Here is a 144179-nt window from a genome sequence, read left to right on the forward strand (position 1 = left end):
CCATTCGGCACTTATAATTGGCCTATTGTGAAAACAAAAGTACACAGCATGATTAAACATTTAGCCTAATTACATATTGAAAAAAAAAAAACTCAACCACTTAAAAAAATCCTCCCTCCAACAAGAGTCACGTACATAATGTTCAAACATAATGTTGTGGTGCGCTGAGGAAACCTCTCTTTGAAGAGCATTTTTATTTTTAAAAGGTGCTTTATGTGCCATTTTCTGTTTGTTTAGAGGAATTTGTAAACTGCAGGAATAAAATAACTTGAAATTTTCAACATCTTTTTACATTATTTATTTTTGCACCAACATATATAAAGTAGTATAACGGCATCAATAAGCAGTATTGTATCAGCAGTAGTGATAAAATGTAAACAATACCCATCCCTACCACAGAAACATTTGCAAAATCCACCTAGGGGTAGGGGGGCCACCCAGGACCACTTGCTAAGGGCCCCCAAAACACAAAACACGCCCCTGCGGTTTACTGCTAACTAGTGAAAACAATTAACCATGGTTTTATTATAGTAAAAGTGTAGTAACCAAGGCCTTTTGCCGTATTGGTTACCGTTTGTATAACCACAGTCCTAAATACAATTTATAAACTGAATAAATAAACCATACTTTTATAAGCAGTGTTTCGAATTTTTAACGTTGGGGGGCGATGTGAACATAAACCTGTGACAAGCTCTCCATAAAAAGCCTTAAATTAATAATAATTACAAACATACACGTTGTTTTTATGCATGTTTTGGCACAAACTGTAAAAGCAGCCGTCCTTTCGGCACACTAGTGTCCGGATTCTCTTGTTTTGTTCAGGGGGAAACATGAACCCCGGAACCTTTTATCGCTGCTGAAGTGCATCGGTCTCATTTTAAGGTTGCATAACATCACCACAGGATCAACACGTGAGTTTTTTCGAATCTGTTACTGCATGAGACATTAGGATAAAATTGGTTACGGTTATTTTTTGTGCGAAAAAAGAACGTAGCTATCATTATTATTATAACCTCAGTCAGTGTTTGATGCGTAGAGGATTTCCAGTGTCAGCGTTTTGTAGTTTTTAATGAATGTTACTTTGTCAGTTGATCTCGAGCAGTGTAAACACTGACATCCAGCAGCACGCATGATCAGCACATATGATAAGATGATCTCTATATCTCACATTATAACACAGAACATACTCGAATTAGCCAAAATGAGTGGTAAAATATTTGTTTGTAAGCAGTGCTGGGAAGAAAATCACCAGCCATACATCGATGTCAAATTTCAACACAAAATTAAAACGCTCATCACATATTTGCTTGAATAAAATGAAGAGTATTTAAGAACCATTTATGTTTTGCGTGGTGACACCTCCATGAAGTTTCCTGTCATGTTCTTGACAGATTCTCATCACATTCTTTGCTGAGCTTCAAATTTCTGAAGGTTTGTGTTTGGACCTGTAAAGTTCTGCCATGGGCAGATTAAGAAAGAGACACAACTGGAAAGGCAGACAGCAGAGCACATCTGTGGAAACCCCTGCTGCAGACAGACAGACTGATGTGCAGGTGGAGATACAAGGTAAGATGCATTCTTGATCATAAGCTCTGCAATATAAGTTGTTGTTATCAGGGATTTTATGGCAATAAGACATAAATCTCACATCCAATAACAGGGGAAAAAGCAACATGCATGCAAAATAACAAATGCAACAAAATGTATTAAGGCAAATGTAGTCTTTACTGTAAATTACCCTAATTGAAGACAATTGGGTCCTTCTGTGTCAACTCAACCAGAAGTCCAAGGCTCAAATTTTTGATTTTGCTGAAGAAAGATAAACTGTTAAATGTCATGGATGAATATTTACTGAGTAATCCACTATTTTGTAGAGGGGTGTCAGAATGACATTTTTACCTGAGATTCAATGCCAAAAGGTTGTAAAAATGACTTAAGAAAGAAGTCAAATCTATTGACTTTAGCAGTCTTTGTTACATTATTTGCCAATGAAACAGCACTTTTTAAGTTTTTACGCCAAAGTTTGCATGTATGTATCATCTCCAGAAGTATTAATGATATCTTAATGCCTTTTTAGATATTGGGTCTTAACAAACTTAAAAACTTAACAAACTTTAAATTTAGCTTCAGGAAGTATTTTTTTTAAATGTACACATTTTCAGTGGTCAAAAACCAAATGTGGGTCAGTTTGCAAAATTAATACAATAATACTTCTTTTGTTTCAAAGAGAAATGTCTGAAGAACAAATAATGTGTCTTGTTTCCTTCTGTCTAGACTGACTGCATTGAACATACCTGTCTGAGTGCTATAAATATTCTTTTTCCAAAGTTTGCATGCCTATAACTCAAGAACTATTAAATATATCACAATATGATTTTAGATTCTAGTTGTTAACAAACTTTTGTTTTGGAATCTTAAATTTCAAGGCTCTACGTTGTTCAATCCCAGAGATATGGGGATCTCAATGAGGCTCCATGTCCAGATTGTTGAATGTTAGCCATTGTGAGTGGTTAAAAACCAAATTTGGTTACTTTGTATACAGCTAATGCTTATTTTATTTAAAGAACAATGTCTGAAGAATAAATAACTTGGAAACTAGAGATGTATCTTGTTTCCTTCTGTCAAGACAACTGCATTGAACATACCTGTCTGAGTGCTATAAATATTCTTTTTCCAAAGTTTGCATGCCTATAACTCAAGAACTATTAAAGACATCACAATATGATTTTAGATTCTAGTTGCTAATAAACTTTTGTTTTGGAATCTTAAATTTGGCGGCCCTACATTGTTCAATCCTAGAGATATGGGGATCTCAACGAGGCTCCATGTCCAGATTGTTGAATATTACTTATTGTAAGTGGTTAAAAACTAAATTTCGTCACTTTGTATCAAACTAATGCTTATTTTATTTAAAGAACAATGTCTGAAGAACAAATAACGTGGAAACTAGAGATGTATCTTTTTTCCTTCTGTCAAGACAACTGCATTGAACATACCTGTCTGAGTGCTATAAATATTCTTTTTACAATGTTTGCGTGCCTATAACTCAAGAACTATTAAAGATATCACAATATGATTTTAGATTCTAGTTGTTAACAAACTTTTGTTTTGGAATCTTAAATTTCAAGGCCCTACATTGTTCAATCCCAGAGATATGAGGATTTTAATGAGGCTCCATCTCCAGATTGTTAAATATTACCCATTTTCAGTGGTTGAAAATCAAATTTGGCCACTTTATACAGCTGATACTTAATTCATTTAAAGAACAAGGTCTGAAGAATAAATAATGTTGAAATTAGAATTGTATCTTTTTTCCGTCTATCAAAACAATATGTATAGAACATGTTTGAGTGCTAAAATGCACAAAAATGGTCAAGTTGAGGTATATTACCTTGCTTTCTGTAGTCTATTCATAAGTTTCTATATTTGAATCAGTTTCAGGGATATTTTGAAGAAGGTATTTTCTTCATTTGAACAGCTTCTGAACCTACCCAGAGTTTAATTGATAATGGATAGGACATTAAATGTGGACATAGAGCTGCACTGAGATCTCAATATCTCTGGGATTAAACCATACATGGCCTTAAAAATGAAGATTCCAAAAGAAAACAAAATCTAAAATCATATTAAGATAACTTTAATACTTCTTGAGTTACAGGCACACACATTTTGGAAAGCATAATTCCGACACTCAAACAGGTATGTCCTACACAACTGTTATGATAGAAACAAGATACATTTATAGTTTCCGCATTACTTATACTTCAGACATTAGTCTTGAAATACAGTCAGTATCAGCTATATGTAAAGTGACCAACATTTGGTTTTCAACCACTGAAAATGGTCAAATTGAACGATCTGAAAATGAAGCCTCACTCAGATGTCAATATCTCTGGGACTGAACAATGCAGAGCCTTGGAAATGAAGATTCCAAAAGAAAAGAACTAGAATTATTTATTAAGAACTAGAATCTAAAATCAAACTGCAATATCTTTAATACTTCTTGAGTTATAGGCACGCAGACTTTGGAAATAGAATATTTATGGCATTTAGACAGGTATGTTTAATGCAGATGTTTTGACAAGGAAAGAGATACATTTCTAGTTTCAACATTTTTTCAGACATTCCTCTTTAAAAGAATGGAAGCATCACATTTTTGCAAACTGACCCACATTTGGTTTTTGACCACTGAAAATGTGTACAATTTAACAATTTACTTCTGGAACCATATTCAAATTCCAATATCTCTGGAACTAAACAATGTAGGGCCTTAAAAATGAAGATGCCAAAGGGAGAGTTTGTTGAGACCCAATATCGAAAAGAAGATATCTTTAATACTTCTTGAGTTATAAACCATGTAGGGCCTTAAAAATAAAGATGCCAAAGGGAGAGTTTGTTGAGACCCAATATCGAAAAGAGCATTAATATATCTTTAACACTTCTTAAGTTATAGGCATGCCAACTTTGGAGTAAAAACTTGAAAAGTGCCATTTTCCCATTTTTGGCACATAATGTAACACAGATTGCAAAAGTCAATGAATTTTACTAAGAGAATTACCAATCTCTGTGTAAAAGTAACATAATTACACTACCATCTTTCTGAAGTCATTTTTACCCCTCGTAACTTGGCTCTGAATATCAAGTGAAAATTGCCGTTTGGACCCCCCTCTACAAAATAGTGGATTACTCAGTAAATAATTATCCATGACATTTCATATTTTGGCTTTCAACACTATACACTATATGTAGTATATAATATATAATGTATATAACTACTATGTAGTTATATACATTAGTTATTAGTTATTTCATTTTTAAATTATGTTACAATAAATATTATATAGGAAAGCTTTTGAAATGTTCCTCTCAGTGAAAGTTCAGTTTTGAAAATAGCACATAAATGCAGATGATAATGATAAGTGATGTATTAATTGATAAATAGAGGAAGAACAATGTATATACACTTCTGGGCAAAAAAAGGGCCAAGCCAAAAATATTTATCTTTTAATGGTGCACATTTGAAATAGGAGTTCATCTGCTTAATTATTGCGAATTTTCTTACCAGTATTTTGTGCTTAAGAAGACCATTAAAAGCTTAGTGATTAGCCATTTTGGGCTTGGCCTATTTTTGTTTGCCCAGGAGTGTAATTTGTTTAGTTATTCTAAACAAAGACTATTTTCGATCGAATTTTGAGGTTTCAGATTTTGTATTCATTTAAATGCACCACTAATTATTATAATGTCTGCTGAATCATCTAGATAATGTTTTTGTTGTTGTTATGATACTGTGGAAGTATCACATAGCAGCCGTAGAGCTTGTTTTGTGTCATTTTCACAATATTAAGTTCTGTATGTCTGCACTTCTTCACACGTATGTTATTATCAGCAATTTAAATGTGTGTATTTTGGATTGTAATATTATATAATATAATTTTTGATTTTGTGCAGATGGAGCCAGACTTAAAGGCGTAGACGCCTGCAATGCTCTTGTTCTGCCCTCCACCAAAACCAAGAAGCAAAAAGTAGAACATCCTGTACCCAAGAAAAAAGCCCTGACAAAGAAACAGAGGAAGAACCTGGAGAGAGTTCTGGAGCAGAAAGAGAAAAAAGCCCATGTAAGGAGACAGAGTCTGTGAGATTGACGATTAATTTAGTTGATGGTGTTCATTATTTATGATTTATTGATTCTGTGTTCGTTATTCTTCACAGAGAGCAGAAGTATTATCTAAACTAGCTGAGGTTCAGCTGCCCGAGTCAGAGCTCAAACTGCTTTACACGACCGCTAAACTCGGCACTGGAGACAAACTCTTCCAGAACAAAGAGTAAGATGTTAAACTATACAGGACTCTGACTAGTTAAACTTGAAAATGTAAATTCATTTCACACATTTCTGTTTCCTGGGTGTGCTTGCAGATCTGTGATAGAAGATCAGGATGGCGGTTCATCTACTGTCAGGATCAGCAGTTTGAGCGGAGCAAACAGAAAGAGACGAAGAGAGGTTAATGCTGATGAGGAGGAGGAGAAAGAGGAATCTGAGAAGTCATCAGAGGAAGATGAGTCATCTGAGGAAGAGGAGGAAAAAACACCTGAGGAAAAACCCACAGAGGAGCCACAGATGCTGAAAGAGGAGGCGACACAGAAAGAGACGGATGTTAAAGAAGAGAAGAAAGATGAAGATGTGAAAGAGAAAACGCATAAGGAGGAAGACTGTAAACCTGCTGTGTTTATTCCTGTGGACCGACTGCCGGAGATACAGGTACAAGATGCAGATTATTTTAGTCTGTGTTTAAAATACTATTATTAATGCATATTATACTGGTGTAAGGTCTGGTCCACATTGCAGCTTATTCTGTTGAAAAACTGCCCGCTTGAAGTTATTATATAGGGATGCGCCAAAATGAAAATTCTTTGCCGAAGCCAAAGCTGAACAAAATTAAACACTGGGCCGAAGGCCGGTTACCAAACACGTTTATTTGCATTTTTCCCCATGTATTTATCCTTTTTTCATCATTGCATAAACATAGCTAATATTTGCTTTTTACAGTTTAGTCTTGCTTTTTAAAGAACAAAATAACAATATTTACTTAACACTGAACTTTTTTACCATTGACGTAGACATTATAGCCTATCAACAAAGCAAAATTTAACTTAAAATTAATAAGTTAGTAAAATAATATTCATTGGCCATTTTTAAGACCCCCTTCATGAATCAGGCATGTGTTATTAATGTACAAATAAATGCAGCCTTGCTTAGCAAAGGACAATGTTATAATAAATGTATTAATAGAGCTGTTATAATGATTGTTATTAGGGGTGTGACGAGATCTCGTGATATTCCGATGTGTCCCGTGAGATCTGACTGGTCTTACGAGAATGTGACGATATCATTGCAAAACATTTTGCAGTGTTTACATTAGAGCTGCATGACTAATCGTTGAAATATCACGATCTCTATTCAAACACCCAGGCGATCTCATTCATGAATGAAAACGATTCTGCATTGTCTATTAAAACTGTTGCACGCGCTCCATTGACGCCGATGTGAAAGTTATTGAAGACATTCAAATCTGCATTCTTACGGCTGCTGTTTTAGAAAGCAACACAGTCTTTTAAACCACACAATCATCATTATTTCTTTGTTACAGACATTTAAATAACATAAGTACTGGGATAAAAGTTTATAGTTTGGATATAAACACTTATTGTCTACAGTAGCGATCAAAACGAAAGTATCTTCTAAACTGAGAAGTGTTACGTTTATCCTCTTCACCAGGAGGTGGCGACAACTGCATGTTTAAAAAAGTATTTGTCATTGAATTATACATTCAGGAGATTCCAATAGTGAAACAAGTCTTTATTAATTGAGACACTGGATCCTTCATTTTTTTTTTTTTGTTAAAATATAGACTTAAAGGGATAGTTCACCCAAAAATGAAAATTTGATGTGTATGTGCTTACCCCCAGGGCATCCAAGATGTAGCTGACTTTGTTTCCTCAGAAGAACACAAATGGAGATTTTTAAACCGGTGAAAACCGATGCAGTCTGCCAGCCATATAATCCAAATTACACCCTGCGGCTCGTGACGATACACTGATGTCCTAAGACACGAAACGATCGGTTTTTGCGAGAAACTGAACAGTATTTATATCATTTTTACCTTTGATACACAGCCACCTCCATCTGTCCTGAGCACGAGCTCATCATCCGGCTCGTCACATGTGAACGCGCTCTGGTGTAGTTTACGCAAACACCTGAAGCGATCTGTTGCATTTATACGACACTCATTGTTTACACAGAGCACAGAGATTGTGGGTATAGCGGCTATTCAAAATGGTAATTACTTGCGCTTATCCTGATTGTTCAAACCGATTTAAAGCTAAAAGATTACGTTTGCTTGCGCAAACTCATCCGGGACTTTTCACTGATTTCCCCTTACCGCGTTTGCGTATTCTACACCAGAGCACTACACATGTCACGAGCCGGATGATGAGCTCGTGCTCAGGACAGATGGAGGTGGCTGTGTATCAAAGGTAAAAATATGATATAAATACTTTTCAGTTTCTCGCAAAAACCGATCGTTTTGTGTCTTAGGACATCAATGTATCGTCACGAGCCGCAGGGTGTAATTTGGATTTGTCTGTGCATGTTTTTGTTTACTTTCAAAGGTTTGGTGCCCATCCACTGCCATTATTTGTCTGACAGACTGCACCGGTTTTCATTAAAAATCTTCGTTTGTGTTTTTCTGAGGAAACAAAGTCACCTACATCTTGGATGCCCTGGGGGTAAGCAGATAAACATCAAATTTTCATTTTTGGGTGAACTATCCCTTTAAGCAATGAACATTCTTTCAGAACTGCTAGTAAATTACGTAATTTTGTTTAGATTTCTAATCCTTTTTTACTTAAGAATCGTGATCTCCAGTTTATTTATAAAAGAAAATTGTTTTTCAGTTTACCCAGAATCATGCAGCATAAGTTTACATGTTTATTACTACATATAATTCATTAAAATTAAAGTTTAATTTCATAAAGTTCATATAAAAATGCACCTACTTTTTTTTTTTTGCATTTTGTGTTTTTTATATATATTTCATCATTGAGGATTTCTTTAAAAAAAGTTTAAAAATCTCGTCTCTTTCTCGTGAACCCAGTCTTGTGTCTCGTCTCGTCCCCTAATTGTTATCATTATTTTTAATGTTATTTTACAGAATAACAGTCAAATTACAATGCTAACATTTATGAATGTTGACTTTTATTTTGGCGGAAACCTGCAAGAAGGCCTCAGTACTACTTTTTTGCTGACAGCAGCAGATTTATGAATGATTCTCATTACGCTGTTTCAGCGCAGATTTCCCTTACGCTTTGGACTTTGAACCCTGGCTAAGGAGCTTGTGCAGCTGTCAGAATAAATATTATATATTATATTATATTTAAATAAAATTTGTGCTTGTATTAGACAACATAACGTTCTGTAGTTTATTTGCTAATGGTTTAAGGCCATTTCTTGGTTTCAGTCATCATACAGTAACCAACAACAACCACCCCTTTCTCTTCTCATGGAAAACATGTGATGTGCTTCTAAACAGTCTCGTGCTGTCAGTGCTTGTAATGATTTTTGCTTAACTTTGCCTTTTTGCTTAACTTTTTTTTTTTTTTTTGCATTTTTGGACAAATAATTTTGTTTACATTTTTGGTATAATAATTATTATATTTTTTATTTGATTTATTTTGTTTTCATCCCGTTTTTTTAATACTTAATTTTTACACCTTTAGAAAGTATAATTAATTATATTAAAACATATATTAAAACCTGCAAATATTATAATGCATTTTAATTCAGCATGATTCAAAAACAATTGTTATATTAAATTATATCAGCATAAAATCTGCTCCACATTGCAGTAACCAAAACCTTACCGCTTAAACGTCAAGGGACTGCAAACTACAGTTTTTTCCATTATTTTTTTGTTATTATTACTATTATTATTGTTATTATTAATTATTACTATTATTATTGTTGTTTATTTTATTTTTTATTTATTTTTATTTTTTTATTTTTTATTTTTTTTCATCCAGGTTTTGAAATGCAGGTAAACTGCACATAGAAGATAATGATGATGACGATGGATGATTTATTAACTGATATATCACTTTACTTGAAGCCTGTATATGTAATGCATTATAAAAGTATTCTTAATGCATTATTAAGCCTTGTAATACACATTAATGAATTATGTGGTCTCTTAAATAATTGTAACTATAGTTTGAAATGCATTATAATACTTCATTTTTACACCTTTAAAAAGTATAATGTATTAAAAACGTGATAATTAACAAAAATTATTATGCATTTACTATGTTTCAAATACAATTATTATGTTATATTGTATCAGCATAAAATCTGGTCCATGTTGCATTGACCAAAAACTTTCAATTGACTGCAATCAACTTCAATTGAGTTTTTCCCATTATTATTATTATTTATATATATATTTATTTATTTCATTTTATTTTTTTGTGTGTTTTTTAAATATAATAATTATTATTATTTCAATGTTTTTCTATTTTATTTTTTATCCATGTTTTGAAATGCAGGTAAACAGCACATATATGATGATGATGAATGATTTATTAACTGATATATAGGAAGAGCAACAAATATGATCACTTCACTTGAAGCCTGTATATATAATGCATTATGAAGTATTGTTAATGCATTAATTATGCCTTATAATGGGCATTAATGCATTGCATGATCTCATAAATAATTGTAACTACAGTTGCATTATAATTAGTGCTGTCAAATGATTAATTGCGAGTAATTGCATCCAAAATAAAAGCATTTGTTTACATAATATATGTGTGTAATGTGTAAATTTATGATGTGTATATATATATATATATAAATACACACATGCATGTATATATTTAAGAAAAATATGTTAATATGATTCAGTTCTGAAGCATCGTTCACACTTAAACTGTATGATTTTGGCATTACAGTTTTTATTTGCATTTGGCTTTTAGTTTAACATTGTGGGAGTAATTCTTCATGTGAATTGCAGGAGGCTCGTCTGAAGTTGCCGATCCTGGCAGAGGAACAGGTGATCATGGAAGCGGTGAGGGAAAACGAGAGTGTGGTGTTGTGTGGAGAAACAGGCAGTGGGAAAACCACACAGGTGCCTCAGTTCCTGTATGAGGCAGGATACGCAAGGTAACATCATAACCAGTGACCAGTTGTCTGTATGTGATCTGTACCGTCTGTCTTATTGTTTGTTCTCTGTTTCTCAGCTCTGGTGGCATTATTGGTGTGACGGAGCCCAGGAGAGTGGCAGCGATCAGCATGTCTCGCCGTGTTGCCACAGAAATGAACTTACCCAGCGGGTATGATATCTGTCGGTGAAGAAATTAGCCATGATTGGCCGTACAGTGATGGTAGAATGGTTAAAAGGTGTTATTAGGCATGACATGACCAACGTTAAACGAGTAGCCTGGAGTAGCCTATTACTTGTATAATTTAGACTATAATAGATATATAGACCAGTGGTCATCTGAAGGCTTAATAACTATGCTTTCTATTGATGTTTGGTCAATGGTTGGTTGGTTAGGATAGGACAATATTTGGCCGAGATTCATCTATTTGAAAATCTGGAATCTGAGGGTGTAAAAAAATCTAAATATTGGGAAAATCACCTTTAAATTTGTCCAAATTAAGTTCTTAGCAACTTCTATCTTCATGGAACATGATCTTTACTTAATATCCTAAAAAATTTTAATAATTTTGACCCATACAATGTATTTTTGGCTATTGCTACAAATATACCCATGCTACTTAAGACTGGTTTTGTGGTCCAGAGTCACATATTATTAGACTAAATATAGGCTTTGTTATCTCACAATTCTTTATTACCTGTAGTTACAAATATTTGCATGTATTCAGATTTGGCACATATAATATTTAACACATTTACAGTGCATAAATGTGCATAAGATTATCTAATCAAACGCATTTTACTATAAGATTATACTTTTACTATTCAACATGAAATTTAAATGCGCCCTTTTTACTTTACTTCATACTTAAAGGCATGTTTTTGCTCTTATTATGTGCAGTTCATCAGTTTTAATTATGGATCTTACAATCTGAGCATAGGGCACACTTGTCTGCTACAGGACAGATAATTGTCTTAGAGACCTTAGAGACACTAAACATTTCTGAGTATTATCAATGTTGAAAGCAGTTGTGCTGCTGTAAATCTTTATGGAAAGGTCATTTTATTCAGGATTCTTTGAATAGAAAGTTCAAAAGAACACCATTTGATGGAAATGAAGTAGGGCCTTATGAAATTAAATTTTAAATGAATGTGTTGATAAAATGCAAACGTTTCAAGATTTCAATTAATTAGACTTGCTTTTCGATTACTAAAATGTGATTATTAAAACAGAAAAAAATGAATTTGAGACAATAAAATGGAATTTAGGAAAAAATCAGGCCCCATGAAATTTTCCCCAAATTCAGTTTTTTTTTCTTTTTATTGTTCTGATTTCCGTTTTTTTCTGTTCAAATATGGATTCCATTTAATGGTTGCATTTCAGTTTCAGTGGTCAAAAAAAACAAACAAATAAAAAGCATAACTAATTATTATTTTGAATAATGAAACTCATACAAATTAATCACAATTTATTAATAGTTTAACAAAAACTAAATGATGAAATTTATTTTCAGGATTCTTTGATGAATAGAAAGTTCAAAAGAACAGCATTTGTTTGAAATAGACATTTTATAATACAATTAATGTCTTTACTGTCACTTTTGATCAAATGAATGCATCCTCGATGAATAAAAATATTTACTTAAAAAAATTAACCCTAAAAAACTTTGCATCCAAATAGCTATGCTGGTATTTTTAGTCTTAACATGTATTTCGTGTTGACTTTAACCTGCTCTGTTAATCTTACTGTCCTGATGTGTTTGCGTGCATAACAGCAGTTTTACAAACCTTTTACAAACATCCTGAATGAAGTCTGTGCAGCTTTTATGTCAAACTGAAGTAAACTGAAATAAATGTGTGTATGTGTTTTTAGGGTGGTGTCTTATCAGATCAGGTACGAGGGGAATGTGACAGAAAACACAAAGATTAAGTTTATGACAGATGGTGTCCTGCTGAAAGAAATTCAGAAGGTAACGCACATGCATACGCATGCACCATACATTTTCATAAAATGCGTGGTATGTATTGTTTTTTTTATATAAAGCTATACTATATCATACATAATATAAACTACCTTAATATAGTAAAAGTATAGACTAAGAAAGGACGTCCTTGGATGTTCCCCAAAGATTTTGCTAACAATTTGTGTTGTATTCTAAATGTATTGCACATTGCAATAAGCACATATGCCATTCCTATTTGTGTATAAACTTTATGATTTGTTTATAAAGTAATAAAGCAAAAACCTTCATATAAATACTACTATAAAGCCATTAATATATTGCTGAATTGTTTGAACGTAATGCATCTGCTTCCTCTTAACATCCATTTTACGATGCACATATTTGCAGGATTTCCTGCTGCAGAAATACAGTGTGATCATCATTGATGAAGCTCATGAGCGCAGCGTTTACACTGATATCCTGATCGGCCTCCTGTCCCGCATTGTGCCTCTCCGCAACAAGGTAAAAAGCAGAAACTTGCTTGATTGTCAGGTTAAATCCCAGAGGTTTGCATGACTATAATGCAGTCTGTGGTTCACAGAAAGGCTTACCCATGAAGCTGATCATCATGTCAGCCACGCTGCGAGTGGAAGACTTCACCGAAAACAAGAGACTCTTCCGAATTCCTCCACCAGTCATCAAGGTGTCCCATTTATCTATATTATTCGTTTTTTTCCTCTATAACATGTTCATGTCATTATTACACATCACACTAGCATTAAGAAGGGTCCTATGAAATATGTGACCCTGGACCACAAAACCAGTCTTAAGTAGCTCAGGTATATTTGTAGCAATACCCAATAATACATTGTATGGGTCAAAACCATTGATTTTTCTTTTATGCCTAAAATCATTAGGATATTAAGTAAAGATCATGTTCCATGAAAATATTTTGTAAATTTCTTACCATAAATATTATAAAGATTTTTGACAATATTTAGACCTCAGATTTTCAAATTCTTACAAACCATACAGCAATGGAATTCATCAGCTTTCAGATGATGTATAAACCATGATGTGTTTTATTTTTCCCAAATTCATTTGTTTCTGCTTTAGTATTTACATTTTAGTGATCAAAAAGCATGTCTAATAACTTTTAACAACACAGTTTAACAACAATTTATTAAAAGTAAAAACCAGTTTTTATAAAACCAGTTTTATTTTTTCAGTTTTTTTTTTATTCTAGATTTGTTTTATTTTGTTCTGTGGTTAAATATAATTCTATTAATCATAAATATTATTGAAAATAACAAAAGCCATACAATTTAAACACAATTTATTAAAAGTTGTGCAAAAAAACAAAATTTTGTGTGCAAAATTTTCTCAAATTCTGTTTTTCATTTTAATTTTTCTAACTTTTTACATTTTGAATAATCAAAAATCATGTCCAATCAATTAAATTCATAATACATCATAATTACAGTTACAGTTGTTACAATAATAGAACTCTATGAAATGTTTTGTTTTCAGAAATTCTGTCTGTTTTAATTTTTCTTGATTTTTGCTTTAATACAAATGTATAATCAGAAAATGGTGGTAATCAACTTAAGGCATGTATTCAGACTATTTAAAAAAAATTAAACATTAGAAACATTCCTTACGTTATTACAAATAAACATCTGCAACATTCTTAATTGGAATTTAATTTTTTTATTTATTTTTACAAAAAGAAAAACATACAGAGTTCTATCTATGTTGTCACAAAGTTAGTTCTTTATTAGAAAAGCAAACATTCTGTATAAGTTGTTTTGAATGTTATTTAATGGTTGTAAAAGCATTTCTTAACATTATTATTATTATTATTATGGTAACACTTTACAATAAGGTTCATTAGTTAAACATTAGTTAATGTATTAACTAACATGAACTAACCATGACCAATACATTAGTTACTGTATTTACTAATCTTCATTAACGTTAGTTAACGGAAATACAGTTGTTCATTGTTTGTTCATGTTAGTTCACACTGCATTAACTAATGTTAACAAGATTTTAATAATGTATTAGTAAATGTTGAAATTAACATTAACAAAGATTAATAAATGCTGTATAAGTGCAGTTCATTATTAGTTCATGTTAACTAATGTGGTTAACTAATGTTAACTAATGAACCTTATTGTAAAGTGTTACCATTATTATTATTAAAACTAGCGGGAACCAAAGACAGTGCGTGGGTAATTATTAAATTGATATTCTGGTCATATTTTTTTTTCCAAGCACATTTTAGCTTTCTAAGCCACACATCTAACTACTATTAATTTTGTATTTAATGAATTTAATGATATATAATTGTCCATGAAGGCTGGAAGTGTATTCAGGTGTGCATAATTATTAGGCATGTTTTCTTTTACAGAATAATGAGCCAAAAAAGAGATTTAACATTTTTTTTTTTTTTTAAGGATTTTTTACCCAAGTGAAGTCTCTAAGAATCTGAAACCTTTTCTCACCGTGCTGACCTAACAAACATTTCTCATGGGAATTTAATAATTTTTGCCTTTTCAGTCTTTTTTGGCTTATTTTATCTATTACAGAATACATGCCTAACAATTAATGCCTAATATGCACACCTAAAGAAGTTTTTGACTTCCAGCCTTAATGGACAATTATATATCACTTATAAATGATTAAATACAAAATGAATAGTAGTTTTTAAGATTCATGTGGTTAAATGTGCTTGAAAAAAAATATGGTCAGAATATCAACTTCTCTAACAATTATGTACGTTAGGGAAATGTTCTGTGTTTAGGACACTTCTGTGTTATGATCAAGAAAAATACTGTTATCAAATATGACCGTTTTGACTCTCTATGTGTGTGTGTGTGTTCATAGGTGGAGGCCCGCCAGTTTGCGGTCACGGTTCATTTTAATAAACGCACAGCAATGGATGACTACACTGGAGAAGCTTTCAGAAAGATCTGCAAGATTCACCGTATGCTGCCGCCAGGTTGGTTAAACACACTTAGTTGCAAAACTCAAGATAAATGATATGCACAGGTACATGCATGCAGAAATATAGGGGTCTGAGCACATGTGTGTTGTTGTAGGTGGGATTCTGGTGTTTCTGACGGGCCAAGCGGAGGTTCATTCTCTGTGTCGCAGACTGAGAAAGGCTTTCCCTTACAGACCCCACCGAGAGCACACAGGTACGCAGTCACATCTCACACTCACAAAGCATAATGCTTAAAAGCACTGGGAAATCGCTAACCATATAGAGCTTTTAAAAAAGTTTAAAGTGCTTGAAGTTTGATTTCTTGAATTTGACTTTTTGAAATTTAAGGCCTGGAAAAACCCTTGAAAATGCCGGACCTGAGACTCAAACCTGCAACCTTTGGGTTACAAGTCCGACTCTCTAACCATTAGGCCACGGCTGCCCAAGTTGTACAAGTTTCACTATTTGAAACAAATTATTGAAATAAATGGACTTTCCCTCAATATTGTAATTTTTGGCACATGCCTGTAAATTGGAATTTTGGAGCAGCTTCACAAATCATTTGCTTTCAATCGGTACTTCAGAGCGCAGATTTAGAACCATTTGATTTAGTTTGGGAATTTGGCGCATGTATGGTACTCACTTTTGTTGCCAGCAATTTTGACAATAATGGCTGTATGTTGAGTTATCGGTAAATCTATACTGCTATACAAGCTGCATATTGACTACTCTAAACTATATCCAAGTTTCATTTCTATAGTATTGTCCCTTGAGAAGATATACTAAAATGGTTGCTGAAATGTGACGGGTGTACTCACTTTTGTGAGATACTGTACAAATCCCTTAAGATCATCATGGTTTTACTATAGTAAAAGCATAGTATACGTAATAATACTTTAGTAATACTTTGCATGTGCCTCACTTTATTTTGGCCATTTTGTTTTATTAGTATATGTTTATTTATATATTTATCTTTTTTTTAGAATTTGAAATGGAAGACATAATTTGATAAGTGAGAACTCTGATTGAAGTCTTTGAAAATCAAAAAGTAGTGCTTAAAGTCCTTGAAAGTCCTGGAATTTTGTTTTACAGTATCTAAACATTCCAGGATTTTTCTCCATATAGTGGACGACAGTGGTGGGTTGAAGGTCCAAATTGCAGTTTCAAAGCAGCTTTAAAGAAAGCATTTGTGCTCAAAAAGTATATACATTTATTTATTGATTTTTTCAGAAAATGACAGATTGTTTCGATAGACAAGACCCTTATTCCTGGGCTAGGATAGTGTAGAGCATTTTTGAAGCTGCATTGAAACTGCAATTTGGACCTTGAACTGTTGGTCCACTATATGGAGAAAATTCTTGGAATGCTTTCCTTTATACCTTAATTTCTTTTCGACTGAAGAAATAAAGACACAAACATCTTAGGTGACATGGAAGTGAATTATGAAAGAATTTTTATTTTGAAAGTGAACTAATCCTTCAAGCAGGCATCCCATTACTAAAAACTGACTGTTTTTTCAGATTCAATGGAAACAGAAGATGATCTGAAGCAGTCGAAAAGAGCAAAGAAAAAGAAGAATGTGGTATGATGACTGTCATCCCAGTTTACTGAAGTAGATGAATTCAAAAGAAAATGTGCTGTAGTCAACAGTATAGCATGCGAAAAGTTGTAAACATTATTATTTAAGATACTATTTAAGCAGTATCCAGTATATTTTATGCAAGAAGTCTGTTGTATTTTTAACACAGTCACAATCTCTGTCTCAGTCTCTCCCGAGGATTAATCTGGACAATTACTCGGCTCTGCCTGTAGACGAGGGTGATGAGGATCGTCAGGCTGGCATTGATGAAGATGATTTTGAGGGTTCAGACCTGGAGCTAGAACTGGGAGATCATCCAGACACTGATCACGGTGAGAGACTCTTACATATGCAGGTGTGTTTCGTCTGTGCTTGACTGGATGTGTGATTTTTAATGTGTGTGTGTTTGCTGTGGTCAGAGGAGAAGGCTGATCCGTCCATCCCGCTGTACGTGCTTCCTCTCTACTCTCTGTTGGCACCTGAGCTGCAAGCAAAGGTATGTGCCTTACTTTAGTGTCCTGAAACTATTTAATTGTTGTAGAATAAAGGATTGTAATTACTAACAGAAATAATTTTTGTAATATTTTAAAGCTTTTAACAGAAGTGTATAATGAGAAAATGGATGTGAGCAGCCACCCTTTTAAAAGTACATTGACAATTAAATGTTGTATTTAAGAAAAATAATCAAAACGCTATTCTATAGAGATGAATAAATTATTCTGTATAGAGGAAGAGAGATTTACGTTAACAATTTATGTTAAAACTACTATAGTATAAATTAATTTTCTGTAATAATATTAATTTGTAGTGTTTTATAGTGTTTAATGTAATTGGATTATGGAAAACTGAATCTCCCCAGCCATTTATGGAGTACAGTGACACAATTTTAACAATTTCTTATATTTTTATTTGGCCAAAATAACTGCATTTGTATTTATTTATTTATTTATTATTTATTTATTTAATGTATTTAATTTTATTTTGTTTTATTACTATTAATTTTTTATTCAGGGATTTAGTCTGACCATGTCTCTTTGCAAATACTCAACAACAACTTTTGAACTACTTTCTATTTTCTGACCTGTAATATTTTTATTTTATTTTATTTGTACATTTTATCCAAGTTTTATTATTATTATTATTATTATTATTATAAAAAAAATATATATTTTTTTTAGTATGTCTCTTTACAATTAATCAACAACCACTTATGAACTACTTTATTTTTTCTGACCTGTAATATCTTATTTAATATAATTATAATAACCAAGTTTTATTTATTATTATTATTATTATTATTATTATTATTATTATTAATCAACAACCATTTTTGAACTACTTTCTTTTTCTGACCTGTAATATCTTATTTAATATAATATAATATAATTTTATTTTATTTTATTTGTACATTTATCCAAGTTTTATTTATTATTATTATTATTATTATTAAAATATATTTATTATTTTTTGCATGTCTCTTTACAATTAACAACCACTTTTGAACTGCTTTCTTTTTTCTCACCTATAATATCTTAATTTTATTTTATTTATTATATATATATATATATATATATATATATATATATATATATATATATATATATAAATTTTTTTTTAGTAAATAATCAACAACTTTTAAACTAATTTGTTTTCTCACCTGTAGTATCTTTTATTTTATTTTATTTGTAAATTTTATCCAAGATTTTTATTATTATTAATCAACAACCACTTTTGAACTACTTTCTTTTTTCTCACCTGTAATATTTAATTTTATTTGTACATTTATCCAAGTTATATTTATTATTATTATTATTATTATTATTATTATTATTATTATTATTATTATTATTATTATTATTATCAAATATATTTATTGTTTTTAGCATGTCTCTTTACAAATAATCAACAACTTTTAAACTACTTTCTATTTTCTGACCTGTAATATCTTTTAAAATTAAAGCCGTATACCTAATTAAAATTGTGAATAATTTTATTATTTAAATTATTTAATCAGATCATCATTTGTGCCTGTAGTAGCTTTTATTTTATTTTATAAAATGTTTAGATTTATTATTATTATAAGTATTATTATAAAAATATTTATTATTTTTAGTATGTCTCCTTACAAATGGTAAACTGTATTTGTAATTATTAAGCTCTGACTTGAACAAATGAACAACAGTGGTTTAATGCTGTACAGAACCAAGCTCAGCATTGATAAATAAATAAAAATAATCAATATGAATGATAATGAATAAATATCCATCGATGAATAATAGTGGAAATTCTGCCAAATCTAGTAGCATCAGGTTGACCTCAACCCTCAGACATGCAAAAAACCATTTGTTAGTTATTGTAGTATTCCACTCATTTTGATGTGTTTTGTGTTGTTCAGGTTTTCCGTCCACCTCCCGCTGGAGCACGTCTGTGTGTCGTTGCAACTAACGTGGCCGAGACGTCTCTAACGATCCCCGGCATCAAGTATGTCGTAGACTGCGGTCGTGTGAAGAAGAGGTTTTATGACAGAGTGACGGGCGTCTCCTCCTTTAAGGTCAACTGGATCTCACAGGCTTCAGCCAATCAGAGGGCAGGAAGGGCGGGCAGAACCGAGCCAGGCCACTGCTATAGGTTAGAATCTGACCACTGTTGTATTGTAGAGCAATTTGATATTAAATTGACTTAAGGCAAGACACTGCAGGTGAATAGGGTAAAAAAAAAATTAACTAATAGTTATCACCTTCCTTACTCAGTTGATTGATTACATTGATAATTGAAAACATTTTTTGTATTGCAATTTTTCTAGAAGGTTTTAATATGCAAACGGAATTATTTAATGAAATATGCACTAATTTGCATGCATTTCTAGCACAAAAATCTAAACACTGAATGAAGTCAGTTTCAAAATTAGAGTCACATCAGAGTCAAATGTTCTTACAGAGGGGATTTTGGGTATCTCGTTTTGTCACTCTGTAATGCACAAAAAACTTTGAACAGACAAAAATATATATTTTTTTTATTTTTTGGGGGGAATAAAAAGTGTTGTATAAAATCAAGCTAATTATATATGAACAAATCCCTCTGTAAAAACATTCAGGATATAGACAGGAATAAAAATGTGAAGTTTGGTGTGTGTAAGTGTTACTGAAATGGAGATTTATGGCTCAGTGCAAGAGAAAAAACTCATTTTGAGAAAGCAGCCTTTAAAAATATGTATTGTAATTGAAATCTATTGAAACAGATAGATAAAGTGCTATAAAATAAACTTACCAGTGTCTTTTGGTTGTCTTTTCACTATTCTGAAAAAACACTTCATGAAAAAACAAAAAGCCCAAAATCTCAAATTTGACAGGTGCATGAAAAAACAGTATTTTTGCTTGCAGTGTCTCCCCTTAATATTTGTGTGTGTGTGTGTGTGTGTGTGTGTGTGTGTGTGTGTGTGTGTGTGTGTGTGTGTGTAGGCTCTATTCGTCCGCTGTGTTTGGAGATTTCAGTTTGTTTTCGGAGGCTGAAATCACACGGCGTCCTGTCGATGACCTTGTTCTTCAGATGAAAGATCTCAACATTGAAAAGGTTTTTTCATCATTTGAGAATCACACATTAACTGATATATCCCAGCATGACAGGTTATAGATTGGTCTTATTTATTTATTTTGCGTGTGTTTAGGTTGTGAATTTCCCATTTCCGACTCCTCCCTCATCCGAGGCACTGATCGCTGCCGAACAGCTTCTGATCTCTCTGGGAGCGCTGGAGGAACCACCACGACGCGGACGGTACGACCCATTTCTACTTATTTTTATTCATCCTTCATTGTTTCCTCTGAATGACCCATTTTATGTGCTGAAAACTGAAGAGAAAGGAAATTTCCTCAAGTTATTAAACTGACATGTTTGCTTTTATTAAAAATATACACTGGCGTATGAACATACCTTATTAAAATGTAATCAAATTTTATAGTTTTAAATATGCACACATTTGCAAATGTGATATAAACTGCCTCTACTGGTTTGTAATGTAAAACAGTGACATTATGCATTGTCTTTTTAAATATTCACATATTTGCAAAGTATTACAAAATAAGTGATATAAAATATTACTTTATTACCATCATAGTTAATTGTTTTCATGTATAAAATATTCATATATTTATTGTAGTGTATTCATGTAGCAAAATAGTAAGGACATGAACATTTATATATGACTTATCTGTACATTTAATTAATTTTCATTTTTTAAATGTTCTATTTTCATTTTAATTTTAGTGTTAGTAATTTAGCTTAAGTTTTAGTGATTTAGTTGTGTGTTTTTTCCATTTTATTAGTTATGTCCATGGCATTTTTATTCATTTTTATTTCAGTTTTAGTTCGAGTTGTTTTAAACTAAATGAAAATGAGAAATTAATTTGGCAACTAGATAAAATAATACTAATAAATATGAAATAAATAATGAGTAAAAATGATGATGAATAAAAAAATTAAAATAGCGATAAATAATAAAAAGATAATACATTTAAAAAAAATCAATAAAGACTAAAAAAAAAATGCAAAATAAAAATTGAAAAAGAGATAAATAGTAAAGAAATAAAAGAGAACAATGAATAATTATGAAGAATATGATAAAAAGATACAGATAATATTAATCAAAAATAATACTAAAATAATGATTATGAAATAATAAAATTTATTTAAAAATGATAAAGGTAAGAATAGATCAAAATAATCATAATGATTAAATAAAGAAAATAATGGTAAACAATGATTACGATTAGGATTCATAAAATATAATAAAGATACTGAGAAAAAGAATAAATAAATCATAAATCATAAAGATAAATAATGAAAAAGTTAATAGATAAGAAAAAATGCTAAATAATAAGGTTATGATCAAATAAATATAAAGACAACATTAATAAAACAATACAATTAATGATAATTTGATACTTTGAATATGATAATAATGGTAAAAACAAGGACAAATAAAAAAATATTACAGTGATAAATAAAAAATAGCAGTAGAAAATGATAATAAATAAAATAAAAGATAATTTTGATAAATATATTGACAAAGTAAACAAAATGAAGATAAAATGAATCATCATAAAGATAAATAATATTTAAAAAGACTGCTACATAATAAAATAATAATAATAGCAATGATAATTTAATTTAATAATAATTACGATAAATAATAAAACAAAAATAAATATAAATAAAAAGAAGAAATATAAAAATAATGATAAAGATAATAATAATGATAATAGCTAAAAAATGACAAAGATAAATATAAAAAAAATAATATTTTAGTTAACGAAAGTTTATGGTTTTAGGTACTACAATACTTTAAATTTCAAATTTATGTTGCGTGTCAGTGTTGCTGTAAACTTTATCTTTAAGTATACATTATTATAATTTTGAATGTACATTTATATATTTTAATTTTAAAAATTTACATATTTGCATATTATTACAATATTTTTTACATATTGTTCCTATGAAGGTTTTTTAACTAAATATTGTATAATTGTATAAATAAGTTTTTTAATATTTATTGTAACATGTTTAAAAGTTTGTAAACACATTATTATAAACTTTAGATCTCATAAAATAATAATAAATTCAAATAATTATTAAAAAAAAAAAAAAAAAAAAACTGTTCACAGTTGTGAAATATTTCCCAAAGTTGTTAAATCCAACCAGGTCATCATTTGTGTCTTGTCTTAGGTTAGTTTTGAATTTCTTTCTTAATTCTTTATTAACCTGTTAATGTCTTTCTATTGTCCTATAGTTTGGATGAGATTGAGAGGGCACGTCTGGCCTGTCCCATAACCCCTCTGGGCCGCGCAATGGCCGCGTTTCCTGTAGCACCACGCTATGCAAAGATGCTAGCGCTGGGCCGTCAGCAGGGCTGTATGCCGTATATCATCACCATAGTGGCCGCCATGACCGTCAGAGAGATCTTTGAGGATTATGACAGGTCCATTCACATAACACATGCACAGTGCATTTACTTCAAAAGAAACATTTAAAAACATTAGTGCTCACACCCTGTCTCTATCTTTCTGTGGGTTTCTCAGGCCCGCAGGCAGCGAGGAGGAGAGCACTAAGATGGCAGGAAAAAAAGCAAGATGTATTCAGATGAGGAGGTTATGGGCTGGTCAAGGACAGTCGCTTCAGCTGGGAGATCTAATGGTTCTACTGGGTATGAGTTTGATTTTGATGTTGAATGCTGATGTCTAGGGGTGCTCTGATTGACCAATAATTGCTTTGGGAATGTTTCGTCGTTGGTCTCTAAAAAGGCAGATCTCATAATCTGATCTAAAGCTGATGACATGCCTGCCATGAGAGGTAAAACCAATCATAAGGGTCAGTATTTTAAAACTGAGATTTATACATCATCTGAAAGCTGAATAATAAGCTTTCCATTGATAGGATAAGACACTATTTGGTCGAGATACAACTATTTTAAAATCTGGCATCTAAAGATGCAATCGAATCTAAAATACTAAGAAAATAGCCTGTAAAGTTCTTAACAATGCATGTTACTAATCAAAAAGTATGTTTCAATATTATTATGGCATGCATCGCATTGTGGTAAATATGAACAAAGATTGAGACGTAAATGTCATAATTACACCATAAATGCATATAACTAAAGTCTACTGTGTTTCACAGTCAACCCATATGGGGTTTTTGCTAGTTTTAAAGGGAAATAGCATTTTTAGATAAACAAGGCAATAATATTTGGCATTGGTGGAGGTAGGAAAACAAAGTTCTTTATTAACAACAGGATTGCTTAAATGCAAAAGAAAAGGCAGTAGAACTGTTTCTGTCAATAGTATTTTTTCATTTAGAAAGTTTGTGATAACGTAAGCAGTTTGAGTGTTTTAACTTAATATATAAATCTGGAAATAAAAAGCATTTAATAATGTGTTGCTTATATTTATTGTGTTTAAACTCGTCTATGAAAGATTGCTATGTAAAAAAAACGAATTCTGAAAAAGCATTATCAAAATAATGAATAAAAGTGTTTGTGTAAAACAGGCTTGTGCTGTGTAAGCTATTGTGCAATAATTGCACAATTCCAAAAAACAAAAACACTGCATGAACAAACATTCTGGTGAGATAAATGTATATTCTTGAAAAATGCTCCGTTTCACCCCCTTAAATTAAAAAACTGATTAAATGGCTAAAAATCCTGATTGGAGTTTCACTATAAAATAATTCTACAAAAAGAAGGCTTTAAAAAGATCGGTATTAGTGATGGGATCGGCAGATATTGCTTCCTGTAATCGGAAATCAGTGATCGGCAAAATATGTTCATGGAACATGATCTTTACTTAATATCCTAATGATTTCTGGCGTAAAAGAGATGCAACTATTTGAAAATCTGGAATCTGAGGGTGCAAAAAATAAAGATTGAGAAAATCGCCTTTAAAGTTGCCCAAATGAAGTTCTTAGCAATGCATATTACTAATCAGAAATTATATTTCAATATATTTACGGTCGGAAATGTACAAAATATCTTCTTGGAACATGATCTTTACTTAATGTCCAAATGATTTTTGTCATAAAAGAAAAATCGATAATTTTGACCCGTACCATGTATTGTTGGCTATTGCTACAAATACACCCATGCTACTTCAGACTGGTTTTGTGGTCCAGGTTCACATATATATCCACTTCTGTGCAATGTTTATTATGAATTATTCTGATTTGTGCTGACATGATGTTGATGGGTTTTTTAGGTGCGGTTGGTGCTTGTGAATTTGCGGGCTGCACTCATCAGTTCTGTGAGGAAAACGGTCTTCGGTACAAAGCAATGCTGGAAATCCGAAGACTACGAGGACAGCTGACCAATGCTGGTACAAACATAAAGATACATATGCGTTTTTTGAGTTCAGTGATTATTATTAGTGTCTTGGCTGGCCTGCATATGTTTGAACCACGTCTCTTGTTTATCTGTCTCAGTAAATGCCGTGTGCTCTGACGCTGGCGTATATGTGGATAACAAGATGGCTCCTCCGACGGAGTCTCAGGTGCTGTGTTTACGGCAGATCGTGTTGGCTGGTTTAGGAGATCACATCGCCAGACGAGTGCAGGCTGAGGAGCTGCTCGACCCCAAATGGAGGAACGGCTACAAGGTGGCTGGAAGATTGCTTCTGATTTTTCGGTTGAATTGCACAGAAGTCATACAGAGATTTATAGGCATATGTGTTATGTTTCTGTTACAGACTCCTCTGCTGGATGATCCAGTGTTCATTCACCCATCGTCTGCTCTTCATAAGACACTTCCAGAGTTTGTCGTTTATCAGGAAATCGTGGAAACCACCAAGATGTACATGAGAGGTATGTTTATACAGTCTAACCAAAATTTATTCCACCTTCGACATTTTTGCAGTATCACAGATTATTTGCTATAGTTTAGAAAACAATGAACAAATTCATCTTGATAATCTTGGTAATTAAAGGTAGGCTATGTTCAACTGTTAGTATGACAATATTTACACAACTATCAATACTCTGTTGACAAATTACCAAGCAATGCTTAATGCTTAATTTTGTTTAGTTTGTGGTGTATAATATTCGCATTAGCAATTAAAGAAAAACACTTAAGCAAAAACATGGTCAGGTCAAAGTGTCTGAATAATTTTTGGTCCCACATTTTTATAAATTTCACTGGTAGTCCACTGTATGAAGAATTTACTGTATAATATTTTACAGTTTACTTTACTACACCAACTTGTAAAAAATATATATAAAAAATTATATCTGGTGTCTGAATAATTTTTGATTTGACTGTACGTGAAAAACATTTCTATACATTGGCATTCAAATGCACTTATCATTTTCTTAAAATTTTGTGTCTCAAAAAATGGCAAAAATAATATATATATGTGACCCTGGACCACAAAACCAGTCTTAAGTCGCTGGGGTATATTTGTAGCAATGGCCAAAAATACATTGTATGGGTCAAAATGATTGATTTTTCTTTTATGCCAAAAATCATTAGGATATTAGGTAAAGATTATGTTCCATGAAGATTTTTTGTAAAATTCCTACTATAAATATTTCAAAATGTAATTTTTGATTAGTAATATGCATTGTTAAGAACTTAATTTGGACAACTTTAAAGGGGTTTTTCTCAGTATTTTGATTTTTTTTGCACCCTCAGATTCCAGATTTTCAAATAGATGTATCTCGGCCAAATATTGTCCTATCCTAACAAACCATACATCAATAGAAATCTTATTTATTGAGCTTTCATATGATGTATAAATCTCAGTTTTGTAAAATTTAACCTTATGACTGGTTTTGTGGTCCAGGGTCACACATATATAAATATTGTAATAATAGTATAAATAATATTTGGTTAATAATTAGATAAGGTAATAATAATTATTTAATTAGTTTATAGTTTTATAGTATAATTGCTATAATATTGAGGGATTCAATCAGAAGTGGAGCTGGACATGTCACAGCTCTTAAAGTTTATTTTACAGATTTATTTTTTATTTTTTTCCACATCATTTAAAAGATTTATTTATAATTATTTAAGTAAATACTATGTGAAATAAATATAAAAATATAGAGATAAATAATATTAGAATTTAAAAAGACAGTTTTTTTATTAGAATACATTTTAAAATATAATTTATTGCTGTGATAGGAAAGCTGAATTTTAAACTATTTTATTGTTTAGTTAATACAATTATTCATTACGTTGTACCATGTGCAATATTTGTTTACATCAGTAATAATGATGGAAATTCAGCTTTGATCTAAAAAAATAAATTACATTTTAAATATTTAACTAGAAAACAGCCATGTTAAATTCTAATATTATTTATTAATTATTAGAATTAGAATGATTAGAATATTAATTAATATATTATTTATCTTTATCTCTGTCTTTAATAGCATGGTTATATCTGTAGCAGTAGCTAAAAATACATTGTATGGGTCAAACATATCAATTTTCTTTAATGCCAAAAATCATTAGGATATAAAGTATAGATCATGTTCCATGAAGATATTTTGTAGATTTCCTACCGTGAATATATCAAAGCTTAATTTCTGATTAGTAATATGCATAGCTAAAAACTTCATTTGGACAACTTCAAAGGCCGTTTTCTCAATATTTAGATTTTTTCGCACCCTCAGATTCCAGCTTTTCAAATAGTACTATATTAGTTAGTATAAAAGTAGTATGTAATTTCAGATGTGTAAATCTCAATTTATAAGTGTTAGTAAAGACTTATATTGTTAGAAAAGATTTCTATTTCGAATAAATGCTGTTCTTTTTAACTTTTTATTTATCAAAGAATCCTAAAAAAAGTATCACAGGTTCCAAAAAATTATTAAGCAGCACAACTGTTTCCAACATTGATTAAAAAAAAGTAATAAATCAGCTTATTAGAATGATTTCTGAAGGATCATGTGAAACTGAAGACTGGAGTAATGGCTGATAAAAATTCAGGTTTGCATCACAGAAATAAATTCTAATTTAAAGTATATTCAAATAAAAAATTTTGAATTTTTTACTTTTTTCTGTATTTTTGATCGAATAAATGGAACTTTGATGACGTGTGACGGTTCTTTCAGAATTGTGACAGTTCTACCTATATAACACATCCATAATATTTCAAAAGTGCGATGCAAATGTTTCTCCATTTTGTTTTTTGCAGGCGTTTGTGCCGTTCAGGCTGAATGGATTCCGAAGCTCCTCCCACAGTATTGTCACTTTAGTGCTCCGGAGGAAAGCCCCGCCCCCTGGTACTGCCCACTGAGCGGCCGGGTCAAGTGTCTTCAGCAGAGCACCTTCTGTAAGAGCAGATGTCTATCTTCCTGTCCTCAGCCGGAGTTCAAAGCCAGCTCTTGTTTTTATTGTGCGTGCGTGATAACGGTCACATGATGTGGGTGTCAGTCTGAACGTGGGTGTGTCTCTCTCCACAGACAGAGTCAGTTGGAAACTTCCTGCCATTGAGATGGATTACCCAGAGGGCCTTGAGCGTTACAAACTGTTTGCAAAGTTTTTCCTGGAGGGCCAGGTGACATTTATGAGCGTGTGTGTGTGTGTGTGTGTGTGTGTGTGTGGGTTTCAAACCAAAACAAGATGGAAATATCAGTTAATCGCTCTACTCTAAAGCACTCGTAAATGCTAAACCAGTTTAAAACTGTGGCAAAGTTGGTCATTATGAAAAAATAAATCAATATAATGACCGTAATCAAGATAATGATGACTGACTGTATAGTTATGGTGGTTATTACACGACTACTTACAAAATAATTACTTTAACGTTTAATAAGTTTATTTTTCTCACCAAAGCTGCATTTGATCAAAAATATGGTAATATTATTGCAATTTTATGTTGATGTTATAATATATACACTGCCACTCAAAAGTTTTTAATGCTTTTTAAAGGCGACTTTTCTGCTCATCAAGGCTGTGTTTATTTGATTAAAAATGCAGAAAAAACGGTAATATTGTGAAATATTATTGCAATTTAAAATAGTGGATTTCTATTTCATTATACTTTAAAATATAATTTATTTCTGTGATGCAAAGCTGAATTTTCAGCATCATTGCTCCAGTCTTTAGTGTCACATGATTCTTCAGAAATCATTCTAATAGAACAGTTGTGCTGCTTAATTTTTTTTTAAACCTGTAACACTTTTTTTAGGCTTCTTTGATGAATAAAACGTAAAACGCTAAAAAGAACAGCATTTATTTAAAATAGAAATCTTTTGTAACAGTATACACTACGTTTCAAAGTAGGGGGTCAGTAATTTTTTTACTTTTTTCTATGTTTGAAAGAAGTTAATACTTTTATTCAGCAAGGATGCATTTAATTGATAAAAAGTGATAGTAAAGACTTAGTATTTTTTTTATATATAAATCTTTTTTTTTTTTTTTTTCTTTTTTTTTGTTATTCATAAAAAAAATCCGGAAAAAGTATCACAAGATTCCAGAAAAAAAGAAAAAATTATATTTTAAAGTATATTTAATAAAAACTTATTTTGAGTTGGAATAATATTTCACAATATTACTTTTTTCTGTATTTTTAATCAAATAAATGGAACTTTGATGAGCATAAGAGACTTTTTTAGAAAAAAACATTAAAAATCTTACTGATCCCAAACTTTTGAGCGGCTGTGTTTATTTCTGTGATGCAAAGCTAATTTCTAAAACTTCATACATGTAAATACATAAATTTTTAAATAACATCATGATCCTTGATACCTAATTCATAAACCATGGTGTTGCTGTGGAAACTGATGCATGAACTTATTCCTGGCTGAACTTCTGCAGGTTTGTCCCAAGATTCAACAGTTCACCAAATGTTTACTGTCGTCGCCCTCCACCATGTTGAAGACGTGGGCCAAGTAAGATCTAATACACACTTAATTTTGTATGCAATGTAAATTGTTATTGTTGAATATTCTCATGTTGTTCACGTCAGGCTGCAGCCACGGACTGAAATTCTTCTGACTGCGCTGGTGGCAGAGAAAGCAGACAGCAGAACGTCTTTAGAAGCTGCGTGGAAGAAAGATGAAAAATGTAAGTTGCTATGCATATGTGACCCTGGACCACAAAACCAGTCATAAGTGTAAATTTGTCGAAATTAAGATTCTAACGTCATCTGAAAGCTGAGTAAATAAGCTTTCCATTGATATAGTGTTTGTTAAAATAGGACAATGTTTGTCTGAGATACAACTATTTGAAAACCTGGAATCTGAGGGTTCAAAAAAATCTAAATACTGAGAAAATCGCCTTAAAAGTTGTCCAAATGAAGTTCTTAGAAATGCATATTACTAATCAAAAATCAAGTTTTTATATATTTATGGTAGAAAATTTATAAACTATCTTCATGGAACATGATCTTTACTTAATATGCTGATGATTTTTGGCATAAAAGAAAAATCGATCATTTTGATCCATACAATGTTTTTTTGACTATTGCTACAAATATACCCGTGCTACTTAAGACTGGTTTTGTGGTCCAGGGTCACAAATGAAAATAAAGTATTACAGACCATGCAGTGCAAATGCTTGTGCATCACGATACACAAGCGTTCAAAAGTTTAGGGTCAGGAAGATTTTATTTAAATGAAATTAATACTTTTATTCAGCAAGGATGCATTAAATTGATCAAAAGTAGTGGAAAAGATATTTATAATGTTACAAAGGATTTCGCTTTCAAATAATGGGAAATATTTGTTGAGCTGCAAATCAGCATATTAGAATGATTTCTGAAGTATAATGTGACACTGAAAGATTGCAGTAATGATGCTGAAAATTTACATTCTGAACGTATATATTCAAATAGAACATTATGAAAGCCTATTTAAAAAAATAAATAAATAAAAATAATTAAAAAGGTAAATGCAAGTTTATATTCGGATTTACTGCAATTTAGGCAAAATTTTGATTTGAATGAGATACAACTGTGACACTGGACCACAAAAACCATAAGGTTTTTGGAAATTGAGATTTATACATCATCTCAACAACAACATCAGGCAGTCTGCAGAGAAACTTTGGCACCAGGACATTTCAGCACGACAACGACCCAAAACACACAGCAAAAGTGGTGAAAAAATGGTTAGCAGACAAAAACATTAACATTTTGCAGTAACCCAGCCAGAGTCCTGACTTAAAGCCAATTGAGAATCTGTGGAGGGAGCTAAAGATCAGGGTGATGCAAGGAGACCCTCCAAACTCCTAGCCCATTGCTAAAGATGAATGGGCAAAAATACCAGTGGAGGCTTGCAAAAAGCTGTTCAGCAATTATAGGAAGCGTTTGATTGCTGTAAGAGCCAAAAAAGGCTTTTCTATTGATTATTGATCATTTTGGACATGACTTTTTGTTCAAATGTAAATAAAAGATGAGTAAATTTTTTTCCAGAATGATTCCTCTTGTACATCGTCTTATTATCTTTTGGGAGATGTCTGTGTCATGTCCGGTCAAAAAAAACTTGCTGGTTGAATAAAAGTATCTTTTAAGTCAGAATTTGTCAGGGGTATGAATAATTTCGGGCTTGACTGTATTTAAAAAAATAATTTGTTATCAGGATTTATATTTGTAGCTCTATCAGAAACATTTTCATAGAATCCTAAATGTTGAAAGACACACAAATGACTTTATTTTCCCCTTATAGATCTGCTGTCAGCATTTTGCCAGTGGATCCCAGAGTCTCTTCATGCAGAGGTCAGTAAAAGCTGGCCACCACTCTGACACACGGACACACAGTGACCTATCTGACCTCATGCAGACCAGCACAGGCCTGTTAAATATAAACGCAGGAGGACACTCGTGCACTGAGACATTAGTAATGAACAGGATCTTCCTGTATGTGCCTCATTCTCTGACATCACACGGATGGATTACTCTGAAAGCCTGTGGACAGATGAAGATTTCCAGAGTAAAACGATGTTGAGATCTCAGACGGCATCTGTAGTGCAAACTGGACTTTTGTAAACCTTTTGTAAACGTCTTCAGATCAGAACACCAGAGCAAATAAATTCCCCTGTCTTTAAACAACCTCGTGTCTCCGTGCTGTCTGTTCTGGTCTTTAACACACTAGCGAGTGTTTGCAGACATCAGTGAGCATCACTAATTACTATTGTGAGTAGTATTAGTGATGTAATAAAACGCTGACAGCGTTTGTGTCGTCCCGCAGCGTTTTGTTGCAGATATTAATAATGATTCATTGTCTTGTTAATCATGTGTCTTGTTGAGGTGAGCTGGTGCTTTAATGTCTGATCAGACACACCAATTTCACCTGCTGCAATATTAAACAGGTGAACAAACCGGACAATAGTTGACGATAGGAAGAAACTTGTACAGGTTTGGGACAACCTAAGGATGAGTAAATGATGACACAATATTCTTTTTAGGTGAACTATCCCTTTGAAGGCAGGAGCCGAGCCGTAGATACTTGACACAGAAATGTCTTGTCAATCTGAGGTTTTTCCTTTTTTTATTTAATATATTTATTTAGCTTTTTTGATTTTTAGAAGTTCTAATCTCAGATTATTTTATCTTCTGTACTTTAAATTCCAGTAACTGATTTTACTTCATTCCTCTAGTTCATAAAGTAGGATATAATGACAGATTATGTGTATAAAGTGCCATTAGATAATGGGGAAAGAAAATTAACTTCTAAAAAATAGGCTTTTTTTATTTTTTAGGGGAAAAAAAAAAAAAAAAAAAAAAAAAATATATATATATATATATATATATATATATATAATTTATTTTTTTAAATACAGTAATAAAATAATTATATTTCAGAGTCATAAAAATAATTTTTTGGGTTTGGTTGCAGAAGTAAGAGTAGAAAGTAATGACCGATTCTGTGTATAATTGGCATTGAAAATAAAAACAAACAATTGGAATAAACATAATTCTCCTAAAAATAGGCTTTATTTTTCTTTTATATGTGGGGAAAAATACATAATCACCCTAGGATCATATAGAAATGTCTTTTAAATCCAAGGTTCGTTATTACTGTAATTTAAAAAAAAAAGTATATTTAGTATACTAAAGTATAATATTATTACATTCCTCTAGTTCATAGGGGGGAAATCCTCAACTCCAAAATGACAGAAGAAAATCTTTTTAGATATTTGCTAAAAGCATATCTCAAATTCCTAAATAGAAATGCAGATTTATGATATTGGTAAACAAAGCTTTAATGATGGTCATCAAACCTTCATTTAGCTTTTTCATTTTCACACATGTGTGCCTCAGGAAGCATAGATTGTCTGCATTTGTGGTTTAAATGTGGTTATGTGTTACTTAAGAAGCCACAAGAGGTCATTTAGGGAGTAAGACAAGATCTCTTGAATATTTGTGGACTTGTCAAGTGAGTTTGTAACACGGGCTCCTCCCGCAAACGCTGCTGATTTCCACACAGAAAGTGAATTACAGAGTGGGACGATTGTTTCTGACTCACTTTGCAAGCTTTGTTATGTGAGTACAGTGATACCGTCCACTCAAATGCTGCTTTTGTTTGTCTGATCTGACTTATTTCCCAATGTTCAAGCTGATGGAAGATGAAAAAAGCAGTGAAAATGGCAGCAGCTGCTGGGTTGTGTTATATAACTGAGGTGTGCATGAACGGCTTGAGGTTTCCAGCTCAAACCGGCCAGCGCTGAAGCACTGCTGGGTTCACTTCTGATTTTTGTCACACTTCAGCACAGAAAAGTCCAGAAATGAGCTTTAGTGCAGGGCTGAGGATAAAAAAAGAGTGTGAAATCAAGTACAAGAGCTGGATAGGTGTGTAAAGGATTGGGAAATAAGCACAGTAGTTACTCCCACACACACAAGTACATGCACTTCTCTTTAAGTAGGTAATTTCTTTGACTGGTAATTTTGAGTCATCAAGAGTCAAATGTCCTGGTTATATCCCGCAAACCCCTCCAAATTATGATGATTTTTTTTTTCTCCATTTTCAGGACTGTTAAGATAAGCTTTTGCACTGACGTGTCAATTAATGAGCTGAAATGATATAATTATTTTGAAGTGTATTTAATAAATGTTGTTTGTTTTGTTTTTCATTGCAGTGATGATAATTATTGTTTTAGGCATTATTTTCCCTGTGAATATTTGAATTAATTTACTAAATATTTTTGGAGTAAACAAATGCCTATTTTTAAGAGCATCAAGATTGTTTTGCTTTGTGACATTATTTTTATAATATGACTGTTATTTAGAAAAAAAAAACCCAGATGTTGTATATTAGTCTTATTCAAATTTTTTACCACAATATTTTTTTTCCATTTTTTTATGTTTTTATTAAAAATGTATATATAACCCTTGACAACTAACTTAAAAGGTCCAGTTTTTTTTTTGCGTTTTAATGAATTTAATAATAATTATTCTTTTTATTAATTTAATTTTTATATAATTTTTTATTTTATTTTACATTTGTATACATTTTTATTTATAAGAAATAATGCCTTGACAACTAACAATGTCCGTTTTTTATTTCTGTAAGTTTTTTTAATTGAATCATTTTTATATTTCAATTAATTAAATTAATCATTATTATTTTGGGGTTTATTTTTTATTTATTTGTAGTTAATAATTGTAGTGCTTCAACTTTTATTTTATTTTCTGTTTTTATAAGTTTTCATTAAATATATATATAGGTTTATTTTTAGGTTTGAATATATATATAATGTCACTATTTTAGGTTTATTTTGTTTTTGGATTTATTAATTTATATATATATAATTTTGTTTGGTTTCAATCAAAACATTTTTAAGTTTCCAAGGTAGCATTTCTAAGTTGTAATATTTATATTTTATTTCTTTTTTTAAGTTACTTTTTTTTTTTACCTGTATTTTTAGGTAGTTTAGTTTAATTTTAGTTTATTTATTTCCAGTTAATAATTTTAGTGGCTTAACTTAAACTTTTAATTATTTTAATTTTAATATTCTTTTTTTTTCTGTTTGTTCATTTTAGTTTTCATTTATTTCCAGTTAATTTTAGTGCTTCGACCTACATTTCTTTTAAGCTTTGAATTTACATTTAAATTTATATTTATTAATTGCCATTTTATTACTTTTTATTTTATTTTTTATTTTTTTTAATTAATAATTTTACTGCTTCAACTTATTATAACTTTGTTTGATGTAATATTTGTATTTTTTTATTAGTAACTTTAGTGCTTTAACTTGTGTGTGTATATATATATTTTTTTTTATAAAATATATTTTATTTAATTTGTATATTTTCAAGTTTAAATGACACTTTTTAGATTTATTTTCGTTTTTTATTTCAATCAAAACATTAAGTTACATGCCAAGGTAGCATTTCTAAATGTGTGTGTGTGTGTGTGTGTGTGTGTATATATGTGTGTGTGTGTGTATATATATATATATATTATTTTTTTTTTTTTTTTTTTTTTTTTTTTTTTTTTTAATTTGTATATTTTCAAGTATAAATGTCACTTTTAGGTTTATTTTAGTTTTTTATATGTTTAATTTTTTTGTGTTTCAATCAAAACATTAAGTTAGATGCCAAGGTAGCATTTCTAAATATTAAAAAAAAATATTAGCCTCCACGTCGTGCATTTAAAATTCTTTAATGCACGGCAAACCGTTGATTATCCCTTACATATAGGTTTATTTTATTTTATTTTATAATTTTTTTTTTTCGTTTTAGTTTTTATTTATTTCCTGTTAATAATTTCACTGCTTCAACTTATTTTAACTAGTTGCAACACTTTTTTATGTAATATTATGGTGTTTTTTTGAATTAATAACTTTAGTGCTATAACTTGTTGCATCATTTACATGTAATATTTTTTTTTACATTTGGAGGTTAAATGCACTTAACTGCAATGAGTAAGCACTCATACTGGCTTAATTTTGATTTCGTAATTTAATGCAGTTATATGTTCACTTTGTTCTGTATGCATTTGATATAGTTGAGGTGAGATTCACTCAAGTGTGTGTGAATGTGTGTGTGTGTTCAGGATCCCTCCCTGCCCTGAGGGAAGTCGGAGGGGGAGGGTAACGCTCACTGATCTCTCGCAAAATGGAGCGAAGTGTCACGCCCAGTCAAACATGCCTTCTGTGGGCCGAGAGACAGAGAGAGAGAGGGAGGAGAGCAAGCACCGCCAGAGCTGGAGGGAGTGGCCGACTGAGGGAAGGAAAAACTAAAAAGACGTGTTAGGTCAGTCATACCTGACAGCTCTCCGAACACACTGCAGAAAACAACACCAGTGTCCCCAGTCCAAGAGAAAACCAGCAGCTAAAGAGAGAGAAAACCAGAGCAGACATGAGGGACACGGCCAAGAAAGGAAACGGAGAGAAGAGAACTATGGGTAAGAGTTGACTTGCTCTGATTCAATCCAGTCTCCTCCCTCTCTCTCTCTCTCAACTTCTTCCTGATGTTTTCTCACTGCTTTGGATCAGGCTTTCTTTGGCTGTTTGTGTCAAAAGAGTCAAAAGCTGAACTCGTGCATGCTTTTGTAAAGCTTAGATACTGTTTATGGTGCTGCACTTTAGAGTAGAACTTTCACTCTCTTTCTGCAAAGCAAATAGCAAGCTTCACCTTTGACCTCCTGATATATTTGTCTACTGATTCACTTCTGTGGCTCTTTCATGCGTTTATAAACACATGTGTTAAATAGGCAGATGTGTGAGATTCCTCATGGCATCGGGCCAGCGAGAGGATCGGAGACATTCCTGTCTCTCATTAAGAGCGTGTTAGTTTCGGGGCAAACGCATGTCACCATTATTTTAACTTGTCATGATCGCATCCCTCTCCAGGCGCTCGTTGTTGAAGGGTGATGTGTGGTCCGAGTAAATGTATATGCTACTTAAACCACGTAATTAACCTAATGTAACCCCTGAACTTATCAAATCTTTCCTGGGTGCAGTGGTTAAGATCTGTGGAGGAAACTGAAAGGCTGTGGGTTTGAATCCTGCATGAGCTGATCTGAGACTCTGCAGTTCACATTTTCTCTGCTTATTTTATTTATTTACTCAGTTTAAACATAAAAAAGTTGCTGAACTGTACCAGTTAAAAAATACCAAATATTTTTATTTATTATAATTTTATTTTATGTTTTAAAAAAAAAACAATTATCATAAGTCTTTATTTTATTTTATAATTTATAGTAAAACTAACTAAAGTTTAAGATGTCATTTTTCTTACTGTATTGGCATTTTTTCCCCCTCAAAAATTTCAAAATACTTAAAACAAGAAGAAAAGATCAAAACAGAAAAGAAAGAGGCCTTTTTTTTTTTTTGCTTACCAAGTAAATGTATCTCATTTTAAGGATGTTAAAATATTTTTGCAGAAATATTTTAAAATGCTTTAAAAATGTATTGCACAGTTTTTTATTTTATTATTATTTTATTTATTATTTTTAATTTACTTAAACTAAGTAAAGTTTAAGATGTAATTGTGCTTACCTTATTGGCATTTTCCCCCACATATTGTTTACTCAAAAACTTCAAAATACATAAAAAACAAGTAGAAAAGATGAAAATAGAAAAGAAAGTAACCTTTTTATGCTTACTAAGTTAATGTATCTTGTTTTAAGGATGTTAAAATATTTTTACAGGAAGATTTATAAAGGCTTTGTTTATTGCACTGTGGCAGATTTTTTTTTTTTTCATTTATTATTAATTGTTTTATTATTATTTTGAATTGATTTTATTTGACATTTGATTAATTTAATTTGAGTTATTTTTTTGTAAAATTAGATGTAATTTTTCTTACCTTATTGGCACCCCCCCCTTCAAAAACTTAAAACAAGAAGAAAATAGAAAAAGAGAAAAGAAAGAGACCTTGTTTGCTTACCAAACTAATATATCTTGTTTTAAGGATGTTAAAATATTTTTACAGAAAGATTTAAAAATGCTTTAAAAATTTGTTTATTGCACAGTTTTTTTTTATTTTATTTTATTATTATTTGATTATTATTTTTAATTTATTTAAACTAACTAAAGTTTTTTTAAGATTTAATTTTTCTTACCTTATTGGCATTTTGTCCCCAAATTGTTTACTCAAAAAAAAAAAAAAAAAAAAACTTAAAACAAGAATAGATAAAAAGATAAAAAACATAGACCTTTTTTGCTTACCAAATAAATGTATCTTAAGGATGTTGAAATATTTTTACAGGAAGATTAAAAAATGCTTTATGTTAATTGCACTGTGACAAAAGTTTTTGTTTAATCTTATTTTTATTTAATTTTTTATTCATTTAATTTGATTTAAAACTAACTAAAGTTTAAGATGTAATTTTTCTTACCTTATTGGCTTTTTTCCTAAAATGATTTTCTCAAAAACGTCAAAATACTTAAAACAAAAAGAAAAGATAAAAACGAAGAAAAGAAACAACTAAGTAAATGTATCTTGTTTTAAGAATGTTAAAATATTTTTACAGGATGGTTTAAATGTTTTAAACATTTTAAAGTTTTTATTTTTAATTTAATTAATTTTTTATTATTCTATTTTGTAGTAAAACTAAATAAATAATTAAATAATAATTTAAATTAGTAAAATAAAGCCTATTTTTGGTCAATTAAGGTTTTCTTCTTTTATTTTTATTTTTGCATTGCAGCACTTTTCTCAGGACAATTACACACAGATTTTTTTTTTTTTAATTTCATAATTACTGGAATTTGTTAAAAATGTTGTGCAATATTTTTTTTAGATACATATTGCGACACATTTTTTTGAGAACAATTATTAGTGCATTTCCTTACGTTTACAATTACTGAAATTTATATGGTTAAATATGTTTATATAAGCTATGAATTTATTGTAGTGAAAATATAGCTGAGAGATGAATGAAATTAGCTGCAAATTTTGTTAAACAATCACAGGGTGTGGTACAGAAATTTATTTCTGACTATATTTCCAGTTCCTGATCTTTTAGCTTGATCAAAATGCTAATGTTCAGGCATCTGCTAAATTACTAGTTAAAAGCTTATTTTAGGTCATCATAAAATCGACTGACAGGTCCATACAGACTTTGTGGTCACAAAATGATTTCCGCAGAATCAAAATGCCTGTCATTCATAAAATTCTACACATGCCCCAAAACCATTCGGTCTTTGTTCATTAAAAAGGCTATTTTTGTTTCATCGATGGACGCCGTGATTAAACACATTTCTTCTAAGCTGCAAATGAAATGTAGTTTTACAAAAGGTTAAGCTTTGCTATGACCGATAAAGTCCACGTGACTAATGTCTTGAACAATAGTCTTTGTGCTGAAGAACGATGCATCTCATCCTCAAAGCCGCTGGGACATAATCAACTGGTTTGACTGTTTGATTTTTCCAGCGCATTTCCAGCTTTTTTTTATTTTTATGTCCAGACGAGTCTCAGAAAGGAATAGCAGAGAAAGCGTCTGCTGTCAGTGAGGGAGTGTGGTGTGTTAGTACTAGTAATAGCTAGTCATCCAGCGCCTGTTATCGGCTCTCACTAGCCAGGGGGAAGTTTGGAAGATGTCTGGACAAGCTCATGCCGTATCAAGCCGAGTCTTGCTGTTATTAGAGATCTTACATTTGCCTACAAGAGAGACTCACCGCTTTGACTCTAATGGATTTTAGATGAAAACGTCTGTGAGGTTTTAGGCAATTTCAATCACATTCATCTGACCATTATAATAGTGTTTAGGTGCTATCATATCATACCATAGATGGTAATACTGTGATACTTTCATATACACTACCAGTCAAAATTTTTGAACACATGTGACTAAAAGGAATTTCTTTACAAAATCTTTTGAACATTTTTGTTTTATTTAAAAAATAATTACTTGGGACTTTTTTATTTATTTAATTAATTCTTTCTTGTTTTAAGGATGTCAAATGTATTTTTTATTTTTTTTTGCTAAGATATAATAAAAAAAAATTAAGATTTAGATTTAAAAATACACAAATTTTAAATTTTGTTTACTCAAAAAATTTAATTAGTAATCCATTAAAAATAATTACTTAAAACTACTTAAATTAAGGAGAAAATGTAGTGGATAAAAAAAAAAAAAACAGAAACAAAATCTCATGCCTTTTTTTGTTTGTTTTGTTTTTTACAAATATGCTTCCAAAGCAATTGTATGAATGTTAAAATATTTTATTTTTTACAGGACGATAAAACAGAAATAATAATAAAAAAATTGTTTTGTTTTGTTTATTTATTCATTCAAATTAACTACAGTTTTTAAGATTTATTTTTCTTGCCTAATTGGCATTTTCCCCAAACTGTTTACTCAAAAACAAATTTTGCTTCCCAAGTAATTTTATCTTATTTTAAAGATGTAAAAAATATACATGCATACATACAGACACATATGTATGTATGTATATATATATATATATATATATAGGTATAAATGTGTATATGTGTGTGTATATATTCCTTAAGAAAATGCCTAAAAATAGTTTATTGCATTGTGAAAAACATTTGTACGTTTTATATTTTAGAAGGTTTTTTCTTTTCTTTTCTTTTAAAACTAACTACATTTTTTAGTTAAGATTTAATTCCCTTTAATTGTATCTAAGGATGTTACTTTACAGTTGCTTGCTATATTTTTACAGGGAAAAAAATGCAATATAATTAGTTGACAAAAGTTAAGTCCCTAAAACATTGCAATGCCATGGCAGCATGCCTAGAAAAACATGGCAGTACCATGCTACTATTGTGTTAGTAAATTCTGGGATGGAAAACCCTCTTTCTTGAATTGCTTTCGTGACATTTGAGCAGATTTCCTAACTCTCTTATGTAACTTCTGTTTTGGCTTGAAGCACATTTTTGAGCTCGAAGTGAAGAATCCGCTCATATTTTACCCCCTTCACTCCGCAGATGTCTCATGTTCAGCTAATGGGAGAAAAACTACGGGAAGCAAGAAAGACGATGATGGATCATTTTCAGTGAAGATTCAGGGCGCAGGTGTTGAATCCTTTGAGCTGCAGGTGAGCTTTCATCATAACACTCACAGATGAAGGGGTGGTGTAGCCTCACATTTGGTCTGTCAACAGAACATCAGAAGATGCAAAGCACATGCCCATCCATTCATGTTAGGAATGTGTCTTTGCTGATTGTGTTTTCTGTGCAGGTTCATGGATTCTGGCTGGTCCAGGATGCCATCTTGACCATTCTGGGCAAAGAGGAGGTGGCACCGCGCACATCCATCGCTCTGGCCCTTGCAGGTGTGACGCTTGACCCCATGATGGAGCTCCAGGATTTCAAGGGCTTCAAAGCTGGAGTTACTCTCCGTCTAGTGGAAGGTAGACTGCAAGACATTCACTTTTGCATTTCTTGCATGTATTATACATGGGTATTTGGTGGGAAAAGCAGATTAAACTATGTGTTTGGTTGTGCAACCTGGCTGAGCTGGAAAACCATAATGGATCATCTTTCATGTTTCAAAATCTAGCTTTTCAACTTTATACTTAGTAGGAACAGCTGGTTTATAGAGGTTTCCAGAAAAACAAAAACTGAAATACCAGGATAATGGTGTTTTTTCAACTCTGAAAAAGTCACTGAAATTAAAAATGTATTGGCTAGATATTGCACAGATTTAGTCATATACTATAAAATGTATGTATGTATTATGTATGCTATTTTAGTATTTTTTTTTTTAGAATTTTAGTATTAGTTATACAAAAATACTATAATTTTATTGTAATATACTATATATATTGTATTTATGTAATATTTTGAATTTGGTTATTTCAGGTTTATTTTTAGTTTTAGTACTGCCAAGGCAATATTTTTAACTTTTAAGTTTTTGAGTTTAAGTTCTTCATCTAATATTTATTTAATTTTAATTATTTTAATTTTAATAAAAGTAACTAAAGTTTTTTTTTTTTTGTATAAATTTAATTCCCAAGTAATTACATCTTGTTTTATGGATGCTAAGGTATTTTTAAAATTTGTTTATGTTTGTTGCACTGTGACAGAAGTAAATAAGTTTTGTTTTATTTATTTATTTATTTATTCATTTTATTTTTTTATATTGTATATTTTTGTATATTTTATTTTATTTTATTTTATTTTATTTTTTCCAAAAGTAATATTTTAAAATAGCTTTTTTTCAGTTTTCATTTTTTTGTTTAATCTTTTTTTAATATTTCTATTTAGCTTGAATTTTTGTTGTTTTAGTAATTAAGTTTACTAGAGTTTAAGTTCTTCATCTAATATTTATTTTATTTTAGGTAATGTTTTTAACTTTTGTTTTTTAGTTTTTGAGTTTAAGTTCTTCATCTAATATTTATATTTTATTATTTATTTTTAATATTTTATTATTTATTATTATTATATTTTATGTTATTTTTAGTAAAACTAACAAAAGTTTTTGTATAAATTTAATTCCCAAGTTATTACATCTTGTTTTAGGGATGCTAAGGTATTTTTATAGCAAAATAAAAAAAAAAATGTTTTAAATTTTAGTTTGTTGCACAATAAGTTTTATTTTATTTTTTCCAAACGACTTTTTTTCAGTTTTATTTTTTTTTTTAAATTTAATCTTTTTTTAAATTTCTATTTAGCTTTCATTTTTAAACAAACAAAAGTTTTTTGTATAGATTTTATTCCCAAGTAATTGCATCTTGTTTTAAGGATGTTAAGGTAGTTTTACAATAAAACAAACAAAAAAAGCTTTAGAATTTAGTTTTTTGCACTGTGAAAAAAGTTAGAAATTTAGTTTTATTTTATTTACTGAAAATGTTTTTAATAAGCTTTACTTGTAATTAAGCACAACAATTCTAATCTAATACCTGCATTTTAGCTTACTCAGTGAACACAAACCACTAGAAAGCTCATGGAAATTCACTTGCTTAGAAAGTGTGGGAACCATGTGATTTATTGCTGGTCTAAACTGGTCTACCGGCTCAGCCACACCATCCCCTCTTCAGCTGCTACTCCACCTTGACCATTTCCTTTCAACCAAAACCAGTTTGACCACCTTAACCGAGAATGACCAGCTGCTAACTGATTTGTTGCGAGTCCGAGGTGGTCTTCCAAACCTAGCCAGGTTGGGCGGGTCAATCAACTTGGATCAGGCAGAAACCAGCCTCCATGTTCCCAAACGCAGCAACATTAGTGATCATTTCCACGGGGATCAGTGGAAGTTTTGGATGTACTGGTTTTGCAACTTTTGATTTCTTGGAAACCGTTAGATGGCAAACTAATGAATCCTTTCTCTCTGCCAAGTGAGTCACATGGCAATCATTATGAGCAGTGTGGGAAAATAAATGATAGAATAGACGATGTTATTGCTCACTGGATAAATCATAGTTTTGCAAGATGAGACGCCTTGAAATTCAGCAGATCAATAGAACTGGGAAGAGACCTGGATTTGGTATCATGAAATGTGTGTGTGTGTGTGTGTTACAGAGCCGTACTCGCCTCGATCGGCACAGGCGCATCTGGCACGTGTGCAGGAGATGCTGAAAACCGTCAGACCCCAAGATGCCTTGATGGAGGGCCGATCACCCACTGTACTAAACACACTCACTCAAACATCTGGTGAGAAATACACTCGAATACATTTACATTGCTGTAGAGTTCTGTTGATAGAATTATGTTGGTCATTATATTAACTTCATTTTGTGTGTAACTCAAATTTCCACATTATTATTTTAATTATTATTGTAATAACTTGTCCTGAAAAATTTGAAACCTGGCCAGTGGACTTTTAGTTCCCAGCATGCTTTGCATAGGTCTATTATATATACACTACCAGTCAAAGGTTTTGGCACACTTCCCCTTTGACTGGTAGTGTATGTATTTATATATTATTTATTTATTTATTTACATAAAATCTCTCTCTCTCTCTCTCTCTCTCTCTCTCTCTCTCTCTCTCTCTCTATATATATATATATATATATATATGATATTTAAATTTTAGTTTAAGTTTTAATAATCATTGCTTTTGTCTTTTTTCTATTTAACTTTCATTTGAGCAATTTTATTTAATTTAGTAAGGCAACATTTCTCATTTGTATTCAAAATTTAAAATTTAGTTTTTTCCTCTAATATTTTCTTTTCCATGTCTTTTCTTATTTTATTTTACATTATTTTCTATATTGCAATTAGAGAAAAAAAATTGCAGTAACAGTAACAACACTGATTCAATGTCTTGATTGCTTTTTTTATATATACATTTAATTTTTAATTTATGTAATATGTAATATAATACATTTTTATATACTTTTGCCATTTGTTGTATTTCTATTTAACATTTTTTATTTCTGTTTTAATTTTTGTAATTTTAGTACAAAACGTATTTAATTTAGTAAAAAGAGCAATATTTCCAATTTTTATTCAATTATTTTATTATTAATTTAGGTTTTCCTTCTAATATCTATTTATTTGTTTATCTTTTTTTATTGTTTTATTTTATTTTATTATTTTATATTTTTCAATTAAAGAAAAAATAGTAGTGTCAGTAACAACGCTGATACAATATCTTGATTGCTTTAATTTTTTTAATTGTTTTTATATTTTCAGGTGCTGTTGTCATTTGTCGTATTCCTTTGTAACTTTATTTTTATTTCTGTTTTAATTGAATTTTTCAATTACAGGAAAAAATGTAGTAATAGTAGTAATTCTGATTCAATTAGTTTATTTTTTATTTTATTTTTTATATTTTTATTTATTTATTTTTTAATTGTGTGCTTTTGTCATTTGTTATATTTCTATTTAACTTCATTTTTATTTCTGTTTTAGTAATTTTAGTACTAAATTTATTTCATTTAGCAACCAAGACAACATTTTTAATTTGCATTCAAGTTTTTTAAATTTACCTTTTTCTTCTAATGTTATTTTATTAATTTAATTTAATTTAATTATTTTTTTATTTTTATTACAGAAAAAATAGTAGTTACAGTAACAACATCTAAGTATCTTGATTATTATTATTTTTTTTTTATTTGCCTGTCATTTGTCATATTTCTATTTAGCTTTATTTAAGTTTTAGTTTTAGTAATTTTAGTTATGAAAACTTATGTCATCCATGTAGCCAAGGCAACATTTCTACTTCATTTAGGGTTTTTTAAGTTTTTCATCTAATATTTCTATATAATTTCAGCTTTGTTTAAATGAATGTTTTTTTTAAACACTAGTTAAGAGTAACACATTTCTGTCTTTGTGCACAAATGTTATCATAAAACACGTGCTTTCATTCAGTACTGGCTCTAAATAATTTAAAATGCATTAATTATTTTTTAAGCCCACAACAATAAGACTGTCTAATTGTGTGTTTTATGTGCATATTAGAAGCCCCTCCCACCCTGCACTCATCAAAGAACAAACGAGCCAATAGTAAGACAGAGCACTCTGCTGAAGCCCCGCCCCCTCCCGCCTACATTCTGCCTGGAGCTTCAGAGCTTCCTCCTTTGATGACCCTGCTGCCCACCAACACACACAGCGAGGTATGTCAAATACACACAAATAAAACCTTTAGTCGTTTGGTTTTGTTATTCACTCATAAACTGCTTCTCTTACAGGCTCCCAGTTACCTGCTGGACCTGTCAGTCAGCTGCTGGAACCCTCCCCCTGGTTTCCGGAAGCTGCAAGGTGACTTAATGTACATCAGTGTCCACACTCTGGAGGGCAAGCAGTGTGACATCACTTCCTGCCCACGTGGATTTTACGTCAACAGGTATTGTTAAATTCAGAACTGTTTACTTCCATAGTAGAAGTAAAACATCTGGAGCATGTGAATACATTAGTCATTTTTGGTTGCATATTATTTGTACAAAATATTATTATTCTTATTATTATTCTTATTAAGTTGGGTTAATGACATTATGCTAGTAACACATTAATAACGTGCCAATCATGCTAGCAATATGCTAATCATGTTAGAAACATGGAAGCTACATGCTAGTAACTTGCTGATCATGCCACCAACATGCTAGTAAAATGCTAACAACATGCTATATCTATCTATTCGAGCTTTAAAGGGGTCATCGGATGCCCATTTTCCACAAGTTCATATGATTCTGTAGGGTCTTAATGAAAAGTCTCTAATATACTTTGGTTAAAAATTCCCAATAGTTGTGTAAATTTCAGCTCATTTTAAAACATGGCCCCTTTAAATGCCAACAAGCTCTGCTCTGCTCAGGATCTGTAATGTTTACTTTAGCCGCGTTTAGCTGCATTTAGCCGCGTTTATCGACGAAACTTGCCAACAAGCACATTATCAAAAAAGGCCATTTACAAAGACGCATAACCCCTTCTACTCACTTCTGCTGTGGGTGAAGCTGCATCAGGAACGATTCAAACGAACATAGATGCATATGTAGATCGGGATCGCCACTTTCCTTTCAAAAACGAAAGTAATGTTAAACCTCTGCGTTTTCAGCGGCTCAGATGTCGCTCAATTAGAGTCTTCCTCTGCACCTGATTCACACAATGGCAATCGTATTCGGACTGTTTCAGCTCAGTGAGGGCGGGTCTAAGGTAAGGCGCTCATGTCAATCAACTGGGTTTTGCCACACCGACAAGAAGCTGAAAATGACCTGATTTTAAAAAGGGGATATTACTTCTAAAATTAAAAAAATACCACTGGGTGGATTTTTATCATTGTAGGGTGGCTGTGTACACAAACTGCCAACACACATTAATGTGCGAACAACTGTGAAAGTGGGTTTTGTATCCGATGACCCCTTTAAGCTTTAAAACTACCTTAAACCTCAATCTATTTCAGACTGGAAATCATCAGACTTTTAACACAAACTTTTTTATCTAATTTCTTTTTATTTTGGAGTCAAGTATTGCATCATTTTAATGAGACTGACCCAATAATGTTATTTTTGGAGTAACATGTTGTTTATAACATATTAGACGGAATGAGAGAGATCTTAAAAAACAAGCTTTATTTTTTCATTCAGGTCAACCCTTGAAGTGTTTGACCCTCGTCCTGCTCAATCGACTCCAGTGTGCCACTGTCTGACCGACCTGCTGTCCCACATCAGCCCACAGTTCAAACACAACCTGAGCACACTGCGACACAGGTGAACCTCACACACACACACACACACACACACACACACACGCGCGCGCTCACTCACTCACACACATCTCTCTCTCATGTGTGTCAGTGTAATTCAATGAGCATCTCTGTCCATTTAGGCCGTCACTGCCTGCTGAGGAGTCTCTGTCTACTCCGTACCGCATAAACAGCTGGCTGGGCGTTTCCTCACTTCACTCGCACAAATCCAGCTTCAGCGGCCGGCTGGGTTTGGACCAGGACCTTAACGCACAGGTACACCCCTGTCTTGCACTCATCTATTTCAGTACTCAATATACTTAAAGGAGTAGTTCACTTTCATAACAAACATTTACAGATAATGTACTGACCCCCTTGTCAGCCAAGATATTCATGTCTTTCTTTCTTCAGTCGTAAAGAAATTGTTTTTTGAGTAAAACTTTTCAGGATTTCTCTCCATATAATGGACTTCTATGGTGCCCCTGAGTTTGAACTTTCAAAATGCAGCTTCAAATGGCTCTAAATGATCACTGCCAAGGAAAGAAGGGCCTTATCTAGCAAAACGATCGATTATTTTCTAAAAAAAATTACAATTTATATACCTTTTAACCTCAAATGCTCATCTTGTCTAGCTCTGTGTGTACTCTGTTACAGATTAAAAAGTATATAAATTGTAAATGTTTTCAAACTTGGGGGCTTATTAAAGAATAAAATAGTAATGCAATAGTAAGATTTTTTTGGGGGGGGGGGGGCAAGTTTTTATACATAATATTATCATTTGTAATTATGTAGTAAAGTATTAGAACGCTTCCATGAGATTCACTCATTTAATAAATGAAAATGGTAATATAACATGTAATATAACATGACTAAATAAATAATATTAATATTAATATAGTTTGATAAGATTAAGGTTTTTCAAAAAAGTGTTTCTCTGCAGTCTGCACATGGTTTTGTCCACCTGTCTGTCTGTCTGTGTGTCATTCACATGTTCTGTGTTGTGTTTTAGACTCCTGACTGGAATAAGGAACTTCAAACAGCTAGAGATCTTCCTCAGAGGAGTCTGGAGGAGAGACTTCAGAGGGACCGAGCGTTACTGCAGGTCTGAGACTGAGCATGCGTTTGCGTATACATACAGACTTCTTCTGTTACTAAATTCAAACCTTTAAAACTTTTACCCCTGGTTCGACAGACAAGACTTAAGCCTAATCCCAGACTAAAATGTAAATCTGAGCTGTTTCAACTGAAAGAAACTTGCACTGATTGATCTTGAAATATGTCAGTGCCTTTGTTTTCTTTCAAGATGCACACCAGTAATGTTTTTTTCTAAGGCATGTTTATAAAAATTACTTTAATGCCCTAATTGAACTATGGCCTAATCCTTTATAATCTAATCCCTTTCTGTGAAACCAGGCCTTTATTTATGAATCACTCTTACCTTTGAGAGTTTCCATATGGATGATTTTGTGTGATTATCTAACTTAAGGAGACTGTTTTGTCCTCACAGTATAATTAAGTAAACCCAAACTAAACAGACCACACAGACACATCTAAACATCTTAACAGTACTGTTTAACTCAACTACATTTATCAATGGTGTGACAGTAGCTTAGCTGTTCTCAGTAAATCTTTTCTCAAAGTTTTCCAGCAAGTGTCTACGTTGATGTTTGTCCCTTTTATTATTATTAAGCATGATCAAAAATCAAAAGTCCAGTTCTGTTTAGTGAACCAGTTTGTTCCCAGTTCAGAAAGCTAATTCAACCATCACTAAATATTTTTTTAATTTTTTTATTGCATTGCTTTGCATTGCATTGCATTTTTAATTATTGCAGTGCATTGCATGGAAACCCATTGTGTCCAAGTAGCTTTTACACAATTATTTTATTTTATTTTATTGCATTGCATTTTATTGCATTTTAATGCATTGCATTGCATTGAAAACCATGGTCTCCAAGTAGCTTTTACACCTTTTATTTTATTTTATTGCATTGTATTGCATTTTAAATTATTACAGTGCATTACATGGAAACCTATTGTGTCCAAGTAGCTTTTACACTTTTATTTTATTTTATTTTAATTGCTTTTTATTGCATTTTCGTTGCATTGCATTGCATTTTAAATTATTGCACTGCATTGCATAGAAGGTCCATTATGTCGGGGGTTGGGCACCCTTGTTATTTTATTTTATTTTATTGCATTGCATTTTATTGCATTGCATTGCATGGAAAACCATTGTGTCCAAGTACCTTTTATTTTAGTGCATTACATTGCATTGCATTTTAAATGATTACAGTGCATTGCATGGAAAACCTTTGTGTCCAAGTAGCTTTTACACTTTTATTTTATTTTATTTTATTGCATTTTATTTTAATTGTTTTTTTTTATTGCATTTTCATTGCATTGCATTGCATTTTAAATTATTGCACTGCATTGCATAGAAAGTCCATTATGTCGGGGGTTGGGCACCATTGTTATTTTATTTTATTGCATTGCATTGCATGGAAAACCATTGTGTCCAAGTACCTTTTACACCTTTTATTTTAGTGCATTACATTGCATTGCATTTTAAATTATTACAGTGCATTGCATGGAAAACCATTGTGTCCAAGTAGCTTTTACACTTTTATTTTATTTTATTGCATTTTATTTTAATTGCTTTTTATTGCATTTTCATTGCATTGCATTGCATTTTAAATTATTGCACTGCATTGCATAGAAAGTCCATTATGTCGTGGGTTGGGCACCCTTGTTATTTTATTGCATTGCATTGCATTGCATTGCATTGAAAACCATTGTGTCCAAGTACCTTTTACACCTTTTTTATTTTATTTTATGTCTTGGTATTTGTCATGGTGAAAGAGATATTGTTCTTTTTCTTACATTGCATTGCATTAAAAAAAAAACGTTTCCACAGGTTTTACCACTTACCCTTCATTGTGTGTTTGTGCAGGTGAACAGCGCTTTTGTGTGGGCTGTTGCACAGGGAGCAGAGAAGGTGATGGATGGTTTTGTCGACCCAGTCAACGGTTCTAACGAGGACCCAGCGTTCTTATGTGGCGGTGTGTTCATGAGTATGCCGGCAAACAGAGACCAGTGTCAAGGAGGGGAACGGAGTCACAGAGCCGCTCAACGCCTCGAGCTGCGATGTGTACAGGCTTACAGTGACCTGGGTGGAGACCTCCAAAACCTGCACACCATCCCAACCGCCCTGGCCGACTACCGCGGCGTTCGGCTGTCCGCGCAGGGCCTGGCCCCGGGTATTCAGGCCCCCGAGCAGGCCGAGGTTCCCAATGGCCTTTTATACGGCTACAGCGCAGGGCCATTGGAAAACCCATCTAGACGGAAACTCCTAGAGTTGCTGGCTCAGTCCGCAAAGGCTCTTTCTCTGCAAAGACATGCGGTTCTGGGGCCAAGCGGGCATCAGTTGCCTCTCTTCACCTCTATAGATGCCCAGGGGATAATGGGGGCCGATGGTCGGTATTACCTGCTGGATGTGTATCGTACTATGCCTGCTGATGCCAACTTCCATATAGAAGAAGGAGAAGGAGTAGAAGGAGAAGCAGAAAAAGAAAAAGAAAGGAGTTTTCCCAGACGGTACCCTCATGTTTGGTGTCGATTACGGCCGGAGCTAGTGAAGGCATTCATTCAACACAAGTGAGTTTTGACAGGTTTTCCAAGTGCTTTCATTGGTTGATCACACAGAGAGCCCGCCCCCAAGTTGATGCCATTGGTTGAGCCAGTGCATTAGTTTGTAGGAATGCTAATACAAAATAAAATTAAATAACTTTCTACCAGGGTTATCATGAAACTAAAATGATTAGAATTTTAATTTATGGATTTTTCATGCAATGCAGTGCAATAATTTAAAATGCAAAGCAATGCAATGAAAATTTAATAAAATGCAATAAAATGAAATGCATTAAAATAAAATAATGGTGTAAAAACCTACTTGAGCACAATGGTTTTCCATGCAATCCACTAATAATTTAAAATGCAATGCAGTGCAATAAAATAAAAAAAAATTTAATATAATAAATGGTGTAAAAGCTACTTGGACACAATGGATTTCAATGTAATGCAATAATTTAAAATTCAGTTAAATTAAATTTAAATCAATTTTAATTTTAAATTAGATACAATTGGATAAAAAATAAAATAATGGTGTAAAAGCTGCTTGGACATAATGGATTTTCCATGCAATGCAGTGCAATAATTTAATATGACACCTGAAAGTATACAAATAAAAGCTTATTCAAAATATGAATTAAAAACTATAATAGTATATTAATAATACTAAAATATCAATGCTTTCTACGTTGACAATGAAATAGATGGGAAACATTTTACTAACTAATTGGAAATATTACTTACTGCAAATAAAATAAATAAAAACTAAAAGTAAACTAAAACTAAAGCTGAAATCAAAAGAAACTAAACCTTAATAATAATAATAATATTTAAAATAATAAAAAACTAATAAAAATAACAAGATTATTAAAAATGTAACTAAAATGAATATGAATACTGCTTTCTATGTTGGCAATGAAAGAAAAATCAAAACTGAAATAAAATATTAGCATTATATGGAAAACTTTTCTAACATTTCTTTTTTTGTTAAGTGAAGCACTAAAATTACTAACTTGAAATAAAATAAAATAAAAATTAAAGTGAACTAATACTGAAATCAAAAGAATCTAAACCTTAATAACACTCTTTAAAATAAACAAAAACTAATTAAAATAGCAAGATTATTTAAAATTTAACTAAAATTAATATGAAAACTGAAAGTATAAAAATAAAAGAAAATTCTAAATATGAATTCAAACTATAATAGTATTTAAATAATACTAAAATAACACTGCTTTCTATGTTGGCAATGAAATAAAAATCAAAACTGAAATAAAATATTAGCATTATATGGAAATCTTTTCTAACATAAAGATTTTTTCATTAACTTTAAGTTTAACTGGAAATAAAATAAAAACTAAAAGTAAACTAAAACTGAAATCAAAATAATAATACTATTTAATAATAATACTTAAAATAAACAAAAAATGAATAAAAATAACAAGTTTAATTAAAAAGGTAACTAAAATTATTATGAAAACTGAAAGTATAAAAATAAAAGCTAAAAAGTGAACTGGAAATAAAAAGTAAACTAAAACTGAAATCAACAGAAACTAAACCATAAAAATCTAAAAGTCTTTTGCTTTTATCGTTCTGATTTTGCATTGATATCGAATTAGTTTTTGTACTGCTAAAAATCTAAATTCAGCATGAAAATATTAGTTTTTAAATCGCAGCAGCACATAATGCAACATGCCATTAACAAGCAACAATTATTAATGCTTGAATCACACATAAAAAGGCATTTTTTTACACAATCAAAAAAGTTTGCGTATTAAACGTTTAAAATGTTTGTTTATCTGTGTAGTGTGTACATAAACACAACTTGCCTTGATGTTTCAGACATGCTCAGTTCTCGCAGCGAGTGAAGGCTCACATGGAGGAGAACGAAGAAATGGAAGACTCTGAGAAATCAGGTAAGAATGTGAAAAAGTTGTGGGATGTTGGACTGTGTGTCTGAGACAAGGAATAATCATGTGTGTTTAACTGTGTGTTATCAGCTGATTCTCGGAACATAGACGCAGTCAGAAAAGCTTGCAAAGAGGTGGGATCCATCAGTGACATCATCTTTGAGATGCGTTTCAATCCTAACGTCTACGCCCCAGGTCAGGAAAAGCTCTTACTCTGATTAACACTTCAGTATCTGGTAAAACAAACTACATATAAAGCTGTGTTCCAAACTCTAGTACGTGTTCTTGCTCTACACTGTATATTTAGAACATATTTAGTGAAACTGAACCTATGCTAATGACTTAAGGGCAAAAACTGTTTTTTCATGCACCTGTCAAGTTTGAGATTTTAGGCTTTTTGGTGTTTCATAAAGTGTTTTTTCAGACTAGTGGAAAGAAAACATCCAAAAGACACTTTTATAGCACTTTATCTATTTGTGTCAATAGATTTCAATTACAATACATATTTTTAAAGGCTATTTTCTCCAAATGAGTTTTTTCTCCTACACTGAGCCATAAATCTCTAGCACTTCAGTAGCACTTACACACACCAAACTTGACTTTTTTTTATTCTTGTCTATATCCTGAAGGTTTTTACAGAGGGATTTGTTCATATATAATTTGCTTGATTTTATACTACATTTAATATATATAAAAATATATTGGTTTCTGCCAGTTTTAAGTATTTTCTGAATTATGGAGTGGCAAAATGAGATACCCAAAATGTAATGTCAAAAAAAAAACTGACTTCATCCAGTGTTTAGATTTTTGTAATAGAAATCTATGCAAATTACCACATATTTCATTAAATAATGCATAATTTGCATATTAAACCTAACATTTTAGAAAACTTGTAATGCAAAGAAATGTTTGCAATTATCAATGTAATCAATCAACTGAGTAAGTAAGGCAATAACTATTAGTTTTTTTTTTACCCTATTCACCTGCAGTGTCTCACCTTAAGGGACACTGGGATTTGACTTTTTTAAATACCTATCTGTCATAATGCATTGTGGCATTGACTTTTTCTATGTAGAATATATGTGACCTTAAGGGTCAGTTGTTTGAAATTTATTTTTATACATAATTTGAAAGATAATAAGCTTTACATTTTTTATTTTATTTTTTATTTTTTTTTTAGGATAGGACAATATTTGGCTGAGATACAACTTTTTGAAAATCTGCAATCTGAGGGTGCAAAAAAATCAAAATATTGAGTTGTCCAAATGAACTTCTTAGCAATGCATATTACTAATCAAAAATTTATTTTGATATATTTAAAAAATGTACTTAATATCCTAATGATTTTGGCACCAAAGAAAAATCTATAATTTTAACCCACCTTTTTGGCTGTTGCTACAAACATACCTGCGCTACTTAAGGCTGGTTTTGTGGTCCAGTGTCACATATAAGATGTTGCTTTAAAATTAGGCTAAAAAGTCAGCGTAATACCTTTGCCTAACATTTGAAACAGCCCTGACATCACAAACGTTATGTTGGGAGCTCACTAGATTTTTGAACAGAACTAATATAGCATTTGTCCTTTTTACAGCTAAACATGAGAATCCATAATTAGCTATTTTGTTTGTGACTTGCAATGCAGTGCACAACAACAACTTTAACAATTGTTTTTTGTTTTGTTTTTTGCGTAGGTGTGGAGTTTCCCGACTCAGAAAGTGGTGCTGTGGAGCTGCAGAAGAGATTATTGAAGGAAGCAGCAGCTTTTATCATTAATGACCGGATACCAGAATTTGTGAGTGTATTTTGTGCTTTTATACACTACCATTCAAATTCAAATTCCATTTTGGGCTCAGTAAAAATGTTTACAAACTTGTAAGAATGCATTGATGTAATGACATTTTTAATGTTACAAAATATTTATATTTCAAATAATCCTTTGAAAGTTATATTTTAAAAATCCTGAAAATGAATGTCTCACTGTTTCAATAGAAATATGAAGTATGTGAAGTGGACTGAAACTAGTTTCAAAAATGTTAATTTTATGTTATTTTATTGCCAAGGTGTCATGAAAAAAACGAACTAAACTAAATCAACAAAGAACAAATGTACAGACTTACTTTAGTATATATAACTAGGAATGTAAAGCATAAATTATAAAAAATAATATGATTAAAGTTAATAATATAAATAATAAAAGTAATAACAATAAGAATAATTAAATAAAATATTAATATCCTAGCAAAATATATTGCATCTTTTAACAAAATATATTGAAAAGCATGTTTGATCAGGAATCAGTGAGTTTTAGATACTGAGATACCAGAATTTGTGAGTGTATTTTGTGTTTTTATAGACTACCACTTCCAATTTAGAGCTCAGAAACGTTTTTTTTTTAAACTTGGAAGGATATATTAAATTGATCAAAAGTGGCAGAGTAATAGCATTATAATGTTACAAAAGATTTATATTTTAAATAAATCCTGTTCCTTTGAAATTCCTTTTAAAAAAATCCTAAATGTATCACTGTTTCCACAAAAATATGAAGTAGATGAAAATGACTGAATCTAGTTTGAAATTTTATTTTATTTTATTGCCAAGGTGTTATGAAAAAAAACAACAAAGAATAAACGTACAGACTTATTTTGATATATATAACTAGGAATGAAACGCACCATTTATAAATAAATAAGATGAAATTAATAATATCAGTAATTTAAATCAAATATTAATAGCTCAGCAAAGTATATTGGATCTTTTAACAAAATATATTGAAAAAGCATGTTTGATTGGGAGTCAGTCAGATTTTTTTAAAAAAGAAATTAATGCTTTTATTCAACAAAGATCCATTAAGTTGATCAAAAGTGACAGTTTAGACATTTATAATGTTATAAAAGATTTATATTTTAAATATAAGTTCTTTCCATTCATCAAAGAATCTCTCTGTAAAGCTAAAAGTGTCAGTTTCCACAAAAAACACAACTGTGTTCAGTACTTATAATAATAAAACACATTTCTTGAGCAGCAAATCAGCAAATATGAATGATTTCTGAAGGCTCATGTGACACTGAAGACTGGAGGAATGATGCTGAAAATTCAGCTTTGCATCACAGAAATAAATTACATCTTAAAATACATCACAATAGAAAACAGTAATTTGAAATAGTAATAATATTTCACAACATTACTGTATTTTAATCAAATAAATGTGTACTTTCAGATGAACGACTGCATTCATGGCACTGACATACCCATTGATGGTGCTTCTTTACGACAAGCCCTCCATCAGAAGGGCATAAACCTTCGCTATCTAGGTCACCTGATCTTGTCCATCAGCCAATCAGATCGCAAACATCAACTGAGACACATCACGGTAAATGCTTTTAAAATCCATTATACTGAGTGAGAATTTAAGTTTAACAGGCGTCTTAATCGTATCATACGGTCTCTTTCAGAGGTTGGCGTTTGCAGAGATTGTAGTGCGCTGTGCACAGCGCTTCTTCAGTGGCTACATTCAGGTATTTCTTTCCACCTTAGTTAATCTGTAAACAAAGTAATGTTATATTTTAAAAGGAAATAGTACAAATTGTGTCTTTTGTGTTGTTCAGGGAGTGGAAACATCTAACCTGTCAGCAGCAACAAGTCATTTCCTCTGCTGCCTATTGGTTCCCCACTTCAGTTCCGCCTCAAATGGGGAGGAGTCTAAGAAGCGCTCCAGGAGGCGTGGCCGTGGAGGGGGCGGGGCTGCTGACAGCACAGCATGGAGTGCTCTCAATGGGAATGAACTGTGGAGTTTCATCTGTCAGGATGCTCAAGAAACATACAGACTTAAAGAAGGACTAGGGTGAGCCACTCTAAAAGTTTTAACCCTTACATGTGTCTCGTACACCCTGTAGTTGCGCCTTCACAAAGTAATGTTTTTACAGGTCAAGTGTGGATCATCTAGTAGAGCAGTATGGACTCCGGAAGATATCTTTGTTGAGAGAGATGTGCTTGAAGACTGGCATTCAGGTATTGTGTTAAACTAAACTGAATTTGAAAGACTACAATAATACTATTTCTGCATGAGATCATTTTGCTTATAGGGTATGCTAGGCCAGCAGGTTAATCTTTTAGGCTTAATTTATTTAATTTAAACAAATTATAAGATGGAAATACATAGTATATTTACTAAAACTAGCTTTTTTATTGCCAAGGAGTCACATGAGAAACTTTTTATCAACAAAGAACAGAAATTCGCGAGTTTACAAATCTTTAGCTTCAGCACAGAACTTTGGAGAACAGAGCGTGAATCATTTGATTCCGATCGGGACTTTGTGCGGGTTTGCAAATCATTTGTTTCATATCAGGATTTCAGAGTGATTTCACTCATCTTTTTTCCTAAACAGTAGAAAACATCAAACCACTACGGCAGTACAGTTATAAAAACAAAACAAAGAAAAAAGAAAAAGTATACACAAAAACAAATCGCTTAAGAAAATTAACTGTGGTTTTACTATAGTAAAAGTGTAGTATAGTTTTACTTTAGAAGTAATACTTTGCATGTGCTTAACTTTATTTTTTATTAATTTAATACTATATTTTTAGTGATCTATCTTTTTTTTTTAGAGTTTAAAATAGAAGACATTGTTCCATAAGTGAGATCTTATTAAAGATCTTATTATAGTGCTCGAAAATAAAAAAAACAGTTTTATTTTGCAATGTGTTCAAACTCTGTAAATAAGATGTAGAAGTAAATATTAACAATAATGATAATTTATATAAGATATTATATCTCATCTAAGATTTAAAAAAAAGAAATGAATGTTTTTATTCAACAAAGATTCATTAAATTGATCAGAAGTGACAGTAAAGACATTTATAATGTTACAAAATAATTCTATTTCAAATATATTATGTACCTTTACATTTTCCATTCATCAAAGAATCCTGACAAATTAATTGCATCACATTTTCCATAAAAAAAAACCACAACCCTTTTCTGTACTGATAATAATAAATGTTTCTTGAGCAGCAAATCAGCATGTTAAAATGATTTCTGAAGGATCATGTGACACTGAAGACTGGAGTAATGATGCTGAAAATTATGCTTTGAATCACAGGAATAAATTATATTTTAAAATGTATTCAAATGGAGCAAGTTATTTTGAATAGCTAAAATATTTTGCAATATTTACTATATTTTCGATCAAATAAATTCAGCTTTGGTGCACAAGAACGCTCAGACATGCCTTGATACCAGCTATAGAGCTGTGCATTTGTGAAGATCTTAACACTGGTCTGTTTATAAATATCCCACAGCTCCGTCTCAGAGAATACATCCTCGACAACCGTAACAAAGCGCCCATTTCTTCTGATGACGTGCTCAACATCCTCCCCGTCGTCAAGCACATAACCATGACAACCTCCGACGCTACACGGATGTTCAAGGCGGGTCAGAACAGTCTTCAGAAAGGTATTCATAACCCAATCTGCAGTAACTAAGTAAGAGTATTGTGTGAACAGCCTTGCCTGACCGTGTTCTGTCTGTAGGGTTACTGGAGCAGGCGTACGAGCAGCTGAAAGAAGCGACGTACCTCTTCAGTCGTGTGTGTGATGACCTTCACCCTGAAGCCTGCCATTGTCTTAGTCTGCTGGCAAAAGTGGCCTATTTACAGAGCCATCCTGCTGAGGTGTGTTTGATGTTTGAGTCATTCCTTCAGAATCTGCAAAATGTTAATGATTTTACCAAAATAAGAGGGATCATATCATCAAAGTGCATGTTATTGATAATTTAGTAGTGAGCGAAAAAAGATATTTCACATAAAAGATGTTATATAGTCCACAAGAGAAAATAATAGTTGAATTTATAAAAATGACCCTGTTCAAAAGTTTACATCCCCTTGATTCTTAATACTGTGTTGTTACCTGAATGATCCACAGCTTTTTTTTTTTGTTTGTTTAGTGATAGTTCTTTATGATTCCCTTGTTAGTCCTGAACAGTTAAACTGCTCGCTGTTCTTCAGAAAAATCCTTCAGGTTCCACAAATTCTTTGATTTTCCAGCATTTTTGTGTATTTGAACGCTTTCCAACAATGACTGTATGATTTTGAGATCCGTCTTTTCACACTGAGGACAACTGAGAGACTCATATGCAACTATTACAGAAGGTTCAAACACTCACTGATGCTCCAGAAGGAAAAAACGTGCATTAAGAGCCGGGGGTGAAAACTTTTGAATAGAATGGTGATGCGTACATTTTTCTTATTTTGCCTAAATATCGTATTTTTTTCATTTAGTAATGCCCTTCTGAGGTTACAGAAGATCCTAACATGTTTCCCAGAAGACAAAATAAGTTAAATTTACCCTGATCTTTAAATTCAAAAAGTTGGTGAGCGTTTGAACCTGTTATTTTCTCTTGTAGACTATATGTAAACATATTTTATGTGAAATTTCTTATTCAGGTCAGAACTAAATAAACAAAAACATACATTTTGTATGATCTCTCTTATTTTGGTCAAATAATTTACATTTTGCAGATTCGGAAAGGGACGTAAACGTTTGAACTCAACTGTAATTAAGTGAATGTAAACTGAAATAAAACATTAATAAAGTAATTGACAAATGAATAAACAAACGTCCAGCTATGTTAAAAAAAAAACAAAAAAAAAACATTGAGCCATGAGCCATGTGTCAATAACATTTTTGTCCTAATGTTTTTAATGTAATTAAAGACAGAAACTTTAAACAAGCATTCTATTAATTGTTACTGGAAGAATATTTGTTAAACATTCCAGAATGTTAGCTAACGTTCTAAAAATGTTGCTCAACGTCTCTCTTGTGTCCTGCAGGCTCGTAGCGTGCAGCTGAGAGTCGTGGTCATCAGCGAAAGGGTTCTGGGTTTCGATCATCCCAACACCATTCAGCAATACGTGAGTCACACACTCACAAAACCAAACGGTCCTAGTTTTTAAAATGTGCAGAGATCGTCATGTTCTGATGCAATTCTTCTTTTGTTCCAGGTGTTGTTGGCAGTGTATCTGTTGGCTGGAGGCGAAACCGCTCTGGCTCAGCGCTGCCTGTATCGTGCCAAACTACTTCTGCTGACGGTTCACGGGGCAGATCATCCGTACACTGCCGTTATTGATGTAAACATCATCACACATCATCAGGTTATCACTGATCCCAAATAGAAATATTGGTTTGAATGATAATGTTTTTCTCTTTGTTCCTCCATCAGGCTTCTCTGGGATTGGTTCTTCAGGGAGAGCAGTCATTACAGTATCTACAGAGCGCACTGAAACTCAACAGCTCCTTCAGAGGAGACACAGACTTGACAACAGCTCTGATGTAAGACGAGATGCTTTAATCATAAAAAGAAAATAGAGAGAGTTGTATAGTAAATCATACAATAACCTGCTTAAATGCCACAAGCACTAAGAGTGAGCTGCTTATTGAGACAACTTCTACAAATAATAGATGCACAATCCACTTCCACTTCAAACAGTTTTAGTCCAAATAAATGGCAGGATCACATATATCCTTCACACATAAGACAATCATATAATGCACTGCAAAGAAAACAATGATATTATATATACACTAGCAGTCAACAGTTTTTGAACAGTAGGATTTTTAATGAGTTCTCACCAAGCCTGGATTTATTTCCAAAATAAATGCAGTTATAATTTTAAATAGTAAATATTTTTTACTATTTAATATAACTGCTTTCTATTTGAATATATTTTAAAATGTAATTTATTCCTGTAATCAAAGCTATATTTTCAGCATGATTCCTCCAGTCTTTAGTGTCACATGATCCTTCAGAAATCATTCTAGTATTCTGATTTGCTGCTCAAGAAATATTTTTTTGGGGAAAGAAATTATTCTTTTCATTTAGCAAGGATGCTTTAAATTGATCAAAAGTGATGAAAAAGACATTTATAATGTTACTAATGTTGCTAATGTGTAAGATTTCTATTTCAGATAAATGCTATTCTTTTGAGCTTTCTATTCATTATAGAAACCTGAAAAACAGTTTTTTGAGCAGCAAATCAGAATATTTAAATGATTTCTAAAGGATCGTGTGACTGGAGTAATGGTGCTAAAAATTCATCTTTGAAATCACAGGAATAAATTACATTTTAAAATCTATTCAAATAGAAAACAGTGATTTTAAATAGTAAAAATATTTCAAAATTGTACTGTTTTTGCTGTACTTCGGGATCAAATAAATGCAGTCTTGGTGAGAGGAAGCTTGGACCACAAAAAAAAAGGAAATATCGTACCCGACCCGCCTCCTGACCCACATGTTTAATATTTGCGACTGACACCAGCGATTATATGCGGCTATGCGGTGGAGATGCGTTCACTGTCAAACATCATTCGGCATTAATTAGGTAATTTTGTCAAAAGAAATGTTCTTGATCACAAGAAAAATACAGATTGTTCTTGTTGTGATTTATTTTGTCTTTCCTTTCTACAGATTTAAATACTTTCCTTTTCGAAGTATTCTAAATTATGTCTGTAATTCTTCAATGTTAGGCTAAATATGATCAAGAATTATTTTATTTCGATCTACAGTGTAATAAAAGTTAAGAAAAGGATTAGCCTATAGCCCTAAATATAGACTACAAATTCCTTTTTTCTTAACTTTTAACTTCTTCTCAAAACTAAGTTTTCATATATAAATTCAGGAATCACGAATATGACAAAGTAATATTATTTAATATATATTAATAGTTGTATCAAATGAATAAGGAAATATAGTGCTTTGAATTTATTAAGTAATGTTTAATTTCGTTCGTTTCGCTCTCTGGAAATGTAAAGAAAAAATACAGTTTTTACTTGGAATTCGTTTTTAATCCCTGGTTTTAAACAAGCATATACATGAGATAATTTATATATTATTGCTTGAATAAACGTTTAAAAATAGTGCTAGAAATTGTATAATTAAGGAAATTAAACAGACCTAGGCATTTGAAAAGACAGTGAAATGTGTCTAATAATTCCAAAAAGAAAGAGAAGCATTGGACATAGGCTAATCAAAATAGTCGAGACATTTATTAGGAATACCATTTTCTTAACAATTAAGATGCTGCTTGTGTTTATCCAGTCTAATCGAAGTGTGCGTCTCTCCCCCGACTTCCCCAACAAAAATCCCACCCCCTCTCAGAAAATACATAAAACTGACATGACTGAAGCTATATGCATTTAAAAGTAGCCTATTAAAATGGTACAATGGCATTGCTCAGTTCAACGTGTTGGGAAATCGGGCATTTTGTCCTGTGTCAGCATTTATTCAACAGTTAATAACGCTCAACTTTCAAAAGGTAAATATTATTCAGCCAATAAAGTGTAGGTCTATGCATTTCATAGAAAATTGTGTCTAGTACTATTTAAATTACGGTTTAATTGGTATCTTTATTTCAAACGACCCGACCGACCGCGACCCGAATATCATCAAAAATATTTTTGGATGACTCGTAACCGCGGGTAACCGCTGTGTAAAGATGCCATTAGACACTGTGAGACAGCTCATTATGGTTTGGATCAGAGCCCATGTAACAAAACTCATTTAAATGAATTATGTTACCTGTCTGTTTAAAGTTGCTTGAGGTCATTTGAAATTGTTTGGCAGGCACCATCTGCTGGCTCAGAGACTGTGTGTGGCTGGAGACTACAGAGGAGGCATGAATCATGAAAAGGAAGCTCACAGCATCTTCCAGAACAAGGTTAGATTTTGTGTTCACGTGTTGAATTTTTGCTTTGAATAAATGATCATGTTCTAAGTGTGTTTTTGTGATGCAACAGTGGGGTGAAGATCATCCTCAAACCAAATGCAGCTCTGACTTTCTGAGGAACATTACCCAGCAGGCTGTGCGTGTAGAACGGTCAATTCGTCAGGGAGGAGCGGAGCTTTGTGATTCACTGCCTGAGGTAAGCACAGCTTGAAATTGCCGTCTAATAGAGCCGACATGTGAAGACTTGCAGGTTTTTGTTAAACATGAGCTGTGTTTTAGGGTTTGGTTCCCTCTCAAGACACCACGCTGGAGCAGCTCGCTCTGGTCAATGGCATACTGAAGACTTCATACAGGTAAGAGACTTTAAGGATTTTACTTTTTTGAAATTCAGAAAAAATTCAACGTTAATCAACGTAAATCAATGTTAATTATTTGAGCAAAATAAGAGGGATCATACAAAGTGCATGTTATTGTTTATTTAATACTAACCTGAATAAGATATTTCACATAAAAGATGTTTACATATAGTCCACAAGAGAAAATAATAGTTAAAAATAACAAAAGTTTACAGTTTACTGTGTTTTTATTGGAGCTGGAGGGTTAAAACTTTTGGGAAGTTGAAGATAAGGGTAAATTTAACTTATTTAGTCTTCTGTAGCCTCTGAAGGGCAGTACTTAATGAAAAAATATGATATGTAGGCAAAATAAGAAAAATGTCAATTCGGTTCAAAAGTTTTCACCCCCGGCTCTTAATGCATGGTTTTTCCTTCTGGAGCATCAGTGAGCGTTTGAACCTTCTGTAATAGTTGCATATGAGTCCCTCAGCTGTCCTCAGTGTGAAAAGATGGATCTCAAAATCATACAGTCATTGTTGGAAAGAGTCCAAATACACAAAAATGCTGAAAAACCAAAGAATTTGTGGGACCTGAAGGATTTTTCTGAAGTACAGCAGGTAGTATAACTGTGCAGGACAAACAAGAGACTCATGAACAACTATCACTAAACAAAAAACACAGCTGTGGATCATTCAGGTAACAACACAGTATTAAGAATCAAGGGGATGTAAACTTTTGAACAGGTTCTTTTTTTTTTTTTAATACATTTAACTATTATTTTCTCTTGTGGACTATATGTAAACATTTTTAATGTGAACTGAATCTTATTCAGGTCAGTACTGAGTAAACAATAACATGCATTTTGTATGATTCCTGTTATTTTGGTAAAAGAATTACATTTTGCAGATTCTGAAAGGGGGTGTAAACTTTTGACCTCAACTGTATATACAGAATTTTTTTTGTATTTTTATATTAGATTATCATAGATGCTGTTTTTATTAAGGAAATTAAGCATAAATTAAAGGATAGAACAACAAATTCTACCATACCAACTTACAGTATTACAGTAATCATTTTAAATGGGAATTGTGTTTTCATAAAAAAATATGTATATTTAAATAAAATATTTGCTTGTTAGTGGGAGTTACTATCATTATTAGTTATTGTAATTACATTCTGAAATAATAAACAACAAGAACACTTCTGGGGATGCATACAATTTTGTGAACAGCGTGCATTTATTTTCTGCAGAACTTTGATGTTCTGATTCTGTATATGGTGCATTTTTAGTTTATGGAAACAGCTGATTAAATCCCTGTTATTATCATTGCTTAAGCACAAGAATGATGGAGTTCAAAGAGAAGCTGAAAGAGAAGAAAGCTGCAGAAGCAGCTGAAAAAGCTAAACTGGAGAACCCTGAATCGACCAACGAGAAAGAAGCTTCAGAGCTACAGTCCAGTAATGGAGAGGTTACTGAGGAGGCCACAACAAATGGGGAACACAAACAAGAGGCCACAGATGAAAATGCAGAAAGTCAGCCATCAGAAACTGACTCCTCTGAAAAAGCAGATCACTCAAATACGAACGGCCAGATCGAGTCCCATCTGCATAATGGAGATTGTGCCACAAAAAATGAAAGTGAGGAGGAGGAACAACAGTCAAACATCACCAATGGTGTCTCCACTGAGAGCCAGTTAAAATCAACTAATGGTTTGATGTCTGTAAAGGAAGCACAGTCAGAATCAGCAGTGGTGAACGGGAAAGAGTGTGTTGAAAACGGAGGTTCAGGTGATTCTGAGAAACAGGCTGAAGTGGAGTGAGACATTGAATTAGATTTGATGAGGTTGATCCAGTGTTTAACACCTTACTGTACAACTAGCACAATTCAGTGTCTTTTCTAATAACACTAGAGAGAAGTGTGGAGAGAAGATGAAGCCAAATGACAATGTCTTGAAGTCATTAAAATTTTTGACTAAATAAAGTCTCATTTTTGTGAGTGAACATCGGTTATGCTTAGGTATCTGCATTTTGTAGTTTTGTCACCATTTTTATCTTAGATTTTTTGTTTTGTTTTGCAATTCAATTAAAAAATAAAAATAAAACAATTTTCACTATTTTATGTTTTCCCCTTCTTTCACATTTGTTTTACTGCCACAGAATTTAAATAAATGGTCTTTTCAATTTTTTATCTTACAATTCTGGCTTTTTTCCTTTGCAACTGCAAAAACTCAATCTTGAGTTGACATCTAATAGTTCTGTGTTTAAATCTTGCAATTACCTTTTTTTTTATCTCATGGCGGAAACGGCTTTCATACTTTTTCTAACTCTGTGTGGTGACTCCAGTTGTCCAAAAAAATAAAATAAAAAATACACACCTTACCTTGAAGTCACATAAAAACAAGACTCCTATATTAAAAAAACTTTTTTAAATACATTTCTGTGAGTGAACATCAGTTGTGCATCAGTATCTTCATTTTGTAGTTTTGCCACCTTTTTTCTGTTTTTTTTTTTTATCTCAAAATTTAGATTTTTTTTTTGCTAAATTCTATTCTAGTATTTTATTTCCTTTTTCAGTTTTTTTTTTCCTGCCACAGAATTAAAAAAACAAAAATGGTAAATGCAACTTCTCACAATTCTGGCTTTTCTCCCCCTTGCAATTGCAAATTTCTAACTCAAAATTTTGAGGTAAAATCTCATAGTTCTGTGGTTAAATTTTGAAATACCTTTTATTTTTTTATCCGGTGACGGAAGCCTAACCTCTAAATCTCAAGAAAACGATTTCTATTTAAAAAAAAAAAAAAGTCTAAAAACAGTTTAAATCTTGCAACTTTTATTTTTTTTATCCTGTGGCGGAAATGGGCTTCCATACATTTTCTCTGTATGGTGACACCAGTTGTACAAAAAAAAAAATCAGATAACCTTTAAGTCCCAAGAAAACAAGACACTCCTATTTAAAAGTCTAAAAAACTGTATCTTCATTTTGTAGTTTTGCAACCTTTTTTTCTCAAAAGATTTTTTTTTTTGTGCTAAATTTCATAAAAAATAATTCAGATTTTTTGCCCCACATTTTTTTTTACTGCCACACAATTAAAAATAAAAATGGTAATTGCAACGTATCTCACAATTCTTTTCCCCCTTGCAATTGCAAATTTATAACTCAACATTTTGAGCTAACATCTCATAGTTCTGTGGTTGAATCTTGGAATACCTTTTATTTTTTATCCTGTGACGGAAGCCTAACCTTTAAGTCTAAAAACAGTATATTTTTTAGTTAATTTCTGTGAGTAAACATAGTTGTAAACGTTGGTTATGCATGAGTATCTTCACTTTGTTTTGCCTTTTTTTTTTTTTTGCAAAATTCCATCAAAAATGTAAAAAGAAAAAAAAGTATTTTTTAACCCCTTTTTTCAAATTATTTTCTACTGCAACATACTTAAAAATGGTAGTTGCTACTTATCTCTCAAAATTAAGTTAACATCTCACAGTTCTGTTTAAATCTTGCAATTACCTTTTATTTTTTTATCCCATATTTTATCCATCCTTTTTCCAACTCTGTATGGTGACACCATACACACCTAACCTTTAAGTCCAAAGAAAACCAGACTCCTATTAAAAAAAACTACTTTTTTTTTTTATTTGAATAAAAATCAATATACATATAAACCAAGAAACTGGAACTGCTACTTTCATTTTTTTTTCTCTCTCTGGATGATCTCGAGATCTTGGCAGTGTTGGTACAGTGGCTCTGAAGGCTCAGTCCAAATGATTTCTGGGAGTTTGTTCAGATTTTCCAGAGGAAACTGAATGAGCGCTGTGTCATTGAACACATCCAGGAATCGCGGTGAGCAGGGCAGAGATGTCTCGTCACACACACTTATTACCTAAAACAACACCTGAGTCAAGGCCTTTAAGTCTTTATGGAGGAAAAATATAAACCTGAGAGAATCTAAAGCTGTCCTTTATAATATGACACCTATGTGGTCAACCTTTGTGACATTAATAGTCTCGAAACAACAAGAAAATAAAATGTAATCAAACATAGCAATGTAGCTACAAAATAGAACATTAGTTTTTAAGATGAGGATTTATACGTCATATCAGGTATTTCTCTGCATTTACATGGTCAAAAAATCTTTATAAACATGCATGAATTGTAAAAGTGTACTTTAAGTTCGAAGTCAAGGATACATTTGAAAGGAAGCTGTAGTCTCTCTCAAATTCTCTCTGAAGCATCCTAAGAAAACAATTAAACATGAACAAGACTCAAAGTTGGTTAAACTTACAATTTTGCCTTTTCAGCAGCATATGTGACCCTGACTACAAAATCAGTCATAAGGGTCAATTTTTTGGAAACTGAGATTTATACATCATCTGAAAGCTGAATAAATAATATTTTCATTGATGTATACCAGTAAATATTGTGAAAATCGCCTTTAAAGTTGTCCAAATAAAGTTCTTAGCAATGCATATTACAATCAAAAATTACATTTTGATATATTTATGGTAGGAAAAAATTACAAAATATCTTCATAGAACATGATCTTTACCTAATATCCTAATGATTTTAGTATTAAAAAAAATAAATAAAAATGATCATTTTAATCCATACCATGTATTTTGGCCATTGCTAAAAATATACCATGCTACTTGAGACTGGTTTTGTGGTCCAGGGTCACATATAGTAGTTAATACTGAGCTTATAGCAGTGTTTTTATTTCGTATGATTGACAAAATATTACAGATATGACCTATATTGAGATTTTTTAAAAATATTTTTAATAAAATTAAAATAGAAAAATAAAACTGATTAAGAATTTTAAAAAACTATAATAGTACATGAGTGATAAAGTTTTTGTAATTTAGTTGTTTGTTTTACATGTGTGTGTGTGTGTGGATGTTTTTTATGTCTATGTAGTTTTTCATTTGTTTATTTCCATCGTAGGTATTTTAATAATTGAAATTAAACGAAAATGAGAAATGTTGTCTTGGCAACTTGCTGAAATAAAATAAGGTTATATTTTAAAATATAATATTTTATATATAAAATATTTTATTTCATTTATTTGAATGAAAATAAAATAATATAATATTTTTAAAATATTTTATTTCATTTATTTGAATGAAAATAAAATAATAATATATTTTAAAAATATAATAATATTTTATGTTAAAATATTTTATTTCATTTATTTTATTTGAAGAAAATATAGTGTTTTTTAACCCTGGCTTGTAGTCAGTGATTTAAATGAGACTCAGATGCTTGTTAAACATTTATTTTTAAAACTTTAGTTATTAATAGGACATTCCTCCACTTTTTGTAGCTTCTCTCTAGATGTAAAAAATATTTATGCTTACACTGATGCTGGACAAGAGCATGGTTTGCAATCAGTGTACATTTTTGTTTAAGGAGATTTTGTGCACCTGTTCATGGCTGTAGCTGAAACAGCATCACCTGTTAATCAGGAGAGATCATCCACAAGCATTTAGTCACTCACCTCTCTTGAATACCATGAAAACTGTTGCCAATTATAAGTATTTTTGTCAACATCTGAGGTGTCCAGTTTTTCCACAGCAGGTTGTTATACAAAGCCTTCCCACAGTGCATCAGGTAAAAAAGGGTAGGTTGATAAACTGCTCGCTTTCCCTCCTGTTAGGAAAACAATGATTAAAATCTGGCAGCAGAACAACATTTATGTCAGTAGATGTGAGAAGTACCTCATTTTCAGTCAACACGGTGAAGCCGAGCTCTTTGAGAGCCTCACATTCTGATGCAGAAAACACAGGATCATATACACAACAACAGCCCAGTGGAATCTAAATGAGGGAAAAGAATATTTGCATGTTTAAATAGACAAATTATATTATTTAAACCACATAAATGACATTTTCATACCTGCAGAGTCTCTAGAAGCAATAACAACATTGCAAGCTGGTATCGAGCAGATACACAAGAAGCAAAGTGACCCAAACCGTAACACACACACTGCTGAAAAGAAACATCTCCATTCAGCTCTGATGAACCAGAAGGATTGAAAAGACGCTCAGAGAGGAGATCTGAAGATGGAAAGAGAAATGTGGTCATTATAAATCGTGTTTTAACATTTATGGGCTGTATAGATGTACTTCAGCATCACCTTTCCATTCCAGCCAGAAGTTTTCTCCTCTCAGTTCATTCCTGTGAAGGTAAAGAACATTTCAGAGAGCTCACAGACAATATGAACAGACTCCAGGGTATTTTAAAGAATGCACAATGTCTAACAATCTGATATTAACACTTATGTAATATATGATAGTGTCAGATTAACTCTCACATTGCGTTTATTATCTTCTGCTTGTCCGGTTTGCTGTCAGACACCTGGTGTGAGTCTAGCTTTGGGTTTGAAGGTTGTTTTCCTCTTTTTGCAGCTCCTTTTCGGCGCCCTGCTACCTGCCATTCATCATTACAAGCCATTATAGCAAAAACCCCTTTACCAAGAATAAGACCGTTTGCAGTCCGACAGCTCGGAATACATGATCAAACTAAGTTAGGATCAATCGGCTTCCATATGAACATATCTGACATTTTCATAAGTGTAAATGTCTCCATGATAAACTATTAGCAGCTGATATTTTCATATTTACATCCACAGCCAGCATGAGTGTTTCTGTGTTACACTTTAATCGTTCCGGTCTCCCGCTGCTCTCACTATATTCAGTTCCTATGCACTAAGACAAACTAATAAATAATTTTATTTTTTTATTTTTTTATCGAGAGATGCGTATATGTGTGTATATACACTAATTTTGACATTTATGTTTTTCTGAATTCTAATTTTACGCTTAACTTTAATGCTTTTTAATAGACCTTAGCGTATTGTATGTACGTATCTGTATGTATCGGTGAATAATTATGCACACTTCGATTAGACTTTCAGTTCTATACAGCGTTTATTGTGTAATTGATTGTTTAGTATTGAACGATGTCAGGAAAACGTTAAATGTCATACTAACTATTATATTATATTATATTATATTATATTATATTATATTATATTATATTATATTATATTATATTATATTATTGTAAACCCAAATAAAAACATTAATAAATACTGACAACCATTGGCAAAATCAGGAGCGCGCTTATTCTGTTTGTGGGACACTAGATGGCGCGCGCTCGCTTGTTTCCCGCTCTCCAGCGCTGAGGTAAAAAACCGTTTATAGTTTTTATTATCGACTTTTGTCAAAGGTTTCCTCTCAGAATTTGTGTTTTATCTTTAAAAAAGACTGCATAAAAGTACTGTATATCTTAATTTAACGTCTAATCTTCTTGCGGCAAAAATTAAACAAGAAAAAAAAATGAAGTGTGTCATTGAAGGCAATGGCGTTAAAGGTATGGCACAATTTGACTCAATATTATCTAAATAAATCGTTTCTGATCGGATTCAGTTAGTTTCTATTGCTAATAATTGTCTTTGTTTACTGTTTTTAGTTTTTGGAAAAGCAGTTCACGCCCTGTCAAGAATTGGTGATGAAATATGGTTGGATCCACAGGAGAAAGGGGTAGGTTTGTTTGATATACATGCATACATGTATGTATGTGTGTGTGTGTGTGTGTGTGTGTATATATATATATATATATATATATATATACACACACACACACACACACACACACACACACACACACACACACACACACACATATATATATATATATATATATATGTGTGTGTGTATATGATTATATTTTGGATAATAAAGAAAGTCATTGGCTGTGTCTCAAAATATAATCCGCTGCCTTCTTAGACAGCATTTTTGAGCATGATTATGTAGGTTGGCTGCTCACTAATTTTTAAGACACAATATGTGACCCTGGACCACAAAACCAGTCATAAGGTAAAATTTTACTAAATTGAGATATATACATCATATGAAAGCTCAATAAATAAGCTTTCTATTGATATATGGTTTGTTAGGATAGGACAATATTTGGCCGAGATACATCTATTTGAAAATCTGGAATCTGAGGGTGCAACAAAATCAAAATACTGAGAAAATCACCTTTAAAGTTGTCCAAATTAAGTTCTTAACAATGCATATTACTACTCAAAAATTACATTTTGATATACTTATAGTAAGAATTTTACAAAAAAATCTTCATGGAACATGAACTTTACTTAATTTCCTAATGATTTTTGGCCTAAAAGAAAAATCAATAATTTTGACCCATACCATGTATTTTTGGCTATTGCTACAAATATACCCCAGCGACTTAAGACTGGTTTTGTGGTCCAGGGTCACATATTTTAGTCTAAATTTAATAGGAAAAACTTAACAATAAGGTTCCATTTGTTAACATTAGTTAATTACATTAGTTAACATAAACTAGTCACCTTATTTATTTGTCTGTCATTTCTAATTCTCTCCCTCACTCTCTCTCTCTCATCTGTAGTTGGCTGTGAGGACAGTCAACTCGTCTCAATCGGCTTATGCCTGTTTCTGCTTCAGTCCTCTGTTCTTCCAGCGGTATAGTCCTGATCCAGACACTGAGAATGGCAGTGAAGCGGTAAAATGCATGTTAAACATGAAGGTAGTAAACATTCAAAACCACATGTTTCCCCAGGTTTCTTTTTAAATTTTAAAGGACTGGACTATATAAACATGTTCTTCTGTGTTTTTATCTTGTTTTCCAACACAGATAACCTTAAATCAAAATGTACTTAAGATGCAAAATGAAGATCTGTCAAAGGGGCATGACAATTTTAAAGTTGCTTTAAGTTGATTTTTCTGACCCATTTGCAGTTATTTGTTCTTGGTTTATAATAATAATAATAATACATATTTTTATATTTTATTGTACATTAACAGTTTTTGAACAGTAAGATTTTGTATGTTTTTTATAAAGAAGTCTTGTCTGCTCACCAAGGCTGCGTATACTTGATTTAAAATACAAAAGTAACTAGCAAAAGCAGTAATACTGAGAAATATTTTACTTATTTAAAATAACTGCTTTCTATTTTTTTAATGTTTTTTTTTCCTGTGATCAAAGCAAAAATTTCAGCATCATTACTCCAGTCTTCAGTGTCACATGATTTTTCAGAAACAGAATTTGCTGATTTGCTGTTCAAGAAACATTTATTATTATTATTATTATTATTATTATTATTATTATTATTATTATTATCATTATTAATATTTAAAATGGTTAAGTACATTTTGTTTTTCAGGATTCTTTGGTGAATAGACAAAGATCCAAAGATCAATATTAATCGAAAATAAAAAGCTTTTGTAATATTATACACATTATACCAATCAAAAGTTTGAAGTCAATATTTATTTATTTATTTTATTATTTATTTTATTATTTTTTATTTTAAATTATAGAATTTAATACTTTTATTTAGTAGTTATAAAGACATTCATAATGTCACAAAACATTTTAATTTTAGATAGATGCTGTCCTTCTGAACTTTTATTCATCATGGAAACCTGAAAAAATTCTACTTGGCTGTTTTCATAATAATAACAATAGTAAATGTTTTTTTAACAGCAAATCAAAATATTAGAATCATTTCTAAAAAAAAAACGTGACTAAAAATTCAGTTGTGAAATCACTGAAATAAATTACATTTTTAATTCTATTCAAATAGAAGTTATTTTAAATAGTAAAAATATTTCAAAATTTGATGTTGAAATTTTTGCTGTACTTTGGATCAAGTAACTGCAGGCGTGGAGCAGAAGTGACTTCTTTAAAAAACATAAAAAATCTTTTTAACTGGTAGTTTATGCATAAAATCTTATCTTATGTCATTTCGCTTCATCTTGATTTAGTTCTACATAGACATTTGCACTGGAAAGGAAGAAAAAAATACTGATTAAATTCTTATTATAGAACCAGCAATATTCAGTTGACTTATCCAGTGCCATAATTCATATCCACCAGTATAATTCATGCATAGTACAGCATTTGCTCATTTTTCATATGCTTTTAAATAATTTTCAGTGCGTACTTCCCCTGTTCCGCTGTGCGTCGTGGAAAGAGCGCAGAGTGGACAGATGTGAGATTTCCATCAACATCCCAAACAGCAGGGTGATATTTCAGTTTCACTGCAGACATGGTTAGTTCATTTGCGTGTGAAGTATGTATTCAAACTGGTAGTGCATTGACAGAGGGAAGAACAGATTGGTGTTGGCGGATGGAATCACAGGGTGACACTTCACTGGACTCTCTTCTATGATGATGAGATGCTACAATCATTTCCATATTGCATAATTCATCACAACTTATCACATTTGTTCTAATCAAGATGTTGGCACTAACATGTTTTAGGAATAACAAAGACCTATAATTTGGGGTATCAGGAATGTGAAGCTTTGCAGGCCATGTTCCCAGCTCACCTTTGCCCAAACATCCTGATGGCCCAATCCAAGTAAGCACACGTAGGATTCAGCATAATAAATAAAGCTTTTTTGGACATCCAAGCCTTTATAAAGCACATGCTTATGCTGTCTAGGAAGACAGGTTTTAAGACAATCTTTTAGTTTTAAACTTATTGCTAACACTTTACAAAAAAATAAATAATATAACATTTGTTTTTCATTGTTAGTTAATGCATAATAATTAGATTTTTAGTAGGATAGTCCAATTTATAAGCAAAGTTTAAGCTATTTTTGTTTTTGTTTCAGACTTTTGGGTGACATTGTGGTGCATTTCCCGGTTTCACAAGAAGAGGTCACTCTTTCCATTTCCTCTTTTAAAGTAACCTGGAAGACCTTTTGTGAGGAAGAAAATAGTAAGGAATCTTTTGCTGTGTTTATAATAGTTCACTAGCATGTAGTAGCTATTGTTGTAGTGTATACCATGAATATTATGAGTACACACTGCTAGTCTTCAAGTTTTTAATCAAAAAGATTTTTAATGTTTTTTAAAGAATTCTCTTCTGCTCACCAAGCCTGCATTTATTTGATCCAAAAAAAGCAAAATCAGTAATATTGTCAAGTATTTTATTGATATTAATATTTTATTACTATTATTTTTTCAGGATTCTTAGATAATGGAAACATCCAAAGATCAGAATTTATCTGAAATAAAAAGCTTTTGTAGCATTATATAGAGTACAATACCATTCAAACCTTGGGCTCAGTATATATTTGTAATACATTTTAGAAATTAATACTTTTATTTAGCAAGAATGCTTTAAATTTATCAAAGGTGATGATAAAGACATTAAATAATAATAAATAAATGTTTCTGAGCAGCAATTCAGAATATCAGAATATTAGTGAGTGATTTCTGACTGTGAAGACTTCTTTAAAAACAAAAAAAATCAAAACTTTTGACAAGTAGTGTACATGAGCAAATTTTCTCTATACATCAAATGTTTAATGTAATAACATATAGAATTTTTACAGCTAATCTACAGTGTCATGGATACATTTTGTGATTTTTAGTATCTCTTTCTTAAAGCAATATTAAATATTATATATTATTTATATACTTATTTTAATATTATTAAAATATTACAATTATTTAAATATTTTTAAATATATATTTATAGTTTTATTTATATACATTATATATATATATAATGACAATTTGTTAAATTTATGCATTGTTTTTCCTAAGCTCAAAGCACTTTACAATCAACAAACATAAATATATCAAAAACAGGACAAATAAAGTAAACAACACAGTATATACACCAAACACCATAGACAGTCATGGACTAAAATTGTATAGAGTCTGTCAAGCTATCTGCATCAAACAGAATCTCAAATGCAGTATGCAATTAGTAGTAAGCTAGTATTCAACTTATATTTTAAATCCATATGCAGGAGATAAAACGCACTGACAAAATATTCATAAGTGCATGTAAACCTACATGGATTTAGACCTACTATATACCAGAGCTCCTGTATACTGAGGTGGTGAACATTATGGTCCTGCATTAATTAGATCTTATTTATTTTTTATCAGACTGTATCAAAGGCATGAACACCGAGCTGATGCTGCACCCAGATGAGTTTGACTATTTTCAGGTTGGAGAAGATTCAACTGTGACCTTCTGCCTCAAAGAACTAAGGGTGAGCGTCCAGCACGGGATACTTTAAATACGCAGAATATATGTTTATGTTGTTTGTGTTCCCATGCAAGTATGTTTTGGAGAGTGCGTAAAGATCTGCCATATTTATTTTTATTGCTACTTATTTCTGTCCTGGGATGTCCAGTAGCCGTTGTGCATATCATATTCACCCAGATGAGTTCAGAGAAAGCGTGTCATGCATTTAACTCAACACCCAGGTGTGGTATTTGCATTAATTTGGTTAAATGGTTGCATGTTGCATTAATTGGCAATATTGCATTTCTCAAAAAACGGGGATTAAGCAAAACATAAAAAAACACGAAACAGCAATCATGTTTGATGATTGCTTATGTGATTTTGAAATTGTAATGCATTCAAGATAAAGTACAAACACAAGCTTATTTTGTATCCTCTCGCTCAACCTTTGACCTTGATTTCCAGGGAGATGTAGTGGCACTGGATTATGCCCCGATAGTATGGACCCTTTTCACGTACAAGCTCTGGCTGTGTGTCAGTGGCGTAACTTCTTGGCAGGCCACAGTGTATTTGTGTCAGTCATTGATGTAGTGGGACAGATGCTTGGATTTGAACCAGACAGCCTGTCACACTGAGTTACAGCACTGGACAGCACACTGTGGTCTGGACACACATGACTGACCTTCTACTCATGCAGTCTAAAATGGGGTCAAATACATCTGTACGGATCAGTGTGTCCCTTGTGTATAAAACGCTGTTAGGATCTGTTTTGACAGGTCTTAATTTCTCACTATTGTGCAGTGCTGTGTTCATGACCTTTTGAATTTGCGAATCATTTGGATCGAAACTTCGCATATCGCAAATTATTGGATTTAGATGGGAACTTCAGTGTGAGTTTGTGAATCATTTTTCAATTTTAATGATTCACGATCCATATTCTGAGTGCTGATCTGAAATAATGGTTCACAAATCATTCTTTAGATCTGGACTTCGGAACACGGATAACAAATCATTTGATTTAAATCGGGACTTCAAATCGCATATCGCAAATCATTTGATTTAGATAGGAACTTCGGAGCGGGGGTTTGTGGATTATTAAATCATTTTGTGATTTGAATGATTCGCGATCCGTGCTTCAAGTCCTGGTCTGAAATAATGGTTCGCAACTCATTATTCAGATCTGGACTTCGGAACGCAGATCCTGAATCATTTGATTTAGATGGAAACTTCAGAGTAGGTTTGTAAATCATTTCACGATTTGAATGATTTGTGATCCACGCTCCAAGTCCTGGTCTAAATTGATGGTTCGCTAATCATTATTCAGATCTGCACTTTGGAACGTGGTTTGCGAATCATTTGATTTAGATAGGAACTTCGGAGCGGGGGTTCTTGAATCATTTCATGAATTGAATGATATCGTGATCCACTCTTCGAGTCCTGATCTAATATAATGGTTTGCGAATCATAATTCAGATCAGGATTTCAGAGTGTGAATCATTTGATTTAGATCAGAACTTCAGAGCGAGGTTTGTGAATCACTTGATTCAGATCGGAACTTGAGAGCGAGGTTTGTAAATCATTTGCTTTAGATCGGAACTTCAAATCGCATGTCGCAAATCATTTGATTTAGATCAGAACTTTGCGTATCACAAATCATTTTGTTTAGATCGCAACTTCTAAGTGGGTCCATGAATCATTTCGCAATTTGAACGATGTGTGATCTACTCTCTGAGTCCATCAGAAAGGGTATCCTTGTTTGTTTTCTTTAAAAGCAAGTTTTGTTGATACTGTGAGTACACACAAACTAAGGTAGACCCTTTACAGTTCCGGATGATGTATTACTCTTACCTTTAAGAGCAAAAATGAAGTTTCACATTGCACTGGTGCCTCCATGTCCTGTAAAGCACGCTTCAGCTTTCACTCTCAGCACAAACGATTGGATATGCACCCTTATAGCACACATTTATCTAAGTTAAACAATTTAACTAATATTTTTAATATTTGTAATATTTTATTTTTTTAAAAGTTTTTTTTATATCTATGGATTTTAATTTAAATCGTGAGTACTTGTGAAGGTTAAATTGATCTGTCTGCCGCTGGCCGCTTGGTCATTATTTTAAAAAACAAAAACTTGAATTTAACACATAAAAAGTGTTCCAAATATATTTATAAATTAACTTTATAAATAAAAAAAATAAATGTAATCACTTTGCTATTAAAAACAGCAGCTGTGTAATGGGGAAGTGAAAGAGAAAAAAGTAGGCCAGTAATTCTGATGAGCTGTCGGACAAGGTCCGGGCGAGGTTGTTAGGAATTTTTGTAATGAATGTTTGTTTAATGTCCTATTTAACATCCTTATTTAGGCTACTTCTTATTTAAATGTATAATTTCTTTGATGTATTGTAGTGGTTTGTAGGCTGCTTGTTTACTGACGGAAGTGCTAAAATAACACGCACGTTTGTTAATAATGTTTGAGCCTCATTTATTTAGTTTCAAAATTATATACATATGTGTTTTATATACAGGCCTGTATACACAAACGTTATATATAATTTATATATATTTATTAGGGACAGATAAATTATAATACTTAATAATTATAATCACAACTATGCAGTGTTTTAACCACATAACGCTTATTTTAGGTTTCAGACATTTAAATACACATAAGGAACTAGTAAAACGAGACATTTAGAGTTTGTAAAATACACACATATGTATATGGATGCAGCAAACAGCAGTCTATTCAAATATAATTTGCCGATGTGTTTTATTCATATCACATACACATAGACTAAGTAACTAAAAAGTTCACTCTATTCCTCTTCCAGTTCACCAGCCACTTACTTTCATGTATTTCGGGAGAAACGGATGAATTTACGTGCTATAAATCCATCTGACAGGACTCTCTGAACGGCAGCGCGAACAAACATGGCGGCGCCCATCTCACATTACAGATTACGATCCAGATCATTTATATAGGGTTTTAAATGATGAAACACACTAATTCACACATATTTGTGAATCGGAATATCAGATAGTTCATGCGTGGTAAGCAAGTGTGTGGGTATTCTGAATAAAAAAGGAAAAACGAAATAAAAGCGATCTATCTGTCATACAGTGTTATTGTGTCTGTGTTGTGTCACGTGACAGGCTTGACGCATCGCCATGGAAACAATAAGGGTGAACGTTCTAAAATAACGGTTGCTTAAAAAAAACTCACACTGCGTCCGAAATCGCATACTTCCCTACTATACAGAACGCGAAAAACAGTATGTGAGGCGAGTAGTATGTCCGAATTCATAGTATTTGAAATACAGTAGGCGAGAAGTACCCGGATGACCTACTGCTTCCGCCCGAATTCTGCAGTACGCATCCGATGGACACTTCAGGCTCCAGGAGAGGAGTCGTTATTCGAAAAAATGGCGGAAAGTGGAGACGCGGCGGATGTAGTAAGTCCGAATTCCATTCATACTACCCATATTCATACTATACTGTTTTAACGGTACGTTTGAATTTAAATGTAGTACCTACTGAAGCAGTATGCGATTTTGGACGCAGCATCACTCTCGGGGGTCCGCTAGAATATTTAAAACTCACCACTGAAAGGGTTAATATGTCATCATCTGTGTCGTCATCATCGTCTTCGCCCAGTTCGCTGGTCTGGAAGTTTTTCACGGTGGAAGATGAGGACAATGCTATTGCTATTTTCATCACATGTTTAGCAAGGATTCCGAGACGAGGTAAATAGCCGTCAAGTTTTAACACAACAAATCTTATATATCTCACTTCAGAAGTCGTCATCGCGGTGAATCTGTTTTAGGGGCCATTCACATGTCGTGCCTAAAAACGCGTGGAAAACGCTAGGCGCGCCGCTTTCTCTTTCTTTCCAAACCGCTCTGTAGCTTGCTCTTCCGTAACGTCTGCCGTTGCTAAGCAACCATGACCTGCGCTCTCCATAAAGACGCGGAAGTTTCAGCAAAGGATAAATGGATTTTCAGCAATAAAAATAGCTTGCAGTAGCTCTGTTATTAAATTTATTTAAAAATGTTTATTCCTGTACAGCTATGATAAGCTGTTTCTCCACCTTGGCAGTGCTTTCAATGTTATTAACCCTCATGCGGTCTTCGTTTTGTTATTAACCCTCATGCGGTCTTCGTTTTGTTATTAACCCTCATGCGGTCTTCGTCAAATATCTAATAGTGGATCTCTGCAGCCACCTACTGGTAAAAGTATTTTTTTTTTAACTTTTAAAACTGGATTTTTCAAAAGATGGGCAAAAATCTTACACCAAACCATGTGAAATTATCCATGTTATCCCCATGAATGAAAGTTAGACGTGGGTTTTTTATAAAGTGAATTTTACAAAAAAAGCTGTTTTTGTATAAAAACCTATAAAAAAATTTATTTATTAATTTATATATATTTAAAAAATGTCCTAAATCCTCCAAAAACTGCACACATGAGGAGTAAAAACATTAATAAACAGGAAAATAACACTTGTTTTTTTTTTTTTTTAACTATTATTTTGTTACAAAATTGCATTTTGCACCCCAAAGACCACGAACGTGAGTTTTTTTTTCACACGAACATAACATAAAGATATTCCTTTTTTTTTTTTTGTATTTGTTGATCAAGATAGTGTTGACCACCGTACAAAGTCTCATACCATTTGGACAAAGGGAACATTTTTTTTTAAATTTTAGCAAACGTCATTCGGGGTCCAGAAATACCCAGAGGACCGCGTAAGGGTTAAGGGAAAGGGTGAAGCTGATTGTTTGGTTCATGTCACATGACCTATGTTGGGTTTGCGGCATTCTGAAAAGTTGAGATGTTTTTATCTCGATTCTGATGTTTTATTCCCCGCCTTGTACGATTTGGTTGTTGCACACATTCAGAATATGATCAATAAGAATGGACTACACGTAAGCTTTACCATAGACATTTGGACATCTGACGTTAGTCCATGATGCACTTTTCATTTTTTTCCAGGTTGACAAATGTCAAAGCATTTTTATTTAGAATTGTGGTGCCTTACACAAAGAATAAAAACATTTTTGAAGAGTCAGGACTGATGTTAGCTATGATTGTTTGACCCAGACATATAATATACATTTCATTAGTTTATCTTAGATTTTGTATTCTCCTGGGTACACAAAATTATCATATAAAAATATGAACGTATTGGGTATCGGTATCGGCATCGGCCAGAAGAAGGACTTAATTATCGGCTATTGGTGTCGGTAAAAAAATTTCATATCGTGCATCCCTAATATTTATTTATAAATAATTTATATATAAATAATTTAATGCAGTGTCCATTCTCAAAGCATATGAGCTCTGCCTGCGTGAGGCGCTGCTTCCAACTCGTAATGTTCTATTAAAAGTTTAATAATTCTGAACGTGTTGTATTACATCAAAACACTGCACTCCCTTCCACTGCAACACGCCCGCCACGGATGAAGTGGATTGAATGAACTGTTCTCGACATACTAAAAATGCAAACAGACAGACATACAGAGATTCCTGCTTTTATTAAAGAGAAGAATATATTCAGGCCCACCCTCTGAAGCTTCGAATATTCTATGTTGATTAATACCGAAGCTTCGAAGCTCAAAAAAAATGGTATTCGGACCAGCCCTAAACCACACTTACTACAAATACCATGGTTAAACTAGGCCTATTGTTAGTGTAGGAGTTTGTTAGTATTTGTTTTTATTGTTAGTGTTGAATTTGTGATTACCATGGTTTAACTATAGTAACCATGTGTTGTTGTTTTTTTGAGTGAGTGAGAGTAAGAAATGTGTTGGGGGAGGTTAACAAAAGAACAAAAAAAGTATAGGATGAAATTGAATGCAGAGATAATTTTTTTTTTTAACAAAAAAAGTTTCCATAGTTTCCATATACTTGTCTAGATCAACTTTGATTAAAGAAAAGAGGTTTAGAGACCTTTAGAGATTTTTGTTTATGCATGTGAAATTTAGCTAGCAGGAAATATTTGAGAAATTTGGATGAATTCATTAATCGGACATCGCTTGTTATTATTTTTCAAGGGTGTAGAATTTAGTAGAGACATTATGACACGTCCTTACTAATATCCAGCCACTAGTAAACTGTCCCTAACAATCATTTTGATCAAATAATTAAATGTCTTTTGTCTGCCGTTATGTCCCCACCAATGTCATGAAAATAATTATTGGTAAATTGCTTTTAGGGACTGCTGTCCTTTGCAGAGTCTTATGGTCTACCAGTGACTTGTCAGTTTGGTGCAGCTGGACAGTAAGTCTTAACTTTTTTTTCTGTATTGAACCCACATATATTCAGCATAAAGTCATACAGTTAGAGAATTATACACAACAAGCTAAGGCTGTTGGTTGATTCTGATCTCTTTCAGGCCTGTATCCTTCACCGTAAAAGAGGTAATGGCGCTGGAGGCCCATGTTGTGTTGTCCACCTTAACAAATCCAATCCACGAGAGCTCATCTCAACCTGCACCTGGGTATTTCATTTTAACCCTCATATTAACATGAACATACTTTATGTGTAACATTCAATTTTCATAAAGCACAGAGGTTATAGGTGCAATGCAAATGCAAAACCACTGTGACATAAATCCATAGGCACCAAGAGGACACTGAGTTCAGTGCTCTAGTCTTTCATGTCTCACCTATATAGGGTAACACAAAACTAGAGCGGTGACATGCTAGCCTGTCTCTAATTATCACTGTAGCTCATCCAGTCCAGGCAGTGATGTCACTGAAGTTGCCCCGCCTCCTCATGGCATTTGTATTTGTATCAATGCTTCTGTGTGTTAGTTCCAAGCAGAAACAAACATCTGGGTAACCTGTTGCGTGCAACTTGCGTCACCGCGGACTGTTTAAACAGCCTACCTGCAATAATTTACGCTAGCACAAGCAAAATAAATAAGTCTTGTTTTTATTTTTTATCTTTGATTTTAAAAGGGCAAAGGGTTTATTTGCATAGATGTCAGCAAAGCAGTTTAGTGTAAAGACAAAGTCTATAATTCAGGAACAAGGCCATTTATTTTGATTCTTATTTGGCTGAAAATAGTTATTAGATTTCTTTTTAAATTTATATAAATGTATACATTTTATTCATATATTTATGTAATAAATATATTTTATATTTAAATGTATATAAAATATAAATACATATACAATGTATATATTATAAATTATATTATAAGTAATTTGTATATAATGTGTGTGTGTGTGTGTGTATATATATATATATATATATATATATATATGTATGTATGTATGTATGTATTAGTGCTGTTAAAGATACAAATATTAAATATGACATTTATTATGGGTTTATGAATGAATGAATGAATGAATGAATGATGCATTTGTATAGCGCTTTCATGTGTATTTCCGTACACCCAAAGCGCTTTACAATCATATGGGGGATCTCTCCTCAACCACCACCAGTGTGCAGCATCCACTTGGATGATGCGTCGGCAGCCACAGTACAACGGCGCCAGTGCGCTCACCACACACCAGCTACAGGTGGAGAGGAGAGAGTGATATAGCCAATTTAATGGAAGGGGATTATTAGGAGGCCATGATTGACTAGGGCCAGTGGAGGGAATTTGGCCAGGACACCGGGGTTACACCCCTACTCTTTACGAGAAGTGCCATGGGATTTTTTGTGACCACAGAGAGTCAGGACCTCGGTTTAACGTCTCATCCGAAGGACGGTGCTTTTTACAGTATAGTGTCCCCATCACTATACTGGGGCATTAGGACCCACATAGACCACAGGGTGAGCACCCCCTGCTGGCCTCACTAACACCTCTTCCAACAGCAACCTAGTTTTCCCAGGAGGTCTCCCATCCAGGTACTGACCAGGCTCAGCCCTGCTTAGCTTCAGTGAGCAACCGATCTTGGGCTGCAGGGTGATATGGCTGTGACTGAATGAATAGATTATTTTAAGTTCAATTATATTACAAGGTATTTTTAAAGTCTAATAAATGTTAAAATGAATAGCTCTCAATTAACATCAGTAGTATTGGTATTAGTGATATGAGCTTTCGGTCATAAAAAAAGATGCCATTAAACAAATATTAAAATAGTCTTTATGTTGTCTGTACATTAATTAGAAGATTGAATGTGTGTGTGTGTGTGTGTGTGTGTGTGTGTGTGTATATATATATATATATATATATATATATATCGCTGGTATATATATGGTATATATATGTCGCTGGGGTATATTTGTAGCAATAGCCAAAAATACATTGTATGGGTCAAAATTATTGATTTTTCTTTTATGCCAAAAATCATTAGGAAATTAAGTAAAGATTATGTTCCATGAAGATTTTTTGTAAAATTCCTACTATAAATATATCAAAATGTAATTTTTGATTAGTAATATGCATTGTTAAGAACTTAATTTGGACAACTTTAAAGGTGATTTTCTCAGTATTTTGATTTTTTTGCCCCCTCAGATTCCAGATTTTCCAATAGATGTATCTTGGCCAAATATTGTCCTATCCTAACAAACCATATATCAATAGAAAGCTTATTTATTGAGCTTTCATATGATATATACAACTCAGTTTTTTTTTTTATGACTGGTTTTGTGGTCCAGGGTCACATATATATATTAAAATATGTTAAAAATATTGAAATATAATTTCAAAAAGTTGCAATATCAGTAAGTATATAACTTGAGCATTAATAAGAGCAGATCAAATAGTCAGTCTGTGACTGTTTTGAGTATTATAAAGTTTTACACTTTTATTTATTTAGTAGATGTTTTTTGCAACTTACGATTAAATTGTCACAATAGATTGGACATAAGAAGAGGTATGAACCAAAAACAAGCTTTTTTTTAAGCTCAAAATCACATGAAAAAAAAATATTTGAATGGATGCAGACAGCAAAGAGAAAGACACTCATACAAGTTTGGAATGACGTGAGGGTACATAAATTATGAAATAATGTTCATTTTGAGTAAATTAGATCATTTTACTGTAGAGTGTCCGACTTCTCTCATAGTGGAGTAGATAAACAGATTCTGGTTAAGTCGAAACAGTTGTTGTAGAAACAGTTGCTTTGCTGTCGCATGCAATAGAGCATTTGTCCCGTGGGCTGCAGTTCTGATATAGGGCCAGATCTGAACATAGTATAGCCCCGCCCCCTGGGGTGCAATTCACATATTCAGAGGCATGCATTCATCTTTCCTTCACATACCCTCCCCCACTGTCGCCATGTGATTTGTCCCGTCTTTCTGTTGCCTCCGCTGTCCCTCACACATGCCTGCACGTGTTTCGTTTCCCATAGCACTCACATCACTCAGGCTTCAGTGCAAACTCTTTACTTACTTAGGTTTTACACTTATTAAAAATAAATAGCATGTTTTAGATAATGTGCACTCAAGTAACATCTACACATAAGTCATTTTAGTGTTTTAGTGCACAAATCATTTCTAAAAATAATTTAGCAATTCAGCTAAATTAATAAAAATGAACAAACTTGAGATTAATTTACGTTAAACTCTAGTAAACATGCTTCAGGAAGATTTACATTATTTTCAAATAAAAAAAATGTTTTTATTATATTGTATATTATGTAATTCTTTAAAATATATGATATATTATAAAATTATACAATAAAAATAATTAGTATACTATAGAATAATAATATTATTATTTCTTATCGTTGAAATTAATGAATGAGATTTGGAGAAATGTAGGATTACATCACTTGCTCACCAGTGGATCCACTGCAGTGAATGGGTGCCGTCAGAATGAGAGTCCACACAGCTGATAAAAACATCACAATAATCCACAAGTAATCCACACCACTCCAGTCCATCAATTAACATCTTGTGAAGTGGAAAGCTGCATGTTTGTAAGAAACAAATCCATTATTAAGAAGTTTTTAACTTTTAAATCTTAACTTCTGGACAAAATTTAAGTCCATAATAACACTTCCTCCAGTGAAAAAGTTAATCTCCTGTTGTCTCTCACATCAAAATGTTTTGGCTTGTAAACAATGATTGATGTGCATATTTCTCTCCTGTTTCAGACAAGACATTTTTTTAATGGAGAAAGCAATATTATAGATAGAGTACTTTTTACCCATTTTATGGTGCTTGTCTGTTGTTTGGCCAGGAAATATTCAATACCATACCAGGCCATTTATGTTTAACTTTCTGCTGTTCAATAAAGTCCTTGTTTAAATAAATGAATAAATAAATACACCTCATGCTCCAGAGCTGGTGGGGGCAGCAGAGAGTTTAATATTGCTTGTTTAGAAAAATGAAAAAGAACCCAAAACAATGAATTCATTGGGCATGTTTAAATGTTATAATCATAGCTTCAACAACAACCACAAATAGCAGTCTGTGTTTTATAGGGATGACTGTCCTGTCAACATCACCAACACCTCCACAGCAGAAATCTCCACATGTGAAGGCCCTATGGAGACAGAGGTGTGCGTCGTTGATGGGGAACAGGTGGCTTCCAGTCAGGGGAGTGAAGTTTTTAATCCAGCACTTCATATGAGGAAGATGTTTCAGCTTCATGCACCTGGAGAGATCCTGCCAAAACCCAGTCTAGTACCTGAATCGGCCTTGACCACACCAGTAACACCAGCCACTTTTAAGGTTATCATCTTCTATTAGACAAACAATAAATTGCATATTTTTCATTAGTCGGAAGTAAAATAATAGCATATTCTTAAAAACTGTGAAGTTACTCGCATTGAGGTTACACAAATTGAAGTATAAAACTATGTAAAAAAAACAAAACAAAACAAAAATCCTTCACTAGCCACTCCAACTCGTCTATCTTTTAACCCTGTAAAGACTGACACATGAAATAATAGTCTGACTCTGGCATACTACTTGTTGGCATACATATCAGTTTTCATGTCTTAATATAATGATATTTAAATGCTTATTATCAAAGCTCTGTAGTTTAAAAACATAATGATGATTGAGAGATGAACAAATAAAGGTTTTCCAAATATTGATCATTTAGCATTTTAACATGATTTTTCTTACTTTAATCAAGTAAACCTAAGTTGCCTCAGTCCGGTATGTGTTCATCTATCACTAACAATTTAAAGTTTTTCTCATGTACTTTATAAAAATTTATAAAGATTTTACAGAAGAACACTTAATTTGCTAAAAATGTACAAATGATCAAGACAACAGAAGGCAAGTATTAGATAGTTTGCAACAGGTTTTTCAGCAAGTTTTAATTATGTTGTTAATTTAGATGCCTTAGAAATGGATGTATCAAATATAATACATTAGGCTTTAGAAGTCTATAAAGGGCTAAATAGTAATTCTGTAAAGTGTTAAATCTTTACAACATCTGTCTATAAAACTTATTTCAGGTATTTAAGCAGAAGCATATCAATCAAACAGCTTTCAATATCACAAGGAACATAAATTTAGTCTTTCTGGGGTCAGTTTTTTTTTTTAACATTCCGTATCTGTGGGATACAAACACCCATTTTGTAGAACGATCTAGCTACAGTTTGGTCAGAATTCCTTAGATGTTTGCATTTACAGTTTGAGGGTTTCGTTACAGATCCGCTCGCTGCTCTTCGGGGCTGTATACAGCGATGGAGGGAATGATAAGACTGTGGACTTGCCCAGCCTGGCCTGTGCCAGTGACACAGAGGATGACGGAGGAACAGAAGAGTGACTCGGGTAACAACGTAAGCTAACTTGATGCAGGTAACAACCACTGCAAGAATGCATGGACTTTACTGCATGATGTAGCCTACAATAACTCAGTAGATTATAAAGACAAAACACAGCGTGTTTTCTTCTGTTAAACGTAAAAAATGGTTTGGATTGTTTCATAAAAGGTTAATATATTTTAAATTTGATGTATTTCTTAAAGGCCATTGCTAGGTCTTGTTAGTGCACATTTTGTACTATTTTATAACTTAAAAAGTTGTAAGCCAGTTTTTTGCTTCTGTTTCTGTTTCTACACAAACATCTTTGTAATATAAAAACTTATTTTATGTGTTAAAACTTCTTTGAGAGATAAAAGGAAAACTATAAGACAATAGTAAAGTGGGGCAAGTGAGGCATGACTCACTTTCTCTTGCAGAGCTGAGGAATGTCTACCTAAACACACAGTTCAGATGAGTTCGGTCACTGTGGAGAAGATAAATCAAAACTTCAAAACAAACACATTCTCAAGCATTGAAGGACTCCATGTTCTGCGAGTCCACCGATGAGTCAGAGCAAGCTTTGACTCACTGCTTTAAAATGCTGCTCGAGAAAAGATCGTTATATAAGACTGCAGCAATTACTGCTATTGTACACATACCTCGCCACATTATCCAAAGAAAGCCTTGTGTTTCACATGACTGTTAAATTGAAAAATATGTCAGTTAGAGGCCTGAATAATCTGATCATGTCAGAGTTAAGCTAAACAGCCGTGCAAAACAGAATAACGTAATTATGCTAGCCTTTTAGAGGCATTTCGTCATTTCAGCTCTTAATGTGATGGTTCAGTCAATCGCTATTGCATTAGTTCATGCTCACAATGTCAGGGTCACAACCATTACTGCTGGTTTTGTTGACTGCCGACAAACAGATTTCGTCTTTAGTCACTTACCAGTGATGGTAATGTGCACAGCATTTCAGGCTCTTATACCCTTTGTAACAATTTACACCTCAGTTGAGCATAAACTGTAGAAAAACCACAAATTGTTACATGATAAAAGCCTTAAAGCTGAAGTGTGTCATTTTGTTACTTATTTCTCTTCAGGGGGACAATCTATCAATGGTTCACATGTAGATGATTTATTTAAACATCTGCCTTAAAGCAATAGTTCATCCAAAAAATTTCGATGGGACATAGGACCTAACTTTCAGGTAACAATATTGCATTTATTTAAGAAAATGACTGTGGAAACTCGCCGGTTGGCTAATTGCTAGTTTATAATGTGAGCATGTTTATCTTCCTTTAAACATTTACGCAGAGCTAAAATGTTATGTTTTATTACAACTAAACTAAATATCTCAATTTTGCATAAATTACAAAGAACACAAGACTGCTCCAAACATTTTACTCAGGATTGTTTTCAAGAACACTGACTGGAATTAGGAAGCTTAAGGAGGGTTCAGCGTTCAGTGTTTACCTGGACTCAAAGGCCTCACAAAAGTAAATTTTTCAAATTATGCTATATAGATTAAAATGCTTAAAAATTTGTGTTAAGAGCCTGCAGCTAGGTCGTAAGCCTCTTTCAGACCTTTATTATGAAATTAAGATAAACATGTTAAGTCATACAAAAAACAGTGGGTAGAAAGTTTTTTTGTGCAAAGCGATCAAAATATAACATTTATTTATTCGTTTGTTGTGTACTGTTTGAGGTCAACCCCTTTTAAAATCGCAAAATGATGTTCAGAACATTATTATTTGTTTCCGTTTTGCTTTAGACTAGGAAAATGTCATTTAGAGGAAGAACATGAGGAAGATGAAAGGTGAGCTTACGACCTAGCTGCAGGCTCTTAACACATTAAGCATTTTAATCTATATAACATTTGAAAAATATATCTTTTTCACTTAAGATCACAAGGTTTTCCTAAGGCCTTTGCGTCCAGGTAAACACCAAGAGAAATGTTTGGAGCAAAAATCTGTGTAATCTATACAAAATGGAGACATTTAGTTTAGTTGTTGTAGTAAAACAAAAATTTTTGCCTTGTGTAAGCGTTTAAAGGAAGATAAACATGTTCACCTTTAAGATTCATCCAATGGTGTAATCTGTTTAATTCATCAGGGTGCAAATGGCTTGTGTGATTAGAATAGCTACGTGGCTGAAACGAGCATTGGCGTGTATGTGGGTAGTAGACATTGCTCTCTTGCAATGTGACATGCTGTACTTCATCCAAGACTATTCTTGTATAATTATTATACATGACTCTTTTGTAAGTCATTTTAATTGAGAGATTACATGCAGCATGTGTTCTTTTAAAAATACATTTGTCACACAGCAGAGCCTTTAAGTAACCTGCAAAAGCTATTGTCCCTGTCATCTGACTCTTCAGTTTAATATTTACTCTAAAACAGAGAAACACTAATTTACTATGAAAAAAAAAAAAAAAAACAATGACCTACAGAAGTTATAAAAATATAACTTTATTAGATCATGTGATCCTTGACATACCCACTGAAAGCATTCACAGATGCTAGCATTAGCTTTGTGTGTAAACACCTTGAAGGATATTTTAAAATTAAATTTTACAAAAAAAAAGCAAGAAAAATATTTTAACACAGAATCCACACAATTATCAAATATACTCTCATATACATCTGATGTGTAATAGCGTACACTTTCCAAATGCATACATGTCATACATAAATATACAGCCAATTTTCCAAATATCTACACATCGTAAACGTTCCTCTCACATACACACACGCACGCACACACCACAAGCATGTGAACCTCTTAAAAAGTGGTTTAAGTGGGACTGCTTCTCCTCTCAACCACATCCCACACTTGTAATTACATTAAAAACTCAAAAGGGTGGAGTAATACTGTTTTAAATTAATAAATATGAAAGGAAAAGGTTTCGGTCTCCCCTAGCAAACCCTGTACTTTAAATTGCTTCGACAAAACACCCGTCTGACTTTTATATTTCATGTAATGAGAACCTGTTCTCCAAAAGCATCTTCATTAATTATTATCTCAAAGGAGAGGCATTTCTATGGTTGATCATTAACTTTGACAGTATTTTGATGTTGTTAAGCTTCAAAATTAATCTAGAACTGTAAAGTTACGCCTCAACTTAATTCCCAACATACTTCCCAAAATACAAACTGTTCGTTAGAGTTTGTTTTGGTCACTCATGCATTTGACCTTAGATCTCAGCTGGCATTCATCAGATGTCTATCCAAAGGATACAGATCGGGTGTCTTTTTAAATGGCAAGTAAACAGGCAAAACGTGCCATCTCAAGACTCATGTAACTTGAGGGCATCTCCCATTGGCCTTTTGCAAAGATAAACACTCCCACTGCATGACGTTAATGTTCTTCTTGATACGGAAACTTTCTTTTTTGGGATGCCTGTCCCTAATCAGATTGTTTTTCCGTTCTCGCTCATTCCTTCTCCATTTTTGGCTTCACAACCACATCGTTACCAACTACTCATTCATCACTGGACGGCAGAAACACTGTGATTCTTACAGACGTACTTGAGAAGTGTTCAACACCTGTTGTAGCCCTTGTCAAACACAACTTGACATTAGCAGTCCGTTTCAGATTGGTCTTTGACTTGAGCCTTGCAGGCGACATCATTTAAAGTACGGTCTAGTAAGGCCAAAGAACCCAAGGAACAGATGTGGGCTCCAAGTCCCTGCCAGAAACAGAAAACTCAAACAGCCCTCAATCCTGCCAGCAGGAAACAGACGCCAGTCCAGTGACTGAGAGGAAGACAACAAGAGAAGCATTTTGCAGCCCTTGCGAGCGTTAGTCTGTGTACTCCGCTACAATTGACAGCAGAACGGTGATGTCATCTGGTTTTCCTCCTTTGGAAAGAAAACAAAGAGGAAATTTGGTCAAGCAAATTTCAACATTAAAGATTTACTTAACATTTACAAACCCGTGGCACTGAATGCGTGTCAGTTAGGAGTTAAAAATGCATTAGTCCGATAATAAATTAAATGCACAGATTATGGATTAAAATTATTATATTATTATCCAATTTATTATCCATCAATTTCTCACCAATTTTAAATGAGAAAATCTTAAAAACTAAAATCGTGCTTTTGTTTATCTGATCAGTTATTTTTACATTCATGAATTATCCAAGGCAACTTACACTGCATTTGTAATGCATTCTTGGGGAATTAAACCATGACTTGGATGTTGCTAGCACAATGCACTACTGACTCTTTTGAAAATGCTTCATTTTCTTAAAGTAATTATGAATCATACCAAAATAATCATATTGAACCAGTGTTATTTTAGTATCATTGAAATCGCTTTTCTTAATATTTTGAAATGTAATTTTTTGAAATTGACAATTTTTTTGAAATTGTGTTTGGCATTTTTTATTAGATGTCTATATACGGTTGAAGTCAAAAGTTTACATACACCTTGCAGAATATGCAAAATGTAAATTATTTGACCAAAATAAAAGGATCATACAAAATACATGTTGCTTTTTTATTTAGCACTGACCTGAATAAGATATTTCACATACACTTGATTCTTAACACTGTGTTGTTACCTGAATGATCCACAGCTGTGTTTTGTTTAGTGATATTTCTTCATGAGTCCCTTGTTTGTCCTGAACAGTCTAACTGCCTGCTGTTCTTCAGAAAAAACCTTTAGGTCCCACAAATTCTTTGGTTTTCCAGCATTTCTGTGTGTTTGAACCCTTTTCCTTTGTGAGATCCATCTTTTCACACTGAGGACAACTGAGGGACTCATATGCAACTATTACAGATGGTTCAAATGCTCACTTATGCTTCAGAAGGAAACACGATGCATTAACGATGTCAGGGGGTGAAAACTTTTTGAATTTGAAGATCAGGGTAAATTTAACCCATTTTGTCTTCTGGTAAACATGTAAGTAGCTTCTGAAGGGCGGTACTAAATGTAAAAAATATGATATTTAGGCAAAATAGGAAACATGCACATCTTTATTCTGTTAAAAGGTTTACACCTCCGGCTCTTAATGCATTGTGTTTCCTTCTGGAGCATCAGTGAGTGTTTGAACCTTCTGTAATAGTTGCATATGAGTCCCTCAGTTGTCCTCAGTGTGAAAAGATGGATCTCAAAATCATACAGTCATTGCTGAAAAAAACAAAGAATTTGTGGGACCTGAAAGCAGGCAGTTTAACTTCTCAGAAAAAAACAAGGGACTCATGAACAACTATCCAAAAAACACAGTTGTGGATCATTAAGGTAACAACACAGTGTTAAGAATCAAGTGTATGTAACTTTTGAACAGGGTTATTTTTTATAAATTCAACTATTATTTTCTCTTGTGGACTATATGTTAACGTTTTTTAATGTGAAATATCTCATTCAGGTCAGTACTAAATAATAAAAAAAAAAACATCCATTTTGTACGATCCCTTAATGTGTGGTTTTATCTCAGTTATTTTATCTCCGTTAACAGTGATTTTATTTCAAGTAACAAAATATTTTTTTTTAGTATTTAACCAAATAGTTCAACTATAACTCTCAATCAAATTTCCAAATACGCTGATCTAATAAACTGCATACTTGCAATGCAATGTAAATGCATGTCAAATGCGTAAATGTAAATACACTGCAACATTTTGCAGAGAACTGCCATACACTCGTAGTGCCAATGATGGCTTTGGGCAAGACCATTATCTCCCAGGAAAAGCAATAGTTGATGCTTGAATATATGAACATATCTCACCTCTGACATTCAAGCCATTATCGCAGGCAAACTGTGCAAATGGAGACATGTAATTGGGGTCGTATGCTAGAACATGGGCCTGTTCTGCAATACTCTTGGCTGTTTGCTGGATGCTTTCATAGTTGGTATTCTGAAAGCAGAGCACACAATTCGTATCAGTGTTGCTGGAAGACAGAAAAGTGGACAGAGGGAAGTATTGTTCGTAGATCTTCCGGTACCTTGAGCTTTTTGAGTTCCTGTAAAATCATGTAGTCTGGCATGTTGTCAAAGAGACCATCTGTAGCTGTGAGTATGATGTCACCCAACTGGACATCGAAGGACGAGCTATCGGCAGCCTCAGGGCTGTGGGAAACGAGAGAACAGAAAGTTGTCACTTAGAAATGCAAGTAAACTTTCAATAGTTTAGTTATGAAATGTGATATTCTGGATTTGATGGCTGACATCAAAAAAAAAAAAAAAGAAAGATTCAATGCTCAGGAACACAATGATCCATCAAAACATACTCCATACTTTGTTAAAATGTTGTTTGCTGACCATATTTAGGAGCTCAAGTTTAGAGGAATAAAAGCAGTATCACTCTAAGAAGCTTATAGCTTGATCCTCATTACAGTATAAAGTACACGGAAACATGCAGATCAGCTGTGAAGTGTCGTGCTCGGTTCCAGGAAGTCTGCGCCAGACGCTATGTACACTGACTCTACGAATACACTGGCTGTCTTTCCCTCCGTCTGTGCCAGATCGGTCGGTCAGTCCCAGGTCACATGGTTTAAACATGATACTTATTTTGTATTAAAAAATTCTGGATGGAAATGGAAATGGTTTGAGATTTAGACCCACAAATTGAAGAATATTTGGCCTCAGAGAACTTCTTCCACTAACTCATCTGTCAAAGAGAAACCAGCTAATGTCAGGATTTGCAGAGGCCATGCTGAGGTTGTCTCCATTAGCTCCATTGGCAAGATTTAAAACTGACCAGATATAGCTCAGAGTGTAAAAAGTCCAACAACACCGCTTAACCCTTTTTAGGGTCATGTTTACCTATTAACTACGTGTTTCAGAGTATAGCGCATCATTGTGTTCATTTACACATGAGCAGCTCATTATCCGTAATTGTTTTCAGCGTCACAGAGCAGCTCAGTTCACAGTAAATGCTGCTCCACACAGACTGCATCTGCTCTGAGTTTAGGCTGCTTTAATGTGCTTTTGTTAATGCAACATGTGCTCACCATCTTTCAGATTTGTAAATAGAAATGCTTACAAAAAGAAAAGAGAATCTTTAAGGGCTCTCTGCGGTTTTCCGGCTAAATAAAAGTTTGATGGTTTAACATTTAAAAATGGAGAAATTAAGCCGTATATATTATTATTGTAATTTTAGTTATGTAAAAAAATAATTACATACTCCAATATTAGATTATTGTACAGTAAAATATTACAAACCTTATAATTTTAATTCCGATTTTTAGTTAATGTTTATATTTTTTATTTAGTAATATACACATCAGTCAAAAGTTTTTTAACAGTAAAATGTTTTTTTTTTTAAGAAGTCTCTTCTGCTCACCAAACCTGCATTTATTTGATCCAAAAATACAGCAAAAGCAGTAATATTGTGAAATATTTTTTACTATTTAAAATAGCTGTTTTTTATTTGAATTTTAAAATGCAAGTCCTGTGATCAAAGCTAAATTAATACTTTTATATTTCAAAAGAGTTCTGTTTCAGATAAATGCTGTTCTTCTGAACATTCTATTCATAAAGAAACCTGAAAAAAATTCTGCTCGGCTGTTTTCAAAATCATCATCATCATAATAATAATAATAATAATAATAAATGTATTTTGAGCAGTAAATCAGAATATTAGAATGATTTCTAAGTAATGATGCTAAAAATTCAGCTTTGAAATCACATGAATAAATTACATTTTAAAATATATTCAAATAATAAAAAGTTATTTTAAACCGTAAAAATATTTCACATTTTTACTCTTTTTGCTGTACTTTGGATCAAATAAATGCAGGCTTGGTGCGCCAAAAAGTCTTCCTTAAGAAAACATTAAAAGTTTTACTGTTCAAAAAATTTTGACTGGTCGTGTATAACAAATAATAAATAATGAATAATAAAATAATAAATAATAATTTATTATTTTATAGCCATATTGATTTGCAATAAAAAGTATCACATTTTAAACTAATTACAATTTCACTTTTTTTTTGCTATTTTTTTCCCCCCGCCTGAAGTAACAAAGATATTCGATTTTGCACAGTAACATGAACATTACACAGTAGACAATTTGTAAAGTGATCATAATTGTCTTTTAAATGTATCATTAAATATGATTATTTTCCGGTGGCTAATATTGTTGAAGATTCAGCCTAGCTGCATCACAAATCACACATGTGAGAGCATTTTAAAAGTCCATGCTCAAATCACATCTGTATATTTCATGTTATAGGTTAAAGGATACAGGTTAACAAGTTACAAATTAAAATGTCTTTTAAAATGTGTTAAAGTCTAAACCAGGGGCTGAATTTAGTAACATAATCATTGCAATCATGCAAATTGCATTGTCTCCAGACTGTGTTTCCAATTTACTAAAATTTTCCAACGTGGTACTTTTGTTTTTGATGGTTTCAATCAGTCAACATTGCAATCAAATCAAAAGCATGATTCAATCTGAATTATTAATATAGAATATTATTAATGATCAATTAATTTAAAAAAACGTAACATCTTAAAAAGTTAGAGAATAAATCAATGTTTTAAATTATATTGCGATAGTATAGTAGTTATTGGCTAAAAGTGGTTAAGCTAAGATTTTATCCATTTTTAGGGTATATTAACTTAGTATATAATTATCAAATGTTTCTTTTGACAGTTAAAGCTGTTCTGATGTGAAATAAGAGCAAAGATTTACATATCCTAAACTTCAAAGTAGACGCTGCTGTGTTCACGCCGAGTGACTCATTTCTCACAGGGAGGAACTGATAATCCAATAACCAGGCTCTCAGAGTGAGGACCTAATCATGCTCTCATTCTGACAGCCAGCAGATTACGTCTCGCTCGCGTCTAGTATGGGGACACAATGCTGTTGCATAATCAGAAAGCGAGAGGAAAAAGTCTATAACAGAGCAAACAGTCTCACCTGTCACTGAGGACAGAGCCCTCAGCCTCAGGAGGGGCGATAGAAAGCTGGAAAGGGGTGTTGAAGTAGTGCTGCTGTTCGTCAGACCTGTGGACCACCTCTCCACCTCGAACCACCAGAAAGCCAGAGTCACCCAGGTTTGCCGTGTGTAGCTGGTGGCTCTGCCTGTCTAGTACCACGATACACGCTGTACTGCTTCCTAAAGACAAGAAAGATGCTTAGTCACCTTATAAAATGATCATTTTTTATCTATCTAAAATGCACGGTAGAGGCATGATGTTCACTTTAAAGGGAAAATCAACCTACAAATTGCTTACTTAAATTATTTAAAGTATTTAACTCTTGTGCTCTGCTAAAATCACTCACTGGGTATAATACAATGGGTATTTACGTATAAGAGTATAATACAATGGCGTTTTAGTGGCACATAAAAAAAATAAATCTAAGATTATGAGAATAAAGTCGAAATACTACAAGAATAAAGTCGAAATGCTGCAAGAATAAAGTCGAAATACTACGAGAATAAAGTCGAAATACTACGAGAATAAAGTCGAAATACTACGAGAATAAAGTCGAAATACTACGAGAATAAAGTCGAAATACTACGAGAATAAAGTCGAAATACTACGAGAATAAAGTCAAAATACTACGAGAATAAAGTCGAAATACTACAAGAATAAAGTCGAAATACTACGAGAATAAAGTCGAAATACTACGAGAATAAAGTTGAAATACTACAAGAATAAAGCCCAAATACTATGAGAATTTAAATTGTAGACATAAAAATGATTTAAGAGTATAGCTTATATTATGCATGCAAAAGGCCTGAATAGAGAGCACCAGGAGAAGTTGCCAGGCTGAACAAAACAACTTCTTACTCAGCTCACACACCCAATAGATATTCCTTTGGGGGCGCCAGCTCTCTTATTTAACCCTTTTTAATGCACTACAAATATGTGTGCGATTATTAGCAGAAATCATACCTTGTGTCATACTCGCGGGGACGGTATGCTTGGAAAAAATATTTAATGTCTTTGATTGCATTCGTTATTTGTAATATAAAACAAAGTCTCAGCTTTCAAAATCAGTTTTATAGCAAAATACAAACCACGTGCCTTACAATAATGTGTTTTAAGCTCTTTAATGTGGCGTGACGGATCGCTGTATTCATGGGAATCAATTCATTGAATTATACTTGTTTTCTTTGTGAAAATTCCACAACCTATTCTGCAAAAACGTCTGTGGCGTCCAATCTTTCATTCCTAACGTGTATTTAATCACAAACAACAAAACGTTCTAAAGGTTGAAATGGATTCGTTATATATAACATACGTTATTTTGTTTTCTTTTTCTAAAAGTATATGAAGTGAAGTGAGTGACTATTCGGAAGCTGTTTTATTTACAGTATACGGTAGGGCTGGGTATTGTGACCAATTTGGCAATTCGATTCGATTCTTATTTTTATGGTTTCGATTCGATTCGATTTCGATTTTGATTCGATTCGATTCAATATCGATTAGCTATCAATATTTCATTTAAAATGTTAGTTTTGCAGACATGGGATCCATATTTTGATATAAATGCTGGTAACTGAAACTCTCCTACTTAAGTTTATTACTGAAATACACATCAACATTAATAATAGGGTGCACAATTGTTTATTTTAAACAACTTTTATTTTAAATGAACACTGTAACAAGAATTCAAAATTATGTGCATCCATTGTACACCATGTAAACAAACTGCAAAATGCACATTACTGGAAAAAAATTAAAAGACTGTAAATGTGCAACAGTGAAATCTATTAAGAACTTCAAACATGTTTAAGAAATAAAACATTTTTCTAAATTCAAAACGTTCAAAACAGGCCCATCATAAAGCCCTTGTCTGCATATACAAAACATTCTAACTGTCCATAAAACTAACAGTTCTTAACTACAGCCTAAACATTTTTGATCACCAGATTTTTCTGCAAAAAAAAAAAAAAGCAGCTGATCAACATGTTCTGATCTGATCTAAGGCAGCTCCTTTGCGCTGTGATTAGATCACCAGCGGTTGAGAAAACTCTCAGCAGGAACACTAGTGACACCTTCTGGACGAGAGGGGAATAAATATCCTCTTACGTGAAGCACGTGCATTAAGAATCGATTCGGGGATTTCCCGAATCGATATCGTTGCGTTAAACTGAAGATCGATTAAAATCGGAGAATCGATATTTTTTACCCAGCCCTAGTATACGGTAATATAGTGTATAGGGATACACCGAAATGAAAATTCTTGGCCGAAGCTGAACAAAATTAAACACTGGGTTGAAGGCTGATTCTGAACACTTTAATAAATTAAGTATAAATTAAATAGCCAATATTAGCTTTTTACAGTTTTACCTTGCTTTTCAAAGAAAAGAAAAAAACAATTACAAATAGGGCTGGGCCGATAAACGATATCATATCGAATCGCGATAAAATTTATGTTAATAACGATGATAAGCTCTAGACATTTTTTGCTCGATATGTATTAATCCAAGAGCCAATCACACAGCAGAAATATGCGACAGCGGCCAATCAGCGTGCAGCATGCGTGTGCACGTCAAAGTACAAAGTTCATTTCCTACCGCACTTTGCGAAGCAACCCTACACCAGGACGACAAAAAAAAGAGTGGAAGCAGCGACGAAAGAGAAACTAACCTCGATTTATTATCCAAAGATGTTGAAGTTGTCGACAAAAAAAGGTAGCACGAATTCCGTAAGTGGTTTGACTATCTGAAAAGTGACACTCACCTCAGCTGAGAGTTTGGCGCGATTGTTAAAACTGAAACCGAAAGCAAAAAACGCACGCGCATTCAAAAGCAATTTTAATCCCCCTTGTTTAGAGAGTGACTCCGCAATGCGCGCAAATTAGGCTAAATGACATATCTAGGCTGTTATCAGAATGTAGACTATAATAGGTTGTGTATGTCTATAGCTCTGTATCATGCTTGAAATATTCCGTCTCTGTTTGCACTTTGAATAATGAGAGAGTAGCCTACTTTGATTATGGCTGAATTGTCTGCACTTAATACGATTAAGAAAGAACTGTGTCGTAATTTTTTGATATTTATTTTGTTTCAAAATGCAGTGGTTGCCTCTAATTTAAATAGCTCAACCTATAATAGAGAAAATAAACAATTGTGTTTATAATAATAAATAATAAATAAATAAATAAAATTATTGTAAAAACATAATTTGTAATACATTTATGTTTACATTTTGTACATTTACTCTCATTTACCATACTCTGTCACAACTTTTTTTTTTTTCATTTATTTTAGTAAGTTATTTTAATTTTTAAGGCCAAATCTGTAATCTACTTTTGTTAATAAACTATACTTAAAAATGTAATTTAATGAATCCTTTAATTTTTGTGGCTTTAGTCATTGTTGGGATACTATTTTAAAGCTGGCAACATCAACAGCTTATATCGAAATATATATCGTTATCGTTCAATATGGGGAAAAATTATCGAGATTACATTTTTGCCATATCGCCCAGCCCTAATTACAAAACAACAATTTAAAAATATTTATTTAACACTGAACATTTTTTAACATTCTAGTAGACATTATAGCATACCAGTATAGCACAATTTAACTTAAAATTAATAAGTTAGTAAAATAATATTCTTTGGTCATTTTTAAAAACCCCTTTTTGAATCAGGCATGTGTTTTTAATGTACAAATAAATGCAGCCTTGCTGAGCAAATGAGAATGTTATAATAAATGTATTAATAGAGTTGTTGTAATGATTGTTATCATTATTTTTGTTACTTTTTTATTTTATTTTACAGAACAACATTAAAATTACAATACTAACATTTATGAAGAAGACCTCAGTACTACGTTTTGCTGACAGCAGCAGATTTATGAATGATTCTCATCATGCAGGTTTCCCTCGCGCTTTGGACTTTGAACCCTGGAATACATACAATGCGTGTGTGTATTAGACAACATAACGGTTTGTAGTTTATTTACTAATGGTTTAAGGCCATTTCGTGATTTCAGTCATCATACAGTAACCAGCAACAACCACCCCTTTCTCTTCTCATGGAAGACATGCGATGCGACACTAAATAGTCTCAGCTTTAAGTGCTTGTAATGATTTTTGCGTCTTTCTCAGACAGTTTTAAATGATTCCACACTACCGAACTTGTTTGCTGCATTAGTGCGCACCTCTATTTGATCGCGTCACGTCATTGTTCGGTATGATTTATTCGGCCGAACACCGAAATAACTTTTTTGCTATTTTTGGCTGAATAGTTTCGGTTGCCAAACACTCTGTGCATCCCTGTAATATACTAAATGATTCGACTTAATACTTAATGTCTACCATTCATTATTTGTCATCGTGTTTTTCCTCTTTATTTCACATTTATAACAAAATATAAAAGTGAAGGAATATCAAACAGGCATGGGTAAAAAAAAAAAATAGTACAGCCTAATTTAACGAAACAAATGTCTCAATATTGTAATCGGAAAGATGACTGACTCGCCACTTAAACCGAAGTGAATACAGTGATCTGTCATGCCACATTAAAGTGCGTGAAAAACACATTATTATAAGACATTGTTTGTATTTTGCTTTAAAACTGACAGAAAGCTGAGACTTTGGAATATCTCCCAGTGCTCTCAATCTGGGCCATTTGCATGTGCAATAGGCTAATATACTCTCAAAATATGACTTTAATCTCATAATTGCTACAAATTAATTATTGTGATTTTGATTTATTCTTGTAATTGCAACTTTAATGTCATAATTACATTTTTTTTTTGTGTGGCACTAAAACGCTATCGTATAACAACCCATTGATGGCAATAAAAAAAAAAAAAAAATTTGAAGAGTGTTATATGAAACCTGGAATATCCCTTTAAAAAGGCCAAGCCACTAAAAACTGCCGTTTAGTTTTGAATCTGCGCCGATTTACCGAAATCCAATCTTGTGACCCGGTGCACTCTCTGTTCGTGACTCATCCAGCCCACAGCGTGTTTTTGAGAGCATGCTGTACAATGACTCATTTCTGTCCATTATATTTTAGTTACGGCTTTGATCTCATCCTGAGAGAAATGAGCCAAGGCCCTTCCCAAAAACCATTTCCCTCCCAAGTCAGGAAAAACAAAACTTTACTCTTGATTGTCCCGGAAAATAGCATCCATTCCGCATTTTTATGGCATATCTGTGTGTCAGTCTCACATGTCTGTGCTTGTAGAGTAAAATTAAGCTGCCATTGCACTCAAACACCTTAAGTGGGAATGATAGTCTGATGCTTAAATTACATCACAGTCTGTGGATACTCTTTTTGTAGGGAGAGAGGGATTTAAAGCATGCAATTTTGTTGAACTTCTATTGAAAACTTCAAAACTGAACTTTGTTTTGTTGCGAAAACATGACGCATGCTCTCCTGTTTACGCAAGCTTTTTAATGGAAGCGAACGGAACACAAAATTGCACGACCGCACCTTAATTGAAGCCAGAGCATAATGCTGCAAACACATTACGATCTGATCTCTTCGTAAAAAACAAACAAACAAAAAAAACGTGTTTTAGATTTTTAACAAATCTAAAAAGCTTAAATGCAAATACTTTTTCTGTGACTTCCATTTCTAGCTTTGAAATGAATTCACTTCATAATCCATAATCTAAAGATGAATGTGCTCACCTAATAGTGGTACTTTGTTCTGAAGTAGCTCATAATAGCTGGTGGTGAGGATTCCCACCGGGTTGCTTGGCACAAATCGCCCTTCTTTGACTAGCCGCTCACACGTCCTCATAAGCGTCCCAGAGAACTGAGAGGGATCGACCCCATAGTCACGCCAGCCACCTACTCCATCAGCCACACCTACGGGTGATAGAAAAGAAACACAGTTAGGATCAGAAAGCTGCGTTTTACAAATGATTAACAAGCAACATCACAACATCTGTTTTCAGTGTCACTAATATTTTAGAGACTGTTTATAGAAAAAAATTAATACTTTTATTCAGCAAGGATTCATTAAATCAAGTGACAGTAAAAATATTTAGTATGTTACAAAAAATTATATTTTAAATAAATGCTTTGTTTCCACAAAAATATTAAGCAGCGTAGCCGTTTTTAACATTAATAATAATACACTACCAGTTAAAAGTTTTTGAACACTATGATTTTAATATTTAGTCTATTCTGCTCACCAAGCCTGCATTTATTTGATCCAAAGTACAGCAAAAACAATGTTTTAAAATGTAGTTTATACATGTAATCAAAGCTGAATTTTCAGCATCATTACTCCAGTCTTCAGTGTCACATGTTCCTTCAGAAATCATTCTAATATGCTAATTTGGTGTTCCATTTCAGAAAATGCTGGTCTTCTGAACTTTCTATTCATAAAAGAAAACTGAAACCCTTTTTTTGAGCAGCAAATCAGAATATTAGAGTGATTTCTAAAGGATCATGTGACTGGAGTAATGATGCAAAAAAAATAGCTTTAAAATCACAAGAATAAATTACGTTTTAAAATATATTCAAATAGAAAACAGTTTTTTTTAAATAGTAAAAATATTTCAAATTGTACTGTTTTGCTTACTGTTCAAAAACTTTTGACTGGTAGTGTACATATTTATAGAGCAAATCCGATTTCTGAAGGATCATATGACACTGAGGAGTAATATGATTTTGACCAGCTTAATCTAGATCAAACTGAATTATCTAGTAATATTTAGATTTGAGCAAGAGCTAAAAACCGGCCTCTGTTTTCTGATGAGAAAATTGGTTAACTCACAATAAGGAAATAGACTTTGAAAGATTCCCACCATTTTTATGTAGAATAATAGCATTTTAAATGTTTATATAGAGTACAGTGGCTATATTTAATGGTACACTAATATATTAATAACGCATGTTTAATAATGAATAAAATTTTAGTTGTAATGTTCATAAGGTTTCATTTAATTTCAGTTCAATTTAAAATGTTTTGTGCCATCCTGCGATTGTATTATATAGGCATAATATCAGCATTCAGCCATTGATAAGCATACATCAATCAACTGAAATGATTTGCAGATTGTAAGATGCGCCAGCCAGTTTTGAATATGGAGAAAGCAAACGCTTGCAGCCTAAACCCCACAGATGTCATGTGCATATCCAAATCTGTCAACCAGACATGGAATTTTCCCTACAAAACCCTCCCAGCTTCCCTTCTGACAGACAATGAGCAGGAACCCTTGTTTGTGACCATACAAGGCAAGTCCTCTCGCATCGACCTGCATCCTCTCGTCATCTCGCCTCTAAACGCACCACTGGGATTTGCACAGTTTGAAATTGCACAAAAGCCTCGGTTCTTGCTTTTTACTGTCAAAGGTAAGAGGCCATGACAGAACCCTGCCCGTGTTTGAGCTGTAGAAGAGGATTTATATCCTGGGTTAATTTGACTTTGACGTATGGCTGTCCAAGTAGGCCTTGGCAGACGTTAAGAGACCTTCTAACATGTTTCCGTTTGAATTGTAGGCGTAGTTCTTATGTGAGAGCTAAATGACAGACAAAACAGGTACTAATTGACTAATCTTCTTTTTAATTTTATTCCCAAATGAAGCATGAACTAAAAGATTTGCTTTATTTGAAGCACAGTCATTACTCAAGACAAAGGCAGACTGAAACCCTGGTCTGTGGCCTTCAGTGTTCATCTTTTGTTTTGCACCCACATCTTTCAGGCAGACTTCCTTGTAACTAAATAGTAGGCTTTGAGTTACATAAAAACTAATGTGCACTCTTGATAACCCCAGCAGTTAAACTTCTCAGATGTTAACAGGGCTATAAGGTAATGAAAGAGGATTAAAAATGGTATCATTGCAAATTCCAGCAGCAATATCAAATGAACTACTTTCACTACTACTCATGTTTACAGTTTAATTTAAAGCACAAGCCACTTTGAGATGTCAAACTTAGTTTGTGTAGCCTTTTTGAATAGCCATCTCACTTTGTGTTCATAACCCTCCATATAACAGTACAGCAAGTACTATGTGGTGCTTTTTTAGTCACATGGAGTACGAAACAGGCTCCCACTCGTTTTATACTGTTAGTGATTGTTGACAGCTGCAGCAAAAAAAAAAAAAAACATGTTCAAGACAAGCAGTAACACACGTTTAATATATATATTTAAATAAATAGGTGACCACAAAACCAGTCATACATTTTTTGAAACTGAATAATTAAGCTTTCCATTGGTGTATGGTTTGTTAGGACAGGACAATATTTGGCCAAGATACAACTATTTGAAAATCTGGAATCTGAGGGTGCAAAAAAATCTAAATATTGAAAAAAATTGCCTTAAAAGTTGTCCAAATAAAGTTCTTAGCAATGCATATTACTAATCAAAAATGATGTTTTGATATATTTATGGTAGAAAATGTACAGAATCTCTTCATGGAACATGATCTTTACTTAATATCCTAATGATTTTTGGCATAAAGGAAAAATCAATAATTTTGGCTATTGCTACAAATATACCAGTGCTACTTAAGACTGGTTTTGTTTTCTTTTGTCACATATGACAAAGAAACGAATCAAAGGGGAAGAATAAAGAAATAAACATTCATAAATAGGAAAGCAGATAATGCTAAAAAAAAAAATCTTTTAATATAATAATGAGCTAGAAGAAGTTAGTCAGTTTCAATTAAAAAATGGAAAAACTTATAATAATAATAATAATTTGAAAGCATACTCTTAAAATAACTGTAATTTCAGTAAGCTTATTGGACGCGTTGTTCTTAACGCTACTGACGTCACAATGAAAAATGTTACTTTGTTGCAAGGAGTGTTCTTATAAAATTCCACAGAACGTTCATAGCGGCCCGTTTGATGTCACTGTTACAAAATGTTACAAATTCTAAAAGAACTGTTATTTTGTATCAGTGTGTCCTTCGTTAAGTATAGTAACATCAATAAATATTATAAATATATAGCAGTTATAAAACTGAAGGTTTGTAATATGTCTTATGAAACGCTTTTCTGTATTATAATGAAATGCGTTAGAAATTAATGTTAAAGAAACAGGTTTTTGCTAATAACTTACACTATGATGGCTATGAAGGCTTTGTTGGTGCACCTATACAGGCCACCGATGTGCGACAGTTGTGACGTCAGAAGCGATTCAACCACGATACCAGAGACCAAACCAGTTCTCCCAAAACAAATGATTTTTGCATGTAACGCGAACAGCCTTTATTCGTTTTAAGTATTACATACCTAACACATCAGCAGACCTGTGTCTGGCAATAAAGCAGGCGTCGTCTCCATAACACATCCCTTTCTTCAAGATCCCCTTGCGAAAATCCTTCCCGAAGCCGAAGCTGGCCGACACCAGGCTGTAATCGCGGCTGTCAGTTTGAGAGAGTCCGCCGATGACCGCCCGGGCCACCAGTCTGCCGTACGAGAGAACGGACAACATCACCCCCGGAGTCCGCTGCAGGGTTAGTTTGTGTTAGTTAGAGTAGCCTACTAACAACAGATCCACGGTTTGAGCTGTCGTCTGGAGATGTCACAACAACCGCATCCACGATGTCAATCAACAATGTTAAAACAGCATCAACGTTCAAATTCTCGAATCAGACACATTTAGCTCTCCATAGCGATCGATCCGATGCGATTCAGAACATCCAAGTCGATCCTGGTTTTATAAAGCTCGTTCTTCTCGCGCTGAGCCCCATTGCTGCGCGCTCCCGCTCGCTTGTCTGTTCGTCGTGAACTGCTGCCGAAGGCCGCGGCGCGACTGAAGTCTTGTGACTGCTTTGACGTCAGACGCCGTTACGCAACTCGTCTACCTTTAATGGAGTATGAAAAAACACCAATGAAAGACACTTGTTGAAATACACAGGCCATCGAGTTCGTTTATTATGGGGTTCCATTTGTGCCGAAAAAGAGTCGACTGCCTTGTGCTTTGTACTATACATTTGTCTTTGTCTTCAGTCATTGCCTACTTGTTCAGGTAAATCAGTATGTTGATGTGCATGTTGTTTGTTGACGTCGTCTTAATCTGTCGTCCTGCTTTCCTTTTCTCTGTTGTTTTATTGTTGTCCTAACTGTCATTTTGTTCTGTCGTCCTGTTCTGTCGTCTTGTTTTGTCGTCCTATTCTGTCCCTGTTCTGTCGTCCTGTTCTGTCCCTGTTCTGTCATCTTGTTCTGTCGTCTTATTCTGTCGTCCTAATGTTGTGTTGTTCTGTCATTTTTAAGTGCGGTAAAGTTAGTTTTAGATTTGATAATCGCTGCATATTCGACTAAGATGCTTTAGGGATCATCTGCAAATTTACCTCACAGTACAAAACGAAGTCCAATAATTCATTCAAATTAATGTTTACAGGACTATCGTAAATGCCTAGTGGGTAACTTGACTAAATAAATGTTGCCAATTGGAACTATTGTGTAAAGCCAGATATTGGCAAAATATATTAAGTCAGTTTGCTCACCGTTTGCTCGTTTTGTACTGTGAGGTAAATTTGCAAATGATCCCTGAACCATCCTAGTCGAATATGTAGCAAATATCAAATCTAAAACTAACTTTACTGCACTTAAAGATGACAGAACAACAAGACATTATGACGACAGAATAAGATGACAGAACAGGACAGCAGAACAGGACGACAGAATAAGACGACAGAATAAGATGACAGAATAAGACGACAGTTCGGACAACAGTGAAAACAACAGAGAAAAGCAAAGCAGGATGAAAGATTAAGACGACGTCAACAAACAACATGCACGTCAACATATACTGATTTACCTGAACAAGTAGGCAATGACTGTAGACAAAGACAAATGTATAGTACAAAGCACAAGGCAGTCAACTCTTTTTCGGCTTAAATGGAACCCCATAGTTTATAACATTAATACGTGAATATTAAACCTGATAGCACTTTGTAATCAATATCATTAACAATTTTGCATAAAAGTTTGATTTACTGACTGAAAACGTCAGGATGTAACTAATCTGTAAGTAAATGCTGAGCTATCCTTGAATGTACACACAGGAGTGTACACATTTTAAAAGGTAAAGAATATTTTACAAATATTATATACACTACTGTTCAAAAGTTTGGGGTCAGTACATTTTTGTTTCTTTTTTTTTTAAGAAATTAATACTTTTATTCACCAAGGATGTATTAAGTTAATAATTTAAAAGTTTATCAAAAGTTAATAATAAATAATTTACATTGTTATAAAAAATTATATTTTGAAAAAACACTGTACTTTTTAAACTTGTTATTCATAAAAGAATCCTGAAAAAAAAATCACAGGTTCCAAAAAATATTTGGCAATAAAAAAACAATATTACTGTTTTTTTCTGTATTTTTAATCAAATAAATGCAGCCTTGATGAGCATAAGAGACTTCTTTAAAGACTATTACAAGTCTTACTGACCCCAAAATTTTGAACGGTAGTGTATATTGACTGATGAATATTAACCCTTTTTGTATTTTTGTGGTGATGCAGATAAAAAAATACGCTTGGCCTATGTTTGTTTCTGTTTGTTTTGGTGCTGTCTTGATATTGCAGGTCCTTCTTTGGTAAAATACAAAGAGGTTCCGTTTCTGTTCAGGTTCTGGTTAGAAACAATCATTTAATATCTATTTTTGGAGGTGTAATGCATGTCAGGAGCTTTTTTACTCTAAAACAGCTTGTGGTTTCAGTCATATCAGGACACAGTCCAAGAACATGGACTTACAAACCTTTGGTTAAAGACCAGCTTTTGCAGTTCTCAGCACGTGTTGAACTTGGCTGAACTACAGATTGCTGAAATGCATAAACTAGATCAGCACTGGCTCTGATGTATGTTAATTTTTAACATTATTTGCTTGCATATAATTCTTGGAAGTAAGCAAGTGGAATTAAAGCTGTGCTGAGTGATCGGTTGTCTGTTGGAAATGTGGTAGGAAATCTGAACTTGTAGTCTGGTAGTTTATATTAACTCCATCTAATTCAAATGGAGCTGTAATGTGTTATGAAACCTCCTATGAATTATGTAAGACTTTGTCGCCATCTAATGGCCGTACTTGCGCAGTACAAATAGGCGCAAATAGGCCTATTTTTACTGTTTATTGCACTTTATTTAATAGCAACTATTGCATTGCATTTGTTTTTATAACTAATCAGTTAACAAAATGTTACCTGAATGTATTTTAGATTTTTGCATTAATCCTAAATGCCTTGTAGTTTTTAAACACTACTAAAATATAGGGTCAAACCAAAATTAATTTAGACACCTTAAACATTTCTCACATTATCACATTATCTCTATAGTTTAGAAAATGGTAATTAAATCTGACAAGATCTTAGAGGTAAGCTGTTTCAGAACAAATTCATTTTCATAATGTCAGATAACTTTGATAGAAAGGTATGTAATGGATTACAATCAACCAAAAATTGTTAACAAAAACAATATTTACACAACTGTCGATTGTTGACTAATTTCCAAGCAGTGCTTAATTTTGTTTAGTCTGTGGTGTAAAAAAGAAAAAACATTGTCAGGTCAAACTGAATAATTTTTGGTCCCAAATTTTTATCAGTTTTACTGGTAGTCCACTGAATGAAAAATGTATAATTGGTATAATATGTCATAGTTTACTTTTATTTTGTTGTCCTAACGTACATAAATGAACTATTAGCATTTTACCATTAGTAAAAAAAAATCAAAAATTTTATTTGGTGTCTGAATATTTTTTGTCTTGACTGTACATTTATAGTGACTTTATGATAAGTGATTTTATGCCTCAGTTCTTTCTGTATCACTTTGCTAAAACATTTTCACTATCAGTGTACTGTACTTGCAAGCACTGGTATTTTTTCATTGGAAGTGCAAGTTTAAGTTGCATTCAAATGTAAAAGCAGTCTAATATGTTGATGACTTATGACTCAGTAATGTCGGGCTTGTTTCTATGCCAGTCTTTTGATATACATTCAGAACAAAAACATCTCTCAAAGCACTGTAGAAATCAAGGTCATTGTATGTATGTGCTGTGTATAAACTTGTTGACCTAAAACTTTGCAAACCTATGAATGGGCCATGAACTGTTGTGACTGATTAGAGTTATAGGAATTTGTGTTTGTTTAGACTTAGATGACTCACCTCAGCAGAATCTTGTGTAAAAATGTGCCTTGAGCGATTTTGAGGTTCAGGGTTGTGTTAATAACAATAGCATCTGAGGCCTTGTAAGTAAATTACTCAGGCAGTAGGTGGCAGTAAAGACTAATGTTAGAGTTCTCTTTTCTTCTGTTTCTGCACAGTTTGTCTTCAGTGCCACTGAGTGTGAGTTTGCTGTCTGTTTTGATGTGATGGCATGGTCTTCACATGTTTAATGGAAACACAGCACACAATGTGAGTATAGTCAAGTGTAGTCTCGTGTGAGCCAATTCTTTAGTGAATCAAAAACAGACAGCGCCATCAGTGTCCTATTTCCAAATAAATTACTCTTATGAGCTGGTTCTTTTTAGTGAATTAAAAACAAACAGCACAACTGTGTCATTCGAATCCTGAACTAATTCACTGTTATGAGCCGTTTTTAGTAAATCAAAACCATAGGCCTACAGAACCGCCGGTGTAATCTATTTCTTGAATAAAAGAGTCGTTTGAGATTAATAACTGATTTTAGTCATTTTCAAGAGTTTTTTTTAGTCTTTCTTTCTTTCAAAATGGGTTGCTGAATCAACATCAGACTGCTAGTGCTACTCTTTGATCATTTTACATATGTTTTGATGTCAGTATCATTTGTTCACTTCTAATCATTACAAATGTCTTTGATTAGATGAAGTCTTTGTATTTTGCTTGAAATCCGCAGCTTTTATTAGAATTAATTTGAACTTTTCTTCATTTGTGACCCTGGACCACAAAACCAGTCATAAGGTTAAATTTGACAAAACTGAGATTTATACATCATATGAAAGCTCAATAAATAAGCTTTCTATTGATGTATGGTTTGTTAGGATAGGGCAATATTTGGCCGAGATACATCTATTTGAAATCAGAAATCTGAGGATGCAAAAAAATCAAAAAGACTGAGAAAATCACCTTTAAAGTTGTCCAAATTAGGTTCTTAACAATGCATATTACAAATCAAAAATTACATTTTGATATGTTTACAGTAGGAATTTTACAAAAAATCTTCATGGAACATGATCTTCACTTAATTTCTTAATGATTTTTGGCATGAAAGAAAAATCAAAAATTTTGACCCATGCAATGTATTTTTGGCTATTGCTACAAATATACCCCAGCGACTTAAGACTGGTTTTGTGGTCCAGGGTCACATTTTTGCCCACCATATGTGTCTAGACCTAATTATTATGTTTATTTTATCAATTATAATTGTAAAATATATATTTGTTTTACAGGTGTGCTTTTATTTTTACTGTATTATTTTTCTTTATAATAAATCACATGCTTTGATATCTTTTTTTTTAATCCAATACAATGACATTCATTCTTAATTGTGCAAAACACTGTTGCTGCAAATTCAAGTGATCAGAAATCACAATATGCAAATGTTATAGGTTTATGCAAGGGCGTAGGTTTGATGTTGGCATTGGTGGAGACATATCAGCAGACAACAGACATTTAATTGTTTGATTAACATTATTGCTAGGGACAATTTAGTAGTGGCCCTATTTGTGTATTCTTTCTTTCTTATAACTGTATTACCTTAATGGTTTGATGTTTTGTACTGTTTATTAAAAAAAAAGATCAGAATAAAAGGTTTGCGATACGCACCCCAAAGTCTTGATCTGATTCAAATGATTTGCGATCTGTGCTCAGAAGTTCCGATCTAAATCAAATGATTCGTGGTCCACTCTTAGTATTCCTGATCTGCATAATGATTCACAATCCATTGTTTCAGATTGGGAGGATCAAGAATCATTCAATTCATGAAATGATTCGCAAACCTGCTATGAAGTTCCGATTCAAATCGAAGTCCTGATCTGAATCAAATGTTTCGCAAACCTGCCCGAAGTCCCAATCTGAATCTAATGATTCATAATCCCTGCTCTGAATTTCCGATCTGAGTCAAAAGATTTGTGAACCCGCTCCCAAGTTCTGATCTAAATAATGATTCACCATCATTTCAGATCGGGGCTCATTTTATTCTCTAAATGATTCACGAACCTGCTCCAAAGTTCCAAAATCAAATCAAACATGAAATTCCGATTTGAAGCAAATGATTCGCGATACGCGGTCCTTTTGGAGCACATCGAAACAGTAAACCATTTTGCGAAACAATGGACCTTTCTCATATTTTCCGGTTTCTCCAAGCGGAAGTCGTCATAGTTGGGTAAAATCCGAGAGGAGTGAATAGAAGAGTACCACAAATATATTTTTTGCATTCCCATTTGCTCAAATAGGAAAAGAAAAACTCCACGATAGTGTTTTCATGACTTTCAATCAAAGGGAAAAAATTGAGAGAGACTGATATCGGCAGTCAGAAGAGAGAACAATGTCAAATTTACTGTCCCATAGACGCGGCATTAAAAACACTCTTGCATAATCGAGAACATTTTTTTTTTGTAACTTGATGAAAAGGTAATATAATACAGGGTATAGTGTTAAATGTACATACATTTAAAAAAAATCAAAATATGAAAAACTTTTAAGGATTTACGCTATTGATAACCATTGAAACGCATCATCACAGTCTTGTGAAAAAGGGTCCATGGAGTTTTGAAAAGCTCAGTTTTGAACTGAATGCCCGAAGTCGCGAGTTTGAATCAATCAGAGCAGTTCCAGTGTAAATGACTCACTTAATTGATTCGGTTTGTCTGTTCCTCTTTTCACGGCTTCATCCATGATTACAGACTTTCAGTACTGATACTGGCTTAACTCGCTACTAGTTTTATGACATTAACTGAAATAAGTGAAAAAAGCATGATGTTACATACACACGTTTAACTGATTGATCAAAATTATTACTAGGGACAAATTAGTAGTCGCTGGATTATAGTAAGAAGCATCCTTACTAAATTCTACGCCCTTAGGCTTATGAATATTTTACTGCACATGTTTTATTAGATGTAGCATTTTAACCTCTAAAAATCACAAAGCAAACTCTATGGATTTAATTCTTATTCGATTTCATTGTTTAATTCAGTGCTGGAAATGAAAGATTATATAGTACAGGACGATATTTGTTGTACCATACATGCAGAACTAGTCGTGATGTTAAAATGACAGTTGTTGAACTTTTGATATTTCACTCCTGGTCCTTCTCCTCCCCATGTGTGATGATGTACACCAGATTCTTATAGTCCAGATTACCCGCACCGTCTGGAGGAAAAGCACTAAACATCTGCTCCATCTGAGGAAAGATGGATGAAAAATGGCAAGATGGTGTTTCGACGTGCGGTTATGTGATTTACACAGTATAAAATTCACTAGATGTGTTCATAATCTATAGATAAACACTATATAATGTCATCCATTCACATAGAATATAAATGTCATTGTGAGATACGGCACAGTGCTGTCAAGGACGCAGAGAGCTGAAGTGTTAGACATAAAACAAATAATCTCAAGATGTCAAACCTCTTCGGGAGAAAATCGGTCCGCTTGCGTTGTCAACATCCGTGCCAAGCTGTGAGGAGAAACAAACTTCGGTTTGACCTTTTGATATAATCGAATTACTTCTGGCAAACACTTTGCACACTCTAATGTTTAGGCATGAATTTATGATTTTAATTACATATAAAATTTCCATCCATATGGATTACACAGTTTTACCTGCACTCAAAAACATCATGACATAATATATTTGATTTTGAAATCTATTTGATTTGATTTTAATAATGTTTTAAAAATGCATTTATTCAAATTGCTTAGAATCAGCATGAATGTTGTGAAAACACTTAAATTTATTCAGTTAAAAAGTATGCTGATGGTTCAAATATGGCAAGCTGTGGAACAAACAATATTCAGTTAGTTTAAATCTACGAACAAATTGGATTTATTGATGATACATATGTGAATCTGCTTATTGTGTTTACAAAACACATTGTTTATTAATACTATTACAGAAATCTGACCTGTTTCATTTATGTCTGACAAATATCACATGACGTTTAGTTAGTTAAAATGATGTAATCCAAATGAATAACAAATGTATATGCGATTAACAGGGTTAAAGCACTTTAAAGCATTTAGGCACATATGAAAAAAGACATTTACATATTATTTAGCAAGTCTGTAACCACCTAAATTAATGATTTTAAAAAAGCATTTTAGACAAATACAGGTAATTTGCAATATTATGAGTTTGTAATGTTTATGACTGTTATAGCGCCAACTGTGATCCAATCTCCCTAAAACTTTGCATGCTTGTTTAGAATCACCTGCCGCATGTGCTCGCCAGGTTTCGTGAAGTTTTGAGTTTTCCTTTAGGCTTCATAGGCTTTTGGTTTTTTCAGATTATGCGAAAAACCTAGGACTATTTCACAAATGTAGGTTTTTTACATCTTCTCAATCATTTAACTAACGGTTTGATTGACAGCCGTGGTTCTAGAGACAAAGTCTTTCAGAATGAGGGGGTCTATCATATTATGCGAATATTGTGTGTATGTGTGAAAAACCATGCAATATACAATAGTTTATGCCCTTAAAAATGCCCCAGTGGCCTATTTTTTATTTTATTTATTTATTTATTTTTTCAAATTTCTCCCAGACCTTTAGGACCGTGAGTCAAACATCGGCCTCAAGTTTATTGGCCTATGGCGGCTCTGTATTTTGAGATATGCGAATGGCCTTATAGAAGCTTGTGACACTTTGGACCAAGAACGATTTTGACTGATGCGTACCGATTTTCACATCAATAGGACAAACGGTTGCGTGGTTATGCTTGTTTTTGTTTTTTTCCCTCTTATAGCACCACCAAGTTATAGGCCAATCTCTGTGAATTTTTTCATGTGACCTTAAATTCAACTCATAGTTACGCATTGTGTGTCTGGTGAAGATATTTCATTCTGTTCAAAAGTTATAGCTGTTTTAGTAAAGGTGGCCCTGCCCCTTTCAACGTTTTGGCATACCTTTATGACAGAAAGTCGAAAGTTCAACTATAATAGTTGATATTCATTCTTTGGAATGGATTGTAAAACGTTATCGGATGTAAAACGTAGGAGTAGTTCGAAAAAGTAGGTTTTAAAAAAATTCAAATTACCCCAAAATTTTGAATCTGAGCAAATGCATGTGTGTGTGTGTGTGTGTGTGTGCATTTTGTCTGACGTGAGCCAAGGATTCCAATGACATTAGACACTAGAGTCTGCAATGAGCGGTTTAGGAGTTATGAGTGATTTTGTACTTTTGAGTGCCCCATCAGGCAGATTGGGGCGAGCCTTGGTGATGTTATAGAAGTGAAGTTTCAGGTCTCTATCAATTACATTTTGGTCTGCTCAATAAGTTTTATGTGGAGTTTGCTGAGCCTTGGCCATTCTAACAATTGCAAACTACATGCTTGAACCCCTAAAAGTTTTACATTTAGGCCAAAATACTTTTTGAGTGGTTTGAACAGTCTATATGTACTGCACCTATTACTTCAGTAGGTTGTAATGTCATAAGCTGCAAAACAAAGCAGAATCTCTTGAGAAATGGATTTGGAGAGAAGGACACATTGTGTTGTTTTAATGGTACTCACAAATCCTTTCTCAAGGTCCCCTTTCCCTCTGGGTCGAACACTTTAAAGGCATTCAGGATGGTCTCCTCTGCATCGGCACCTGTTTTTTTAAAAAGAGTGCACAACAGAAAACTGACGAGAGACCTAACTGTCTTTAAAATCCTGCAGGAATGCAATAATACATACTTTGTACAGGATTCCTAGTGGAATTTCTACCACAGTTCAGAGTCGATCCAATGGGAATCGTCACACAGGCTCATACAAAAGCTTTCAGAGCATATAGTTCCCTATAGGCCTATTATGATTCCCAATAGGATCAAATGCCTCTGTAGAACTTCAAAGGGAAAGAAAATCCCTGTGCAATTTCTTGTCCACTTATAAGACTTTATTCTGAAACACCTAGAGATTTATTTAAATAGAATGCAATATACAGTAAAATTTTAAGAATAAAACTAGATTATACATTAAAAATCTGTTTTTATGTTTTTGAAATAATGTCTTGGGCTGCAATTGTTTTTAAAAATGGTAATATTATTGAAATATTATTAGTGAAATATTAGTGAAAATTTAAGCTGTTTTCTACGTGAATGTATGTTAAAATGTATTTATTTATAAATGTATTTATGTATACATGTATTTGTATTAATTTCTGTGATTAAAGCTGAATTTTCAGCATTATTGCTTCAGTCTTCATTGTCACATGATCCTTCAGAAATCATATGCTGCTCAAGAAACATTTATGATTTTTAAACTGGGATTAAACTGATACATTTTATTTTTTATGATTCTAAGATGAATAGAAAGCTCAAAAGAACAGAATTGATTTGAAACAGAAATTATTTGAAACACTGTAAATGTCTTTAGTGTCACTTTTCATTAACAGTACACAACAGTAAAATTTCAATGTTTTTTTAAAGAAGTCTCTTCTGTTCACCAAACAAAATACAATAAAAACAGCAAAGCTTTTACGTATTTTTACTATTTAAAAATAAATATTTTGTATTTGAATATATTTTAAAATGTAATTTATTTCTGTGATTTTGAAGCTGAATTTTTAGGATCATGTCACATGATCCTTCAGAAATAAGCTGGTTTGCTGTTTAAGAAACATTTATTATTATTATTATTATTATTATTATTATTTTATTATTATCAACAGTTGAGTACATTTTTTTAGGATTCTTTGATGAATGGAAAGTTCCAAAGATCAGTATTTATCTGAAATAAAAGGATTTTGTAACATTATGCACTATACCATTTAAAAGCTTGGAGTCAGTTTTTTTTTTTTAATTGAATAAATAAATAAAATATCAATTTAAATATTAAGGGAAACAAATTATAAAATAATACTTTTATTGAGCAAGGATGCTTTAAATTGATCAAAAGTGATGCTGAAGAATAATATGTAAATAAAATATATAAATATATGTTTTTTAGCAGCAAATCTGAATATTAGTATGATTTCTGAAGGATCATGTGACTGGAGTAATGATGTTAAAAATTCATCTTTGAAATCACAGGAATAAATTACATTTTAAAATATATTCAAATAGAAAACTGTTATTTTAAATAGTAAAAATATTTCAAATTTTTCCTGTTTTTGCTGTACTTTGGAACAAATAAATGCAGGCTTGGACTTCTTAAAAAAACAATAAAAATCTTAGGTTCAAAAACTTTTGGCTGGTAGTGTAAGTGAATGAAGTAGTTGGAAAAAAATTAGCTTGAATCGTGCTTAAGAAGTTACAGTCAGAACTGCTGGCCTTACAGTAGTGGTTGCTCAATGAAGATACTTGCTTTTACAATCCTGCTGGATGAATTAAAAATACTGAATTTTTGGGTTCCACTTCGCTCCACTGTTTACCTTTAAGCTTCTCCCCAAACATGGTGAGGAAGACGGTGAAATTAATGGGTCCTGGAGCCTCCTTAAGCATCTCGTCGAGCTCCTCTTGTTTGACGTTCAGTCGGCCTGCGGAGGCAGAGGTCAGAACTGCTGTCAGACAGACGCTTCATCCGCCAATGCAGAACGACAGTGACGTATAGCAGAGATTATTACAGTTCACCTAAAGCTGCGAACGTATCCCTCAGGTCATTCTTGTCGATAAAGCCGTCTCTGTTCTGGTCCATGATTGTGAAAGCCTGAGGCAGATGAAAGAGAGAGAATAGAGAGAGTGTGTGAGAGGGATGCAGAATGGGGTCCGATAGTGTTTGTCAAAGGTGAAGCGTGTCATTTCTGCACCTCTAGTGGCAGCGAATAGAACTGCAAAATGTTTAAAAATTAGTCAAACATATACTTTGTCCTTGTTGAATTAGTTGTTGACATTTATTGTGCTGCTTTAACCTTTTTAAAGTTGTTGTACAGGTGAGGTCAAAAGCCCCCCCACCATCAGAATCTGCAAAATGTTAATTATTTTACCAAAATAAGAGGGATCATACAAAAAATGCATGTTATTGTTTATTTAGCACTGACCTGAATTCGATATTGCACATAAAAGATGTTTACATATAGAAAATAATAGTTGAAATTATAAAAATGACCCTGTTTAAAAGTTTACATCCCCTTGATTTCTAATGCTGTGTTCTTACCTGAATGATCCATAGCTGTTTTTTTTTTTTTTTTTTTTTTTTTTTTTTTAGCGATAGTCCCTTGTTTGTCCTGAATCGTTAAACTGCCTGCTGTTTTTCAGACAGATCCTTCAGGTCCCACAAATTCTTTGGTTTTCCAGCATTTTTGTGTGTTTAAACCCTTTCCCACAATGACTGTATGACTTTGAGATCCATCTTTTCACACTGAGGACAAATGAGGGACTCAATTGGACAGCAGGCAGTTGAACTGTTCAGGACAAACAAGGGACTCATGAACAACTATCACTAAAAAAAAAAAAACAGAGCTGTGGATCATTTAGGTAACAACACCGTATTAAGAATCAAGGGGATGTTAACTTTTGAACGAGGACATTTTTATAATTTTTATTATTTTCTTTTGTGGACTATACTGTATGTAAACATCTTATATGCGAAATCTCTTATTCAGGTACTAAACAATAACATTCATTTTTTTTATGATCCCTTATTTTAGTAAAATAATTAACATTTTGCAGATTCTGAAAGGGGGATAAAACTTTTGACCTTAACTGTATATAGTTTTAGTGATCCTTTTGGAAAGCACCATACGCTCCTTCTGCATCTGTTTGCCTTTAGTTGAAATATGCATTTTGACGAACCTATAATTTAACTTTTGTGGTTTCCAGATGTTTGAAAACAAACAGTCAATCAAATTAGTTTGTTTTGGCTACTTTTACTGCAAGTCCACCTAAAATGAATTATTACACAGTATTTTCCTCAACATTGTCATTCCAAACCTGTTTGCATTTTCTGTGCAATGCTAAAGAAGAGAAGAGTTTTTTCTAACTGGTGCATCATATTTGCAAATTAGTGTTCTTTTAGTATCATAAGGATGCTAGGTTTTATGAATATATTGTGAATTATTTCTTTATATATTAAAATTTTAGCTAAACCTTTAGTCATTTAAAAAATTACAATTAAAAAGTTTATATGCATTGTTTTTTCATTTATTTAATTTTCTTTTTCTTTTTTTATTTAGTTATTTTAGTACATCAAGTTAAACTAAATGAAAATACAACTATAGCTGAAATAAAATAAATAAAACCTTGAACCTATTTTTATTACAGCTGTTTGACAAGACAAAGCATCTCATTTTCTTTTAGTTTAACTTGATGTGAAACTATTAAAACGTAAATATTAAAAAATACAATTTTATTTCAAAATAATGGCTTTATTTTAAGCAAGTTTTAGTTATCTGTAATAACCCTGCTTTCGCTCAAACCAAAACATGTCATTTTTGAATATGAATGCTTATGAGTTTTAGTGGCGGGGACAGATTATCTGTAAATAGCTGTTTGTTCCTCACAAAGTTATCGCTTGACTTCAGAAGACTTGGAATAGAATTCTCTTAAGATATTTTAAGGTTAATTGATGTGTTTTTTCAGAGCGTGAAAGTTCACAAATTCTCCATTTGTGCTCCACAGAAAAATAACATGAGGGTGAGAAAGTAATGACAAGTTCATTTTTAGGTGAAATAATTGTTTATCTAAAGGTCAGAGCTCCCTGTCATGCTGCTTTTTTTAGTGCATCTTGTTTTGCAAAACTCCCTCATTTGAGTATTTGTAGTTCCTGTAATTCTGCTTTACTTAGTGTCTTTGTGTTTGTTTGTGATACGCGCGAGAGACAGGCTGAAAGCGAGAGAGAGAGAGAAAGACGGGTAGCATTTGTCTGCACGTTCTCATCACTGCCATCTCGGATCAGCGTCATGCTTATCCTGTTTGTCGTGATCTTTTCACAGCCGCTTTGAGACCAGAGAGAACGTCTGTCCTGCTGCATTTTTCACGCAAATTTCAGAGCCCTGACAGCAGGTTGGAGTGTGTGCGAGCGAGTGTGTGTTCAGGGTGTAAATCACTCCACTGCGCTAATCGTTACTGACACATTCTGAATTATTCACTAGCGATGATGAGCACTGACATATTGAAGTCACATACGAGAATCTCGCTGTAGATGCTCGATATCGCAGTGAAAGAGTCACGATAAAGACAATTGTCATTGCAATTAGAGTCAAACGAGTGCTTGGTTTGTACCTCTTTGAACTCCTGGATCTGTGCTTGTTCAAACATGGAGAAGACATTTGAATTGGCTCCTTCTGCCCGCTTCTTTGCCTTTTTGGGGGCCTGCAACAACAAGTTACACAGAATAATCACATGTGACTAGCTAAATAGAAGTACTCTTTGGTTTGTCAGTTCATCGCTATACCTAATTTTGAAGGAATTTTTTTTTTTTGCAACTTTCTTCAGAAACTCTTAGAAACGACTTTCCTTATTGGCTGACAATACCAGTTTTACCTCTTATTTTAGTAATTTCACTAGAAACTACACTAATGTTCAAATGTTTGGGGTCAGCAGGATTTATTTTGAAATGAAATGAATGTTTTAATTCAGCAAGAATGCATTAAATTAATCAAAAGTGACAGTTTGGACATTTATAATGTTACGAAACATTGCTATTTCATATAAATGCTGTTCTTTTGAACTTTTTATTCTTCAAAGAACCCTAAAAATTCAAATATATCATGGTTCCCATAAAAATATGAAGTAGCACAACTGTTTTCAACATTCATAATAATCAGAAATGTTTCTGTAGCAGCAAATCAGCATATTAGAATGATTTCTGAAAGATCATGTGACACTGAAAACTGGAGTAATGATAAAAATTCAGCTTTTAATCAGAAATAAATTACATTTTAAATTATATTTAAATAGAAAATAGTTATATTTTTAATTAAAATAATATCTCACAATATTACTTTTATCAAATAAATGCATCCTTGGTGAGCAGAAGAGACTCCTTTTGACAGCATTTTCTTCTAAAAGGGAAATAACTTGCTTCAAAAACCCCTCTGAAATGACTTTCCTTTTTGGCTGACAATATAAATTGTATCTCTTATTTGACCTGTTTTACTAGAAAATACACTACTGTTCAAATGTTTGGGGTCAGTATGATTTGTTTTTGGAAAGAAATCAATATTTTATTCAGCTAGGATGCATTCAATTGATTTAAAAGTGACCGCAAAGACATTTATAATGTTACCAAAAAAAACATCTTAAAATATTAATTTAACGTCTTGTTTTACCTGTTTTACTAGAAAATACACTACTGTTCAAAAGTTTGGGATCAGTATGTTTTTGGTTTTGTTTTGTTTTTTGGAAATAATTTAATATTTTATTCAGCTAGGATGCATTCAATTGAGCAAATACATTTATAGTGTTACAAAAGATTCATATTTAATAAATGGTCATTTCTAACTTTCAATTCAACATTGATAACAATCATAAATGTTTCTTGAGCAGTAAATCAGCATATTAGAATGGTTTCTGAAGGATCATGTGATGCTGAAAACTAAAGTAATGATGGTGAAAATTCAGCTTTGCATCACAGTAATAAATTTAATAAATTTAAAATATATTCAAATAGAAAGCAGTTTAAAAAAATATTTCACAATATTTCTGTTTTTGCTGCATTTTTAATCAAACAAATGCATCCTTGGTCGGCAAAAGAGTCCTTTCAAAAGCATTTACAGCTTTAAAAGAGAAATAACTTGCTTCAAAAACGCTAAGAAACATCTTTTGGGATCAGTATGATTTTTTGGAAAGAAATTATTATTTTATTCAGCTAGGATGCATTAAATTGATCAAAAGTGACAGCAAAGACATTTATAGACATTTATATGACAAAAGATTTATATTTAACATAAATGCTATTTTTTTTTAAACTTTCAATTTATCAAACAAACCCTAAAAATAAAATATATCGTGGTTTCCATAAAAATACAAAGCAGCACAACTGTTTTCAACTATGATAATAATCATAAATGTTTCATGAGCAGCAAATCAGCATATGATTTCTGAAGAATCATGTGACACTGATGAAAATTCAGCTTTAAATTATAATATTTCACATTATTACTGTATTTGCTGTATGTTTAATCAAATAAAAGCATCCTTGGTGAGCAGAAGAGACTCTTTTCAACAACATTTACAGACTCCAAACGCTTTTGCGCCAGTAAAATGGGTTACAAAAGCCATTTCAAGCTGACTTTTTAATATCACAGTTGTTTCTCTTAGACAGCAGTCAGTTTAAATGGAGACTTTTGCTGAATTCTCTTGTTAAAAGGCCCAATAAATCTCTTCTCAGCATGCAACTAACTCAAGTATTTCTCATCAAATTCTTCCCGAGCTGCTATTCACATTCATTTTAGCTCTTTCCGTTAATGCTTGTCTCATGCCTTTTGCATGTCTCCTAAGGAGTTTTACCTAAAGCATCAGCGTTAAAACTCCTCCTGAGCAATAATTGAGCAGTAACGTGTTGAGTGCATAAAAGTTGTAAATGTTTGGTGCCCTGCAGGATGTATAATTAGCTGGGAGAGCGAGAACTCAGCCAGTGGATCAGATGTGGGATTACACACTGGCGCTGGCTGTTGACAGCCTCATCTTTGAGCCTGTTGATAGGTAATCCCACCAAGACAGGGATTAATCGCTACTATTTACATTCCTGCCACAGAATTTGGAAAACATTGCGAGATGCGTTTCTGCTCGATGACATCGCAGCCCGACAGCTGCTCGTCGGCCTTCTGTCTGGATTACATCTCAACAGTTGTGCTGCAGACGAGGCCAGAGCTGAACTGCGAAATATGCTGGGTATTTTCAGAGGATTTTTTTTTTTTGATAAACGGCATAAATAAACCCAGAGGAAAATGTTACTGGTTCTTATGTATTAACTCTCAAAAATTCTTTAAGAAAAATAAAAAAAATTGACATACAGTAATAGAACTATAAAATAAAAAATGTGGATAGTAGCTCAGCTCATTTAAATTTTTAAGTTTTAAATGAGTAAACAATTCTTACTGACAAGTGTGCGAAACCTAGGATAGTGGCAAATTTAAAAAATGTAGAATTACAACTGATTAGTATTTGGTGTGAAAGTAATTTGTATTTTAATGTCATAAATTGATTTTTGTTGTAAATATGCCTGATAAGACGCTTACACTGAATTACATGTTTGGGGGTGTCTTCTGTAAATTAAGGAAAAATGCATGATATTTATTTTTTGCTCAGAAAAAAAAAATGCAATTAAATTAAACAGAAAACTTTTAAATATGTGTGTGTGTGTGTGTGTGTGTGTGTGTGTATATATATATATATATATATATATATATATATATATATATATATATATATATATATGAATATTTAAAGCAGTATTACACTTACTTTTTCATCTTTGACCCACATACATATGTCTTTGGCTGACAATATAAATGTTATCTACTATTTTACCTGTTTTACTAGAAAATACACTACTGTTCAAAAGTTTGGGGTCATTGATTGATTTTTTTTTTTTTGGAAATACATCAATATTTTATTCAGCTAGGATGCATTCAATTGATTAAAAGTGACAGCAAAGACATTTATAATGTTACAAAAGATTTCTGTTACATATAAATGCTGTTTTTTTTTCAAACTTTCAATTCATCAAACAAACCCTAAAAATAAAATATAACATGGTTTCCATTAAAATACAAAGCTTTTGGTTGAAATAATGTTACATTTGTCATTCAGTGTAACACAATGTTAATGTAAAAATAAAAAATAAAATGTCTTTGACCCACATACATATGTTAATATAAAGTATTTTTTCTGCATTCGTACAGATTGTTTTACCTGGTTTGCATTGCAATAATGTCCAAACATGCAATAATTATTTTTTATTTTATTTTATTTTATTAGCACAACCTGATAACAGTTGACAGAAGATATTTTTTCTGAAGCTTGAGATTACTTGGGTCTTTTTCATTAAAAAAAAAACACATCTTGAGCAAAAACATGTCCAAACATGCAATGTTTTTTTTTTATTTTATTTTATTTTTTACAGTTGACAGAAGATATATTTTCTGAAACTTGAGATTACTTGGGTCTTTTTCATTAAAAAAAAAAAAAAAAAAAAAAAAACATTTTAAGTCTCCAATTTGCTCTCATAACTGTCTAGAAGAGTTGAAACGTTAATAAAACGATAAATAGATGAGTCACCTGTCTCCTTTTATGATTTTTGGGTAATGAAAATGTTTGTATCTGTCTTTGAGAACAGAAACAGTTTACTTTTCATGTATTTATTTGTTGAAAGTGAAATTAATAAAACATCAGAGGCGCTGGATGAGTCAGACAGATGTAAGTGGCTCTGATGAATCAGACTTGAACTTTAGTTTCAAATACAGACAGACAGAAATCAACTCAGGCAAGCTCATTTTTAAGACCTTTTAGACATTTTTTTTTCGTTTGGGCGCATCAAGAGAATAGTGAGTTAAATGTCTGCTGATAATCTAAGACAGAGTAAATGATTGAATAGTATGACGAAAGCGAACTCACCATAACCGTAACCCTTGACTTCAGGAGACAAAGCACGAGTGATTTCAGGCGGGGTGGAAATGCAGATTTTTATATATGAATTCCCCACCTCTGAGTTTCTATAAATACATCCTCATGTCCTTACCCAGGTAGCCAATTGTCGACTTCATAAGTTATTATAAGAATCCTGATTAAAGGGGTTTAATACAGGAGCCAGTGGGCTTCAACTCATGACAGTTGTTGGAAAACAGCTAGAACTTTCCTAAAGCTAGAATGTGTGATTGACAGCGCCATTTATTTGCACTAATGCTGTTTCTCAGTCTTTGTAGGCTCATTTCATATTGTTTAGTTGGAAACAAATGGGCTAGAAGGTCAAGTTTTGAATATTTAGGTATGCAAGTGTAACTAGCTTCACCTTTATTTATCATTTTTGAAGTTTAAGGTGATTTTTGGTGAATGCATAAAGACAGTTCTCCAGTTCACAGAGGAACCTGCAGCATTATTTTAGTATCAGTGAGATACTATATTTGATCTATTTTATGTACTTTTTAATTTATATTTAATATTTAGATTTTTTTATTCATGCTTTCATTTTAGTAGTTTTAATGTGCATTTGTCATTTTATTAGTTTATTAATTTTTATTTCAGTTTTAGCAATTTTAGTACATTGTTCAACTAAATGAAAATGAGAAATGTTGCTTTGGCAATCAGATAAAATAAAATAAATTTAGGGTATTTTTATATTTTATTTCTGTTAACATTTATTTCAAGTATTTTAATGGTTTTAGTTTTACAGTGGTTAACTTTTGTAATTTTTATTAGTTTTTTATTTTTATTTTAAAATATTTTTATTTCAGTTTTAAGTTGATTTATTTTAGTACTTCAATTTAAACTAAATCAAATGAGAATTGTGTACTTGACAACCAGCATATTAAATTATTCATTTTATTTCAAGTGGCAAAATGTTTTTTTTTTTTTTTTTTAAGTTTTCGTTTTATAATCGATAATATATATATATATATATATATATATATATATATATATATATATATAATATAATAATATATAATAATATATAATAATTTATATATTATTTATATATATTATAACCCTGGTGTAGAGAATTACATTGACTGATTAATTCTCTAATATTAAAACTGTCTTCACAAATGCCTTTAAAATATGAAAGGATGCTTTTACCCGGTCAATGTTGTCAGGACGGAGGCACACAACAATCATATTTAAATATTTTAATGGTTTTAGTTTTAACGTGGTTATAATAATAACAACTATAATAACCATCATGTTTTTGTAATTTTTATTAGTGTTTTTTTTTTTTTTTTATAAATATGTCTGTAATTTTTATTTCCGTTTTAAGTTTGTTTATTTTGAAACTTCAGTTTAAACTAAATAAAATGAGAATTGTTGACTTAACAACCAGCGAATAATTGTATAAAATTTTATTTCAATTAAAAAGAAAAAGTTTAGTTTTATAATCTGTAATATATATTATATCTATAATAACCCTGGATGGTTTTGTCAGGACGAAGGCACACGACCTCTGATCAGATCAAATAAAATAAATTTATTTAACATTTATTTAAAGCATTTTAATGGTTTCAGTTTTATAGTGGGTAACTATAGTAACCATCATGTTTTTGTCATTTTTTAAATATGTGTATATATATATATATATATATATATATATGTAAATATATATGTATATATATTTATATTTATATTTTTTTTAATTTATTTTTTTATGTAATTTCTAGTAATTTTTTATTTCAGTTTTAAGTTTATTTATTTTAGTACCTCAGTTTAAACTAAATCAAATGAGAATTGTTGACTTAACAACCAGCGAATAATTTTATTAAATTATTCATTTTATTTCAATTAAAAAAAAGTTTTAGTTTTATAATCCATAATATATATTATATCTATAATATTAAATCTAATATTAAAACTGCTTTCACAAATGCCTTTAAAACATGAAAGGATGGTTTTGTCCGGTCAGTGTTGTCAGGACGGAGGCACACGACCTCTGCGTGACCTCTCAGACTCAAACCCTCCAGTATGCACTAAAATTAGATTATACTACCACACCTTTACTGGCAATTTGTCATGATGGATAAGCTAAGTTGACATCAGGATAGACAGTTTACCCTTCCAAAGATGATCATGTGCTCATTTACAACTCGGAACAGCATTGCTTTAGGAAAGAATGACTTTAAACATAACAGAGATGCTGTTCCAGGACAAGCACGAATTCTATGGCACACCTTTTTCGGTCATGTGTAGTAATGCTAAACCTTTCCGGCCACCTGGTGGCAGTCTCAACAAGCTTCTGTTTCAAGGCCTTTTGCTCTCCAGAGTCGATCAATATATCAGAGTTCAGCAGCTCTCGTCAATATTCCTGGAATGATATTGCCGAGCGTAGTCAAACATTCATGTGTATCTAGGCCACCATCAATCCAAACATCATCTCTAATGGCTGGATCACCTCTTTTTGTGTTTAGTTTTCATTTTCATTCCACGTTATTAGCGTTGCTGTTTTTAAGTCTCAGATATTACATGATATTTTTTTTACAAAACCCTCCGAAACAATCTCGCAGCTTGCACTGCTGCCCACAGAGGTTGGTAAAAAATCTCCCACTGGGTTCAGAACCCTCAAAATATCCACGTATTCAGATTTGAACAAAAGTAATAAGTGTTGCTGCATCAGGCTTGTGTATCAGAACTGATTTAAATTTCAAATTTAACAGTGAGCCATATCAAAACAAGATATATTATTCCTTTCTTATAAGACCGATGCTGTGTTTTTTTCCCCCCTGAAGCAATAAATAAAAAGCAATAAAACAGAAACTTTTAATAAGCACCTTTTATATTCCCCGTAGGTGGCTTACAAAGTGCAAATACATTTCTACTTAAAAATAGACTTGCGTTTGGTTTTAATAGTGATAGGAGAATGACAGATGTGCTCACTTAGTAATTGCTCGCAGTCTGCAAGCCGCCGGAGCAGTTAACCTCTTAAACGCTTTCATTTCCAGACATTATTATACTGATATCTGTAATCCGGAGCATTTCGGATACATAAGTCAAGAAAATAAATCCATAGACCTTTTTTTGTAATCACCTGAATGAAGTTTACCAAAAGCCTGGCGCTCTTAAAATTTCCATTTAAGAAACATCACGCTTTTCTAAAAAGAATTGCAGCTAGTCATTATACACGATGTGATAATGAAACTTCCTTACAGGGAAAGGTCACTACCTAGTGTAATATGTTATTTTTGGAGGAGTCTTGGCTCTGTATGGCCATCTTAATGTTGCACCAATATTATAATGTTAAAGATGTAATTTAGACAATGTGTGCTATATTTAAAGCAACTAATGTCAGAATATAGTCCTCATTAATAGGGCTACTCAGCTTGGTCCAGTAAAAACGTCCTGTTCCACAAGAGGGAGCAAGTGTTAATGTTTCAACACAACTGTCCATTCAGAATTTCAAATCATGCATTGATCGCACAATCCCACTATAACATTTAAGCATTTTTTTTGTCTTTGAGTTTTTTATTCATATATATTAGCTACAAAAGCTCTTTTGCTCTCTATATACATATATTTAAACACACACACACACACACACACACACACACGTGCATTTGCTCTCGTTAACAATCTGATTGTTCTATATAAATAACTCAGATCAAATCAGATGTATTTATTTATGCACACATGCATCTCTTTATTTCACGTGAATAAGTGCATGGACTAAACTTGCACTTTTCGTGCAAGCCTGTGCATTTCATGTTTCTTTACTAATATTTAGCACGACTAACTTGTTTTATGATGTTATCAAAATATTCAAAAAGCCAATAACATTTTAACAGGCGTTAGCACTATTTCATCTTAGTGCGCTTCGTTATTTAAGGACACTATCAAAATACACATTCACTCTTTTCAGTCCAAACACAAAAGCTGTGTTTATTCCATTCGTGCGAGTCTTTCACTGCATTTATGGCATGCATTACGCATTATTGACCAAAAGTTGCAAATCTCATTATATGGGGCTCATTAATGATATGTAACGATTTCGCCGTTTTACGCATCAAACATCTGGCGATGCGCATTGGTTGCTCGTTGTTCTCCTTCCACTTCCCAGACGTTATTGATCAACCCGTTACGTCAGTATTGATAACTTTACCAAACCCAAAATCAAGTGCAATCCCGGGAGCAGCACTAATGCATCTATATGCATCTATATTCTGTTCATATCGCATCCACCGGCTCAGGCGCGCTGCGCGTCCCGTCTAGTTTTCCACAACTGTTATTTTCCTAACATTTTTTTTCCATGTGGAGTGTAATCGTCAACGCTGTTTAACGGGGGGAATCCAGCCCATATATTTATTGTAGCCGCTCTTGAATATTGTGCTCAAGATGGCCGCCGATGTGGGATCGATGTTTCAATATTGGAAGAAATTTGATCTCCGGCGGCTTCAGGTTGGTCTTATTTCTCACCTTTTTTACACGACGCGATCCTATACGCGATAATGCACCTTGCATTTCATGCATTTTCTCTTTTGGTGACTTTAGAGGGACGGGATGGTGGTGTTGCATTGATAGTTATTAGTAATTGATCCTCTTCTGCCTTTTGTTCGGTTCAATCATTGATCAGGAGCGCGCAAGAGCAGCGGCAGCAGCCTCTCGCACACCAACGCGCTTTAACAGCACATTTCAGGCTATTTTAACTCTTCGTTCGCGAGCTCTGTTGGAAACGGAAACTTTTAATGCCTTTCCGAGTTGTGGACTTTAACTTTTTATCAGCCTAATGTCTTTTATTCTAATAGAAATACGGAACGGTGACGCGCGCCCGGCTCGTTCTGTAAAGTGCCGGTTTGTGATCCTCCTCAGACTTTATCAAATAAACAGCTCGTCTGTTTTAGACCTTTAACGTTGATTGTGTTTATCCATCTCTCGCGTTTTGACTTTATTAGTGTGCTTCAGTAATTATGACGCGGAGCGTAATGAACGTCGCACCGTCAGAGTTTCTGTTTAGGAAAGTTTATTTATTCTTGACGTCTTTATCTGTTATGACAACTTAATCGTACTTAACTTAATAGTAAGTATTGTAATGGATGCATATTTACTTGAATATCCTCATGTGTTAACGTTATGCCTTGCATGTAGTCTTGGTAAGCTGTGCATATTGTAATTCATTAGCTGTAGAAATATGTTTTATTTTAAAATGCGATGGTTCATCCTCGACTTAAGATGGAAATTTATGATAAACTCTGTTAGCCTTGTTTATGATGTTAGTGTGGTTATTGTAATGCTTTGAATGTAATTGACTTTTGATGTCAGGTTCAATGTCAACTATGAATGTCCAAGATGGTTAAAAGAAAGAAATCTAGTTTTAAACATATGGGTCATGTTTTTGAAAATGCAATCTTTGCATGTATGTTGTTTTCATACGTTTTTGAAAAACTTTTTTTTGAAATACCATATTCTATGCTTTTTAAATACATTTTATAACTCTAAACGTGGTGTAAAAATGTAAAATTGTTACATATTTTCTGTATTATTCTATAGTTGTGTATATATATATATAGTTGTAAAGTATTGATATAGAATACAGAAAATATTTTTAAATAAATTGTGAATTTTTAATTCCATTGCTGTTGTTAGTATATTCATATACAGTATTGCTGGAAACAGTACTCTGTGTCAGTCGTATTTAAACGCACGCTCCGGTTCCGTTTCGACCGCAGTGTGTACACTCCATCCACACCGCTTGCGACGCGTCAAACCCAGAACGCTCGCTGACTGTTCGCGCTTCTCGGACTGTGTAATTGCATTCCCTGCTAATGTTTGTAAATCAGCCTCGGCCAGCGCAAGGGCACAGACTCAGCCCTATGATTGATGTTCTGTAACATAAGAAATGACAAGAGCATGCCAAGCCAAGCCGGAGAGGAATCAGATCTGTCTGCGTGTGTGTGTGTGTGTGTGTGTGGCCGATTGTTATTCAAGCCTTTCCAAAGAAGGGCTCCTTGTGTAGGCTGTTGTTGGAGGGTCTCTCTCATGTTTTTGGTTTATTCTAAATACAGACAGACGGCAGCGCCGGGCACGTCCATATAGAGGTTATCCAAACCCTGAACCTGTTCATGGACAGGGAGAGCAAACATGTTTTCATGGAGAGCTCATCTGGACAAATATCAGATGGTTATTGTCTGGACTGTGCTCAGAATATTCCTGCTAGGCTGATAAATCAAAACGGTCTTCATAAGAGTAACCGGACTGAGGAGATTAAATGTTAAAGTGTAAGAATTAGTCATTGACAAACACATCGATCGATTGCTAATCTGAATATTGAACGTTTGTATGGGGAGGAGCCATGTCCCTCACATTGTCTATGGTGGCCTTTGGAGGACAAAGAGGTTTTGTGAAATAGTTGATCTTTTTGTTTTAAGTTGTTGGATGACAGCTCTTTTCCATTGACGTTGTTTAATCAGCTTCGAGTTAAACAGTCAAAATCCATCTGTCATCATGAAAAGCCGCACCAGCAGTGAGCGCACAGCGCTGTGTTATTTCCCATGAATCCGCTGGGCTCGATATATGAATCACACACATTTGCACATCAGAGTTTTTCTTTGTTTCTGGAGTTAGTCTAGGTCACACCTGGTTCAGGTTATTGATGTGCTCACCTGCAGCCTGTGACAGTTCAAGTCGTATTTAATGCGACGTGAATGCAGCCACCGAATGCTTCCGCAGCATCTTTCATCTCGAAACGGGCTCGCATGTGGGTGGAAGCTAAAGAATATTGTGTTATTGAACCTTTTGTGGCCAATTCCACATCCAGTATGTGATTTTACTTTGTAGAAGCTATTTATTGAGACCTAATGCATGTGAGAAAGCCAAAATGTTTACACAATCCTAATGTGCGCAGCTTATTCAGTTTTATGTGCAAATATGTGCCATTTAACATCATTTGTACCATTCCAAATGGATGCATTTTGCAGATTGCATTGATTGGGTTTAAAATGCTTAAAAACGTGTCGATTAATTGGTTTTGAGTTATGAAATGCGCATAGGCGCATAGGTGAAGCTGTTTGCTCACAAAACATCCACCTGTGAGTTATTTTGCCTCATGTTGCAACAGAGTATGAACAAAAGCAAAGCTATAAATATGAAATTCAGAGCGAATATTCTTAGCTTACATTTAAGCCTTAGTAGTTGTTAAGTTTGTTGTTAACTGGTGCATGCATACTTCAAATTTATTTCTAAATATGTGTCATTTAACAGATGCATTAGTCATTTTTTGCCCATTCCATATGGTTCTTTTACATTTTGCAGATTGCACTGATTACAACTAATATGCATTGATTAATGGGTCATAAATGCACATAGATGTTATTTATGGAGCTGATTGCTCGCAAAATACCCACCTGAACGCTATTCTTCCTCACGTTACAACAGAAAAAAAGCTCACATTAAGTCAGTGGTCTTGAGAGCTGTTAAGTTTGTTGTGGTGTGCATGCATATTTTGTGCATGTAACCTTTTTTAATCTTAACAATAGTCTTGAGAGTTAGGTTTGTTGTTAACTGGTGTGCATGTGCATTTTTGACATGTTAACTTTTTAATTATTAATGAGACTTCAGTTTTTTGCGTTAATATGTCATTTAACAGTTGCATTAGCCATGTTTCCCATTTCAGTTGAGTTTTGCAGTTTGCATGGATTGTTTAAAACTCCTCAAAATGCATTGATTCATAGGTTGCAAGTCATAAAATGCACATAGATATTATTACAAAGCTGTTTGCTCACAAAACATCATCTGAAAGTTATTCTTAATCAAAATACAACAGAAGAAAAGCTATAAATATGAAATTCAGAGCAAACACTGTCAGCTCACTTTTAGTCTATAGTTTTGAGAGTTATTATCTGGTGCCCATGCACATTTTAGGCATGTTAACCTTTTAATTATTAATGATACTTCAATTTTTTTTTGAGTAAATATGTCAATTTAACAGTTGCATTAGCCATGTTTCCCATTTCATTTGGGTTTTGCAGATTGCACTGATTGTTTTAAACTCCTCAAAATGCATTGATTCATGGGTTGCAAGTCATTAAATGCACATGGATGTTACTTACAAAGCTGTTTGCTCACAAAACATCCATCTGAAAGTTATTCTTCCTTGTGTTTTAACACTGAAGAAACACTATAAATATGAAATTCAGTGCAAACACCGTCAGCTTGGATTACGTTTGTAGTCTTGAGAGTTGTGAAGTTTGTTGTTAACTTTTTGCACACTTGAGACTTCAGTTTTGTTTAAATATGCCATTAGTCACGTTTTCCCTATTCCATATGAATGCATTTTGCACCGATTGTGTTTAAAACTCTTAAATGCAAGTCATAAAATGCACATAGATGTTACTTATGAAGCTGTTTACTCATAAAACATCCACCTGAAAGTTATTCTTCCTTGTGTTTTAACACTGAAGAAAAGCAATAAATATGACATTCAGAGCAAACACTGTCAGCTTAGATTAAGTTTGTAGTCTTGAGAGTTGTAAAGTTGGTTGTTAACTTGGACATGTAAACATTTTTTTATACATTTGAGACTTCAATTTTTATTTAAATTCTTAATTTAAAGTTGCATTAGTTATGTTTTCCCCATTCCATGCATTTTGCACCGATTGTGTTTGAAACTCTTTAAAATGCATTGATGAATGGGTTGCAAGTCATAAAATGCACATAGATGTTACTTAGGAAGCTATTTGCTTACAAAACATCCATATGAAATCATGTTACAACAGAAGAAATGCCATAAATATGTAATTCAGAGCCAGCACTGTCAGCTTATGTGGTGTGCATGTGTATTTTGGACTTATGTTAACTTAATATATATTTGAGACTTAAATTGTTTGTGTAAATGTCATTTAACAGGTGCATTTGAAATTTTCCCCGTTCCATATGGATGCATTTTGCACTAATTGTGTTATAACTCTTAAAAATTCATTGATTGATGAGCAAGACTTACATGTTACTCACAAAACATCCACCTGAAAGTTATTTTCCCTCATGTTACAATAAAAAAAAAGCTATAAATATGAAATTCAGAGCCGCTTTCATTAAGTATGTAGTCGTTAGAGTTAAGTTTGTTGTTATCTGGTGCGCCTGCATATTTCGGACATGCTAACTTTTTAAATATTCACGAGACATCGCTGTTAACTCATTTATGAATCTAGTCAGACGCTGTTTATTGCATGCTGTGACGGTCTTTGTTATTCTCCCGTGTGGCCCCTGCGGGATATCGTGTCCACAGCGTCCCCAGAGGGCCCCTCACCCACTCTTGAACTTGGACTCCAGTGAGATCCATAGATCGGGCCGGGTGAAAAAGAAAAGATGGAAAATATTCAGCAGCACCTTTAACGTGTCTAAAACTTCAGGTGTGTTAAAGCTTGGAGTTCAAACGCTGCTTCCCGGAAGAACGTTTTTATTCCTCTAACCCCAGACCCCCCTGAACGGAGCGCCACTGCTTGTATTGACCAGCAGACGAATAAGTTCAGGAGAGGGGGGTATCTGCGGCTGACAGTTGATTTATGACCCTCTTTGTCTGTGTTGGTCTGTAGCGGAGCATCTGGCCGTGTCAGATGATGTTTTCGCTGGGGTCTGTGGCTTATGGCTGTCGCTTTGGTTGCTCTCAAATTACATCATTTCATACAGCAGTTCCTGTATTGCCATTAATCCTCAGAGGTGTTTCAGTGATATTCCCTCATGAACGAGCCTTGTGTTCGAGTCTCGTTGGGAATTCTTCATAAGAGGGAATATTTGACATCCTCCTGTCTTGATATAAGGCATAGCGATAAGGTTTTTTTTTAGCGGTTTGTGGTGATATTCTCTCACTAAAATGTTTAAATACAGAAGTGAGCATCATTCATGTGATAAAATGAGAAATTGTGGTAACACTTTACAATAAGCTTCCATTTTTTAACTATGTTTAATGCATTAACCAACATTAAGAATAAGCAATACATTTGTTACAGTATATGTCTTTGTTAACATTAAATATACATAAAAATAAGATTATATATATATATATATATATATATATATATACATATTTTAATGTATTAGTAAATGTCGGAAGCAACATTTGTATCATGGTTAGTTTAACTAATGTTAATAATTGAATCCTTAATTGATAGTGTTGCCAAAATGGTTTTGCAACTAGGGTTAGTAACTATTTTTTGTTTTATTTTAAATAATTGTATTGTATTTTATAATATAAATAGTAATAATTACAGTAATTATCATAAAACAATAATCACACACACACACACACACACACACACACACACACACACACACACACACACACACACACACACACACACACACACATATATGTATATATACAGTACAGACCAAAAGTTTGGACACACCTTCTCATTCAAGTGTGTCCAAACTTTTGGTCTGTACTGTAGATATGAATACAACTGAAAAAACTTGTGAAAAAATATCTTTCAGGTGGTCAAATAGCAAATAGTGGAGCAGCCACCTACTTGTAAAAGTTATTTGTAGTTGTTTTTTTTTTTACTTTTAAAACTGGATTTTCCAAAAGATGGGCAAAAATCTTACACTAAACCAAGTGAAATTATCCATGTTATCCCTATGAATTAAAGTTAGAAATGCGGGTCTTTTATAAAGTGAATTTCACATAAAAAAGCAGTTTTTAAAAGCATTTAAAGCATTTAAAAAATATTTATTTATTAATTTATATATATTTAAAAAATATCACTAACCCACTGAAAACTGCACAAATGTAGAGTAAAAACTTTAATAAACAGAACAATATACAGTACAGACCAAAAGTTTGGACACACCTGTATATGTCTGTACTGTATATGTATGTATATATAATTTCTATATTAAACTAATAAATACTACATATAAAGCATATAAAACTATATATATATATATATATATATATATATATATATATATATATATAAAACTATAACAAACTATTTCTTTAAAAGTTTTTATATATATATATATATATATATATATATATATATATATATATATATATATATGTCACGCGGGTGTGCAGGACGAGACGAGACGATAGACGAGATTAACAATCAACAATAAATTTAATAGAATTCTCCAAGATGAACAAGGCAGGAACAGGCAGGAACACAGAGGGCTTTCACACACATCCAGATAACGTTAAAGACCGACAAAAGACTAAACTCAAAGACAGACTTATAAAGGGCAACTAATTATCAAACACAGGTGACACAGATGACTAATGATTACAAGGACAGGTGAAACAGATAATGGCTAAACACAGGGCTAAACCAAATGAACACAGAATGGCAGGGGAAGACAATGGGAGAAACCAATGACAGACGGGGTTGTGACATCACGCCCCCCTCCGGAAAGGCGCGTCCTCGCGCCGTGGAGAAAACGAGAGGGGCGGAAGAACAGAGTACATAAGGGAGGAGGCTTGGGCGGAGGACGGTACCCCTGGAGGGGGACAACAAACAAAGTCAACAGAGTCCAGGGGGGCGACGAAGGTGGGAGGAGCCAGGGAGGAAACAGGAGGGGCCTGAAGCAGGAGGAACTGACCCAGACCACAGCCATGATGACGGCCCACGGTGGAGCCGACGGAGGGAGGAGCCATGGTGGAGGAAGGCGTGCCGACTCCATGGGGCCGACCGACAGAGGCGGAGCAGATGGCGGAGGAGCCCGAGGCGGAGACGGAGAGCCGATGATCCGGGGTGACGCCGAGGATCCGGAGGGCCAAGGTGGAGCAGGCTCTGGCGCCCGAGGCGGAGGCGGAGTCCCGGAGATCCGCGGCGGAGCCGGAGCGACAGAGGATGGAGGCTGTGCCCGCAGGAAGGAGGAGTCCCAAGGAGCCGGTGGGACGGCGCGACGAGGCACAGCCGGAGGAGCAGAGTCCTGAGGAGCCGATGGGGTGACGACTGACCAGGGCGGAGCCGGAAAGACGATGGAGCCCGGTGGAGCTGGTGGATCGACGGGCGACGGTGGAGAGGAGGGCGTCGAGAGCCGTGGTGGAACCGCGGGGTCGAAGGGCCGAGGCGGAGTCCAGGACTCGGAGGCTGGAGGCGGAGCTGAGGAATCCTCCAGCCGAGACGCCGATGGAAGCTGGCAGTCCCGCGGCGAGCCCACTGCACAGGTGGATGGCTGAGGGTGAGCAGGGGGACTGACAGGTGATAGCGGAGATTCAGGACGGCTGGACGGGACCAGCGGAGATTCAGGATGGCTGGACGGGACCAGCGGAGACTCAGGATGGCTGGACGGGACCAGCGGAGATTCAGGATGGCTGGACGGGACCAGCGGAGACTCAGGCATAGGCAGAAGAGGGCGGGTGGGTGGGAAGTTCAGGCAGGCCAGTGGTTCTGTGGAAAAGTCTATTAAGTCCCCAGAGTGTTGCTCATTCTCACCCCCAGTGGTGGTGCAGTGGGCAGGGCTCTCTGTAGCCCTCTCTTGCTCCACGTCACACTCCACCGTCGCGGATGTAGCAGTCGGCTCTCGCACCTGGTCCGATGGGTCCGGCTCTGGCTCTGTCGCTCTCGGCTCGGGCTCTCCATCGTCGGTGGGCTCGGGCTGCAACTCCGCTTGTCGGGGTGATGTTGGGCTGGGTTCTGGGTCTGGAGTGGGGCTGGTGTCATCCTTCGCGGTCAACGAAGCTCTGCTGGACACCAGCACCCACTCGATGTAGTCGGCGAGGCTCTCTCGAGGACCCTCCCCGGACAGCTGCCTCTGGATGTTATCATTAAGTCCCACGCGGTAGAACGTGCATAGGCAACTGTCCGGGTAGTGCGTAAACGGGGCGAGGAATATAAAGTCTCTGGTGTGGTCCTCGAGAGAGCGGTTCCCCTGCTTCAGGAGGAGGATGAGGACGGCGGGATCATTCATGACGGGGGAAAAAAAAAATAAACTAAACACTGATACAAAAAAAACGGAAAATAAACGCAGGGGAAGACGCCGTGAATTTTTTTTGGGTCGGTCTTTCTGTCACGCGGGTGTGCAGGACGAGACGAGACGATAGACGAGATTAACAATCAACAATAAATTTAATAGAATTCTCCAAGATGAACAAGGCAGGAACAGGCAGGAACACAGAGGGCTTTCACACACATCCAGATAACGTTAAAGACCGACAAAAGACTAAACTCAAAGACAGACTTATAAAGGGCAACTAATTATCAAACACAGGTGACACAGATGACTAATGATTACAAGGACAGGTGAAACAGATAATGGCTAAACACAGGGCTAAACCAAATGAACACAGAATGGCAGGGGAAGACAATGGGAGAAACCAATGACAGACGGGGTTGTGACAATATATATATATATATATATATATATATATATATATATATATATATATATACAGAAAATATTTTTTAACAGATTTTAATAAATAAATGTTTTATATATAATAAATACTAAATTAAAAAAGCATAACTAATAATTATTTTAATACATTTTTTTAAAGTTTTTTTTTTTTACAATTTTGTCCATATTTTTAGACGATAAAAAAGTGGTTTTTTTTTTTCACTTTTATTTATTTATGAATGATTTGCTAGCTCTCAGTTTATTTCTGTTCACTTCTTCGACCATAATTTGTTGCTGCTAGTGTATCTTGTGTAAATGTTAATGACCTTGTTTAAGACTTGTTATACCGCGAACTGAAGATGAGAACGACGCCGAATGATGTTCCTCATTTAATCTGTTTCCTAAGCGATAGGACACGTCCTCGTAAGAACGGACGACGGGTTCTTCTAACCTCATAAAAGAGATGACAGAAATAGACGGGCTACAGGTTTTGGTGACCTTGGTTTCCACTGGTCTCAGGTCACATGGCCGTTGCCGTGGTAATAATTCACACCAGCCAGATGGCATTTCCGTGGGCGCTCGTGGAAAGGACAGGCCAAAAGGTCCCCGCTAGTCTCTTTTAGGACAGATCTGACCAATAGGGAGCAGCCTAACAAGATCCCTGTGCAAACAAACTGTCCTCTTTTGTCCCAGAGTGTGCAGAGCATTGGTGACCAATATGAAAGCTGATGAAATATGCAGTTGGTACTTTCTTTTTTATATTACAACACATAAATCAAACTGTAAGACTGTTTATTTATGTATATTTGCGTTCTAGCTCGTCTTTCCTGTCACTTTTTTTTGTTTAAAAACTTTTTCCTGTCCCAGTTTAATGTGCAGAGACTACACAACCATTTGAATGGACACAAAAATGCTTGTCTAGTGCATTTCCAATGTGCAGTCCTGCTGTTTATAAGATATAGTTTAGTAGATTAATAATCTTTTTTATGTGCATTGATTGAATTTAATTTTACCTCAAAAGTGACATAATTTTTTTTCACTTTAATTTAATTTTAGTTTTGTCATTTTTATTCATTATATATATATATAATTTTTTTTTTTTTTTTTTTTTTTTTTTTTTAGTAATTTTTTGTTATTTTGTTACTTAAACTAAACAAAAAATTAGAAAAAAATGCAATGTTTCACATGCAGTGCATTGTACTTAATTCGTAATGCAACAAAGCTTGACATCCGAGTTTGCGTTCATATACTTGCATAGATTATTTTTCCGCTTAAGAAAGACATTTGTAGATTTACTTCGTGAGGAGCTCATCTCTTTGTTTGTTTATGCAAAACAGATCATGTCTTGACATGTTCAATGGCAGATGTGTTTAGGAAACCTGTTTGGAAACCATATTTATTATGCGCAGTTTTTATCTACTGTTATTGAAGTAAACCTTAAAAAATTGACCCTGGACCACAAAACCAATTATAAGGGCCTTTTTTTTAATTGAACTGAATTTAAATAAATAAGCTTTTCATTGATGTATAGTTTGTTAGGACAATATTTGGCTGAGATACAACTATTTGAAAATCTGGAATCTAAATATTGAGAAAATTCGCTATTAAAGTTGTCCAAATGAAGTTCTTAGCAGTACATATTACTAATCAAAAATTCAATTTTCATATGTTTACGGCAGGAAATTTACAAAATATGCTCATGGAACATAATCTTTACTTAATATCCTAATGATTTTTGGCTATTTCTACAAATATACTTGTGCTACTTAAGATTGGTTTTGTGGTCCAGGGTCACACATTTGTTGTAGTTTGTGTTCATCACTAGAAGTTTACTCAACTGTGACGACTTCTGTGTGCTTCTGAGAACCCCAGAAATGTAAAAAAGGTCCATTGTGGTGCAAAAACCACACTTCACCTTTGAGCCTTAGGCTGTAGCGTGTCATCAGTCTTTCAGCTGTTTTTGCAGTTTCTCAGGGACCATGTTTTGCATGACTCAGGTGTTTGCATGTCATCTTTACGCCACGAAACGTGACTGTAACATCGTCAAACAGTGCCATCACTCCTCTGTGCATGTGTGGCATCTTTGTGCTGTAGTTTGCTCAGAGCTTTTCCCCAAGCGGCTCCAATTGGCCGTGAAAAAGACTCATTTCAACTCCGTATTCATTCACGGTGGAGGGGGATCTGTGTTTATTGCTGTTATTGTTGCTGTCAAATGCGCTGGATCTGGAAACGGTTTAGAGATATTCTGCAAGGCGCTCGGATTTGCAGGGATAAAACGCTGTTGTCGAGAGGAAACCTCAGCAACGTTTACTAACCGGTAGCACAACAGAACTACAGACAGTTTATGCTGCGCTAATGCATGACAATCAAATATGATGGTTTATTAGGTACTATAAACATGAGTTAAATAATAGAATTGCTTGTTGTTGTTTAGAAACTCCCAATGCAGATCCATAATAAGTTGCATTTAACTCTTTAGAGTTGGTGTTTGCTTTTGTTGGAATATCTGCTGGTCTTTGAGTACAAGTTTAGGACTGCTTTGTGAATGTGTTTGATTGATTCTTTTAGATGAGAACTGTCTGATTTATGCTTCATAACGATTCAAGAAACCTTGTAACACAGATTTTAAATCGTTTAAACATTTTTTTGTGACCTTTCGCTCACAATTTGGAGTCCTGCTGCATATTAATCCTTAGCATCAAGCTATTTAAAGTTAGAAGTTTTTTGCTCACAATTTGGAGTCGGAGCGCATATGAATCCACAAAGTAAGATGCATTAAACACTTTAAAGTTGTTAAAGATCCACTAGTGTTTACAGAAGTAGGACTGATTCAGGACTGATTTGTGAATGTTTGATTCATTCTTTAAATCAGAACCAGCTCAATTGTGCTTCATAATGGTGCAATTGTTTAGCCATTTTTGTGACATCTTGCCCACAGTTTGAAGTCCCAATGCATATTAATTCACATTGAAGATGCATTAAACTCTTTAAAATGATTTTTTGGAATCTTCCAGGGATTTTTTTGAAAGTTCCCGGAAATTTACCAGAAATGTTACACTTCTTTGCAACCCTAATTGTAACACCAATATTAAACTTTTTTTTTTGCACAATTTTGAACATAATTTGGAGTCCCATTGCATATGAATCCACAGTAAGATGCATTAAACACTTTAAAGTTGTTAAAGATCCACCAGTGTTTACAGAAGTAGGACTGATTTAGTAGGACTGATTCATTGCATATTATTAATCCACATTTAAGATGCCTCATTCTTTAATTCTTTAAAGTTACTCTTCACAGTTGTTAGTAGATCTGCTAGTGTTTACAGAGGTAGTATGTTGTACATTCAGGACTGATTTTTCAATGTTTGATTCATTCTTTAAATGAGAACCAGCTCAATTGTGCTTCATAATGATCCAACTGTTTAGACATTTTTTGTGACATTTTTCTCACAGTTTGAAGCCCCAATGCATATTAATCCACATTTAAGATGCATCAAAATCTTTAAAGTTTCTCTTCACCGTTAGAAGATCTGCTAACTACATTGTAAGTTATGGGCTGATTTGTGAATGTTTGATTAGTTCTTTAGGTGAGAATCAGCTTATTTGTCCTTCATAACAATCAAAGAAACATTGTAACAGATTTTAAACATTTTATTTCTTTTTTTTTGCAAAATTCTGCTCATAATTTGGAGTCCTGATGTATTCATCCACATTTAAGGTGCATCAAACTCTTCAAAGTTACTCTTCACTATTGTTAGGAGATCTGCTAGTGTTTACCAACATGGTATATTGTGTACAGTGTACATTCAGGACTGATTTGTGAATGTTTGATTCTTTAAATGGGAACCAGCTCAATTGTGCTTCATAATGATCCATTTTTTGTGACATTTTTCTCACAGTTTGAAGTCCCAATGCATATTAATCCACATTTAAGATGCATCAAACTCTTTAAAGTTATTCTTCCCTATTGTTAGAAGATCTGCTAGCTACATTTTAAGTTCTCGACTGATCCTTTGGACTTTGGACTGAATGTTTGATTGGTTCTTTAGATGAAAACCAGCTTATTTGTCCTTCATAACAATGAAAGAAACATTGTAATGCAGATTTTGAATCATTTAAACTTTTTTTTGCAACATTTTGCTCACAGTTTTGGAGTGCTGATGCATTTTAATCCACATTTAGGATGCATCAAACACCTCAAATTTACTCTTCACTATTGTTAGAAGATCTGCTAGTGTTTACCGAAGTAGTACTGTGTGCAGTGTATATTCAGGACTGATTTGTCAATGTTTGATTCACTCTTTAAATAGAAACCAGCTTAATTGTGCTTCATAATGATCCAGTTTTTTTAGCCATTTTTGTGACATTTTTCTCACAGTTTGAAGTCCCAGTGCATATTAATCCACATTTAAGATGCATCAAACTCCTTAAAGTTGCTCTTCCCCATTAGTAGAAGATCTGATAGCTACATTGTAAGTTCTGGACTGATTTGTGAATGCTTGATTGGTTCTTCAGATGAGAATCAGCTTGTTTGTCCTTTATAACAATCAAAGAAACAATGTAACACAGATATTAAACATTTTATTTATTTTTTTTGCAAAATTGTGCTCATAATTTGGAGTCCTGATGCATATTAATTCACATTTAGGATGCGTCAAACTCTTTAAAGTTACTCTTTGCTTTCTCAAATTTACTCTTCACCGTTTACCGAAGTAGTATTGTGTACAGTGTACATTCAGGACTGATTTGTAAATGCTTGATTCATTCTTTAAATGGGAACCAGCTCAATTTTGCTCACAGTTTGGAGTCTCAGTGCATCCACATTTAAGGTGCATCAAACTCTAAAGTTATTCTTCACCATTGTTACAATATCTAATAGCTACATTGTAGGTTCTGGACTGATTTGTGAATGTTTGATTGGTTATTTAGTTGAGAACCAGCTTATTTGTCCTTCATAACCATCAAAGAAACATTGTAAAAGATTTTGAATCATTTAAACTTTTGTTTTTTTGCAGTGTTTTGCTCACAGTTTTGGAGTCCTGACATACATTAATCCACATTTAAGATGCATCAAACTCTTATAGGTATGTGTGGCGCCATTATTTCAATGACGTTAAATGGCTGCACTCAGTGAGCTACTGCCCCTAACCTTTGCTATTTTGAAAGCAATACAACTCGGAAAATAAAATACGGATGCAATGCCACATTGTGCGGATTTTGGTTGTAATTTTCAGTAGAAGGCCAACAAGAGAAGTGATGCAAGTCTTCACTGCTTTTCCTAGCGATAAGAAGAGGAGCAAAGAATGGGAAGATGCATGTGGACGAATAAAGCTTACTAAAGACCTACTAAAGATCCTGACAGGATGTAAACAGGCTCATGCTTGTCATTACGCTGCAGCCTCTGAAGGAGTTTCTCAGCGCGGATTTCACTCGATATCCAGGACGTTTAGACTTCTGAATTGTGTTGCTGTAAAAATAGTAACAGGTAGCACCAGCAGTTCACCATTTGAAGGCATAATGGTGCCTCGCATAGTCCAAAATATGTATAAAAGGATGTGGATTTTTTAAATAACGTAAATCTTTAATGGGTTTTCTACTACGTATTTTAGTAAGAGACATCATTTACATTATATTTAGCCATACATGTCATAATTTTGCTCATGGTATTGATAATCGATGCATATTATTACACAGTAAGATGCATGAAACACTTTGAAGTTACAAGATCAGCAAGCACTTGCAGATTTTTGCATACTTTAAGTTCAAGACTGATTTGTGAATGTTTGTTTGGTTCTTGTTGGCTTCATAACGATGCAGAAATCGCCGTAACACATTTTAAATTGTTTAAACTTTTGTGGTGACATTTTGCTCACAGTTTGGTCTCCCGACGCATATTAATTATGAGGAACAGTGCTTGTGCATGTATGAGGCCATTAGGCATGTGAATCGGGAAGTAATGAAATCGACTCGCATGTGTGCGTGTTTGCGCTGACCATCATTAGATTGTTTTGAAAAGCTAATCTGTGTCGAATTAGGCAATTATAAACTCATATTCACCATCGAGAGCCTCCGTCTGTGCTGAGAAACAAACATTTCCATAAGTGTGCACCCTAATGTCTCACCCTTCACAAAAAAAAAAAAACGCTGCCTAAAACAATCTCTTATCCATCAGGCTGGCAGAATGGAAATTCCATCTCTCTCTGTGAACCTTCGGCGGAGGAAACAAAGAGGAGAGAAAAGCGTCGAGAAAAGGCTTTTACGCTGTCTGCAAATTGAGTTGTGAAGATCCCAGAGTCACGTTCCCCTCCCGCTCAGCCGACAACATTAGAGGAGAAGTGAAACTGACTCAAGATTTAAGCAGTTTAACCTTCCTCTGTAGAATTAGCGCTCGAGACTTCAAAGCGGATACTTCAGCACGCGGAGAGGAATGATAAACCGTTTTTTGCTCGGCGCCGGGCGCCTATTCACCGAGCGAGAGAGCCGGTCTGTCATAAAACAGCCTCTTAATCGCTGTGACCCTCCTAGGGCTCGATTTTCATACCTGTCCACACTTATTTTCCCCCATTCACCTCCACTGTTCCTGGATTAACCCTCCATGCATGTGCTTTGATAGCATGGTGCACTTTTTTGCTATGTTGGTGGCTTATTTCTTTAACTACACAAAGCCAATGACTCGCGAACCCGTTGTGTGTTACATTGAAGTTGCTAGCATTCTATTTGCTCTTTCACTTGGACTAGTAAGACACTACCTAGCAACTACCTACAATACCTTAGTAAACGCATAGCACAGCCTGAAATCTTTGGTGAGCGCGTACTTTTGATTCAGTCTGATTCATTTTAGCAAACTGGTTCATTTGATTCAGTGATCATGCACAAAAATGATTCACTGATTCTTTGAAGAAACAAAGGAATTGAAAGAATTTCCCAAATTTCTCTGCGACTTTACATTTAATTTTTAGTGGCTGATTATTCCTGTTTATTTAAGCTTTTTTTGTTTGATTATTAGTTTTCAAATTATGTTCTTTATTGTTCCAAACATTAAAAAAGAGTGATGAGTCTCTTCAGAGAACTGATTCACTGATTCTTTTGAGAACTGAAGGAAACAAATCTTTTTACATTACTACATGACAATTTCACATTTCCCTTTTGTAGTAAAATTACAAATTATTTCTGTTTATTTTAGGCTATAGGTAGTGCCGCTTTCAGCTTAATTTTTTTTTTTTTGTCTCGAGCATAGGTTTTGTCATATTTAGTTGTTTTATTGTTCTAAACAATTAAAAAAGGTTAAAAAATGTAATACAGAAAATATAATATTCTTCATAATATTCTTAATGTTGTAGAACATTGAGATTAAACTTCAGCATGTTTTGCAAGTTGGTTCAGCTAAATAATTAAAAAGAATTAGTTGAGTCTATTCAGAGAACCGATTCACTGATTCTTTGGAGAGCTGAAAGAAAAAATCTTTCACATTACTATGTGATGTTTTTACATTTCACTTTTTGTATTCACATTTCTGATTCACTGGTTCTTTTTGAGACTGATCAGCTAAACCTGATTCACTGAATCTTTTGAGACTCAAAACCAAAAGAATCACTCATTCCTGTGACTTTTTAATTTTTGTAGTCAAATTGTATATTTTTTAATATTCTAGTATTTTTTTTTTTAAATTCTCGTTTGAGTTTTTTTTCCATTTAGGTTATAGGTTATGTCGTATTTTGTTGTTTGATTGTTTTAAACAATTAAAAAAGGTTAAAAAATGTAATAGAGAAAATATAATATTGTTTAATGTTTTATATATTTATAATAATAATATTTTTAGTTTTGAACATTGAAATTAAACTTCAGCATGTTTTGTTTGGGTTTAGCTGAATAATTAAAAGAATCAGATGAGTCAATTTGAACCGATTCACTGATTCTTTTGAGAAGTGAAGGAAAAAAATATTTCACATAACTACAAGACATTTCACTTTTTGTAGTAAAATTACAAACTATTCCTGTTTATTTGTTGATTTTTCTTTTTTGTGATCTAGGTTCTAGGTTACGTTATATTTTCTTGTTTAAATATTACAAAAAATGTTAACATAATATTTTCAATAATTGTTTTTCAAAACCTTAACCCTATATAATAAACTTCAGCATATTTTGCAAATTGGTTCACCAAACCATTCAAATGAATCAGCTGAACATGTTCAAACACCTGATTCACTGATTCTTTTTGAGACTGATCAGCTGGACCTGATTCACTGAATCTTTTGAGACTTGAAACCAAAAGAATCACTCATTCCTGTCTGACATTTTCATTTTTGTAGTAAAATTTAAATTTGTTCATATTC

At 33.2% G+C, this 144179-nt stretch overlaps 7 protein-coding genes across 7 annotated transcripts in view; 4 read left to right on the forward strand and 3 right to left on the reverse strand.

Moving 5' to 3' along the window:
* The first annotated feature begins 891 nt into the window (after positions 1-891).
* dhx37 (DEAH (Asp-Glu-Ala-His) box polypeptide 37) lies at positions 892-31763 on the forward strand. Its single transcript, XM_073819054.1, has 28 exons — positions 892-911; positions 1392-1566; positions 5449-5615; positions 5710-5822; positions 5914-6256; positions 10566-10714; positions 10792-10884; positions 12586-12682; positions 13064-13177; positions 13257-13358; positions 15545-15659; positions 15760-15858; positions 17165-17226; positions 17411-17555; positions 17643-17719; positions 19619-19851; positions 20682-20793; positions 20888-20994; positions 23006-23194; positions 23295-23419; positions 24966-25082; positions 25189-25361; positions 25452-25566; positions 27906-28043; positions 28174-28268; positions 29531-29604; positions 29682-29779; positions 31381-31763. The coding sequence occupies exons 2-28, from the start codon at positions 1461-1463 to the stop codon at positions 31455-31457; spliced, it is 3435 nt and encodes a 1144-aa protein (XP_073675155.1). The 5' UTR covers positions 892-911; positions 1392-1460; the 3' UTR covers positions 31458-31763.
* A 4106-nt stretch (positions 31764-35869) lies between these two features.
* On the forward strand, positions 35870-64479 carry LOC141287152 (clustered mitochondria protein homolog). The gene is made up of 26 exons (XM_073819283.1): positions 35870-36060; positions 40557-40666; positions 40810-40981; positions 43092-43223; positions 44976-45130; positions 45206-45360; positions 46595-46717; positions 46836-46968; positions 47702-47794; positions 49643-50346; positions 52162-52235; positions 52320-52424; positions 53921-54021; positions 55447-55599; positions 55682-55744; positions 55835-56070; positions 56153-56237; positions 57528-57681; positions 57759-57898; positions 59057-59137; positions 59228-59353; positions 59446-59555; positions 61846-61939; positions 62019-62144; positions 62228-62301; positions 63620-64479. The coding sequence occupies exons 1-26, from the start codon at positions 36015-36017 to the stop codon at positions 64101-64103; spliced, it is 4029 nt and encodes a 1342-aa protein (XP_073675384.1). The 5' UTR covers positions 35870-36014; the 3' UTR covers positions 64104-64479.
* Positions 64480-65892: 1413 nt separating this feature from the next.
* On the reverse strand, positions 65893-68924 carry srrd (SRR1 domain containing). Its single transcript, XM_073819741.1, has 7 exons — positions 68595-68924; positions 68418-68458; positions 68177-68337; positions 67999-68097; positions 67779-67930; positions 66472-66517; positions 65893-66164 (listed from the first exon to the last, which is right to left on the reverse strand). The coding sequence occupies exons 1-7, from the start codon at positions 68732-68734 to the stop codon at positions 65970-65972; spliced, it is 834 nt and encodes a 277-aa protein (XP_073675842.1). The 5' UTR covers positions 68735-68924; the 3' UTR covers positions 65893-65969.
* A 697-nt stretch (positions 68925-69621) lies between these two features.
* Positions 69622-86013, forward strand: rad9b (RAD9 checkpoint clamp component B). Its single transcript, XM_073818550.1, has 11 exons — positions 69622-69655; positions 69755-69825; positions 70718-70855; positions 72269-72383; positions 72596-72695; positions 72952-73058; positions 74243-74349; positions 80539-80603; positions 80719-80823; positions 84713-84962; positions 85897-86013. Exons 1-11 carry the CDS (start codon positions 69622-69624, stop codon positions 86011-86013), a joined length of 1209 nt encoding a protein of 402 aa, XP_073674651.1.
* Positions 86014-88440: 2427 nt separating this feature from the next.
* Positions 88441-104623, reverse strand: pptc7a (protein phosphatase targeting COQ7 a). Its single transcript, XM_073819118.1, has 6 exons — positions 104112-104623; positions 100554-100733; positions 94867-95065; positions 91946-92069; positions 91728-91857; positions 88441-89856 (listed from the first exon to the last, which is right to left on the reverse strand). Exons 1-6 carry the CDS (start codon positions 104311-104313, stop codon positions 89798-89800), a joined length of 894 nt encoding a protein of 297 aa, XP_073675219.1. The 5' UTR covers positions 104314-104623; the 3' UTR covers positions 88441-89797.
* A 6338-nt stretch (positions 104624-110961) lies between these two features.
* Positions 110962-122531, reverse strand: myl2b (myosin, light chain 2b, regulatory, cardiac, slow). The gene is made up of 7 exons (XM_073818882.1): positions 122494-122531; positions 118156-118245; positions 115567-115642; positions 115368-115472; positions 113528-113606; positions 111430-111478; positions 110962-111202 (listed from the first exon to the last, which is right to left on the reverse strand). The coding sequence occupies exons 1-7, from the start codon at positions 122494-122496 to the stop codon at positions 111098-111100; spliced, it is 507 nt and encodes a 168-aa protein (XP_073674983.1). The 5' UTR covers positions 122497-122531; the 3' UTR covers positions 110962-111097.
* Positions 122532-126909: 4378 nt separating this feature from the next.
* cux2b (cut-like homeobox 2b) overlaps positions 126910-144179 on the forward strand; it is a 168875-nt gene continuing 151605 nt past the window's right edge. Inside the window, exon 1 of the mRNA XM_073819893.1 lies at positions 126910-126972. Coding sequence (XP_073675994.1) covers positions 126910-126972 — 63 coding nt within the window. The remainder of the gene's footprint in view (positions 126973-144179) is intronic.

This window comes from Garra rufa, chromosome 15, assembly GCF_049309525.1.
Source record: "Garra rufa chromosome 15, GarRuf1.0, whole genome shotgun sequence".
Taxonomy (NCBI): Eukaryota; Metazoa; Chordata; class Actinopteri; order Cypriniformes; family Cyprinidae; genus Garra; species Garra rufa.

Excerpts from the sequence above, each read along its gene's own strand:
- LOC141287152 (XM_073819283.1), top strand. The coding sequence starts at position 36,015 with ATGAGGGACACGGCCAAGAAAGGAAACGGAGAGAAGAGAACTATGG. Across the intron at positions 52,236-52,319 it reads GGAAGACTCTGAGAAATCAG|CTGATTCTCGGAACATAGAC; the intron begins GTAAGAATGTGA and ends GTGTGTTATCAG. Across the intron at positions 55,745-55,834 it reads TCTTCAGTGGCTACATTCAG|GGAGTGGAAACATCTAACCT; the intron begins GTATTTCTTTCC and ends TGTGTTGTTCAG.
- pptc7a (XM_073819118.1), bottom strand. The coding sequence starts at position 104,313 with ATGTTGTCCGTTCTCTCGTACGGCAGACTGGTGGCCCGGGCGGTCATC. Across the intron at positions 95,066-100,553 it reads GAACAAAGTACCACTATTAG|GAAGCAGTACAGCGTGTATC; the intron begins GTGAGCACATTC and ends TCTTGTCTTTAG. Across the intron at positions 89,857-91,727 it reads TAATGGCTTGAATGTCAGAG|GAGGAAAACCAGATGACATC; the intron begins GTGAGATATGTT and ends TTCTTTCCAAAG.
- srrd (XM_073819741.1), bottom strand. The coding sequence starts at position 68,734 with ATGGCTTGTAATGATGAATGGCAGGTAGCAGGGCGCCGAAAAGGAGCT. Across the intron at positions 68,338-68,417 it reads CTTCTGGCTGGAATGGAAAG|ATCTCCTCTCTGAGCGTCTT; the intron begins GTGATGCTGAAG and ends TTCCATCTTCAG. Across the intron at positions 66,518-67,778 it reads TTTCATGGTATTCAAGAGAG|GATGCTTCAGAGAGAATTTG; the intron begins GTGAGTGACTAA and ends TTGTTTTCTTAG.
- rad9b (XM_073818550.1), top strand. The coding sequence starts at position 69,622 with ATGAAGTGTGTCATTGAAGGCAATGGCGTTAAAG. Across the intron at positions 70,856-72,268 it reads AATGCATGTTAAACATGAAG|TGCGTACTTCCCCTGTTCCG; the intron begins GTAGTAAACATT and ends AATAATTTTCAG. Across the intron at positions 74,350-80,538 it reads TCTGCCTCAAAGAACTAAGG|GGACTGCTGTCCTTTGCAGA; the intron begins GTGAGCGTCCAG and ends AATTGCTTTTAG.
- dhx37 (XM_073819054.1), top strand. The coding sequence starts at position 1,461 with ATGGGCAGATTAAGAAAGAGACACAACTGGAAAGGCAGACAGCAGAGC. Across the intron at positions 10,715-10,791 it reads TATGAGGCAGGATACGCAAG|CTCTGGTGGCATTATTGGTG; the intron begins GTAACATCATAA and ends TCTGTTTCTCAG. Across the intron at positions 15,859-17,164 it reads ACCCCACCGAGAGCACACAG|ATTCAATGGAAACAGAAGAT; the intron begins GTACGCAGTCAC and ends CTGTTTTTTCAG.
- myl2b (XM_073818882.1), bottom strand. Across the intron at positions 111,479-113,527 it reads GGGACCTTGAGAAAGGATTT|CTTGGCACGGATGTTGACAA; the intron begins GTGAGTACCATT and ends TTCTCCTCACAG. Across the intron at positions 111,203-111,429 it reads ACCGATTTTCTCCCGAAGAG|ATGGAGCAGATGTTTAGTGC; the intron begins GTTTGACATCTT and ends ATCTTTCCTCAG.